The sequence below is a fragment of the Hypanus sabinus genome, unplaced genomic scaffold (genome assembly GCF_030144855.1).
Source record: "Hypanus sabinus isolate sHypSab1 unplaced genomic scaffold, sHypSab1.hap1 scaffold_847, whole genome shotgun sequence".
Taxonomy (NCBI): domain Eukaryota; kingdom Metazoa; phylum Chordata; class Chondrichthyes; order Myliobatiformes; family Dasyatidae; genus Hypanus; species Hypanus sabinus.
In genome coordinates this window covers 14,671-158,849 of record NW_026781700.1, presented here as the reverse complement: position 1 = coordinate 158,849, position 144,179 = coordinate 14,671, and the positions used below count along the sequence as shown (strand labels likewise).

The window sequence follows — 144,179 nt, the reverse complement described above, 5'->3', positions numbered from 1 at the left end:
ACGAAGGGCTCAGCTCGCCGCTCGGCCAGGTTTACTGGTCCCTGGGCTGAGCTCAGATTACCGTGATCCAGGCCCGGGAGCTGGGTGTGTGTTTCCGGGAAGGAGGAACGGCCCGAGGTTTGGATGGTAGGCTCCGGGTTTCGGGACCGGTGACGAAGGGCTCTGCTCGCCGCTCCGCCAGGTTTACTGGTCCCTGAGCTGAACTCAGATTACCGTGATCCAGGCCCGGGAGCTGGGAGTGGGGTACCGAGAGGGAGGAACGGCCCGAGGTTTGGATGATTCAATCGATGGTAGAGGTCCGGGTTTCGGGATCGGTGACGAAGGGCTCAGCTCGCCGCTCGGCCAGGTTTACTGGTCCCTGGGCTGAGCTCAGATTACCGTGATCCAGGCCCGGGAGCTGGGAGTGGGGTTCCGAGAGGGAGGAACGGCCCGAGGTTTGGATGGAAGAGGTCCGGGTTTCGGGACCGGTGACGAAGGGCTCTACTCGCCGCTCGGCCAGGTTTACTGGTCCCTGGGCTGAACTCAGATTACCGTGATCCAGGCCCGGGAGCTGGGAGTGGGTTTACGAGAGGGAGGAACGGCCCGAGGTTAGGATGGTAGGCTCCGGGTTTCGGGACCGGTGTCGAAGGGCTCTGCTCGCCGCTCGGCCAGGTTTACTGGTCCCTGAGCTGAACTCAGATTACCGTGATCACAGCTCCGTTGCGACGGACGCTCGGGGTCTTCAGATGTTTGGTTATTCCTGCTGTTTGCCCGGATTGTGTGTTTTTCTCTTTGCTCTTTCTGTGTTCGTCCATCTTTTCACTTCTTTATTTTGTGGCTGCCTGCGAAGAGACGAACTCAAAAATAAACGAACTTGGACTTCGACTTTGAAACACCACCGGAGGAGAACAACAGAGAAAAACTACAGCACACTCGAGGCCCTTCGGCCCACAAGCTGTGTCGAACACGTACTGACTTTACAAATTACCTCGGGTTACCTGCAGCACGCTATCTTTGTAAGCTCCATGTACCAAAACAAGAGTCTCTAAAAAGATCCTATCGCATCCGGGTCCACCATCACTCTGTGTGTCAAACGTTTACCCCTGACATCTCCTCTGTCCCTACTCCCCAGCACCTTAAAACTGTGCCCTCTCGTGCTAGCCATTTCAGCCCTCGGAAAGAGCCTCTGTCTATCCACACGATCGATGCCTCTCATCATCTTATACATCTCTCATCCTCCACCGCTCTAAGGAGAAAAGGCCACGTTCACTCAACCTATTCCTGTAAGGGATGCCAATCCGGGCAACAACCTGGTAAACCTCCTCTTCACCTTTTCATACAGTTTTCACATCTTTCCTGTTGTGAGGTGACTAGTACTGAGCACAGTACTCCAAGTTGGGTCTGACCAGAGGCTAAAATAGCTGTAACATTACCTGTCGGCTCTTAAACTCAATCCCACCGTTGATGAAGGCCAATGCACCGTCCGCCTTCTTAACCACAGAGTCAATCTGCGCAGCAGCTTTGAGTATTCTATGGACTCTGACCCCAATACCCCGCTGATCCTCCACACTGCCAATATACTTACAATTAATGCTATTTATCAACATATTTGACCGTCCAAACTGAACCATGTTACACTTATCTGGGTTGAGCTCCATTTGGTAATTCTCAGACCAGTTTTGCATCCTATCAATATCCCGCTGTTACCTCTGACAACCCTCCAGACTATCCAAAACACCCACAACCTTTGTGTCATCAGCAAACTTGTGAATCCATCCCTCCACTTCCTCACCCAAGTAATTTATAAAACACGCAAAAGGACTGGTACACAGAACACAGAGAGACAGTTCTCAACACAAGGTAGCGGCAAACGGCCGGACCTACCCAGCGCAGGCGAGGACACAGAAACGCTTCCCAACATAAGGTAGCAACAAACGGCTGAACACATCGAATGCATGGACACAACGAGTCAGTTCCAAACCACAAAAGTCAGTTCCTCATCGAGACACTTCAAGGCTCCGGTCTTGCTCAGGCAGTAGGACTTGACAGCGATACAGACAAGGTTGCAGGCAAGGCTTCATAAGGAAGGGGATCGAAAGGGAACAGTCCTACAAATGAAGCTGACCCAGGAGCTATTTATGTATCCAGCCCAAACTGAGATCCAGTTGCCTCGATTAGAGCACCAAACAGAATGAGGGAATACCGGAAAACGCGGAATAACGATGGACCGGACCGTGAACCGGAATGTGGTCTTCACGGACCGGATGATGACACTGTTCCCAATTTATGATTTCAAGTTTTGCTTGATAGGTTTGTAGTTCCCCTTACTTCAGTTAAACTCTTTCCTAATTTGTCTGTTCCTATCGCTCTCCAATGCTATGGTAAAGGAGATAGTGTTGTGATCATTATCTCCAAAATGCTCACCCACTGAGAGATCTGACACCTGACTAGGTTCATTTTCCGATACCAGATCAAGTATAGCCTTCCCTGTTGTAGACCTATCTACATATCGTGTCAAGAAACCTTCTTGAGCACATCTAACAAAATCCACCCCATCTGAACCCCTCACTCTAGGGTCTTGCCAATCCATATTTGGGAAATTAAAATCTCCCACCACGACAATCCTGTTACTATTACACCTTTCCAGAATCTGTCTCCCGATCTGCTCCTCGATGTTCCTCTTACTGATGGGTGGTCTATAAAAAACACCCAGTAAAGTTATAGACCCTTTCCTGTTTCTAACGTCCAGCCACAGAGACTTCGTAGACAATTCCTCCATGTCTTCCTCCTTTCCTACGGCCGTATCACTGTCTCTGATCAACAGTGCCATGCCCCACGTCCTTTGCCTCCCTTCCTGTCCTTTCTGAAAAAATCCTGAATCTAAATCTAAACTCTGAAGTCTGCAATGGACACAACATCATAGCTCCAAGTACTGATCGACGGCTAAAGCTCAACCGCTTTGTTTCTGATGTGATTTGCATTAAAATAAGCACATCTCAGAGCATCAATCTGAGCGCGTCCCTTCTCGATCAGCTGGCTATCCTCCCTCTCGCACTGTCTCAAAACTTCCTCTATCTGTGAGCCATCTGCCCCTTCCTTCGACTCTTCAGTTTGCTCCCACCCCCATTGATCCCAGTTTAAACTCGCCTCAATAACCTTGGCAAACCTCCCTGCCAGGTTATTGGTCCCCCTGGGATTCAAATGCAACCCGTCCTTTTTGTACAGGTCACTCATGCCCCCAAAAAAGTGCCAGTGATCCAGAAATCTGAATCTCTTTCTCTTGCTCCAATCCCTCAGACTCGCATTTATCCTCCTCCTCACTCTATTTATATACTCACTGTCGCGTGGCACAGGCGACTACCTTTCTGCTTCTGCTTCTCAACATCCTTCTTAACTCCTTCTTGTGTGCTTTCAGAACATCCTCCCCTTTCCTGCCTATGTCGTTGGTACCAATATGTAGCACGACCTCTGGCTGTTCTCCTTCCCAGTTCAGGATATCGTAGACACGATCAGAAACTTCGCCGACCCTGGCATCTGGGAGGCAAACTACCACCCGAGTTTCTTTCCTGAGTGCAAAGAATCGCCTGTCTGTCCCACCCCCAACCCCCGGCAAATAGAGAGTACCCAATCACGACGGCCTTTCTCTTCCTTTCCCTACCTTTCTGAGTCACATGACCACCGTTGCTGCCCCCAGGTAGGCCATCCCCCCAACAGTACTCAAACAGGAGTACTTATTATCAAAGTGTACAGCCACAGGGGTACTCTCTAGCCTCTGACTCCGGCCCTTCCCGCTCCAGACTGTTACCCACTTATCGGTCTCGCCAGGGCCCGGAGTGACTACCTGTCCATAGCTCCTTTCCATCACCTCCTCACTCTCCCTGAACAGACGAAAGTAATCGAGATGCATCTCCAGTTCCCTAACGTGGTCCCTAAGGAGCTGAGTCTCCTGGACATCTCACACCTGACACCCAGTCCAGAAAACCCGACTCATAGACATACTTCTGGTTTCTATTCCTCACAGCTAACGTACCCGTTATCGCTGAAGACCGAATGAGTCAAAGTCCTACCACTCTGCCTCAGATCATTGTGTCGATGACCGCTCTGCGAGGGAGTGTTTCCCTTCTCTGCCTGAACCTTGCCTGCTACTGAGCTCACGGTTTTTGCTCCGGTTATAACCGCTGATAGGCCACGCACATATTGTTTGGACCAGTCAGAGTTGAAAGACACAGATACACAAGGCTGGAGTGGACAGTACCATGAAACAATGTTGGTTGTAGAGCTGTACAATGACCAGTACGAAGGTGACCCAGGTAGGTCAGGTGACCTTGGGATGGAGACGCACCAGTTTAGTTAATTCGGACCTCAGGAAGTGTAGGGCCGATGAGCCTCAAGACACCAGAGATCAAGCATTGAGGATACGGGGGATAAGCCACGTGATTTTTAATGGAGGCAATAAAGTTACTTGTGGTCAAATGCTGATCCCCTGTGCTTCACTGACCATTATTACGAGGTAAGATTCATGAAACAACATAGGATCCGTTGAGGTCTGGAGAGGCAAATGTGAAAGTGTAGCTGTATGTGTGCGTGTGTGCTTCTATCTGTGTTTCTAAGTAGGTGTGCGTATCAGTGTGTTGTGCACATGAGTGTGTCTTTTTATATTTGTAAGTATTTGTGGCTGGGTGTTTTTTTGTCTGGGAGTCTGTGTGTGTGCGTTTCTGTGTCTGCCTTTGTGTGATTGGTTGTGTCTGTGTGTAGCTGGTAGTTTGCGGGACTGTGTGTGGACGTGCGCGTTTGTGTGTGTGTTTGTGGGACTGTGTTTGTTCTCGTTGTGTGTCTCATCCTGTCTGTGTTTGTCCTTTCAGTTTCTTTGTATGTTTCTCTGTGTGTCTGTGTTGCGCTCTGTGACTGTGCGATGGTGTATTCCAGTGCGTGATGGTGTGCGTATCTCGGTGTATTTGTGTCTGCATGTTCATGTGCTTATGCTGGTGCCTGTTGATATACGTGTGTGCGCGTGTGCACGCTGTGTATGTGCGCGCGCATCTGAGTTTCTGTGCGCGTTTGTTAGTTTGTGCGTGCATGTGTGCATCTGCGTCTACCTCTGTATGTTTTATTTGCCATTGTGAGTGAGCCCGTGTGTCTCTGAATCTGTGTGTGTGTATGTCGAACAGTGTCTGTGTTCGGAGAGGTGTATGTGTCTTTGTCTGGTTATCTGTGTCTATGGTGTGTGTGTATGATGAGACCATGTGTTGGTGTTCACGTCTGTGTGTGTATTTGTGTGAGCGAGTGTGTCCGTGTGTGTCGGGGTTAATTCGTATGTATGAGGGAGGGAGATACATCAGCAGCCATTCCACGTCGTACAAACAAGGATCCACACACCTGACTGTCCGGTTTGGTCCATTGTCTCTGCCTGCTCCTGTCTGACTGAACTCGTGTCCGTGTACACTGACTTCATTTTACCCGCCTCGGTAGAGTACAATCCCGTCCACATCCATGTCTCTGCACATGGCATCGATCTCTTCAACAAATTAAAATCCCTGGAAACGATTGCTTCACTGGGTATGGCTGCCCATTACCGAAAAACTGCAACCTTCTCCACCGCCCCCCCCCCACTAACCAAGAAGGTTTTAAAGAGCTCCACTTCCTTCTCGACAACAGACGCAACGGGTTCCACACCAACTCCCGTTATTCAGTCATAGAACACGACAATAAAGAAACAGACGCTTTTGCTCCTTTCCACTGTCCCGAGACTCAGGACTGAAACAGGACCGGAGCCCAATCAGACCCCTCATGTGCTTATCCAAACTCTTCTTCAATTCAGCCAAACCCACATCCACCAATTCCGCCGGCAGCTCGTCCCGCTGTCGCTCCGCCCTCAGAGTGACCAACTTGCCTTCAGATTCCCCTGAAATTTTACCTTTTTTACCTTAAACATGTGACCTCCTGTTCCCGTCCTACCCAACCTCACAGGAAAAATATCCTAACTGCATTTACCCTCTCAAAAGCGCTGAGAATGGGTGATACAACACGATTTCACAAGTAACAATCGCATAACACATTTCAATAATTTTGAGACTCACACATTTGATGGTTCAGACGCTGATGTAATTCGCACAGATGGTCAAAAAGATTCTGAGATGAGAGACACCAGAAGCCCAAGGTTACTGTTGTGAGAGTTGACTCGTGTACGGGCAGGGGTTGAAGGGTGAAGGATCAGCTGCTGGGAGATTACATCCGTTCAGTGTGGCGATATGGTTCGCGCGGACTCTGTACACCGAAGGGCCTGCTCCTGTGAATACCTTTCTCAATTCTCGGTACGTGTCAGAGAAATAGAAGGCAGCAAGATTTCCTTACTCAGAGCAAGCCTTTCTCTCAATGGCGACGAACGTAGACATGTTCCACACATATGACAAAGTCTGGTACATTTCACCCGAACACAAACAAGCTGAGGACAGCTACTGGTCATCGGGAGTGAGATCTGCGGATGGTTACTGGAAATCGGGAGTGAGATCTGAGGATGGTTACTGGCAATCAGGAGTGAGATCTGAAGATGGTTACTGGTAATCGGGAGTGAGATCTGAGGATGGTTACTGGCAATCAGGAGTGAGATCTGAAGATGGTTACTGGTAATCGGGAGTGAGATCTGAGGATGTTTACTGGTAGTAGGGAGTGAGATCTGAGGACGGGTAGTGGCTATCCCGAGGGAGATCTGCGGATGGTCACTGGAAATCGGGAGTGAGATCTGAGGACTGTTACTGGAAAACGGGAGTGTGATTTGAGGATGGTTACTGATAATCGAGAGTGAAATCTGAAGATAGTTTCTCCTAAATTCAGTCGGTCTCCTGAACCGATGTCCAAGATTGGCATGACATAATATTAGGTGTTGATGTGGTTATGTTGGTGCTTGGAAAGGTATACCCTTTGTTGGAAAAAATGCCACTCGCTATTTACAACACTACCGTCATAATTTCCATTGTTTGCAGTTCCATAATTAATTCACTAAATTAACTATAGTGATGCACCGCGGGGATTCCACTTGTGTGACATAATCGGATCGAAAATAACTTAAACATCTGTAATTTTAAATTTGTTAAACTCGGTCCCTGGGGAGTCGCACAAGGTATTAAACCCCGGGCATGCGCTGCCGCAGCACCCCATTCCGGGAGATCGCCTGTGGTACACGGGCACAAATCACCGGCCAGAGAGGATGCCTGCATTGTTGGATAGGTTCTTGAGTGTCTATAAAGTATCGAACGTGTTCATTGCCGTCATCGGAGTTCCCGGTGAGTGAGCGGAGCAATTTGTATTTGGTATTTATGTGTGTTGACCGGTGTGAACTTGTTTATGGGAATTTTACGAGCTTCTCACTTGGTGATCACAGTTAGATCTCCGGGAAGGATGTGACTGTTTTTTTTAATGCCACCTTTTCCAGAGTTGAGGCAGTGCTGGGGACAGGGGCCTCCCGAGGAGGGTGTGATGAGGAGAGTTTTATTGGCAACGTTTCCAGCCCTCTCCCAGTATTTTTGACAGTCAGTTCTACGGCAAGCGGTGACTGTGAGAGATGCTGTCGGACTTTGCCCAGTGCTGGGGATAGGCCGCTCTCTGCGAAAGCGTGACGAGAAGATTTTGAGTGAAAGCGCCTTCCGGAGTTGTCCCGGGCTTGGTCCGGGCAGCTCCCCGGAGAGATGTGAGTGGGAGAGGTTACGTTGCGAAGCTCACTGTTTCTGAGTGACTAATCTGATTGAACAGCTAGTCCTGTGTTTCACATTTCCCCCTGGAGTCTGTCACAGTCCGACTCCCTGCCTGCTGGTCAGCAGTTGGGTCTGAGCTCATGAATATGTGTCCACGGATCTACTGACCTGTGTCAACGAATTGAACTGCGCGTGGAACTGATCCATTGCTGGGCACTCAGCATCTGATCACTAAGTTGTTGCTACATCCCCTCTGTACCGTACGAGTGTTTTCTCCAGAAATCTATGGGTTTGCTTGCATCTCGATCCCTTTCCGGCCCGGTTCGCTGCTGAGTTTCCAGAGGCCCGGTTAGTCACGGTTCAATTTGTCAAAATGGACGCGTCGGCGACTGGAATCGGTATTAGTTCCGATCGTTGTTATTCCCGAGGATTACCCACGCATCGTCTTGTCTCCAGTCTGAAGAAGGCAGGTTAAAGATAATGTGACCCGCATCGTTTGTTAGACAAGCAGCCTTTTCAAGAGAATATGTTCAATAATGACCAATATCTGTTCTCTCTCTCTCTCTCTCTCTCTCTCTCTCTCTCTCTCTCTCTCTCTCTCTCTCTCTCTCTCTCTCTCTCTCTCTCTCTCTCTCTCTCTCTCTCTCTCACTCTCTCTCTCTCTCTCTCTCTCTTTCTTCCTCCCCTCCCCCACATTCTCTGCAGTGAACTTAGTCGCGATTGTGATTCTCTCCCGGGGAAAGTGTGGCCTCTCTACCTGCACCACTCGCTACCTGGTGGCCATGGCAGCGGGGGATCTATTGACCATTGTAATCGAGGTTATTTTGCGTCAAATCATTTACAGGTATAATTATCATTCGTGGATTTTTCTGAACATTACCCCTGTGTGCAGGGTTGTCGAAGTACTGAGGCAGACAGCCACCTACTATTCTGTCTGGTTCACCGTGACCTTCACTTTTGATCGGTTTGTCGCCATCTGCTGTCAGAAGCTGAAAACAAAATATTGCACCGGGGAAACTGCGGCTGTGGTTCTCACGACAACCGGCGTGCTGTCCTTTCTGAGAAGCGTTCCCCGCTACTTCCTCTGGGAACCCAGACAGATAGTCAACAATGTACCGTGGTTCTGTGAACTCAGGGCTAACATTTTCACTGACCTCGGGTGGGTAGTATACGATTGGCTCGATATAGTTTTAAATCCGTTCATCCCTTTCGCTGTGATTCTGCTGCTCAACGCTCTGACGGTCAGGCACATTGTTGTGGCCAGTCGTGTCCGGAAGGGGCTGAGGGGTCAGAGCAAGGGGGAGAACAGCAGGGACCCGGAGATGGAGAGCCGGAGGAGGTCTGTGGTTTTACTCTTCACCCTCTCCGGCAGCTTCATCCTCCTGTGGCTGACGAGGTTGTTAAATTTCATGTATTATGAGATCTCAGGGTTACGATTCAATTTCAATGATTCTGAATGGATCTTTCACCTCGTCGGAGCCTTGCTGAAGAATTTCAGCTGCTGCACGAACACATTTATTTACGCCGTAACTCAGTTGAAATTCAGGGAACAGGTGATCAGCGCGGTGAAATATCCGATCACCTCGGTGTGTCAGTTCATTACTCCGGCCGCGCACGGAGAATAACGCCGACGCGACCACAGCGTCTGCAGTCCGGGTATTCCTGACATTCACCGCTTGATCTCCCAACTGATAATCCCGGGCGGATTGTCCGGGATCAGTGCACAGTCACTGTAAACGCGTTGGATCTTGTGAAGAACACGTTGCCGAGTCGTTTCAAGTGTTCACGAAAATCCGCAGACTTGTAATTCCATTACGAAGAAACCTTAAAACCAATCGGCTTGCACTGTCCTCATTCCGTCGGGCAGGCGCCGTCTCTCAGACTGAACACACAATGGCGGTGTTTGTGCATTCTGTCGAGCGGTTTCGAGTAGGAAGAGTGTGTGTCCTTGGTCACCCTTTACAGTACCTGGCAATTGCATCGTGACTGGGGGACCTGTGGTAGGGCAGAGAAGATTCAGCGTTGCATGACCCTGAGTTTTGGGATCAGTTCCGAGTCACTGTCCAGTCTCCTCCTGTCCCGAGCGCTCCAGTCCCGGCCACAACAGTCCTGACTGCTCACTGCGCCTTCCTACGTCAGTCACTGCCCAGTCTCCTCCTGTCCCGAGCGCTCCAGTCCCGGCCACAACAGTCCTGACCGCTCACTGCGCCTTCCTACGTCAGTCACTGTCCAGTCTCCTCCTGTCCCGAGCGCTCCAGTCCCGGCCACAACAGTCCTGACCGCTCACTGCGCCTTGCTACGTCAGTCACTGTCCAGTCTCCTCCTGTCCCGAGCGCTCCAGTCCCGGCCCCAACAGTCCTGACTGCTCACTGCGCCTTCCTACGTCAGTCACTGTCCAGTCTCCTCCTGTCCCGAGCGCTCCAGTCCCGGCCACAACAGTCCTGACCGCTCACTGCGCCTTGCTACGTCAGTCACTGTCCAGTCTCCTCCTGTCCCGAGCTCTCCAGTCCCGGCCACAACAGTCCTGATTGCTCACTGCGCCTTCCTACGTCAATCACGTCCTTCCTGAGAAGGTCGAACGGAGATGCAGACAGTACTGCAGCTTGGACATTCCGGTTCAGCACGGGAAAAGGCCCGCTTCCTCACCGTGTTGTCCTGAACCAATGGAAGTGGAGATTTCATGCCTCACTGATTCCAATTCCATCTGCCGGCACAAGGGTCACATACCTCGATTGTCCGCCCACACATGTGGTACCAAATAGCCTCGATCACGTCTGCAAAATTCCAGACACACATCACCGTCAGTGTGGAAAAAACATCTAGAAACACACCTCTCTTTTAAACAGCCGGAGACTGGTTCAACATGACTGTCTTCTATAATACTGATCTCTTTTTCAGTTGCAGAGCAGGGCAAAGATACAGGGTTACAGGAAAATACAAAATAAATACATTGTTTTAAAAGCACTAATCAGGCAGTGTTTTCTCTTTAATTACATCCTCTCTGGGTTTGGACATATCCTCCTGTGTACATCATGATAAAGTTTCCCTGGAATCTCTCAACCCTATTGATATCTTTCCTGTGGATCGGCGACCAGAGCCCCACACGGTAGGAAATGGATGAAGCAATTAAGAGAGACTTCCGAGCTAAAGGAGGCGTGAGCAGGTTTGTGTGCAGTTATACAACTGGAACGTAACATCACGATCTATGTTCTCAGTTCTTTGACTGTATGAATGGCCGTGTGCCAACATCTTTCCGTACGACCCTCTCTACAGCCTTCTCTAATAATTATGGAAATGTCATCTCAGATGCCTCGGTCCCAGGCGCACCCATCATTTCCCCGCCATTCACTGTGTCAGACCTCCACTGGTCGGTCCTCCCAAAATGCAAAACCTCCAAAGTAAGTGTTTGTTCGGCACAGCATTGAGGGCCGAAGGACCTCTTTTGTGCTGTACATTCTCTACGTATCTACCGCACCCTTGTCTGCATTAAATTCCACCCGCCACGCTCCAGGCCACGTTTTTTTTCAAACTGGTCCACACATGCTACAAGGTTTGATAACCGACTTCGCTGTCCGCTCCGCTCTGAATCCGGGTATATCTGCACATCCCGTAAACTATATTACCAATGAAATCGGGATCTGTAGATATCCTGACCCTCAGAACGCCTTTCAATAATTTAACCACGACTGACGTCAGGCTTACCAGCCTCTGGCTTCCCTGCTCCTTCCTGGAGAATTTCCTGAACATCGAAACAACATTAGCCATCCTTCCAGCACCTTACCCTTGGGATCTGAACTATCTCTGCCGTCGCCCCTGCAATTTCCGCACTAGCCGCTCACAAATGCCGAGGTGACATCCTGTCAGGATCCGGCATCTATCTGCCAGGACTTGCCTCAAGTCAGCAAACGTCTCCTCATAGTACATAGTACACAGAACAGTATCGTTCAGGGACAGGCCCCATGGCCCACGGCGTTGTGCCGAAGCAGCAAAATTATAAATAAATAACTCAGGAATGAATTCCTCCTACACGCACAAAGTCCATAGCTGACCTTCCTTATATTCATGCGCCTATTCAAAACGTCTCTTAAAAGCCTCTAATGCAGTTGCCTCTACCACCATACCGGGCACCGTACTCTCTGAATAAAAAAGCTTTAACCCTCACATCCCCTTTCAACCTATCCCCTCTCACCTTCCCGGCATGCCCTCTGGTATCAGAGAGTTCTACTCTGGGGTAGAGATCCAACTTTCTGCTGCATCTTTGCTTCCTGCAATCTTATAAACCTCTATCAGTTCTCGCTGCTCCGAAGGAAACAACAAGTTTGCCCAGCTTCCCAAGATAGCACACGACCCTCTAAACCAGGCTCCAAACCTCGTCGGCACCGTCGCAAAAGCCTCAGCGTCGTTTCTATTCTGTGGTGAGCAGAAGGTATGCACTCATCCCCCATAATCTGTATCGTGCACGACCTCACTACTGTTTTCACCCATTTTGTCCAGGTGTCTGTCTCCCAAGCAAAGAGAGACGCAACAAGTCTCTAACACCTTCCCCGTCTGTTTTGGCTCCATCCGTAGCGGACCACTGTGATCGCTACGATTCTCGTCCTTTGCGTTCACCTTGATCTTCATGTGACTCTCGAATCTCCGGGGAATGATCTTTAACCAGTGTGCGCGGGAAAGCTCAAGCCTTCTCTAGCTCTAATTTCTCTCTTAATTGCTTCATGCATTTCCTATATGTCTCAAGTGACTCATTTGGTCCCAACTGGCCATGCGTCCCCTTACTTCTTCTTAACCAGGGCCTTAACATCCCTCGAAGATCCGAATTCGCCAAAACCTTTGATTCTAACAGGAGCATAACGTACTGTGTACGTTCAATCTTTCACTCTTGAAAGTTTCGCGACTGAGCATCTAAATCCAATCCACACTGGCCTGACCTCTTCTGATTTCAGTCAGGGTTTTGACAAAGTACCGCATGGAAGGCACATCCAGAAATTTTAGTCAGCCGATTGTAATTAAAAAAAAACACCAGAAGGTAAATAAAACGCTATAAGGGTAAATATGAAATATGAAGGAAAGCTAGCCAACAATAACTTGGAGTACCATGCTCAGTTTTGGTCGCCTATCTAAAGGAAGGATGTGGAAGCCACAGAAAGGGTGCAGAGGAGATTTACAAAGATATTCCCTGGATGGGGAGCATGCCTTATGAGAATAGATTGAGTGAACTCGGCCTTTTCTCTTGGAGCGAAGCAGGATGAGAGGTGACCTGATAGACGTGTATAAGATGATCAGAGGACTTTGATCGTGTGGATAGTCAGAGGCTTTTTCCCAGGGCTGAAATGGTTGCCAGACGAGGACACAGGTTTAAGGTACTGGGGAGTAGGTACAGAGGAGTATGATTTTTACACAGAGAGTAGTGAGTGCGTGGAATGGACTGCTGGCATCGGTGGTGGAGGCGGATAAGATAGGGTACTTTAAGAGGCTTTTTGGTAGGTACATGGAGCTTACTAAAATGTGGATAAGCCTAGTAATTTCTAAGGTAGGGACGTGTTCGGCATAACTTTGCGAGTGGAGTGGCCTGTACTGTGCTGTAGGTTTTCTATATTTCTATTTTTTTACAATATTGAGGAGTCTAACAAAAGGTTTTTCAGATCTATGTAACGCCCTCGATAAGACACATGTTCTACGGTTAATGCTGTAGGGCATTTCATTTTGTAGTTCTGTGTAGAAAGGTGTGTTCTGCTGGAAGTGTTTGGGTTTCAGTTAAATACAAGGGGACTGTGATATTCAACTTAGGAATGGTGTGTCAGCCAATCAGGTTGGTGAAAAGGGAGAAGACTCTAGAGATCAAATCGTGAGAGACACTGGTAAGTTTCGGGAGTTTTAACGGGAACAAGAGAGAGGGGAAACCTCATGGGAGGATCCTCCAGAAGTTTAAGCTGCAAAGGATCCACAGTGAGTTGGCGTTTTGGATTCAGAATTGGATCCTCGTCGAGGACAATGGATAACAGTGGATGGAATTTATTCCAGCTGAAATTCCAGAACGGGAGGTGTTTCACAGGGACCCGTAATGGGCCAGCGTGTGAAGTGCTGCAGTTTGGGAGGCCATAAGCAAAGGGAGAAGTTACTCTGGATGGAAAGCCGTTGAACAATTTTGTTGAGCCAACAGATTTTGGGGACCGAGTCCATATCTCAGTCAAAGTGGCTGAAAATGTCGAAAGGGCGGCGACAGAATGCTTATGACATGCTTGTCCGCAACATTTGAGGAACTGATTTCTGGCGGCGCGATGTTATAAGAGCATAAGATGTAGGAGCGGAATGTGTCTAGTTAGCTCATCGATCTTGTTCCGCCATTTCATCGTGGCTGATCCAATTTTCCTCTCAGCCCCAATCTCCGGCCTTCTCCCCGCATCCCTTCATGTCCTGACTAGTTAAAATCAATCAGCTGCTGCCTTAAATATACATAAAGACTTGACCTGTACAGCTGTCTTAGGTAACAAATTACACAGATTCACCATTCACTGAGGCAAGAGGTTCCTCGCCGTCTCAGTTCAAGCAGGACGCCCCTCTATTCTGAGAGTGTGCGCTTTGTTCTGAGACTCTCCCACCATTGGCAGCATCCCCTCCGTCTATATAGGCGTTTCACACCGCATTCCTCTGAATTCCAGTGAATTCAGGCCATCAAACCCTCTTCATAAGACAAGCCAGTCAATCCGGGAATCACTAAAGCGAACCTCCTTTGAACCCTCTCTAATTTCAGCATCTCATTTCTAACAGAATGAGTCTAAAGCTGTTCACAATGCTCCACGTGAGACTTCACCAGTGTTTTATTCAGAGTCAACTGTAATATTTGCAGCGCCCTCCCTGAAAGAAAATTGATGACGCCGCCTCACCCCTATTTACTGGGAGGAGCTCAAGTGGATCACGTGGCCCACCTGAGACTGACTGAGAGGTGTTTAATGCTGGTGCCTGATTTATCAGTTTGTTAGTCTTGATACTCACACTACCGGTTAGAATCAACTATCAGCGTCAGTCTTTTTGCTGTGCCAGTTTGTAAAGCGACTTACCTAGGGTAAAGCCTGTGGAGACATTCAGCTTGTTTTGTAGACTGACTTGCCCGATTCCCTCCTGAAGCCCTGGATCTTGTGAAGCAGTTTAAGTGCAGCCTTGTGTTATATTCTCTGTGAACCCATTGCCCGTATATTATAGTTTGCATCCGAACAAGAGAATGTGCGAAAACCAACGCTGTCACTGTCTCTGCAGTTATACTCATACCCACTTGCATCTTGACATCAGCATTATCTGATTGCCTTCATATTCAATTGACTGATATGAATGATAACGTTGTTTTTGCTTTCCTTACCACCGATTCCGCCCGCAAATTGTCTGTTAAGGCATCCTGGACAAGGACTCCCACGTCTCCATCGTCTGAAGTTTTAGGATTTTCTCTGCCTTTAGACAATAACCAGTCCTTTCATTTCTTCTACCAAACTGCATGGCCACACACTTCCCGACACTGTATTCCAACTGTCAATCCTTCGCCCATTCTCCAAATCTGACTCACCTTCTGAACCCTTTCTGCTTCCTCCAACCTGCCCTCCCCTCCATTTGTCTTCATATCATCTGCAATGTTTTCAACAAAGCCATCAATTCCAGCATCCAAATCATTGACATATAACGTCCGAGCTGATGCACAAACGGGGAGGAGACAAAGAATTACCTATAACTTTGCTTTTCTTTAGCGTTCTCTGACTGGAGCCGCGAGGATCTGAAGCCTCAAGATCACCACTGTGACTCTGCCGACTCAGGCGACGGTCGGGTCTGCAGCACACTTGTTGGCGGCTGCATATTAAATGTCTAGCGAGGCCGTGTCTGGAAACCGAACCCAGTCTGGTCCCCCGCTGTTGGAAAGATGCTGCTGCAGAGAAGGTGCACAGGTTTACCGGGGTGCTGCTTGCATTAGCGGGCGTGACTCATCAGGAGAGGGTGGACAACGTGGGTTGTGTCCTATGGGTTGGCGGAGGCTGGGTGGAGAGCTGATTGAAGCTTATCAGCGTCTGAGGGGCCTAGATACAGTAGACGGCCGGTACCGTCTCTTTCCGGTGTGGAAACTTCTGATCCCGGATGACTAAAATGATAACGGCTGATTTCAAAGTAGATGTGCGGGTGATCTTTTCTTTCACACGGGGAGCGCTTGGGTGCCGGCAATCTACAAGCTGCAATGGCGGTGGAGGCAATTATAGTAAAGGACTTCCAGATGTTCTCAGAAAGGGATATGCAGGAACAGGGCGGATATGGACATCTGCAGGCGGTAGGAATTGGTTTACTGGGGCATCTTATCACCAATTTAATTCCTGTGCTCTTCTGGTCCATGTTCCTGGTTCTGAAATATCCTGTCTTCGGTACATCCAACTGGCAGCTCGTCCCATATATGTACCACCCTCTGGGTAAAAAGGTTGCCCCTCGGGTATGCTTTAGATCTTTAAATTGGGTACAGTTAAACCTCTCACTTTTAGCGTACTGTATCTCTTGTGGCTTTGATGCCCCAATTCCAAAGAAAATACAGCGCACATGCACCAGAACTTTGTCCGTCACATTCAGGAAGGTATCACAGCCTATAAGGTTAGACAAAGCCTAACGGATTGACATTAGACTGGTCGGATGATGAGAAAGGTTATTGAGTGATTATTCTGTGAAAAGTAAAGGCAAGCACAGCATCAGTAATGTTACAGTCAGTGGGAATCAGCAGAACGCTGTGTAACAAATGCAGTTACGGAACGGAGTGGGAACTCTTCACTGAGTTACTGTGGGACAACGAAAGGGCCCTCCTGGAGAGATGCTCTCCGCGGGCGAGGGGAGCGCTGACGTCACTCCCTCGGGGGGGGGGGGGGTTCTGTTGTGGAATGTGAATGAAGAAGCTTCATGATCCAGCTGCTCAGTCTATCAGCTGGTGAACAGGTGGCACCGGAGCGGAACATCAACCCTTGTTTGTTCATTGGCTGTAAGTAACGTCATTCATTGCACAACCCGCCTACCCGTGACGGAGAATTCGTGTTTCCTATAAATTAGCAGGGTATCGTGGTCAGAGTCACACGCTGATGTGAACTGCACAACGGGAGATAATTCAAGCAATCGAACATGAGTCGACCGGCGATCCTACAGGTGAAAGACGTTTGTTACCCTGTTCTAGCGGTGTTTGGTTTACCCGGTAAGTCGTATTAATACAGTGTCTAACAGCTATCGGCCTTCGGCAGGACATTGATATTCTTTATGAAGTATGATCCGAAGATGCGCCGCAATGTGTCCATTATACAAGCTGCTCAATAGGCGCTGTATCGTTCCGTGTCCACACGGCCGGTGAGGAGACTTTCCTCTGGACACAGGAGGCCGTCTCCTCACGTCCGGTGCAAAGGGAACGGAGGGATGCCATCGCTGAAATAGCAGTAGTGTTCCGCTCAGGATGTAATGTATTTTTCATCGTGCCCGTCGGAGGATAAAAGTGTACTACAGCACAAAAAGTGGCCATTCGGCCCTCCATGGCGACCTGAACCTCTGTTATCCTATCTACCGGCACCTGACTGATATTCCTCTGCCTCCCTCTCACCTTGGCCCTTTACAAACTTATCTTACGTGGTACAACAGATCCCGCACCGTCCGCTCCGCGGGGAGCTGTTTCCACACTCGCAGCAAACTCTGAGTAAATAACCTCTCTCAGATTACCCCCGAAGTATTTCAGCTTTCACGCTAATCCTATTGTCGTTCAAAATAATTTCACACAATCTGAGAGGAAAAGGCTGAAATACATTTACACCAATTATACCCCTAATGGATACAAAGATTGCTTATTCCCGTCTGTATCCTTGTAAATATTTTGAACTCTGTCACGAATTTTGATATACTTCCCGTACTGAGATAAGTAGAATTGTAAACAATACTACGGATTCGGCTTTAATTACGTATTGTACAAATTCAACTCAATAACTCAGCCCCAGTGCTCAGAGTCCTGATTTGTGATGGCCGATGTGCAAAATGATCTCTGTGCCGCCCGGTTTACCCAGTGTTTTACTGTAAATGAATGATGGATCCGTATTTACAGCTCCGTTTCTTTTATGCGGAGCACCTCACAGCCTAGCATTCACCATGCAATGGTAACCTGGTTTACCCTCCTGCAGGGCGGCACATTACCCAGGCTCCCAGTACATTACACGGGCTGTTTCTCAGCCCGTTTCCAGCCGGTGAAGATCACACTGCGAAGTGCCTTTCCGTCCTGCCTATGCTCACCCTCAGACCACCGGACTAAACAGAAATACATCCGGACATATTTCAGAAATAAGTTGTCAGATTCACCAGTCTTCCTCCTCCAGTGATGTCTTTATCTGTTGGTGTTTCTTTCTGTTGCAGCTAATTTGTTAACAATTATTATTCTGTCCCGGGGAAAATGCGGTCTTTCCAAATGCATCTCTGCCTACATGACGATGATGGCTGTGTCAGATCTATCGGTCATTCTCATCAATGTCCTTGTCTATGAGATTTTAATATTCCGCCTGTCCAGTTCATTTCTGCATTATACGGAAGTCCTTAAAGCCACGATCTGCGTGCTGGCGGTCACTCTGGAACTATCACGGTGGTACACGGTGGCCTTCACCTGTGATCGATATGTTGCCATATGTTGTCAGAAGTTTAAAACAAAATACTGCAGAGTGAAGACAGCCAGAATCCTGGCAGCAGTAATACTGGCGGGGCTTTGCTTGGAGAATATACACTTCCTGTTTGCATTTCAGCCTCAACGAATAATTGGAAATATTTCGTGGGGTGTCCGCCCGAAATTGGACATCTTCAACTCTCTAACGTTTGTCGCGCTCAGCAGATTCAAATCCTTTCAAAACCTGTGCGCATCTGGTTTAATACTTTTATATAATGGGATGACAGGTAGGCATATCTTGGTGACCAGCCGATCCCGGAGAAGCTTCCGAACCCATAAGAGTAAGATTGAACGTGACCCGGAAATGGAGAACAGGAAAAAGGGCATCATATTACTGTTCTGTGTATCGGGCAGCTTTATGCTATTTTGGCTGCCATTGGCAGTGACCAATTTTATCGCCAGCCTAACCATGTATTTTGATCGCGACTATTACTCTGCCCGATATATCGCTGCTCAAACCGGGACTCTGCTCACGAACGTGAGTTCCTGTACAAACACGTGTATTTATGCAGCGACACAAACTAACTTCAGGGCAGAGTTGAAAACGTTGATACTGTCTCCTTGGACGCTTTTCCGGGCATTGATTAAGAGAAATGTGAGATCATTTAAGGCTTTCTCCCCTGAGTAGAACTCAGTTCCAGCTCGCACACGTCTTACAGCAGGCAACATTTTATAAAAGATCCGCGCTTTTAGTTTGATAATCAAATAAAAATTCTCATTTAAAACACACCGATGCTGGTAACTTAAAGTGTCTCATTCGTATCTGATAAGAATTAGCTCGAGGTAGTAATAAAATGTATGAATGCGCGGAATGGGCCGGATGGAACACAGTATTGAATTAGACAAGCGTCATTTCAATGCTAAAGAAACCAGACTATTTTCACCCAGTACTGGAAATCTGTAAAGCAGCAAAGGGCTTTCGGTCAATAACATCCTTATTCCATATTTCCCGATCTGCCAAGCCGTATCATATGAAACAGCGAAAAAGAGGGGTAAAAAACATTTCGAACTGCACAACCGCCTCCAAAAACCTCAGCAGGAATACTCTTTCTCAATAATTGGTAGAAGAATACAAATTTTGGAAAGAACTTAAGTAGCCTTTCTAAAAATCCTGTGTGAGTTTAGCATACGTTGTGTCCTTCCATTCATTTCTTGATCGGCAGTGCCACTCAGCTGTACCAGAACCTCCTCAATTGACCAGCCACGCCTCGGCAATAGAAGGCGATCTTCTATTCCCGATCCTGTAGACATTATATTCGATGTTACCCCGCGATATGCCTGGTTACGGAAATCAGCCCTGACAGAAGTCAGAGATCCACGCCTAAATATTTGAGTGCCTTCGGTGAAAACTAATAAATAAGCACATGATGTATTACTTTTCAAACTGATTTTATTAAATCATGTACAGGTGACCCACATTCGCTTTCTAATTAAATCTGAATATGGTTCATATTTCAGGGAGGCGATACTCTCACCAACGCTCCACAGCACGCCCAGCAAACCCATCCCCAAAATGGCGGGATTCCGTGAAAACTGATTTATTCAGGTTATTAACAAGGGACACGAGAAGCTGATTCTCTCCTGCTCTAAAACCGACTGAGCCAAAGCAATCTCGCAGTTCCCTTCCACAAGCTTCAATGTCACTCAAACCTGTCGAACTGTCTGCCTGATTTATTCACAGCTCATTGTCATGGAGGTTTGAACGTGCCGAAGCGGGCGCCTTCCTGACTGACTCCCATTTGCCTGTGTTTAGACATCAATCCTTCCCAAGCTTTCATAACATGATCTTGTCCAAATGCCAAAGAGACACTCCCATTATATCCGCCTCAACTATTTTTACTGTCATCTTGTTCCATGTGCCCACCACAATGAAAATTGTGTCGCTAAGAAACCCTGTCAAAACTTGCCTTCTCGCAAAAAAATATAGCCACTAGTTCTAGCATCCACTCGGTCGGAGAAATGCTGACTATCTACGCCATGTAGTTTCTATAAATCTTTATATATTCACCCTTCACCCTTTCCCCAAGAACAAAAAAAGTTCCAGACTATCCATACTTCCCGCTGACCTCATACTCCAAGCTACAATTACATCATTGTGAATCTGTTTTACGCGTCCTTCAACAACACGTGACCACTTCCCACTAAACTTCACTCTTCTGCGCATGTCAACGGATCGCACTCTTTGTTTCCACATGTTACAGGGGCAGGGGTAATCGTACGAACAGTTTTTTCAGTATCTGTTCGGTATATGTTGTTGATAAAATGAGCTTGTTGCTGTAGATCAGAGTATTGAGAGAGAGCCGCAGAATGTCCTTCCGGGTCACGCTGCATCTTCAGATTAACTACATCCCTGCTCTTCCTGATATCTACACTTAAAACGGGATTGTCCGAAGGTGTGGTCCGGCCAGCTCAGCGCCCAGTGACATCACTTGTGATCCCAACAATAATCCCAGATGTTTGTATTAATAATGTTAATAAATGTCTTCACGGCACTGACGCTCTGTCTCTGGAATCTCTCTTTCCTACGGTGTCACACAGTCCTAAACGTCCATTGATATTATGGAGTTGTTCCGGGACAGTAGGCAAGGAAAGGGAAATTGTATCCTTGCCGGGGATTGGAATATTTTAAATTAATCTGTTTTAATTAGTTTTGGTATTTCCCGTGTTCTTCGTTGTTTCAATGTCATCATCATGGCTTGACTTCCCGAACGAAGATTTAGGAAGGGGGCTGCCCCCGTCTTCTGCAGGCTCGCTGGTGGCTGACGAGGACAACACGGGACAGGCAGGCCGGGACACAACGGCTACAAGGGAGATTCTGTTCCGGGTTTGCTGCTGCTGTGTCACGGTTCCTCCTCCATCTCCTTTCATCCTGAAGGCCGGCCCTGCGTGCGTTCCTGCTGGGGGAGACAGACTGGTGAATGGCGTGTCGCCAGGCCTCGCTATCGGAGGCTAGAGTAGACCACTGGCGATGGTCAATGTGACAGGCACCAAGGGATTTCTTCAGAGAGTCCTTGTGCTTCTTCTTCGGTGCCCCCTGTCAGGGTGGCCAGTGGAGAGTTCGCCATCCAGCACAGTCTTGGGCTGGCGGTGATCCTCCTTTCGGGAGACGTGCCCTGCCCAGCGCAGCCGCGTCTTCATCAGCCGGGTCTCGATGCTGGTGAGTTCTGCCTGTTCGATGTTGGTGACGGAGTCACTCCAGTGGATGTCGAGGCAGCGCCGGTGGAAACGCTCAAGGAGTGGTGGGTGGTGACGGTCGGTAACCCAGGACTCGGAGCCGTACAGGAGGGCGGTCAGTACAACGGCTCTGTACACGCTGATCGTTGTGCCTTTCTTCAGGTGCTTGTTGTTCCAGACTCTTTCTCACAGCCTGCCGAGTGCGCTGTTGGCCTTTGCCAGTCTGTTGTCAATCTCTTTGTCTGTCTGGGCATCTGACGAGACGGTGCACCCCGAGTAGCTGAACTGGTGACCGTCTTCAGCTCTGCCTCGCCGATGGTGATGCGGGGAGGGTGGTAATCTTCCTGAGGTGCGGGCGGATGGAGAACTTCTGTCTTCTTCAAGCTGGCTTCCAGTCCGAAGGGCTCGGCAGCCTCTGCGAAGTCGGATGTTATCCGCTGCAGGGCTGTCTCTGTGTCGGCGAAGAGGAGCTGTCGGGTGAGTTGCTCCAGTGTCTTGGTGCGGGACTGCGGTCGCCTCAGGTTGAACAGGCTGCCATCGGGGCGGTACCGGATGTAGACACCGTCCTCGTCATCACGGTCTTCCGTGACCCTTTCGAGCATGATTCTGAAGAAGATAGTGAAGAGAGTCGGCGGGAGGACGCAGCCTTGCTGTACACCGTTGCCTATTGGGAAGGGCTCTGAGAGGTCGTTGTAGTGTCTAACCTGGCCACGCTGATCTTCGTGTAGCTAGATGACCAGGCCGAGGAACACTGGTGGGCATCCCAGTCGTTCCATGATTTGCCACAGACCTTCCCTGCTCACAGTGTCGAACGCTTTGGTAATGTCGACAAACGTCACCTGCAATCCCTTGTTCTGTTCCCTACATTTCTCCAGGAACCGCCTGAGGACAAATACCATGTCCTTGACTCTGAAGCCACACTGACTTTCTGGCAGATACATTAAATTAACAGTAAAAACCAACATTTAAACATAATGTATGTACAATTGTACAAGAAAGAACAGAATTAGAACAGAAAAAAAACTCCCATGCAACAAACACAAAATGCTAGAGGAACTCAGCGGACCAGCCAGCATCTATGGGAAAGAATTCAGTCAACATTTCTGGCCGTTACTGTCCTGGTGAAATGTTTGGGCCCCTGACTTCGACTTTCTACAGATGTTGCCTGGTCTGCAGCGGTTTGTGTGTGTCGCTTGGATTTCCAGCATCTGCAGATTCTCTCTCGTGTGAAAAATGCTCGTGATTGTGAAAACCTGCCGAAGTAGTTATCATGTTGCTGAGCTGCAGTAATCAGGATGATTGGTTCCAAATATGATTGGTTGAAGAGATGTCGTTGCATTTGGAGGTGCCGTAGGTTATGTGTGTATGTGTGTGTGTGTGTGTGTGTGTGTGTGTGTGTGTGTGTGTGTGTGTGTGTATTAAGGTTTCTTGAGTCAGGGCGTCAACTGTGTAATTCTAACTGTGAAACTGCGTTTCACATGACACTTTTATAGAGAGAGGCATTAAATCCGGGGCTGGAAAGTCGGGACGCTCCTGTAACGGAGTCGATATTGTATCACTTCTCATCGTTTTCTTCTGAGTGTATCCAGTTGTGATATAACAGAAGCTAATTTATCGTTCTCGGGAATGTTAAACCGACACATTGGAAAGATGGTAATTCGCCTGATAAATGGAACTTACCTTCGCATTTCGACTTCCTGATAACCCCAAGGATCATTCTGCTGTTGATTATGTTGAAGGATGTGTAGTCTTTTACCCAGTACCGTGAGACACTTCTTCTTCCCGGCTGGAGCAGTTCGCTGATTCCAGGTCAACTTATGACGAGATCTGATGGATTATTCTAAAGTGGACTGTTCCTTTAAACAGAGATAGAGGGAGCGAACAGCGTGTGTGCTATTTCAGCAACGGAGAGAGAGAAAGTCTGTGAGTTGCCTTGGAAACTGAAAGGCGGAACTATATGATGGGCCGCTCGTGTTCAGCAGTTGTGAAATATATACAAGGTCGACTGGATTTGAAATCAAACACACGACACGCCAGACACCAGGGAAGAAACTGGTTGAGATTGTGTGCCACGACAGGGGTGGGGTTTTTACTCACAGTCTGGACAAATGGGTGACCGGTGGAACGCTATCGGTGTGTTTAACCCTCGCCTGGGTTGATAGCGGTTCCACATGAAGACGGCATACTCTTTTTGTGGTCACAAGTCCGTGACTTTGATAAGTTTCCAGAGCAGGAGGACGACGTGGAAGATCGACAGCATCGGAACTGGGAAGACCAAACATCTCACACTCTGTCTCCAACTCTGATCAACTCCAGTTCCAGAACTGAACTGACTACTGAACCAAACCACCGTAAGAACCTGATCACCTGAGCTGAGAGAAGCTTGGGAACTTCATTTACTCACATATATACATATACACATACATATACTTTGCTAACCTGTTTGCCTTACCTTGCTTTGTATTACTTTATCACGTAGTTACTAATAAAATAGAGTTTATAACGGAAGACTCAGACTCCAGGTGTGTCCATTTCTGCTGGTCATTTTTAAACCATTACGGGGTACGTAACACTACTCATATGAAAAATAAAATCAAAGCACAAACATCAGCAGACCTTCAAAGAAAATTTAAAGAACTTCAAGTTGTAGATAGCAACAAAATTAATTCTAATATAAAACAGGAAATTAGGAAATTTCAAAGTGAAGGTAATGAAATTGATACTTTGGAAACTCAAAGAAATTTCCTTTACTTGAGACAAAATTATTATGACGTGAGAGGTAAATCAGCTAGATTATTAGCATATAAATTACGTATATATATACGTAAATATACATATACAATAATTCAATACAATTCATAATATAAAGAATCCAAACACAAAACTTGGTGAGAGTACAATAGGGAAAATTCAAGAGAGTTTTGAACATATTATCGAGAACTGTGCTGTCAACCCCCGGCCTCCAATGAGTCCCAGATAGGCATTTTCTTGAATTCTTTAGAATTACCCGAGCTCACATATTTACAAAATGAATGTTTATCACAACCAGTAACTACCAAAGAACTGAACGTGGCCATCACTAGATTAAAGGCTGGAAAGTCTGCAGACTCTGATGGGTTTACCTCAGTGTGGTACAAATTGCTGAAGTCACAGTTAGCTCCATTATTACTTAACACCTTGAATTGGATCTTACAGAGAGGAGAAAGTCCGCCTTCCTGGAGAGAGGCGATTATCTCAGTTATTCCTAAAGAGGGTAAAGATAAACTAGAATGTGGTAATTCCCGGCCAGTCAGTGTCCTTAATTTCCATTGTAAATTATTTGCATCTATATTAGCTTGTTGACTGGAAAAGCTTCTATCTGGCCACATCCACTTAGACTAGACTGGATTCATCTAGTAAAGACAAACTCAGGACAATATAAGGAGAACTTTACACATACTAGAACAGGTTACCATGAAAAGGACAGAGCCAATGGTAGTGGGATTAGAAGCCGTGAAAGCTTTTGATTCATTTAGATGTGTATACCTATATAAAGCGTTCGGAAGATTCGGCTGTCAAGAAAAGTTTATTATAGTAATACAGACTTTATATGACAGAATTAAGATAAACGGGGACCCCGCTGACTCTTTTATTTTAGAGAGAGGAACTAGACAGTATGTCCAATTTCCCCTCTCCTCTTTGCACTATACCTTGAGCCTCTTGCCCAACTAATAAGACAGTACAAAATTTAAAAAGATATCAAGGTGGCAGGGATTGAACAGAGATGCTCGCAGAGCTATTCACAGATAATGTCTTAGTTTATTTGAGTGAACCAGAAAAATCATTCATAGGATTGTTGGATGAGTTCGAGAAAATATCAGGATATAAAATTCATGTAAAGAAAACGCAGGTTATGTCCTTAAATTATATAGCATCCAAAAAAAAAACAACTGCAGAATGCATATGATTTCAAGTGGGAAACTAAGTTATTAAGACATTTTGGAATAAACCTGCCAAAAGATCTTTCAATATTGTCACAGGTAACTCATGAGCCATTAGTTTCAGAGATAAAAGCAGATATACGTAGATGGAATCTTATTCATACTTTAAGTTTAAATTCATGGATAAGTTTTGTAAAAATGAATATTCTCCCTCCGTTACGTTACCTTTTCCGGACATTACCTGTAGAGGTAGACGATAATCAATTTAAGGAATGGGACAAATGGATTTCCCGCGTTATCTGATAAGGAAATAAACCGACAATCCGATTTAACACCTTACAGTTAGGAAAGGAAAGAGGAGGTGTAGCACTTCCTGCTTGAGAATGTTTTTTTTTGGCTCCACAGATAACCCCTCTGTTATATTGGTGTAGTGGGGGGGGGGGATACAAGGCTAGATGGAAGGGAATGGAATTTCGATTGATTGACCGTCTTCCTCTATAGGCCTCAAGACAGATGCTATTCTACCTTCTATATGACAATATGATCTGTCACTGGCGACAATGTAAAGAATGAAATCTGTCATAAAGCACTTTTCGATCTGGAAGGATTTGTACCAACCTGTAGTCCCTGTAATTCCCTTATTTTACCAGTTCCGAAACCAGGTTGTGATAATCAGATTCTGCCTGGCTTGCTGAGCTCCTTAGGATTGTGTGGGTATTACTTCGATTTCCAGCGTCTGTAGATGTTCTCCATTACCAACTCCGGAATGCGATGGTCTTGTCATTTAATCTTGCCAGGCATTTATGTTGTAGTCTTTAAGCCACTCAATCTGACTGGGAGTTAAATTGGCCAAGATTAGAATGACGTCGCTTGGGATTCACGCTGCTTTTGTGTTCATGGGAGCCGGAGATGTGACACAATCCTTAAGGATCAATAGAAATATTACTTATGATAAAGCGTTGAGTTGGTAATAACTGGTGCGAGGTGCATAAATCTATTCTGCACTCAAAAAGATATCTGTCGTGTCCACTCTTTCTTCCGTCAGCCCCGGGCGAGGAGAATCGCAGGTATTGTGTAACGCTGATCGATGGCAGGACAGACATCAGTGAGACGGAAGTGGAAATGCAACAGAGTGATGAATGTTCCGTCAGAAAGCAGTACAACATCTCTTACAGTAATGTTAATTCGGATTTCCAGTATCACTCTTTTATTTTTCATACATCGATGAAAATTCCAGCTAGAGTTCAGTTAGTTGGAGAGAGAAAAAATAAACAAATAACTTTTTCCCGTGGCTCGTGGAACGCTCTGTTCCAGCCCGATCATGTCTCCCTCACGGTGAAACTCATTAGTCTGCAATGAGATTAAACTCTGTTCAGAACGGGACCGGACGTGTTGACAGAAAGAAACAGACAACAGAGGAAATAGATTTTCACGAAACCTCAGGATGTGAACGGAGATAAAGATGCAGATAGGAAAGGACAAAGCGGAACAGTCTGGAGATAGAAAAGCAGTTGAAAAAGGAAAGAAACACACACACAAACACACACACACACACACACACACACACACACACACACACACACACACACACACACACACACACACACACACACACACACACACACACTCCGCTATGTTTCAGTCTGATCACATTCCCCTCACCGGCGTGGGGGAAGGAGTGAGCGAGGACAACCTGAGAGATATTGGGAATAAAACACCGTGAACATCACTGAAAAGTATGAATCAGAAACAACGGAGAGAATGGAGAAAAGGGAGAGGATTCTTTCTAACTGGACCAACCCAGAGCAAAACGCTGTCAGATGTAAGGGAGAGTATTAAAATAAAACGGGCGGGATCTGACTATAGACCCTCCATCGGGGTGAATTACAGCTGAGGTGACCGCTACATATTACACATTTGATGAAGGACACATTTCACCTGTACGGAGTAAACAACGAGTGGAATATATCATCACTAAATGCATGCGTATTTCAGACCGCTCAGTTGTTACCCGTGGTTCTACATATCGGCAAGATAGATTATGGAGGAAACATGGTGTTTGACTGTAATCTCCGGCAGAACCAACGAGTCCGTCTATGATTTAAGGAATTTGGTTAACAGTTTCAGCGGGTATTTCACCGCGTTCTTCAGCTCCTCTCTGAACTTGCTCTGAGTCACGGCGTAAATACATGTGTTGGTGCTGGAGGTGAGGATCTGCAGCATCGTCGCCGTGGATTCTGCGATATAAATCGGGTCATCGTCCGATAAACTAGGGATGTTTGCAATCAGTACGTAGATATCAAAAACCAGCAGTGTTAACCACAGAAATATAAAACTACCGGTTATATGAATAGATAAACGACCGATTTCCTTCGGTTTCTGTCTAGTCCTACTGACCTGCAAGTGGCCCATACCCCTCCATATACCTCTCATCCATGTACCTGTACAAGTTTGTCTTAAATGTTTCAAAGTGAGGCCGCATTTACCACTTATTTTTCCAGCTCATTCCACACTCACACCACTCTCTGTGAAGAAGCCCCCCCAACCCAATGTTCCCTTTAAACTTTGCCCCCTTCACCCTTAACACATGTCCTCCGTTTTCTTTTTCTCCCCTAGCCTCAGTGGAAAATACCTGCTTGCATTCACTCTATCTATACCCATCATAACTTTATATACCTCTATCAATTCTCGCCCCATTTTTTCCACGCTCCAGGGAATAAAGTCATAACCTATTCAACCTTTCTCTGTAACTCAGTTTCTTAAGTCCCGGCAACATCCTTGTAAACCTTCCCTGCACTCTTTCAATCTTATTAATTTCCTTCCAGTAATTCGGTGACCAAAACTGCACACAATACTTCAAATTCGGCCTCACCAATGCTTTATACCACCTCACCATTACATTCCAACTCTGATACTCAATACTTTGATTTATAAAGGCCAATTTCCAAAAGCTCTCTTTATGACCCTATCTACCTGTGACGCCACTTTTCGGGAATTCTGTATCTGTATTCCCAGATCCCTCAATTCTGCTGAACTCCTCAGTGTCTTACCATTTACCTTGTATGTTCTACCTTGTATGTTCTTCCAAAGTGCAATACGTCACACATGTCTGCATTAAACTCAATCAGCCATTATCAGCCCAAGTTTCCAGCTGGGTCAAATCACTCTGCAAGCTTTGATAACCTTCCTCACTGGCCACTACCCCTCCAGTCTTTGTATCATCAGCAAATTTGCTGATCCAATTTACCACATTAACATCTAGATCATTGATATAAATGACAAATAACAATGAAGCCAGCACTGATCCCAGTGGCACACCACTAGTCACAGGCCTCCACTCAGTGGTAATCCTCTACTACCACTCTCTGGCTTCTTCCATTGACACAATGTCTAATCCATTTTATTACCTCTCGATGTACAACTAGCGACTGTATCTTTCTAACTAACTTTTCATGCGGACCTTGTCAAAGGCCTTACTGAAGTCCATGTAGACAACATCCACTGCCTTCTCTTCATCCACTTTCCTGGTAACCTGCTCGAAAAACTCTAATAGATTGATTATACATGACCTACCACGCATAAAGCCGTGTTGCCTCTGCCTAATAAGTCCCTGTATAACCAAGTATTTGTAGATTCTATCTCTTAGTACTCCTTCCAATAATTCACATAGTAATGGCGTCGGATTTACCGGCCTATAAATTGCCGGATTTCTTTTAGAGCCTTTTTTATTTAACGGTACAACATGAGCTATCCTCTGATCCGCCAGCACCACACCCGCAGATACCGATATTTTTAATATATCTGCCAGGGCCCCTGCAATTTCAACACCAGTCTTCTTCAAGGTCCGAGGGAATACCCTGTCAGGTCCTGGGAATGTATCTGCTCTGATTTGCCTTGAAATAGCAAGCACCTCCTCCTCTATTTCCTATCATCAAATTTACTACCTCCATGGCCTCAATACTTGTTTGCCTTATTTCCATAGCCACCATGTCAGTTTCCTTAGTAACTACAGATGCAAAAAAATAACATTTAAGATCTCCCTTTTTTTTGTTCCATACATAGCCGACCACTGTGTTCATCAAGAGCACCAATTGAATCCCTTACTATACTTTTGCTCTTAAAATACCTGCTGAAACGCTTTGGATTATTCTTCACCTTTACTGCCAAAGCAACCTCATGTCTTCTTTTAGCCTTCCTAATTTCTTCCTTAAGTATTTTATATTTGCAATTTTATACTGCTCAAGCATCCTATTTGCTTCCTGTCGCCAATAGATGACATACATCTCACTTCTTCTTCATCAGAGTTCCAATATCTCTTGAGAACCAAGGTTCCTTAATTGTATTCACTTTGCCCTTAATCATAACAGGAATATACAAACTCTGCACTCTTAAAACTTCTCCTTTGAAGGTCTCCCATTTACCAATCACATCCTTGCCAAAGAGCAACCTGTCCCAATCCACGCACTTTAGATCCTTTCTCACTTTTTGAAATGTGTTATTTTTCCTGGTTAGAACCTCAACCCGAGGACCAGATCTATTTTTATCCATGATCATGTTGAAGCTAATGGTATTATGATCACTGGAGCTAAAGTGTTCCCCTGCACACACTTCTGTCACCTGTCCTAAATCATTTCCTAAAGGAGATCTAAAATTGCATCCTCTCTAGTCGGTACCTCTATATATTGGTTTTGAAAACTTTCTTCAACATATTTTACGAACTCTAACCCGTCTAGAGCTTTAACCATATCGGAGTCCTAATAAATATGTGGAAAATTATAATCCCCTACTATCCCCGTTTTATGTTCCTGCAGTTCTCCACAATCTCTCTGCAGATTTGCTCCTCCAATTCTCGCATACTGTTGGGTGGTCTATAATACAACCCCATTAATGTGGTAATACCCTTCCTATTTCGCAGCACCACACATTTGTCCTCAGTAGACAAGCCCTCTAATCTGTCCTGCCTGAGCACTGCTGTGACATTTTCCCTGACTAGCAATGCCCCGCTACCCGTCTTTCCTCTGCCTCTAACACGTATGAGACATTTGAACCCTGGAGCATTGAGCTGCCAGTCCTGTCTCTCCTGTTCCCCCAGTTTTATTCCCCCCGCTGGAACGTTGTCCGGTGACAGCCAGTTCTGCAGTGTCAAGATGGAAAACAGTGCGACCGCCTGTAAAAACAACTCAATATATATTATTTATTAATCAGTTGAATAACTGACAACAGCGGAAATTTTGCTGCGTTGATGAACTGCTGTCTGAACTTGGACTGAGTTACCCCATAAATAAACGTGTTTGTGCAGCAACTTAACACCAGCAACATATCTCCTGTGTGTCCAAATATATATTCCGAATCATTGTAAGTATTCTGATCTAATCCGGAAATCGTGCAATAAAGAAATTCGCCAACAGTCACCGACCACAGGATAATGAATTTTTTCTTCGTCTCTCCGTTCTTGAAGAGAGGAGTGACAACAGCAATCTTCTGTTCATTTGGAACTATGTCAGAATCAATTGATAATTGAAACTTGTCCCTTCAGGCATCTCTTTCAGAATCCTAGTCCAGTTGACTTTTGTACCTTTTGAGCTTGCAGTTTTCTAAGTACCTTCTCAACAGTAATGGCACACTTCCAATATCTCTGCTCCCTGCCGCTCCTAACTTCCACAGTGCACACAGATACAATAAGTACTTATTCCGTTCGCCCGCCATTTTATTGTTCTGCTAATCCTAGCTCTCCAGCATCGTTTTCCAGCTGTCTGATATCCAATATCGCTTCTTTTTACACTTTATACATCTGAGGAAACATTTGTCATCCCCTTCACATTGTGGGATCGTTTACCTTCGCATTTCATTATTTCAAAAACATCATATATTAATTATTTCTGGCCTTCTGCTAGCAACAAGCTTACCACTACATTATGCTTTTTCTTCTATAAGCTATGTCTTCTCTTTGGGTTTCATGTTGGCTTCGACTTCTCATGACAGCGACGGTGGTGTCATATTGCCTTTAGAATACTTCTTTTTTCGATGGACATATTATTCGGATTTCGAAGTGCTTCAGGAATACCCAGCCATTGCTGCTGTACCGTCATCGCTGCCAGTGTTCTTTCCCAAACAGTTTTGGCCAGGTCCTCTCTCAAGCCTCAGTAATTCACTTTCCTTCACTGATATACGAGGGGTGATTGATATGTTCGTGGCCTGATGTAGAAGGAGTCAATTTTAGAAAACCCAGCACATTTATTTTTTCCACATAGTCCCACCCTACTTAGTCCACTTAGTCCAGATGTCGTGGAGCATACGGTCCCTTCCTTGTTGAAGTCGGCGTCTTGGACCTCCGGAAGCGGTCGACGGCAGGGCTGATTGATAAGTTCCTTTGGCCAAGGAGATGAGTTTTACTGTTCTGGTTACATGCAGGTGCAGGTCAACCCTTAGAGTGATTCTGCAGAGAGTTTGAAGTTAATAACGCATCTTCTTCTACCGAGATTTTCTAAAATTGTCTCCTTCAACCTTAGGCCACAGACATGTTAATCATCCCGTATCTGACTTCATCTTCCCTTTGTTAAATTCCAAGCTGAGTTGTATCACCTTGTCAGGGGAACACGAGGGAGAGAGATAAGTGGAGAAAGTCAGAAGAGAGAGACGTGGCGTAGAGAGACAAACAGAAAGTAAGATGAACGTGGGAGAAAACAACGAGGAAGAATCAAATGAGTAGAGAGGGAGCAGCAAAGAGAAAGAAAGGGCGAAAACGTAGGACTGGTTTGGGGAGAGAGGCAAAGTAAAAGAGAAATCGTTGATAAAGAGATGTCGTAGCGGAAGACTGAGGGAGAAAGAGTTAGTGGGCGAGAAGCGGAGGGGTGAGAAAGGCAGAGAGGACAGAGAGTAGGATAGAGAGACGAGTATTTGGAGAGAAGCACTGGGGGGAAGATGTATGAGAGACAGAATGCTGTGCCAAAGTGATAAGAGAAAGGCTTGCACAAAACATTGTGGCTGATACAGATTGGGGAACGACAGCGTGACTGGGGTAGGAGAGAGAGTGTACGAGAGAGATACTGGGGTGAAAAATGTCGGAGTGAGTGTCTCAGGAGAGAGGGTGTGAAAGAGATTCGGAGAGAGAAAGACAGGGGCAGCAAGAGACGTGGAATATGACTGAGTAGCGAGTGCTGGCGGACTTAGTAACAAAGCGGGAGAGGGAGACACAGCGAGAGAGACAGGCCGATTGAGACAGAGGGGGAGTCTGGAGGATGAGACAGGTAGGGGCTGAAACGGGTACTGATGTGAGAAAAGAACTGAGTGAGAAGATAATGTGGAAAGAAAGACTGCTAGGGATCCGGGAGATAATGATAAGGGAAAAAAGAGACAGGAAAGAATATGGGGAAGGGGCGAGACGGGCGAGAAGACAAGCGGAAAGAGGGAAGGCGATAGAAGACGGTGGCAGAGATGGGAGTCGAGCGAAAGATTGCAGGAGAGGTATGCCAGGAAGCGAAACGGCGGGGAGGGGGAGAGAGAGAGAGACGAGGGCGAGGGTAATAGTAACTATCTTTTATTTCAGTTAGTCCTGAGGAAGGGTCTTGGCATGAAGCGTCGACTGTACTTCTTCCTGTAGATGTTGCCTGGCCTGTCGCGTTCCACCAGCATTTTGTGTGTGTGTTGCGTATATTCTCCAAGGGCTGTGTAAACACAAAGCTTGCAATAACAGTATAACAACTCTGATCCGCTTCGTGCCTCCCTGATCATGGCCCATGAGCGGGTAGAAAGGACGGGATCGGCTGAACCGTGTCGGAAAGACGGCAGTATTATGTGAAGTGTTGTGTGAAATAAGGAGGTCCGGATCCGGATCCTAGTCCCACCCAGGATGTTCTCCGATTAGTAAATAAAACCAGTAGATATAAATAACACTTGAAGAGACGAATATTACGAAATTACTTTCGCGCTTGTGCCTTCGACTGTCCGTCTTTCCATTGCAGGACCAGGAAAGTAGATTGAAGGCGGATAGGAAGTGGTGACAGCAAAGTTGATCAGGAATGCGGGGGAGAAAGTTCACTGTAAAAATAAAGATGAAAACCAGGTAAGTAGATTGAAGGAAGATGGTAAATAATGACAGGCAAGTTGATGAGAGAAATGCGGGGAGGATTTTCTCTGTAAAGGTAAAGAAAAAAAAATGAGAAAGTAGCTCCAGCCCGTTGAACGAGTAGAGAAATCCCTGGGAGATCAGCTGGTGCCGCCAGTCTCCCCGCTGATGAGGTCTAGTTGGAAAGTGGTTATACTAGATGTGTGATTCCTTTTACTAGTGGCTTGTGCGTTTGGACACAAGGACGGTGGCTCTGTGGGAGTCTTTTTAGTTAAAGAAAATCAAATATTTTCAACAAGAAACTGGAAGCGGAGACGGAGACCCTACGTGGGATTATGATGATATAAAATGGTGTTTAGATTTATGTATTTTGGTTTGTTTATTTGTGCCTGGCTCATCGGAGGATGTTGGCCCTGCTTTGATACGTGATTGTGTGTTGTGTGTGTTGTGTGCGCTGCTGTGCTTTACACCCTGGGTCGGTGAAACGTTGTCTCTTTTGTCGGTGTGCATGTGTGCAGTTAACTGACAGTAAACTTGACTTGAGTTGGATAAGAGCTGGAGGAATTTAAGAGACACCAATCTCCGAAACAACAAAAAAAGGACTGACTGACCAAACGATGTCCAAACAAAACAAAAGTCTCTGTCCTCACCTAGACTGCCTGAGCCTAGGCCGGAATCAGGGCTGGACGAGGTTTTAATGTTAAATAAAAACACAAAATGCTGGCAGGGCTCAGCAGGCCAGACAGCATCTATGGGAGGGGGTAGTGACGACAGGCCGAAAACTTTCATCAGGAGTGAAGTAGCATGGGATGGTCGTGGGGGGGGGGAGAATAAGAAGTGGGGGGAGGGATGAACCAGAGAGCTGGGAAGTGATAGGCTGAAGGGAAATGGGCTAGGGGAAGGTGGAGAATTATGGAAAAGAGAAAGAAAGGTAGGGCTAGGGGAAAGATTATAGTGGGGTGGGGGGGGGGGGGGGCAGAGAGAGAAAGAGATCCAGACTAAAATTACGGATAGGGATGGGGCAAGTGGGGGCAGGGTTATCAAAGGTGGTCTGTGAGTTGAATGTTCATGCCGGCAGGTAGGAGGCTACCTATGCGGGAGATAAGATATTGCTCCATCAACCCGCGTGTGGCCTCATTGTTAATGGTTAATGTTTAAAGTTTCCATGTTAGCAGATGCGACACGACAGAATCAAATACCCCGACCCCGCCTGATAATGCTCAGGCAACTGAAGCAGAGGGACAGGAGGGGGCACACGGCAAGACAAAGAGCTATGCAAGGAAAGATGACCCCATTTTTAGGACTGCTTCTGAACGGCGAGGGTTCTCAAAAAAGGGACATGACTATAATTTGCGTATTGGAACAGGACATGGGAGAGATATAAAAAAAAACAAATTCAGAACTCTTACAGCATATCCAAAAATATATAATTGACACCACCGCGGTAACTGGGCTATAGACCCCGTCTGAAGTCCGGGCTTTGGGGCAAATTTGAGAAATTTCTAACTCCTTGCCTGGAAATGTTGAGATGTTCTGAAAAGTGATATGTGGACACCACTTGGCCTGCAGTACAAAGCGCGTTTGAATTCCCCAGAGGAATAGAGGGGAAAACGATAATGATGGATATTCCGTCACCATGGGGACGTGGTTAAAGTGGACCGTGCTGGGCTGCCCGTGTGGGGCAATCCATCAGCATAGTGATTTTGGAGAGGGAACCAGGTGCAGGCAAAAATCAGGAGACAATATAACTGACTTCATTTCCCGTTTCCCTGACACATGGTAGACTTACAGAACAACTCTGCGCGGCCGTACACAGAATTGGAAATACACCTGGACTAAGATGATAACCAACGACAGCTTATCCTGACAGGCCAAACTCTGATGTATTCCCATTACACCGTCCGATACACTGAAACATCTCAGCCGAGCGATCACCAGAAGCTCCTTTCCGTGACTAACAGAGCAGAAACTCTTTCTGTAACTGAACACATCTATTATGGTCCAAAGCAGAAACTCTTTCTGTAACTGAACACATCTATTATGGTCCAAAGCAGAAACTCTTTCTGTAACTGAACACATCTATTATGGTCCAAAGGACAAAGTGGCAGAAGTGTTTTTGAGTGAACATCAGAATGAGCGATTTAAACTGCCAAAACCTAACCCCTCATGTCACCACAGACATCAAACCTCCTGCAACTCCTGAAATACTCGGACCCGTGCTTCAGACTTTACAGGAGTTAAACCGCACACAGTGTATAACTCTGACTAATACTAACGCTATTCTACAGCTTCATTCCGCTCAGGATGGGTATTTAATATTTCCTTCTTCTTCGTTAAAAGAAAGTTTGACCTGTATTTTTTTGTTTTACCCCCGATTTGCTTGCGTATGTCGTACACGTGTTGCTTTCGCAGGCACCTCCTTCTCTGTGGGCGATAAACAAAAATCACGAGGGACTTGTACAATCGGCCCACCACACAAAGACCGATGCTATTCTACCCTCTATACGACAATATGATTTGTCTCTGACGACAATGTAAAGAATGAAACCTGTCATAAAGCACTTTTCGATTAGGAAGGGCTTGTACCAACCTGCGGTCCTTGCAATTCCCTTATTTAACCAGTTCCGAAACCAGGTCGTGATAATGACTGACATTGTTTCTGCAATACTTACGGGCGATTAGCAAGATAGCACGTCAAGGGTTTACTGATGACAATTTAGCAGAACGACACGGGGCCGCAGACAACCCAGTGCATAGTGCTCTGCACAATTACCATCAGCTGTAAGAGACATGCCTGGGTGTCTAACATCTGTCGCCGACACTACAATAAAACAAAAACATAGAACATTGAAACCTACAGCCCATTACAGGCCGTTTGGCCCACAATGTTGTGCCCACCATGAAACCCACTCTAGAAACTGCCTTGGATTTCCCTGGTGCACAGACCTCTACTTCTCAAAGTTCCATGTGCCTGTCTAAGAGGCTCTTAAAGTCCCTGTTGTATTCGCTTCCATCACCGCCGGCGGCAGTGTTTTCCACGCACCTAACACTCTTTGTGTGAAAACTGAACTCTGACATTCCCTCGGTACCTATTTACAAGCACCTTAAAAGTATACCCCGCGTAATCGCCATTTAACCTCTTGTTATCGACACAATCAAAGCGTCTGCATATGTTCTCCAGTTTGTGAGTAGACTGGGACAACGGTCAACAGCATAAGAACCTGCGCTCGCTTCACCAGGCAAAATTAACCCGAGGTCATTACCAACTCCGGAATGCGATGCTCTTGTCATTTAATCTTGCCAGGCATTTATGTTGTAGTCTTTAAGCAACTCAATCTGATTGGGAGAGAAGTAGACAAGACTAGAATGACGTCGCTCGGGATTCACGCTGCTTTAGCGTTCACGGTGGCCGGAGATGGGACACAATCCTTAAGTATCAATAGAAACATTATTTATGATAAAGCGTTGAGCTAGTAATAACTGACGCGGCGCGCCTAAATCAATTGTGCACTCGAAAAGATATCTGTCGTGTCGACTCTTACTTCCGTCATCCCCAGGCGAGGAGAATCGCCCGTGTTGTGTAACGCTGATCTGTGGCAGGACAGACATCAGTGAGACGGAACTGGAAATGCAACAGAGTGAGTAATGCTCCGCCTCAGAGTGGTACAACGTCTTTTAAAGTAACTTTAATTCAGATTTTCAGTATCATTCTTTTATTTTTCAAAGGTCGATAAACCGTCCAGGTAGAGCTCAGTTAGTTGGAGAGAGAAAAAAATAAACAAATAACTTTTTTCCCGTAGCTCTGGAAGTTGATAAAATTTCTGCGCACATTGATGATCAATATAAATATATGCCCCTGCAATGAGATTTACTTTGCTCAGTACGCGACCGGACGAAATATGTGGTCAGAGAGAAAAAGTTAAAAAGAAACAGACAGTGACGGGGCCTCGGGATGTGAACAGACATAAAGCCGGTGAGAAGCGGGGACAACGAGGGAGCAGGTCGGAGATGGAGATGGAGTTGAAAAAGAAGGAAAAAAACGCACACACGCTCTGTTCCAGCCCGATCATGTCTCCCTCACGGTGAAACTCACTCGTCTGCAATGAGATTAAATTCTGTTCCGAACGGGACCGGACGTGCGGACAGAGAGAAACAGAGAACAGAGGAAATAGATTTTCACGGGACCTCAAGATGTGAACGGAGATAAAGAGGCAGATATGAAAAGACAAAGCGGAGCAGTCCAGAGATGGAAAAGCCGTTGGAAAAGTAAAGAAAACACACACACACACACACACACACACACACACACACACACACACACACACACACACACACACACACACACACACACACACACACACACACACACACACACACTCCTCCGCTATGTTTCAGTCTGATCACGTTCCCCTCACCGGCGTGGGGGAAGGAGTGAGCGAGGACAACGTGAGAGATATTGGGAGTAAAACACCGTGAGCGTCACTGAAAAGGATGAATCAGAAACAACGGAGAGAATGGAGAAAAGGGAGAGGATTATTCCTAACTGGACCAACCCATAGTAAAACGCTGTCAGATGTGATGAAGATTATTAAAATAAAACGGGCGGATTCTGACTATAGACCCTCCATCGGGGTGAATTACAGCTGTGGTGACCGCTACATATTACATATTTGATGAAGGACACATTTCACCTGTACGGGGTAAACAGCGAGTGAAATATATCATCACAAAACGCATGCGTATTTTAGAGCGCTCAGTTGTTACCCGTGGTTCTACATATCGGCAAGTGGATAGATTCTGGAGGAAACATGGTGTTTGACTGAAATCTCCGGCAGAAACCAACAAGTCCCTCTATGATTTAGGGAATTTGGTTAACAGTTTCAGCGGGTATTTCACCGCGTTCTTCAGCTCCTCTCTGAACTTGCTCTGAGTCACGGCGTAAATACATGTGTTGGTGCAGGAGCTGAGGATCTGCAGCATCGTCGCCGTGGATTCTGCGATATAAATCGGGTCATCGTCCGATAAACGAGTGATGTTTGCAATCAGTACGTAGATATCAAAAACCAGCAGTGTGAACCACAGAATTATAAAACTACCGGTTATACTGAATAGTAGAACCACCGATTTCCTTCGGTTCTCCATCTCCGGGTCCTTGTCATTCTTTCCGTTGCTGCGGCCCCGGAGCCCCATCCGGACTTTATTGGCAGAAAAAATCCGTCTAACTGTCATAGCATTGAACAATAAAATCAGAACGAACGGGAGACAAGGCATTAAAATGCGATGAATCATCTGAAGTGCGGCCCACGAGGGGGACGTAAAGAAACTCTCTTTGCTGACACAGCCATAGAAAACTCCATCAATTATCTCCGAATGTTCCAATGTAAAGTAGAAAGTGATACTTTCTAAACAGCCTAGAACACTCACTGTCCCGATAACCACAGCCGCCGTTCTTTCGGTGCAATATGTTGTTTTCAGCTTTTCACAACAAATGGCCACAAATCTGTCACAGGTGAACGCGACTGTCAGCCAGACAGAGACCCCGGTGCTTGCTATAAGCAGGCAGCGAACAACCCTGCAAACGGGAGTCCAATAGAGGAAGGAAGACGTAAAGTATATGTAAACAGTCCACTTCAGCAAAGGGTCAGAGATAACGACCAGGAGATCAGCCGCTGCCATTCCCAGCAGGTAGCGAGTGATGCATTTGGAGAGACCGCACTTTCCTCGGGACAGGATAACAATCGCCACCAGGTTAACTACAAGAGAGAGGGAAAAAGAAAGCAGAGAAGCTCGTGAACTTTCAGGGCAATGGGGCAGAATTATAATAGCATTAGACTTCATCCTCTGTTTTTTTTTTCTGCTTCACATGGTGGAAACTGGACACAGAACATATGAACGCGCTGACCGTATGCAATATCGGCGTTACAGAGAACTCTCCACGAGTTTTGTAAATGGGTTCAATCTGGGAGAATTCCGAAACCGACCAGATGACAGCTGGTTAAACGTTTCCTGGCCGCAAAAAGGATTGGGTCTGATATACCAACGTCACTGGTCTGAGCCGCACAGGAATGAAATGAAATCCACACCGGCGGTTCCCTCTGCTCATATTTCTAACGTAAATGAGCCATTCGCCTTGTTCCATCACCCAGTCAGGCAATTCACAGTCGATTTATACGGACAAAATACCAGGTCGTCTGGCTCACAGGGATGCAGTGTAGCCCGGTGTCCTCCAGTGCAGACATTTCGATTCACAATTATTACATGATATCGAGGCAGCAGAGAGGATTTCTTTCAAAGGCAGCATCTCGGCTCCAATATGGAGCGCTGTCTGCTGCGAAAGCAATGGGATTAATATTGTCAGCGTCTTCCGCCCATGACTGAAATGCGGGACCGGGCGGGTGGCTGTGGAAACAAGTAGCGAGAGAAACTCTTCGGGACATCGGAATTAACTCTCAGTTTCTGCCGTTTACAGGAGTGACAGCGGCTTACCGGGAATTCCAACGGCTGAAATAACAGGGTAGTAAATGTCTTCAATCCGCCAGATAACTAGATATTCCATTTGAGTGACGCAGTGAACGCGATTGCTCTGAATTCCACAGCTCGGCAAGACACTCTGGGCTGACGTACTGCAACAGGCTCTGATTTATACAGGGGATCGATCTCCAGTGACAAGGTCCCACCTCTGTCCATTGTTAGTGAACAAACAAATTACATCACCGGCAGTGTCGCAGGTGCAAATGCTGTGGGGATGTAACATCAACACGTCAGTATCTTTGGCATTACATCAGTCATATCCCTCTGTTTAATTTGACCAAAATGTGCAATGAAACCAGTAAGTGATCAATGAGCGGCTTCATTTACAACATTCCACAGTTGTATTGTCAGCGGTCACGACTATTCCCATTTTCCAAACTGAAACGTTCACTGTGGTTCTCTTTCCACAAGCAATCCGGGATCGATGTTTCCAGCATTTTCTGCACTTTTCACTGTCACACCTGCTGTTGCATCTATAAATAGATCCGGTTTCCCCTCAGTGTGCTCTGGATCCAGGGACACGTGAAAAACCCTCCCAGTCTCCCCCTGCAGACTTTCATTTAATATCGTTCGTTTTCTTAATTCAGCGGTTCCATTTTGGCCGCTCAGACAACAAACCCACCCCACGCCCCCGCCGACTATGTGTCACCATATATAAAACATACTCGTTGGGTACACAGACACTCTGTCCTGTTCTCCTTCAGCCCGGGACGACAACGATGTTTACGTCATTTTGATCACCTTCCCGCTACAATGATTATTTTCGACACCTTCGATAAGTTCAAAACTGTCCACGGTTCCCTTCATCTCTTAAACTATCTTCCACACATCTGTAGTTTGTGTGTGTGTGTGTGTGTGTGTGTGTGTGTGTGTGTGTGTGTGTGTGTGTGTGTTTATGTGTGTGTTTTAATGTGTGTGTGCGCATGTGTATCTCTGTGTGTAACTCCTGTATATCTTATAATGTAAATGCATAAAAAAAATCTTATTCGTGCTGTGGATTATGACACGTTGAAGTGACGGACAAAGCCGCTGTTGAATCCGCCTGATGAACAGTTAGATACTGAAATACTGTGGCGTTCAGTTAGCTGTAGGAATATAATGGGCTGATAAGGCTGTCACTCACTGTCCTATGGGCTACAAGCACAACCATCAACAGGTTTCTCCATGGTGCAAATGCCGGCATGATTTAATAAAATATTTTCTGCCCTGTACGGATTCCATTCATAACATAAGAATGTCCGAAGCTTTGGCATTTCTTTTGGAGTGCCTTTCGCAGAACCGTCAAATCTAGCCACTCCATTAAATAAAGCCATATTAAAAAAGTTTTATCAGCACACACACACACACACGCACAGACACAGACACACACACACACACACACACACACACACACACACACACACACACACAGACACACACACACACAGACACACACACACACACTCACACACAGACACACACACACACAGACACACACACACACACACACTCACACACACACACACACACAGACACACACACAGACACACACACACACACTCACACACACACACACACAGACACACACAGACAGACACAGACACACACACAGACACACACACACACACACACACACACACACTCACACACACACACACACACACACACACACACTCACACACACACACACACACACACACACGCAAAGATACACATTCCCTCATATAAACACATACAGACACGCACGTGCACACAGATGCACCCTTTCGCAGACAAACATGCAAACACAAATACACACACCCTCTCACACACACAGATACACACCGTGTACGAGTGTGGGTTTCATTCTGTATCTGTCAGTCTATGCTAGTGTGAGAGTGTGGGTTTCATTCTGTATCTCAGTCGCTGTTACAGTGTGAGAGTGTGGGGTTCATTCTGTATCTGTCCGTCTCTGTTACAGTGAGAGAGTGTGGGTGTCATTCTGTATCTGTCAGTCTCTAATACAGTATGAGAATGTGGGTTTCATTCTGTATCTGTCAGTCTCTGCTAATGTGAGAGTGTGGGTTTCATTCTGTATCTGTCAGTCTCTGTTACAGTGTGAGAGTGTGGGGTTAATTCTGTGCCTGTCAGTCTCTGCTATAGTGTGAGAGTGTGGTGTTGATTCTGTATCTGATAGTCTCTGCTACAGTGTGAGAGAATGGGTTTCATTCTGTATCTGTCAGTCTCTGTTACAGTGTGAGGGTGTGGGGTTCAATCTGTATCTGTCGTTCTCTGCTACAGTGTGAGAGTGTGGGTTTCATTCTGTATTGTCAGTCTCTGTTACAGTGTGAGAGTGTGGGTTTCATTCTGTATCTGTCAGTCTCTGCTAATGTGAGAGTGTGGGTTTCATTCTGTATCTGTCAGTCTCTGCTAATGTGAGAGTGTGGGTTTCATTCTGTGTCTGTCAGTCTCTGCTACAGTGTGAGGGTGTGGGTTTCATTCTGTATCTGTCAGTCTCTGCTACAGTGTGAGGGTGTGGGGTTCAATCTGTATCTGTCGTTCTCTGCTACAGTGTGAGAGTGTGGTGTTGATTCTGTATCTGTTAGTCTCTGCTACAGTGTGAGAGAATAGGTTTTATTCTGTGTCTGTTAGTCTCTGTTACAGAGTGAGAATATGGGTTTCAATCTGTATCCGTCAGTCTTTTTCATTTTTATCCACAAGTCACGGGTGCAATTTGAGAGTTGCGGGGTTCTTTTTGTAGAAATCAGTCCCTGGTACAGTCTGAAAGTGTGGGCTTCTGTCGGTGTGACTCTCTGGTTCAGTGTGAGAGTGTGGGATTCATTCTGTATCAGCAGTCTCTACTCGTGCGTTCAGTGTATCGTATCAGTCCTTTACCTGTGAAACTCTGATTCATTGTGACCGTGTCTATTGTTTTCTATATTTTTCTCGCTGTTACTCAAATCTAGTAAATATTCTTAAAATAGTTTTTGTATTCCTGAGGTATTATTAGAACAAGAGTCGTCTGCAGTTGGTTTATATTAATTTTTCTGAGATGGACAGTGCAATGACGAATGATGACGGTTGTATGGAGCAGTACATCCTTTGGAATAGAGTCATAAGGCAAACAGACCGTTCGGCCCGACTATATTCTGCACGCTATTCGTTGCTCAACCACAAAGAGACAATTGAGAAGCACCTGATCTGTAACTTTCTGTGGCTTGCAACAGAACTGCTTAAATGTTGAATGAAAATTAATAAAAACTAATGAGATTGATTAATGTAAATGAATAACTGCGTAAGTTCATAATCTGATCGAAATAAAACTCAGAAACAGCGCGTTTATGTTCCAGCAGCATTTACATGAATACATTCTTCTCAATAATTCTGTGTCGGTACCTTCACCGTGTATCTCTGCACTTTTATGTTGTATTGATATCCCTTCCACCACGTGCATCAGTTTCAATTTATTCCAGCGGTCCTATTCATAAATAATATAATATTAATTTCAACTTAAAAGTGAGACTGGTCTGTAATATGTCCTGAATTTTCATGGAGTGTGACAGTACGGGGAGGTCGGAACTACACTTTGTGTCTGACCCCGGGAGAGTGTGTGAATGGACAGTGTCGAGGCAGCTACATTGTTTTCGGACATACATGGTGTACTGTACTTAATGAAGCAACTAGTGCTGTAGAACTCCTGGCAAGCTCTCTCGATTGCATTAATGTGCAGGACCTGTGATGGATACTCTTAGATATTCTCATTCCCAGCCCTTTTGCATTTCTGATTTCTTAATTTGATTCTTGTTTAAAAAAGATGTACACTTTTATTTTTTGTATTAAAGAGCAAGGCAACACACTTCCCTGCGCTATATTCCATCTGTAACTTACTTTGCCTGTTCTCCTCTCCTGTGTTAGTCCGTCTCCGTCACAGAATCACAAACTCCGTCACCAATATCATTGACATAGGGTGCAGAGAGGAAAGAAGGAAATGAGAAATGCGGTAGTCATAGGGGATTCCATGGTGTGGGAAGCAATCAGGAGGTTCTGTCAGCCTGATAGAGATATCCGCATGGTGTGTTGCCTCCCAGGTGCCAGGGTACCGGATGTCTCCGATCGGGTGCAGACTATTATGAAGGGAGAGGGCGAACAGCCAGAAATCCTGGTACACGTCGATGCCAATGAGATAGGTAGAAAAAGGGGAGGAGGTCCTGAAGAAAGAATTCAGTGAGTTGGGTAGGAAGCTGTAAAGCAGGAACACTAGGGTAGTAATCTCAGGATTGCTAACGAGTGCAAGGACAGCATGTTTAGGCAAATTAATGCCTGGCTGTGAAAGTGATGTCGGGGGTAGGGCTTCGGTTTCCTGGATCACTGTGTGTTCTTCTGGGGGAGGTCAGAACTGTACAAAAAGGAGGAGTTACACCTGAACCCAAAGGGGTCCAATATCCTTGCAGGCAGATTTAATAGAACTGTTCGGGAGGGTTTAAACTAATTCGGCAGGGGAATGGGAATGAGAGTGATAGGCCGAGGAAGGGAAAAACAGAAATAAATCAAAGAATCCGTGTAAAAGAGAAGATGGATAGGATAGTCAGGAGATGTGGTATAATTACAGCTGGTAGTGTGAGTTACAGGGCAATAGAGGCGTGGCATTTAAAACAGAAAGCAGCAAGTACGGGACTGAAGATGTTACATTTGAATACACGCAACATAAGAAGTTAAATGGACGATCTTGAAATTCCGCTACAGATTGGCAAGTATGACGCAGTGTCCATCCCTGAAATTTGGCAAAAGGTTGGCCGCCATTGGGAGCTGAACGTCCAGGGATATACTGTGCATAGGAAAGGTAGGTTAGTAGGTAAAGCAGTGGTGTGACATTGTGTATAAGAAATAATATTAAAGCATTAGAAAGGGATGACATAGGATTGGAAACTGTATGGGTTGAGGTAAGAAAGGGAAAGGGGCAAAAGACCCTAATGGCAGTTGCATACAGGCCTCGAAACAGCAACGGGAATGTGGATTTCAAATCTCAGCGGGAGACAGAGAAATCGTGTCACCAGCAGGAAGGACAACAGAGCAGCAATGGCTGGAGTTTCTGCGAATGCTGTCGGAAGTGCAAAGCAGATATATTCCAAATAAGAAGACATTTTCGGATAGAAGAAGGGCACTATCGTGGATGACCACTAAAGTCAGAGCTGAATTAACAGCAAAAGAAGGCATGGAAGGAAGCCAGAGCTATTTGGTGGAAGACAGAGGTTTGGGGAGATTTTAAAAACTTGCAGAGAGAACCTAAGAGGATCATTACGAAAGAAAGATGAATTATGAATAGAAGCTGGGATTATTATACAAGAAGATTCTAAAAAAAAAAAATAAGTAAGGTTTTAAGATTTTTTTAAAGGTAAACGAGATTCGTGGGTAGACATTGGACCAATAGAAAATGACGTTGGAGATAATGCAATGGGAGACGCTGAGATGTCTGAACAACCTAATGCTTATTTTGCATCAGTCTTCTCAGTAAAAGACATCTACGGTATACCGGACATTAAAGAGTGTCAGGGAAGTGAAGTACGTGCAGGGAAAGTTATGACTGAGAAGGTGCTCAGGAACCGTAATGATTTGAGGGCGGTAAATCTCCTGGACCTGATGGAATTTACTTTCATGTGGAGAGATTGCGGGGGCATTAACGATGATTTTTCAAGAATCGACAGATTCTGGCACTGTACCAGATGACCGGAAAATTGCAAATGTTACTCCGCTATTTAAGAAGGGTGGGGGCAGCCGAAAGGAAACTTAAGACCTGTTAGCCTGTCATCAGTTGTTGAGAAGTGATTGGAAACTAATGGTAGGGATGACCTTACAGGAGTACCTGGAGGCACATGACAAGACAGGCCAAAGCCAGCATAGCTTCTTGAAGGGAAAATCCTGTCTAATGGGCATACCGCAAACTTTTGAGAAAGTGACAAGCACGGTAGACAAAGGAGACTTAGTAGATGTGGTGTACTTGGATTTTCAGAAGGCCTTTGACAAGGTGCGCACACGAGGCTGCTCAACACAATACGAGCCCATGGAATTACAGGGAAGTTTTCTGCATGGGTGGAGCATTGGCTGATCGGCAGAAAACAGAGAGTGAGAATAAAAAGATCCTATTCTGACTGGCTGCCGGTTACTCGTGGAGAACCACAGAGGTCAGTGCTGGGACCACTGCTTTTGACGATGTATGTCAATGAATTGGACTATGGGTTAATGGATTTCTGTTTAAATTTGCAAATGAAAGAAAGATCAGTAAAGTAGCGAGTAGTGTTGAAGGAACAGAGAGCCTGCTTTGAGTCTTAGATAGTTTAGGGGAATGGGCAGAAAAATGGCAAATGAAGTACAATGTTGGTAATTGTATGGTCCTGCACTTTGGTGGAAGAGATAAATAGGCAGACTATTATTCAGATGGGGAGAACACTTAAAACGCAGAGATTCAACGGGACTTTGGAGTCCTTCTGCAGGATACCCTGAAGGTTAAGCTCCAGGTTGAGTCGGTTTTGAAGATGACGGTATAGAATTTCTAGAGGTGTAGAATATAATAGCAGAGACGTGACGTAGCGGATTTATAATACACTCGTAAAACCATACTTGGGGTGTTGTGTGCAGGCTTGGAATCAATATTTTAGAAAGGAGATATTGACATTCGAGAGGGTTCAGAGAAGATTCACGAGAATGATTCCAGGTATGAGGAACGTCTGGCAGCTCTTGGTCTATATTCCCCGGAGCTCAGGAAAACAAGGGGGACATCTGATAGAAACTTCCCCAATGTTAAAAGGCCTGACCAGATTAGATGTTGTAACGTTATTTCGCATGGTAGGGGAGGGTAAGACGAATGTACGACTTAAGGGTTGAAGGACTTCCATTGAGAACAGAGATGCGGAGAAAATACTTTAGTCAGAGAATGGTAGGTCTGTGGAATTCGTTTCCACGTGCGGGTGTGGAGGCCAAGTCATTGGGTGCATTTAAGGCAGAGATTGATCGCTTCATAATTATACAAGGCATCAAAGGGTATGGGGAGAAGGCACGGGAGTGGAGATGTCTGGAAGAAGTAGGTCAGCCTAAGATTGAATGGCGGAGCAGACTTAATGTGCCGATTGGCCGACTTGTGCTGTTATATCTTATGGTCTTATCGCCTTCTAACATGAAAATAAATATTTCCTGCACTATCCCGTGCAGAATAACTGCTAGTTACTGGCAACCAATCAGGAGAAAAGTCCCCTTTATTCCCACTCTTTGTGCCCTGCCGTTCAGCACCTCACCTTTCTTATAAGACCGCGTTTCCATTCTGGTTTAGCAGTGTCATATGCAGCACCCTGTCAAAGGCCATATGAAAATCCAAGGGAACGACATCCATTTACTCTATTTTTTCTACCTTCACTGTTACTTCCTACAGAAATCCAACTGATTTGTCAAATTACTATTTGCATTTCGGCCTCCAAATAACGTATAGATTTCCCGTATCTTGGTCCATCCCTTCTTGAAGAGTGGAATGACAGTTGTGATTTTCCGGTTCTCCGGAAACATTTCAGAATCTTACAATCTGCATAAGGATCGCTACAATCCCTTCAAGTAGCTCTTTCGAACCATGGGATGTAGTCTATCTGGTATGTGACTTACTCATCTACAGACCAATCCGCCTCCCAAGGTCTTTCACCTTCCTAACAGCATTTACTATCCCCACTTCCTCCAACCGTTCAGGACTCTTACATTTGCCGGTGTCTAACAAAGTGAGGAACAACGCTGATACTGAAGCTTGTCAACCATTTCTGAATCCCTCATTGATACCTCTCCAGTCATCCCCCAGCGTTCCGATGTGCACTGTCTCATCTATTGTAATGTTTATATTTCTGAAAAATGCAAACTTTTTTGATTATCACTCGCGTATCTCCTTATTTGATCTTATTTACCTCTCCTTATTGCATTTTAGTAGCCTTCTTTTGGTTCACAGGTAGGTGGAGCTCGTCAGCCTGAGATGGCAGCCCATCTAAGAGAGGGAAAACTCTTATTTGAAACCTCCGCTGCCTTGCGGCCATGCCCACTCATGGGGAAGGATTCGAGAGTAAACCCTAAGGACAAATCCGGAGCTGTGGACCCTAAGGCAGTCCGACGTTGCCTTCAGCCTTGTTCTGCAACTCCAGCGACGATACCGGTGTCAAGCTGCATCGTCCTTTGCCCTTCCCTAGGACAACAGCGGTGGCGTGGAGAGGGGAGACGCTGCATGGGCAACATACGGTCTTCCATTCAACCTTGCTCAGCCCTGCGCCCTGGAGAGGACACTCCAGCGTCGACTCAACGCGACGGCACGGATGAAGCAAGAGTTTCCAGGCGCAGATCCATTGTCCAACGAGACTGACTGATGCCACCACTTTGGGTTTCAATGTCTCCCCGGTCGTCTAGATTCCCACTACTTTTTGTTACTTTCTGTGAATTTTCTTTTGCTTTCGCGCTCCCACTGACATCCCCTGTCAGCTCCGGTTGCTTTAGAATACCTCTCCCTTGGGCTATATCTGCCCCGCACCTTCCAAATTGCTCCCACTGACATCCCCTGTCAGCTCCGGTTGCTTTAGAATACCTCTCCCTTGGGCTATATCTGCCCCGCACCTTCCGAATTGCTCCCACTGACATCCCCTGTCAGCTCCGGTTTCTTTAGAATACCTCTCCCTTGGGCTTTATCTGCCCCGCACCTTCCGAATTGCTCCCACTGACATCCCCTGTCAGCTCCGGTTGCTTTAGAATACCTCTCCCTTGGGCTATATCTGCCCCGCACATTCCGAATTGCTCCCACTGACATCCCCTGTCAGCTCCGGCTGCTTTAGAATACCTCCCCCTTGGGCTATATCTGCCCCGCACCTTCCGAATTGCTCCCACTGACATCCCCTGTCAGCTCCGGTTGCTTTAGAATACCTCTCCCTTGGGCTATATCTGCCCCGCACCTTCCGGATTGCTCCCACTGACATCCCCTGTCAGCTCCGGTTGGTTTAGAATACCTCTCCCTTGGGCTTTATCTGCCCCGCACATTCCGAATTGCTCCCAGAAACACCAGGCATCGTCGCTCTGCCGTCATCCTCGCACGTCCGTCCTTGCAATCAACTTTGGTCAACTCTCTCTTATGTGTCTGTCGCTCCGTTTTCACCATTGAAAAGCTGATGACATCTGATGTCAGGCTCTCCCTCTCAATCTGCTATTACGATCACTGCCCCCTCGGGAAGTCACCTCAAGATCCCTGATCAAATCTGGTTCGTTCCGGAATATCCAGCCCACAGCAACCTATTCTTTAGCCTGCCCAAGCACAAGCTGCTCTCAAGTCCATCTCGTCGGCATTCCACAAATTCTTTCTCTTGCGTTCCATCACCAGCCTGTTTTCCCCAGTCAACCTGTATATTATCTCCCGTCATTATGGTAAAATTGATCGTTTAACATGGCTTTTCAATCTGTCGTTGTCATATCCTTGCCACTGACCGGAGGCATGTATGTAACATCGTTAAGGTAATTTAATACTTGCTATTTCATAAATATATCCAGCTGGTTTCTGCATCTTCCAATCCTAGTCTAGTCAAAGGTTTTACTTTCATTGACTTTGCCAGCATAGTCGCCACCCCGTCCCCCTAACTCTAACCCCCTTTGCCGTTCGGTCTCCTAACACGGTTTGCAGTGAGCTGCACCTGGGTGCTGTAAGTGAAAACTTTATTATCAGGGAGGCTGTAGGTCTCATGAAGAACACGACGAATACACCAGTGACTCTGGACGCATTCATACTGCACTGTATCTGCACTGATAGTCAAAGAAAGAACGAAGTCTTCCAGAAACTTGGCTGGAGCCTCCGCCCCTTCTCGCTCAAGACTCTGGTGTCAAACACTGAGCCAAGCATCTCTGACGCTCTCTACACCAAAACCGGCCGCTCCCACAGTGGCTGCTCCGCTTAAACCTAACTTTATTTTATTTCATGTTCTTCCTGAAGTTCTTAATAAATCTCGACGATAGAAGCTCGCAAGGAAGGCCTGGAGATCCTGCGATTTCTCAACAAAAACAAGCGACTACTCGCGAAGATTACATCCCACAGAAATGTCCACACAGATTACCTGCAGTAATGTTTGAAATGTCATTTGCTCTCAGTGTTCGTCTTTCTTGCCAGCAGAATGAGAGAGAATGGCAGAGTTAACCCGCAGCGAGCTTCCATTAGAAGTGTAATGGGTTCATTGCCGAGAATGAATTACACAGGTTACTGCACAGGAATGTGTGATTCAGCGCAACACCTCGTGGTGGATGTAATAGTCCAGACCGTCCTACTGACCCGGGATGAACTGGACGCTCAGCTGTCCGGCAGGCAACGTGGATCGGAAAATGAAACCTGAAGAGTGTTTGTTTACTTTCCTAGATGTTGCCTGATCTGCTGAGTTCCTCCAGACTCTTGAGTATATTACAGATGAATTTCTTCCACACTAAATGTTAAAGCAAATGCGCTTTGATTTAGTTCTGTGAGATGAAATTTAACTCATCTGTCCAAATTCTGTGTGGTGCACACAACAGAGTTCAAAGTACATTTATTATCAAAGTTCTCAGACTCTCTAGAACCTTGAGATTCAACTCCTCACGGGCAGCCACGAAGCAAAGAACCACAATAAAGCTCATTGACAGTGTCAAACACCGACTCTGGAGAGAGAGAGAGAAATATCGAACAAAAATAAAAGCACTCACACAATATGCAAAACTAAAGGTTGGAAAGTCAGGAATCACTGCACCAGGGCGAGAAGTACACAAGCTGCAGGTCACAGTCTTAGGCCAGCACAGAGACGTGCAAACCCCGCGGAAAAGCAAGCAGAGCCGGACACTCTCTTGCCTACGGCTCCGACAACAGGCCATTTCTATCCGCCCTGTTTATTAAATCTTCAAAACCTTCGGTCACTCCTCACTCTGTTACTACCATACGCACTCGAGCTCGGGTCTCGTCGCTTCGAGTCGGCCCGTACCCGACACAGTCATCGTCTGTATTCCCACTTGTAAGCGTGTGTCAACGTGTGTTTCCAAGTTTGCTGGCAACTCGAAAGGGCCAGTTGCAATGCACAAATTTGGACTTGCGCACTGATAGATAGAAAGAGTAAATGAAAAGTCTGCACATGGAGGTTAATGGTGAAAAATGTGAGGGACGAGGAATCGTTTCCACGAATTTACACGTGAGATGTTCTTGCGTGTGAAATGTAGAGTAGTTAGTGTGATGGTGCATCAAGCCGTGAAGACAGCCAATGGCAGAATTGTATTTATTACCACAGGGATGGAGATTAGAAATGCAACGGTGCAGAGCGTTAGCAAAGCCAGACCTCGACAACTATGTACAGTTCTGAATCCCTTATTTAAGAGAGAATACGTTCACCTTGACAGTCCAGAAGATATTACCTCAGCGAATCCCTGGATCAAAGGTGCTGTGCTGTCACGAATAGCTAAAGATTACAGTATGACGGGACAGAACCAGACAGAAGCTCAGAGGACACATCAGGGTAGTTGAGAGAGAGGTAGAGAAATAAACAGCGTGGAATCAGGTTCAACACATTAACTCCATGCCAGCCATCAATGATAATTTTAAACAAAATATGCCCCAGATAATTATATTACCCTTACATTCCAACTTACTCTCATTACTTACATTAAAATAAACCAAAATCGCACATATATATTAGGATGTTGTAGGAAACTGTAACATCCAGGTGAGATCCCGGGGATTCCGTGTAATCTCCACTTACCCACCCAAGGGATGTGTTTCTATTTGCAATAGAGCTTTCAAAAATGGGACATACTTTACAACTGAGGTAGATCGCAATTTCTTCCCACTCAAAGAGTGACTGAAACATAGAATCATAGAAAACCTGCAGTACAATAGAGGTCCTTCTGCCCGCAGAGTTGTGCCGAATAAGTCCTTACCTTAGAAATTACTAGGTTTACCTATAGCCCTCTATTTTTCTAAGCTTCATGTACCTATCCAAAAGTGTATTAAAAGGTCCTATCGTATTAGCCTGCACCACCGATGCCGGCAGCCCATTTCAAGCACTTACCACTCTCTGAGTAAAATAACTTACCTCTGATATCTCCTTTCTACCACTTCCACAGCACAATAAGCATGCGTCCTCCTGTGGCAGTCATTTCAGCCCTGGAAAAAAGCCTCGGACTATTCACGAGATCAATGCCTCTCATCATCGTACCCACCTCTATCAGGTCTCCTCACGTCGTCCGTCGCTCCAAAGTGAAAAGGCCGAGTTCACTCAAACTATTCTCATGAGACATGCTCCCCAATCCAGGAAACATCCTTGCATATTTCCAATGCACACTTTCTGTGGCTTCCATACCTTTTCTGTAGTGAGGCGACCAGAACTGAGCACAGTTCTACAAGTGGCGTCTGACCAGGTTGCTATATAGCTGCAACATTACCTCTCCGCTCCTAAAAAAAAAGATGCAGGACTTCCTGTCAGAGCGGGCAGCGTCGACCGGGCAGCGGAGTCCGTTGAAGCAGAGTCCTGGGCTTTGGCTAAGTGGGCTTCGGCGTAAGGGGACTTCGGTAAGGCTGTGTGATTGCTCGCTGAGGGGAAGAAGGTAAGGTCGCTAGGTGCTTTTTAGACTTATTCTATTAATTCAGTTCAGGTATGGGGGAGACAGAGCAGTGGTGTGCTCCGTATGCAGTAGGTGGGAAGTCAGGGTCAACACAGTTGTCCCTGATGACCACACCTGCAAGAGGTGCGTCCAGCTGCAGCTCCTATCAGTCCGAGTTAGGGAGTTCGAGCTGGAGCTGGATGAACAATTGATCATTCGGGAGGCAGAGGCAGAGATAGATAGGAGTTATCAGGAGGTAGTCACACCAAAAAACCAAGAAGTAGGCAGATGGTTGACGGTCCAGAGAGGCAGGGGGAGCAGGCAGGGAGAGCAGAGCACCCCTGCGGCCAGTCCCATTAACAATAAGTATACCGTACTGGATACTGTTGATGGGGATGACCTACCAGGAATGAGTTGCAGTGGTCCTGCCTCTGGCACAGAGGTTGAACCCTCAACTACAAAGGCGAGGAGGGAAGAGAAGAGAGCGATAGTTTTAGGGGATTCTATAGTTAGGGGGGCAGATAGGAGATTTTGTGGGGCAGATCGGGAGTCTCGGATGGTATGTTGCCTCCCTGGTGCCAGGGTCCGGGACATCTCAGATCGGGTGCAGGCTATTCTTGAGAACGAGGGTATGAACCCAGATGTAGTGGTCCATGTAGGGACCAACGATGTAGTTAAGGTGAGCGAGTGGGTCCAGCTTATAGAGTTCAGGGAGTTAAGAGTGAAGCTGAAAGGCAGGACCTCCAGGGTGACAATCTCGGGATTGCTACATGTGCCACGTGCGAGTGAGGCGAAGAATAGAATGAATATGCACATTAATACGAGGCTGAGAGCATGGTGCAGGAAGGAAGAGTTCAGGTTTTTGGACAATTGGTCTTTGTTCCAGGGACATTGGGATCTGTTTCGAAGGGACGGTCTACATCTGAACCGGAGGGGTACTAACATTCTTGCAGGAGTGTTTGCCAGTGCTGCTCGGGGGGGGGGGGGTTTAAACTAGATGTGCAGGGGGCAGGGATCCAGATCCCGAGGGTTGGTCAGAAGGAGCATGGGGTTAAAAGTGTGGAAGGTTTGGGTGATCTTGAGAAGGTCATCAAAATTCAGGGTGCAATTAGTCCGATGGAAGTTCAAGGAGCTGGGTTAGGTACAGTAGACAGTGTTTTAAGCAAAGAGAGGAGGAATGGGATAAGAATTCTATACTTGAATGCGCGTAGTGTCAGAAATAAGAAAGATGAGCTTGAAGCTCAGATGAATATGGGGAACTACGATATTGTTGGGATAACGGAGAAATGGCTGCAAGGGGATCAGGCCTGGGAATTGAGTGTACCAGGGTATACGTGCTATCGTAGAGACAGAAATATGGGAAGAGGGCGTGGGGTGACCCTGTTGGTGAGGAATGAGATTCAGTCCTTAGCAAGAGGTGACTTGGGAACAGGGGAAGTAGAGTCTGTGTGGATTGAGCTGAGGAACAGTAATGGTCAAAAGACCCTAATGTGTGTTGTGTACAGTCCCCCAAACAGTAGCGTGGATATTGGGTACAAGTTGATTAGGAAGTTAACATTGGCATGTGCTAAAGGTAATGTAGTCGTTATGGGAGATTTCAACATGCAGGTGAACTGGGAGAATTAGGTCGGTGCTGGACCCCAGGATAGGGAGTTTGTGGAGTGTCTACGGGATGTATTTTTTGGAACAGCTTGTGCTTGAGCCAACCTGGAACGAGGGTATTTTGGAATTGGTGATGTGTAATGAACAGGAATTGATAAGTGATCTTGAAGTAAAGGAGCCATTAGGAAGTAGTGATCATAACATGATAAGTTTTTAATCTATAATTTGAGAGGGTTAAGGGCAGATCAGAGGTGTCAGTGTTGCAATTAAATAAAGGAGACTACGGAGCCATGAGGGAAGAGCTGGCCAAAGTTAAATGGGCGGATGCCCTGGCAGGAAAGACAGTGGATCAGCAGTGCCAGATATTCTTGGGCATAATACAAAAGATGCAAAAGCAGTTCATTCCAATGAGAAGGAAGGATTCAAAGAGGGGGGAGGGGCCATAGTGGTTGACAAAGGAAGTCAGAGATTGTATAGCATTAAAGAAAAAGAAGTATGACAGGGCTAAGATGAGTGGGAATACAGATGATCGGGAAAGTTTTAAGGAGCAGCAGATCTTAACTAAAAAAGCAACACGGAGAGAAAAAATCAGGTATGAGCTCAGTCTAGCCAGGAATATAAAAGGGGACAGTAAAAGCTTTTTTAGCTATGTGAAGAGAAAGAAGATAGTTAAGAACAATGTTGGCCCCTTGAAGAATGAAATGGGAGAAATTGTTATGGGAAACAGGGAAATGGCAACAGAATTTAATGCGTACTTTAGATCTGTCTTCACCAGGGAGGACACAAGCAATCTCCCAGATGCATGGATGGGCCAGGGTCATAAGATATCAGAGGAATTGAGACAGATTGCCATTAAGAAAGAAACTGTGATGAGTAGACTAGTAGGACTGAAGGCTAATAAATCCCCGGGTGCAGATGGTCTGCATCCAAGGGTTCTAAAAGAGGTGCCGCAGGAAACTGCGGATGCATTGGTAATCATTTTCCAATGTTCCTTAGATTCAGGATTAGTTCCTGAAGGTTGGAGAGTGGCTAATGTTATCCCACTTTTCAAGAAGGGAGGGAAGGAGAAAACGGAGAACTATCGCCCTGTTAGCCTAACGTCAGTCGTGGGGAAGATGCTTGAGTCCATTATTAATGACGAAATAGTGGCACATCCAGATGGCAGAAGTAGGATTAGGCCGAGCCAGCATGGATTTACCAAGGGCAAATCATGCTTGGCTAATCTGTTGGAGTTTTTTGAGGATGTAACAAGGATGTTAGACGAGGTAAGCCAGTGGATGTTGTGTACCTAGATTTTCAGCAGGCATTCGATAAGGTGCCACATAGGAGATTGGTGAGTAAAATCAGAGCGCATGGCATTGGGGGCAGGGTTTCAACATGGATAGAAAACTGGTTGGCAGATAGAAAGCAAAGGGTAGCAGTGAATGGGTGTTTCTCGGACTGGCTGGAGGTGACTAGTGGGGTACCACAGGGCTCTGTATTGGGACCACAGCTCTTTACGATTTATGTCAATGATTTAGATGAGGGCATTGAAAACTATATCAGCAAGTTTGCTGACGATACTAAACTGGGTGGCAGTGTGACATGCAAAGAGGAAGTTAGGAGAATACAGGGAGACTTGGGTAGGCTGAGTGAGTGGGCAGATACTTGGCAGATGTCATTCAATGTGAATAAATGTGAAGTTATCCACTTTGGAAGCAGGAAGAAGAGGGCAAAGTATTGTCTGAACGGTGTAGAGTTAGGTAAGGGAGAAATGCAAAGAGACCTAGGAGTCCTAGTTCACCAGTCAATGAAGGTGAATGAGCAAGTGCAACAGGCAGTGAAGAGGGCAAATGGAATATTGGCCTTTGTTACAAGGGGAATTGAATACAAGAGCAAGGATGTCCTTTTGCATTTGTACAGGGCCCTGGTGAGACCACACCTGGAATATTGTGTACAGTTTTGGTCTCCAGGTTTCAGGAAGGACGTTCTGGCAGTTGAGGAAGTGCAGCGTAGATTCACTAGTTTGATTCCTGGCATGGCAGGGTTGTCTTGCGCAGAGAGATTGGAGAGATTGGGCTTGTACACGTTGGAATTGAGGAGATTGAGAGGGGATCTGATTGAAACGTTTAAGATAATTAAAGGATTTGATAGGATTGAGGCAGGAAATAAGTTCCAGAGGTTGGGAGAGTCCAGTACCAGAGGGCATGGATTGAGAATAAGAGGTCAGTTATTTAAAACAGAGTTGAGGAAGAGCTTCTTCTCCCAGAGAGTTGTGCAGGTGTGGAATACACTACCTCGGAAGACGGTGGAGGCCAATTCTCTGGATGCTTTCAAGAAGGAGCTAGATAGATATCTGATGGATAGGAGAATCAATGGATATGGAGACAAGGCAGGGACTGGGTATTGATAGTGAATGATCAGCCATGATCTCAGAATGGCGGTGCAGACTCGAGGGGCCGAATGGTCTACTTCTGCACCTATTGTCTATTGTCTATTATCCATTGTCTAACTTCAATTCCACGCTTGATGAAGGCCAAGATACCATACGCCTTCTTAACCACAGTGTCAACCTGCGCAGCTGCTTTGAGCGTCCTTTGGACTCGGACCCCAAGATCCCTCTGATCCTCCACACTGCCAAGAGTCTTACCACTAAAACGATATGCTGCCGTCATATTTGACCTACCAAAATGGACCTCTTCACACTTATCTGGGTTGATCTCCATCTGCCAGTTCTCAGCCCAGTTTTGCATCCTGTCAATGTCCCACTGTAACCGCTGACAGTCGTCCACAGTATCCACAACACATTCAACCTTTGTGTCGTCAGCAAACTTACTGACTCATCCCTTCACTCCTTTATCCAGGTTATTTATAAAAATCACGAAGATTACGGGTCCCAGAAGAGATTCCTGAGGAACTCCACTGGTGACCGACCTCCATGTAGAACATGACGCATCTACAACCACTCTTTGCCTTCTGTGGGCAAGCCATTTCTGGATCCACAAAGCGATGTCCCCTTGCATCCCATGCCTCCTTACCTTCTCAATGAGCCTTGCATGGAGTACCTTATGCCTTGCTAAAATCCATATACACTACATCTACTACTCTACCTTCATCAATGTGTTTAGTTACATCCCCAAAGAATTCAATCAGTCTCGTAAGGCACGACCTGCCCTTGACAAAGCCATGCTGACTATTTCTAATCATATTATGCCTCTCCAAATGTTCATAAATCCTGCCTCTCGGGATCTTCTCCATCAACTTACCAGTGAGTTCGGACTCACTGGTCTATAATTTCCTGAGCTATCTCTACTCCCTTTCTTGAATAAAGGAACAACATCCGCAAACATCCAATCCTCCGGAACCTTTCCCGTCTCCATTGATGATGCAAAGATCATCGCCAGCGGCTCAGCAATATCCTCCCTCTCCTCCCACAGTAGCCTGGGGTAAATCCCATCCTGTCCCGGATACTTATCGAACTTGATGCTTTCCAAAAGCTCCAGCTCATCCTCTTTCTTAATATCTGCATGCCCAAGTTTTTCAGTCTGCTGCAAGTCATTACTACAATCACCAAGATCCTTTTCTATCGTGAATACTGAAGTAAAGAATTCATTGTGGATCTCTGCTATTTCCTTCTGTTCCATACACATCTTCCCACTGTCGCATTTAATAGGTCCTATACTTTTACGTCTTATCCTCTTGCTCTTCACATACTTGTAGAAAGCCTAGAATTCTCTACCTTAGAGGTTTGCTGAGATTAAATAACTGACTGTACGTAATGAAGAAGGGGATACATTTTCAAAGACTGGGGATTCAGAAAAATGTGGACATGAATCATGAGAGAAGATGTGAGATGATAAATGTTCATAGATAGTATCGACTGTCAGGACTGGTTTGAGAGGCTGAAGAGCCTACAGCTGCATATATGTGTTTACTTTCCAGTCTCAAATGAAAGAGGGATCTCGGATGGTAACCTCAGAACACAGGGATTTAGAAGGAAGGGTTGGAGGATTTACCTTGAGCATGATAAAGTGAACAGGGCTGTGCAGCAGTGATATCTAGAGGGGATTAACGCCTTCCCCAGTCCACCCTCCCTCTTTCACCTCCGTCTCATTTGTATTGGTAGTTCAAACCCTTTGGGAAGAGCTGGAACACAAAATATTCACTGTCCATTTCCCCCGCACACATTAGTTACCTGGCCCGATGAGTTCCTGCAACAAATTCTTATTTTCGATATACGTATCTGGCGTCTCTCGTGTCTCCATGGTGCTCAATGGTCTTGTGAATTTTCCCCAGAGCTTGTCTCTGTCTCTGTGTTCCTCATGATGACTCCATCTTTCTCGGTCTGACAACTTCCTGCTACAAACACCACATCGGTTAATCCTGCTGTCATTAAAAACAACTATTACGAACGACAGGTCAGTGACGATATATCTGATTGTGATTGGGAAATGACATACGGCAGCTATAATACGCAGCAAGAGATGCTAAATGCTCGAAGGAAGATCATAGGTGAATTAACCGAGGCAAATGATTACGTTGTGACCATGGAATTTATAATCAATTTTAATAAATGTAACCACGCAGTAACAGCTCATTCAAACCAAACAGATACACACTGTGTTTCTGGTCTGCACCAGCTCATTAAACAACCACCTTTAAAATGGCCGACTCATTAACTATTCCCATCTCTCCTTAAGAAATTACGCAGCCACTCTTTGAATAAATACTGAGCTGAATTTATAGGAACTATGTCCAAATATGAAAAGGGCCCACGGCAGCTTCAGACAAACGCTGCGTATACAGAAATATAATGGCAATATAATGACCGTGCACTGGATAAACTCCCCCACATATGCACAATGTCCAAGTTGGACACTGTGATGTGCCTACTGGAATATAATAGATATTAAGGGATCGGGGAGCGTACACAGTATCAAACACCACACTGTGTGATGAACCCATTGTGTGGTGCGCTCCAACCCATGAACAGTGCCATTCGATGTGTGGCTTGTCACGTCAAATGATCAATGTAAAAGACACGGCCCTCCAATCATCAGACAAGAGGTATTGTTTCTTTATTCCCCTCGTGAAGAACGGTAATTGCAGCCGTCTCTTTTTAATTCGGCTTTCCAGTATCATTTTTATTTTCAAATATAGATGACACTGCCAAGCAGAATCCAGTTAGATCCCTGGGAGAGACAAAAAAAAAATCAAATTCATGTTCCTGTTGCTTCAGTTCTTCAAAGTTCAAAGTATATTTTTTATCAGTGTAAATATATGTTCCCATGTACTGCAAAGAGCTTTATTCAGTTCAGTAGCGGACCGGGCGTGTGGACAGAGGGAAACAGACAACAGAGGGAGAAGTGAGGAAGCAGATTGTCACGGAGCCTGAGGATGTGAAGCGAGATAACGGCGGAGATATGAAAGGTCAAAGAGAGAGCAGCCCGGAGATGGACAGAACGTAGGAAAAGAAAATAAAACACATGTGACCCCGTTGTGTGAATCCGAAAATGGTTCCTCGTGCTGCAACTCACCATTCGGAATTTGTATATCGGCGAGGGAGAAGACATAAGCGGGGGAGTTTACGCTGGAATCAATGGGATCGAGAGAGATAGACTGGGAGCAAAACATCCTGAGCATCACTAATGAGAAACAGCGGAAAGGATGGAGAAAGAAGAGTTGATCCATTCTGACTGGACAAGCCCCGAGTAACAAACCGTGAGCCACACCGGAACGGAAAATAAGACCGAACGGGGAGTGATAATAAAACAGACGGTACATGAGTGAATAGTTCCCGTCCCTTTCCGTGTCCCACAGAGCGTCCATTGGGGAGAATTACAGCTCAGTGAAAGTAAAACAGGTGGTACATGAGTGAACAGTTCCCGTCCCTTCCCGTGTCCCACAGAGCGTCCATCGGGGAGAATTACAGTTCAGTGAGAGTAAAACAGGCGGTACATGAGTGAACAGTTCCCGGCCCTTCCCGTGTCCCACAGAGCGTCCATCGGGGAGAATTACAGCTCAGTGAGAGTAAAACAGGCGGTACATCAATGAACAGTTCCCGTCCCTTCCCGTGAATTACAGCTCGGGAGATCCCTAAATATTACATATATGATGAAAGACAAATTTCCCCTATACGCGGTAGACAGCGAGTGTAATATATCACCACTAAACGCACGCGTATTTCTAAGTGTTCAGTTGCTAACCGGGGTTCTACATATCGGCAAATGGAGAGCTTATGGGAAAATGGCGATTGATTTAATTCCACTGCAGAAACTGACTGGTCGCTCCAGGACTTGCCGAAATTAGTTAACAGTTTCAGCGAGTGTTTCACCGCATTCTTCAGCTCCTCTCTAAACTTGCTCTGAGTCACTGTGCAGGAGCTGAGAATCTGCAGCATCTCCGCCGTGGATTCTGGGACATAAATCGGATCCGCGTCCGAGTAACGAGTGATGTTTGCAATCAGTACGTAGATATCATAAACCACCAGTGTTAACCACAGAAATATAAAACATATTGGTTATACTGAATAGTAAAACGACCTATTTCCTTCGGTTCTCCATCTCCGGGTCCTTGTCATTCTTCCCGTTACTGCGGCCCCGGATGCCCATCCGGAATTTATTGGCGGAAATAATCCGTCTAACTGTCAGAGAATTGAACAATAAAATCAGAACAAACGGGATTAAGAGGCGATGAGTTATGCGAAGTGCGACCAACGTGGGGGACGTATAGAAGATCTCTTTGGGCAAACAGCCATAGAAAACTTCATCAATTATCACCAAAGGCTCCAACGTATAGTAGAAAGGGACACTTTCTGAACAGCCCAGAACACTCACTGTCCCGATTACCACAGCCGCCGTTCTTTCGCGGCAATATTTTGTTTTCAGCTTTTCACAACAAATGGCCACAAATCTGTCACAGGTGAACGCGACTGTCAGCCAGACAGAGACCCCGGTGCTTCCTATGACCAGGCAACGAACAACCCTCCAAATGGTAGTCCAATAGAGGAAGGAAGAACTAAAGTATATGAGAACCGTCCACTTCAGCAGAGGGTCAGAGATAACGACCAGGAGATCGGCCGCTGCCATTCCCAGCAGGTAGAGAGTAATGCATTTGGAGAGACCGCACTTTCCTCGGGACAGGATAACAATCGCCACCAGGTTCACTGCAAGATGGAGGGAAAGGAGCAGAGAAATTAGTGACCTGTCAGGGCAATAGAGCTTAATTATTATTATAAGCGTTCATCGTGTGTTTTTACTCTACTACAAATGATGGAAACTGGACCCAGAACATATGAACCCGCTGACAGTGTGCAATATCGGCGTGATAGAGAACTCTCCGCGAGTTTTGTAAATGGGTTCAATCTGGGTGAATTCCCAGAACGGACCAGATGACAGATGGTTAAACGCTTCGTGTCCTCAGTAACGAATGGGTATGATATACCAACGTCACTGGTCTGAGCCGCACAGGAATGAAATGAAATCCACATCGGCGGTTCCCTCTGCTCATATTTCTAACATAAATGAGCCATTCGCGTTGTTCCATCACCCAGTCAAAAAATTCTCAGTCGATTTATACGGAGAAAACAGAAGGTCGGATAGCTCCCACGGATGCAGTCCATCTCGGTGTCCTCCTGTGTAGACATTTTCTTCACAGTATTTACAGGACATCGAGACAGCGGAGAGGATATCAGTCAAAGGCAGCATCTCGGCTCCAATATGGAGCGCTTCCTGCTACGAATGGAATGGGATTAATATTGTCAGCGCCTTCCGTCCATGACTGAAATGCGGGTACTGGACAGGTGGCTGTGGAAACAAGTTGCGAGAGAAACACTTCAGAACATCGGAATTAACTCTCAGTTCCTGACGATTACAGGAGTGACAGCGGCTTACCGGGAATTCCAACGGCTGAAATAACAGGGTAGTAAATGTTTTCAATCCGCCAGGTTACTGGATTTCCCATTTGAGTTACGCAGTGAACGCGATTGTGCGTCCCACTATGTGCGATTGCGCAACAAGACACTCTGGGCTGATGTACTGCAACAGGCTCTGATTTATACAGGGGATCGATCTCCAGTGAAAAGGTCCCACCTCTGACCATTGTTACTGAACAAACAAATTACATCACCGGCAGTGTCTCAGGTGAAAATGATGTGGGGATGGAACAGTAACACGTCAGCATCATTGGCATTCCCTCAGTCAGTTCCCTCTGTGTAATTGGAGCAAAATGTGTCATGAGACCAGTAAGTGAGCAATGAGCGGCTCTATTTCCAACACTCCACAGTTGTATTGACAGCGGTCACGACTGTTCCCATTTTCCAAACTGAAACCTTCACTCTGATTCACTTTCCACAAGCATTCAGGAAACGATGCTGCCAGCATTTTCAGCAATTTCCAGTGTAAGGCCTGATATTACATCTATAATTAGATCCGGTTTCCCCTCTGTTTGGATCCAGGGACACATGAAATCCACTCCCAGTCTCCTCCAGCAGACTTACATTTTATTTTTACACAGCAGCTCCACTTTGACCGTTCTGTCACCAAACCCACCACACCCATTCCCACTATGTGCTGTCAGATATATAAACATACCCGCTCTGTACAGAAACACCCTGTCCAGTTCCCCATCAAACACCAAACCCATCGCACCCTGTCCCACTGTGTGCCATCAGATATAAAAGATACCCTCTGTGTATTGAAACATCCTGTCCAGTTCTCCATCAGACACCAAACCCTCCCCACACCGTCCCGCTATGTGTCATCAGATATAAAACATATCCGCTGTGTACAGAGACACCCTGTCCAGTTCCACATCAGACACCAAACCCACCCCACCCCGTCCCACTATGTGTCATCATATATAAAACATACTCGCTGTATACAGAGACACCCTGTCCAGTTCCCCATCAGACACCAAACCCACCCCACCCCGTCCCACTATGTGCCATCGGATATAAAACATACCCGCTGTGTACAGAGACACCTTGTCCAGTTCCCCATTAGACACGAAACACACCCCACCCCACCCCGTCCCACTATGTGCCATCAGATAGAAAACATATCCGCTGTGTACAGAGACACCCTGTCCAGATCTCCATCAACCTTGGAGGACATCAGTGTTCTCGTCATTGTGATCAGCTTCTCCATGATTATAATTACTTCCGTAACTATGAAGTCCAGATATGTCCATGTACACCCCTCCCCCCATCTCTTAAACTGTCTTCTCTGTTGAATCTACCTGCGGACCAGTGAGAGGCTGAAATACTGTGGCGTTCAATCACTGCAGGAATATAATGGTCGGATAAGACCATTCACGGCCCTGTGGGTTACGAGCGCAAACATCAACACGTTTGTCTCTGGTGTAAATAACGGCATCATTCAACAGAATATTCTCTGTCAAGTGTAGATTCCACTCGGTACACAGAGGTCTTCATCTGCTGCTTTAACATAAAAAACACATGTGTCCTTGTCATTCTCTCCCAGGTGCCCTTGTGGAAATAAATGCAGGACCGCCGGGTAAGGTCACACACACACACACACACACACACACACACACACACACACACACACACACACACACACACACACACGCACACAAACACACAACAGTGCATGATTTGAATTATTGCCCTGCCCCACCGTTCATTTATCTTCCCTCACTGAAACCGTTAAACAGGGTATTGTACGACCGATCACATCATCGGTAAAGGGACAGAAGAGACATTTAAATAGCCGCAGGACCAAGTTGCAGAATCGAGAGAGAGAAAAAAAAAGAATAGTGAGTTGTGAGAGTGTAGCGTAATAACTCAGCCTACCGGAGAGCAAAGTGTTTATTATGCAGTAGGCTTCTAGCTGAAAATGAAAAGCGAGTTTCTGTGCATTTCACATGAAATGAATAACTAGTGAGAGAGAACGACAGCAGTGCAGAGACAATCAACCAACTGGAGACATTCAGTCGAATAATATGAAAATGTTAGTTTAAATTTATACTTGATTGCCGCCGGTGAAGTGTGGTTCATTTTAGATCCACCTGGCTCTAGTGCAATGTGAGAGTATGGGGTTCATTTTCTAGATTGAGAGTGTGGGCTTCTGTATGTATCACTTTCTGGTTCAGTATGAGATAGTACATTTCATTCTGTATCTGTCCGTCTCTACTGCAGTTTGAAAGTGGGGATTATGGGTGTCATTCTTTATCTGTTCGTCTCTTCTCGAGCATTACGTGTGTCTTCTCAGTGCTGTACCTGTGAGCCTCTGATTCATTGTGTGCGGGTCTATCTTCCTCATTCTTTTCCGCTGTTCCTCAAATTCAGAAAATACTCTTAAAATAGATTCCTTATTCCCTGAGCTATTTTTAGAACAAAAGTCTCCTGCAGTCGATTTATGTTAAAATTGTGAGAGAGACAGTGCACTGATGAATAATGACGGCTGTACGAAGCAGTACATCCTGTTTAATAGAGTCATGCGGCAAAACAGACCATTCGGCCCGGCATTTTTGTGCTTGCGACTCTTGTTCACACATAGAGCCAATAGAACAGTACTCGATCTGTAAAATTTCTGTGGTTTGACCAAACAATCTCTGAAATGTTGAATGAAAATAAGGCAAATAAATATTTTAAATAATTTAATCAGATAAGTGCATAACTAGATTAATAAACTGAACGAAATAAAACTATTAGAAGCACCAAGTTTCATGTTTGAGCAGGAGTTACAAGGGGTGATTGATAAGCTTGTGGGTTAATGTAGAACCCATTTTGTTAAGGACCATTTTTTTTCAACATGGTCCCTTCCTACATTTACACACTTAGTCCAGCGGTCGTGAAGCGTACGGATTCCTTCATTGTAGAAGTCGCCGTCCTGGACCTCCAGAAGTGGTCCACAGCAGGGGTGATTGATGAGTTCGAAGGAGATGAATTATACAGTTCACGTTACATGCACGTGCATTTCAGCACTTTGAGTGATTATGTAGAAAGTTTGAAGTTAATAACTCATCATAACTCATTGAAAAATAAATGCACTAGTTTTCCAATGTTGACTCCTTCTACCTCAGGCCACGAAATTATCAATCACCCCTGGTGTAGACATTTCTCTCACAGTTCTAAATGCGCCCTTCACCCTGTATTCTGCACTCTTATATTTGCCGATTCTGTCACATATTCCTCAGTGTGCACCTGACCATGAATTAACTAGAGTTATTTCCCACTCACAAAAATATAATATTCATTTCGATTTACTTATGACAGCTTCAGACTGCTCTGCAATATGCCATGCATTTTTCATTGATAAAATTGTGACAGCCTTGTTCTGTGCAGCACTGAGAGAGTTTGTGAGTGGGAATGGGAGGGGAGCTCAAGTTTCACATTTGGAATCATCCAAAGCTACACACTGCAGCACGCGGTTGATGGAATAATCCTGAGAATTTGGCGTCACTGATTACGTCACTGACCAGCCGGGAATGTTCCCCTCGTCAGGGACATGATGGGCGGAAGAGTTGCTCCTGTGTTGCAGGATACAATGTACTATGTTACACCCATCAGTGCAGAAGAACGAGATGAATGGGGTTGAATGGACCGAAGATGATGAATAGACTGATATCACAATGTGAACACATCACCTGGACGTGTTGGGATCATGGAACAACAGAGAACAGGAACAAGCCCTGTGATTCACCACTCCTGCGCTCAACAAGATACCGAATGAGACTAAACTCTGTTGACTGTACATGACCCATCTCCAATCATCCACTGCGTGTTCATGTGCTACGCCAACAACGTCGTAAACCACAATGTATTACCGACTGCCACACAGGACAGATTTTCCAGTCACCCACCATTATCTGTGGAAAATCCAAACTTGTCCCGCATCTCCTCTAAGCTACTGTCCTCTGGTGTTAAATACAGACCATCAAACACTAGATATTTCTACCTTGGCCACAATAATTAACCTTCTTGGCTTCTCATAACTCTATCATGTTCCGCCAGATCTCCCCTCAGTCTCTGTGCTTAGAAAGGCGAGGTCGATGGACCATCCAACAGTCCTCTCGTTACAGACCGGAAGTGGAGGGAGTGAGCAGTTTCAATTTCACTGGTGTTAACCTCTTTGAAGATCCATCACGGGTCCAATATATTGATTCAATCTCAAAGGGAGCACGACTGCGGCGATAGTTCATTCAGAGTTTGAGAGGAATCGGTCTGTCACGGAGGACACTCGCACATTTCGACAGATGTACCGTGGAGAGCATTCCGACTGAAAGCATCACCGTCCGCCATGGAGGGGCCACTGCACAGGATCAGCATATTGGTAGAAGAAATTAAAGCTTTGAATCTTTTCGAAATGTAAACAGAAAATACATACAGAAGCTCAGCCGCAAAGGGACCTGGGAGCTCCTGTGTAACAGTCCATAAAGGGGAATTTGCAGGTGGAGTCTGCGGTGAAGAAGGCGTGCAATGTGAGCGTGGATTTCCTGAGAACCAGAAGATAGAAGCAAGAAAATAAAGTTGAAACTTTATAAAGTACTGGAGTATTATGAGCAGTTCCTTATCGTAGATGTGTTTGACTGGAGTTTGTTCAAATCAGTTTCAAGAATGCGATTCAAGGATTGGATGGCGTGCCATCTGAAGAACGTTTGATCGCTTTGGGTCTGTATTCACTGGAATGCAGAAAAAAATAGGAAACTATCGAATAGTGAAAGGTCTTGATAGAGTGGATGTGGAGAGGATTTTATGGAAGGCAATCCTTTAAAAGCAGAATTGAGTAAGAATTCCCTCAGCCAGAGAGTTGTGAATCAGTGGAATTATTTACCACAGTCATATGTGTACTCCAAGTATTTCTGTATATTTAATGCACTGTGTGATATATTCCACATTGTTCAGGACATGATCGGATGAGGGTGGAAGACAGAAGACTGCAGCTGAAAGGAAAATTGGATCAGCCATGATGGAATGGCAAAGCGCGCTCGATGTAACAAATGGTTTAATTCTACTCCTACATATTATGGTCTCATGGTCTTATGCCATTTCTGGTTAAACAGCCGATGAATGGCACCTTCTCAAAGGCCTTCTGAAAATCCAAGAGCACAACATCCAACGATTCTCATGCTTGACACAACCAAGGTAAACCGGACGTGGATCCCGTCCGAAGTTCGGGCTATGGGACAAATTTGTGAAAGATAGGTGGAAGCGTTGGTAGTGCTGAGGAGACAATGTGATTGCAGAAGGACACAGGCAAATTTGAAGAAAGAGCAAAAATGTGCAGATGGAATACAATATTCCATGGGTTAATAACTGGAAATATGATGTTGTAGCTATTAGTGAAACATGATAGCAGGAGGGGTCTGACTGGCAACTAAATATTCCTGGATTTCGTTGCTTCAGGTTTGATAGAATCGAAGTAAAAAGAGAAGGAGGTGTTGCATTGCTTGTCTGAGAAGATATTACAGCGGTGCTTTGGCAGGATAGACTAGAGGGCTTATCTAAGGAAATATTTGGGTGGAATTGAGGAATGGGAAAGGTGTAGTAACACTTATAGTGGTGTTTTATAGAACACCTAATAGGGAGCGAGAATTGGAGGAGCAAATGTGCAGAGAGATAGCAGATATTTATAGTAAGCAGAAGGTTGTGATTGTGGGAGATTTTAATTTTCCGGACATAGACTGAAAAGCACATACTCTTAAAGGGGTAGATGGTTTGTAGTTTGAAAAATGTGTGCAGGATAGTTTTTTTTTTTGCAGCAATACATAGAGGTACCGACTAGAGAAGGAAGCAGTGTTGGATCTCCTATTAGGGAATGAGATAGGTCAGGTGACGGACGTATGTGTTGGGGAGCACTTCGGGTCCAGTGATAACAACACGATTAGTTTCAATATAATTATGGAGAAGGATAGGACTGGGCCAAGGGTGTAGATTTTAGATTGGAGAAAGGATAACTTTGAGGAGATGCGAAAGAATTTAGAAGGAGTGGATTGGGACAATTTGTTTTATGGGAAGGATGTAATAGAGAAATGGAGGTTATTTAAAGGTGAAATTTTGAGTGTACAGAATATTTATGTTCCTGTTAGGTTAAAAGGAAATGCTAAAAGTTTGAGAGCGCCATGGTTTTCAAGGCATATTGGAAACTTGGTTCGGAAAAAGAGGGAGATCTACAATAAATATAGGCAGCATGGACTTGTTACTTGTGCTGAACGAACCAGATGGAAATGGGATCCAGAGCTGAACCCCGCTCCCCCACCCCCGGGAAATATGCTGCTAATGAGAGAGAGAAAAAGATGAAGAACAGACTTCTGCTACAGATAAGAGAGTGAGACGAAGGATTTACGTATTATGGCTTCTTCAATTATTATTTACCTTGTTCTACAAGGACTCTCCTTTGCTCGTTTACATTCCTGAGGAGAGAGCAGGGAGTGGACTGGTTTGATGGACATGGACATGTGGAGTTGATGGATAGCTGATACCCAGTCAGTGGGGATAAAAGCCGGGTCTGGGGAGACACCTTCAGACACCCCAGTGGACATTGAAAAGAGTGTTGTGCACCCACAGGAAAATGGGGACTGGAGGAACGGTTCAGGAGAATCGCTCTGGGACACGGTGTATGAAGGCAGCCCAGTGGGGACGTGTGTGTGTCCGCCCTTGCCTGGGTGACGAGTCCATCACCGAGGAACGGTCAAGCCTGGAACGAAAGGGTCAAAACCGATTACCCCAACGGTACAACGGAACTAGACGACGGATGGTTTGCCTGCTGCGTTGCTCATCTCTCTCTCTCTCTCTCTCTCTCTCCTCTCTCTCTCTCCCTCTCTCTCTCTCTCTCTCTCTCCTCTCTCTCTCCCTCTCTCTCTCTCTCTCTCTCTCTCTCTCTCTCTCTCTCTCTCTCTCCTCTCTCTCTCTCCCCTCTCTCTCCCCCCCTCTCTCTCTCTCTCTCTCCCTCTCTCTCTCTCTCTCTCTCTCTCCCCAACATTGCAACACAACAACTACCTCAGCGAGAACTGACCTGAACTCTGTATTCTCTTACGACAAGTCATTTACCCCTAGACTTCGATAGATCTCGTTTTTACTGTTGGTTCCTCTGAAACATGGCTATTGGATGGCTGCCATTGGGGTCTGAACGTCCAATGATATACGGTGTATCGGAAAGTTAGGTCAGTAGGCAGAGCGGGTGGTTTGGTCCTGTGTATAATGTTATTTCATTGGAACAGGATGATATAGGCTCGGAAGGTGTGGCGTCCTTATGGGCTGAGTTAAGAAATGACAAGGGTAAGAGGTCACTAATGACAGTTGTATACAGGCCTCCAAACAAAAGCCGGGATGTGGTTTACAAATTACAGAAGGAGATACAAAAGGGCAGTCAGAGGGGTGTGTCATGATCATCGTCGGCGATTTCAACATGAAAGTAGATTGGGAGAAACAGTACTGGACCCCAAGAGACAGAGTTTGTAGATTGTCTAAGGGATGGCTTTTCAGAACAGCTTGTTGCTGAAACCCATTATAGGATAGACTCTGCTGCATTCTGTGTTGTGCAATGGTCCGGAGGTGAGCTCAAGGTTCATGAACTTTTAGGGAACAGTGATCACAATATGATTGAACTTGCATTGAAATTTGAGAAAAAGAAACAAAATTCCACGGCGGCGGTGTTTCAGTGGAATAAAGGAAATTACAATGTAGAAGAGGGGAACTGACAGAATGTGACTGGAAAGGGACACTTGCAGGAAGTACGGTAGAGAAGCAATGGCCGGAGCTTGTGCGAAAAATGAGGGAAGTGCAAGACAGATAAATTTCCAAATACGAATCCATTTCAGATTATTGTCATTTCGAAAACACAAATGCGATGTAGTTAAAAAATGAGACAACGTTCCTCCAGAATGATACCACAAAAGCACATGACAAAACAAACTACACCAGAAAGTCCACATAACGCTTGGCAATCCCCAATCCAGAGTCCGGAGAGGCTGCTGCGTATTAATATCGCACTTCTGTCTTAGCGCATTCCCTGGAAAGGAGCTCCAAATCCACCAGACAAACAAGACCAAAAACTAAAGCTGCAAGTCCTGCACAAAACCACATTTTCGAAGGGAAGAAGGTCACCACCGTGGCTGACAAGTGAAGTCAGAGCCAATCTAACAGCAAAAGAGAGGGCATGCAAGGAAGCCTGAGCTAGTGGGAAGATAGAGGATTGTGGAGCTTTTAAAAACATACAGAAGGAAACTAAGAAGCTCATTCTGAAGGAAACTATGAATTATGAGAGGAAAATGCCGACTACTATCAAAGAAGATACTAAAAGATTGTTAAGTATATAAAGGGTAAAGGAGAGTAGAGGGTAGATATATAACATAGAATCATAACATTCCGCTTGGGGACTCAGGTCCTGTGACAGACAGATCCCTGCACAGACACACAAACACACACACACACACACACACACACACACACACACACACACACACACACTGCGCTATGTTTCAGTCGAATCACGTTCCCCTCACCGGCGTGGAGGAACGAGAGAGCGAGTTCAACGTGAGAGATATTGGGAGTAAAACACCGTGAGCGTCACTGAAAAGGATGAATCAGAAAAAACGGAGAGAATGGAGAAAAGGGAGAGGATTCTTCCTAACTGGACCAACCCAGAGTAAAACGCTGTCATATGTGATGGAGATTATTAAAATAGAACGGGCGGGACCTGACTATAGACCCTCCATTACAGCTGAGGTGATCGCTACATATTACATATTTGATGAAGGACACATTTCACCTGTACGGGGTAAACAGCGAGTGAAATATATCATCGCAAAACGCATGCGCATTTCAGAGCGCTCAGTTGTTACCCGTGGTTCTACATATCGGCAAGTGGATAGATTATGGAGGAAACAAGGTGTTTGACTGAAATCTCCGGCAGAAACCAACAAGTCGCTCTATTATTTAAGGAATTTGGTTAACAGTTTCAGCGGGTATTTCACCGCGTTCTTCAGCTCCTCTCTGAACTTGCTCTGAGTCACGGCGTAAATACATGTGTTGGTGCAGGAGCTGAGGATCTGCAGCATCGTCGCCGTGGATTCTGCGATATAAATCGGATCCGTGCCCGTGTAACGAGGGATGTTTGCAATCAGTACGTAGAGATCAAAAACCAGCAGAGTTAACCACAGAAATATAAAACTACCGGTTATACTGAATAGTAGAACCACCGATTTCCTTCGGTTCTCCATCTCCGGGTCCTTGTCATTCTTTCCGTTACTGCGGCCCCGGAGCCCCATCCGGACTTTATTAGCGGAAAAAATCCGTCTAACTGTCAGAGCATTAAGCAATAAAATCAGAACAAACGGGAGACAAGGCATGAAAATGCGATGAATCACAAGAAGTGCGGCCCACGAGGGAGACGTATAGAAACTCTCTTTGGTGACACAGCCATAGAAAACTCCATCAATTATCACCAAAGGCTCCAATGTCAAGTAGAAAGGGACACTTTCTGAACAGCCCAGAACACTCACTGTCCCGATAACCACAGCCGCCGTTCTTTCGGTACAATATTTAGTTTTCAGCTTTTCACAACAAATGGCCACAAATCTGTCACAGGTGAACGCGACTGTCAGCCAGACAGAGACCCCGGTGCTTGCTAACAGCAGGCAACGAACAACCCTACAAACGGGAGTACTATAGAGGAAGGAAGACCTGAAGTATATGAAAACAGTCCACTTCAGCAGAGGGTCAGAGATAACGACCAGGAGATCGGCCGCTGCCATTCCCAGCAGGTACCGAGTGATGCATTTGGAGAGACCGCACTTTCCTCGGGATAGGATAACAATCGCCACCAGGTTAACTGCAAAAGAAAGGGGAAAACAAAACAGTGAAGTTACTGACCTGGCAGGGCAATAGATAAAAATTATTACTATTAAACTTCATCTTGCTTTTATTTTCTGCTTCAAATGGTGGAAACTGGACCAAGAACATACCGCTAACAGTGTGCAATATCGGCGTGACAGAGAACTCTCCGCGAGTTTTGTAAATGGGTTCAAACTGGGTGAATTCCCAAACCGACCAGACGACAGCTGGTTAAATGTTTCCTGGCCGCAAAAAGGATTGGGTTTGATATACCAACGTCACTGGTCTGAGCCGCAAGGGAATGAAATGAAATCCACATCGGAGGTTCCCTCTGCTCATATTTCTAACATAAATGAGCCATTCGAGTTGTTCCATCACCCAGTCAGGCTATTCACAGTCGATTTATACGGAGATGCTGTGCAGCCCTGTGTCCTCATGTGTCGACTTTTGACATCACAATTTTTACAGGACATCGAGACAGCGGAAAGGATATCAGTCAAAGGCAGCATCTCGGCTCAAATATGGAGCTCTGTCTGCTCCGAAAGCAATGGTATTAATACTGTCAGCACCTTCCGCCCATGACCGAAATGCGGGACCGGGCGGGTGGCTGCGGAAACAAGTAGCGAGAGAAATACTTCAGAACATCGGAATTAACTCTCAGTTTCTGCCGTTTGCAGGAGTGACAGCGGCTTACCGGGAATTCCAACTGCTGAAATAACAGGGTAGTAAATGTCTTCTATCCGCAAGATTACTGGATATCCCATTTGACTGACGCAGTGAACGTGATTGCTCTGAATTCCACAGCTCGGCAAGACACTCTGGGCTGACGTACTGCAACAGGCTCTGATCTATGCAGGGGATCGATCTCCAGTGACAAGGTCCCACCTCTGACCATTGTTACTGAACAAACAAATTACATCACCGGCAGTGTCTCAGGTGAAAATGCTGTGGTAATGTGACATTAACACGTCAGTATTATTGGCATAACCTCAGTCAGATCCCTCTGTGTAATTGGAGCAAAATGTGTAATGAGACCAGTAAGTGAGCAATGAGCGGCTCTATTTCCAACACTCCACAGTTGTATTGACAGCGGTCACGACTGTCCCCATTTTCCAAATTGAAACTTTCACTCAGATTCTCTTTCCACAAGCATTCCGGAATCGATGCTTCCAGCATTTTCAGCAATTTTCACGGTCAGGCCTGAAATTTCATCTACGGTTAGATCCGGTTTCCACTCAGTTCGGATCCAGGGACACATGAAAACCCCTCCCAGTCTCTTCCTGCAGACTTTCATTTTAGTTTTACACAGCAGCTCCACTTTGTCCGTTCACCCGGTTTACCCGTTGTGTACAGAGACACCCTGTCCTGTTCCCCATCAGACACCAAACCCACCCCACGCCGTCCCACTATGTGCCATCAGATATAAAACATACCCGCTGTGGACAGAGACACCCTGTCCAGTTCCCCATCAGACACCAAACCCTCCCCACCCAGTCCCACTATGTGTCATCAGATATAAAACATACCCGCTGTGTACAGAGACACCCTGTCCAGTTCCCCATCAGACACCAAACACTCCCACCGTCCCACTTTGTGCCATTAGATATAAAACATTCCAGCTGTGTACAGAGACACTCTGTCCATTTTCCCATCAGACACCAAACCCACCCCACCCCGCCCCATTATGTGCCAGCAGATGTAAAACATACGCGTTGTGTACAGAGACACCCTGTCCAGGTCTTCATCAGACATGGAGAACATCGATGTTCTCGTCTTTGAAAGTTTTGGTTTAAATTTATCCTTGATTGTCGCCGGTGAAGTGTGGTTCATCTTATATCCACCTGGCTCTAGTGCAATGTGAGAGTATGGGGTTCATTTTCTAGATTGAGAGTGTGGGCTTCTGTATGTATCACTCTCTGGTTCAGTATGAGATAGTACATTTCATTCTGTATCTGTCCGTCTCTACTGCAGTGTGAAAGTGGGGATTTTCGGTTTCATTCTTTATCTGTTCGTCTCCTCTCGAGCATTACGTGTGTCGTCTCAGTCCTGTACCTCTGAGTCTCTGATTCAGTGTGAGCGGGTCTATCTTCCTCATTTTTCCCGCTGTTCCTCAAATTCAGAAACTACTCTGAAAATAGATTCTTTATTCCCTGAACTATTTTTAGAACAAAAGTCTCTTGCAGTCGATTTATGTTAAAATTGTGAGAGAGACAGTGCACTGATGAATAATGACGGCTGTATGATGCAGTACATCCTGTTTAATAGAGTCATGCGGCAAACCGACCATTCGGCCCGGCATTATTCTGCTTGTGTCTCTTGTTAACACATAGAGCCAATAGAACAGTACACGATCTGTAAAATTTCTGCGGTTTGACAAAACGATCTCTGAAATGTTGAATGAAAATAAGGAAAATAAATGTTTTAATTAATTTAATCAGATAAGTGCATAACTAAAGTAATAAACTGATCGAAATAAAACCCATAGAGGCACCGAGTTTCATTTTTGAGCAGGATTTACTAGCGGCGATTGTTAAGTTTGTGGGTTATGTAGAACCCATTTTGTTAAGGACCATTTTTTTCGACATGGTCCCCTCCTACATTTACACACTTAGGTCAGCGGTCGTGAAGCGTACGGATTCCTTCATTGTAGAAGTCGCCGTCTTGGACTCCAGAAGTGGTCCACAGCAGGGGTGGTTGATGAGTTCGAAGGAGATGAATTATACAGTTCACGTTACATGCACGTGCATTTCAGCACTTTGAGTGATTATGTAGAAAGTTTGAAGTTAATAACTCATCATAACTCATTGAAAAATAAATGCACTAGTTTTCCAATGTTGACCGTCTACCTCAGGCCACGAACTTATCAATCACCCCCCTGGTGTAGACGTTTCTCTCACAGTTCTAAACGCGCCCTTCACCGTGTATTCTGCACTCTTATTTTCGCCTATTCTGTCACATATTCCTCAATGTGCACCTGTCCATGAATTAACTAGTTATTTCCCGCTCACAAATAATATAATACTCATTTCGATATACTCATGACAGCTTCAGACTGCTCTGCAATATGCCATGCATTTTTCATTGATAAAATTGTGACAGCCTTGTTCCGTGCAGCACTGAGGGAGTTTGTGAGTGGGAATGCGAGGGAAGCTCAAGTTTCACATTTGGAGTCATCCAAATCTACACACTGCAGCACGCGGTTGATGGAAGAATCCTGATAAATTGATTGAGTCACTGATTACGTCACTGCGCAGCCGGGAATGTTCCCTCCATCAGGGACATGATGGGCGGAAGAGTTACTCCTATGTTGCAGGACACAGTGTCCTATGTTACACCCATCAGTGCAGAAGACCGAGACGAATGGGGATGAATGGATCTAACATGATGAACAAACTGATGTCACAATGTGAACACATCACTTGGACATGTTGGGATCACGGAACAGCGGAGAGCAGGAACAATCCCTGTGATTCACTGCTCCTGCGCTGAACAAGATACCGAATGAGACTAAACTCTGTTGACTGTACATGACCCATCTCCATTCATTCACTGCCCACTTGATTTAGGTACTTCGGTGTGAATGAACTTAAGACTCCTTGGATATGCAGGGGTTAACCTAATCGCTTTTGAATGCTCTTGAACGTTAGCTGAGCTCTGAGTTGCAAATCTTAGAATCCAGTCCTTGCTAAAGTGTAAACAAGAATGAATGCTCTGGCACCATATTTACGTCATGCTCTTGCTTGTTGAAAATTAGTCCGAAGTTCAAAGTCAGGATGTTTGTTAAAATCTAGTTCACAGACAAGCAATCATATTCTTAAGTGTTTCTAGTCACCTACGCTGTATCTATATAATAAATTGGGTCTGCAAGATAAGTAGAGTCCCTAAGCACCGCTTTTAGGTGGAAGGAGGCTCTCCATCATATCCTTTAGTCTGACACAATTCTCTGAGTCCGCCTGATTTATTCTATCTGTTGCTCCTCAGATTTTTCCAAAACACTTGGCCACAATAATTCACCTTCTAGGCCTCTCATAACTCTACCACCTTCTGCCAGATCTCCCCCAGCCTCTGTGCTCAGGAAGGCGAGGTCGAGGGACCATCCAACAGTCCTCTCATTGGCAGACCGGAGGTGGAAGGAGTCAGCAGTTTCAATTTCATCGGTGTTAACCTGTTTGAGGATCCATCCCGGGCCCAGTATATTGATGCAATCTCAAAGGGAGCACGACTGCGGCTGTATTTCATTCAGAGTTTGAGAGGAATCGGTCTGTCACGCAGGACTCTCGCACAATTCGACAGATGTACCGTGGAGAGCATTCTAACTGAAAGCATTACCGTCGGCCATGGAGGGGCCACTGCACAAGATCAGAACAGTCTGCTGGAAGATGTTTTCTCAGAATGCTGCATTATCGGCACTAACCTCCCAAGCACCCTAGACACCTTCAAAAGACGATGCCTCAAAATCTGTATCCATCAGTTTAGAGCTCACCCCACTCCCCTCGCTCGCCGAGAGGGCACAGGGGCCCGACCACACGCACTCAGCGTTTCAGGAGCAGCTTCTTCCATCCGCAATAGGATTTGAGAATGGAGATCGATCCGCTGATGAAATCTTCCTCTGTATTTTTCTCTTTCGCTGTGCACGATATATATAATTTATTTCTGTACACACTCTAGTTGTTGTAATTTATAGCTGTGTTATTCTGTAATGGAATGCATGGTTGCCACATGACGACAAAAGCACGTGACACGCATCCGGGTCCTGTCTGACTGCAGCTGTGACAGACGGAATGACCCGAATGACGGGACCTGTGATGACGACGTTGCTTTCTTGAGGAGGCGCCTCCTAAGGCTGGGAGGAAGGAGCTCAAGAACGAAATTAGGAGAGCCGGAAGGAGCCATGAGAAGGTCTTGATGGACAGGATTAAGGAAAACCCCAAGGCATTCTACAAGTATGTGAAGGGGGAGGGGATAGGAAGTGAGAGAATAGGACCAAACAAGTGTGACAGTGGAAAAGAGTGCATAGAACCGGGGGAGATAGCGGAGGGTACTTGATGAGTAGTTTGCTTCAGTATTCACAACGAAATAAGGATCTTGGCGATTGGATGGATAACCTATAGCGGACTGAGAACTCTGAGTATGTATATATTAAGGAAATGGATGTGCTGGAGCATTTGTTAAGCATCAAGTTGGAGAAGCCTCCGGCTCTTGTTAAAAGCCGACAGCAGCAACGCTCCCGAAATCAACCAACGCCACATCGACGATTGCACATTTGCTGCTTCCCGCACTCGTGCAGAGCTCGTCGATTTATTTAACTTTGCCTCCGACATCCACCCTGCTCTCAAACCTACCCGGTCCACTTCCGACTCCTCGCTTCCCTTCTCCATCTCTGCCTCCACCTCGGAGGACAGTCTATTCACCGGTATATTTAATAAATCTACAGACTGACAGCTGTCCGGACGGTACCTCTTTCCACCCTGTTACTTGTGAATAATGCCACCTCTTCTTTCAGCTCCTCCGTCCCCTCTGTATCTGCTCTCAGGCCGAGGCTTTTCATTCCAGAGAAACTGAGATGTCCTTCTTCTTCAAAGAAAGGTGCTTCCTCTCCCACAACATGAACGCTGCCTCACCCGCATCTCTTCCATTTCACGAACATCTGCCCTTACACCACCCTCCCGCCGCCCCATAACGTATAGAGTTCCTCTTTTTCTCACTTATCACACCGCTAGCCGCATTCTACACATAATTGTACGTAGCTTCCACCACCTCCAACAGGATCCCACCGCCGAGCACATCTTTCCATCCTCATACAACTCCCGACCATTTCTGCTTTCTGCAGGGATGACACCGAATGTGACTTCCTTGTCCTGATCTTCCTCCTGACAATTATCATTGCAACTAGAACAAGCGCAACATCTGCCCTTACACCCCCTCCCTCAGGGCCCAAACAGTTCTTCCAGGTGTGGCGACACCTCACCTGCGGGTCTGTTGGGGTCATCTACTGTATCCGGTCGTTGAGAGCTCCTATATATCAGTGAGACCCAACGAAGATCGGAAGACCACTCCCCCTCGTCGAGCACCTGCCACGAAAAGCGGTGGCCTCCCCTTTCGATTCTACTTCCGGTTCCCATTCTGACATGTCAGTCCGTGTCCTCCTCTACAGCCAAGGCGGCGACACACAGGTTCTAGTACTGACACCTTGTATTCCGTCAGGGTAGCCTCCAATATCCTGGCATGAACATCGATTTCTCTAATGGCTGGTCATTGCCCACACTCAACCCCACAACCTCTTCCCCATTCCGCATTCATGTCTCCCTTTCACAGCTTCTCTTCTCACCTGATCATCCCCACCCTCTGGTGCTCACCCCTAAACAATCCCACCTACCTCCCCCCCCCACACACTCTTCCCTTTTTTCTATGGACTTCATTCTGATTCAACCTTCTCCAGACATTTATTTCTTTCACCAATCAACTTCCCAGCTCTTTGTTTCACCACTCCCTCTCTTCCTCTTGCATCTATCAAGTGCCACGTTAACTTTTTCCTCCCCTGCCGCAGTGTTTTAATCTGACTCCTCCCCTTCCTTTCCGGTACCGATGAAGGGTCTCAGCCCGAAAAACAATGATTGTTCACTCTTTTCCGTAGATGCTGCCTGACCTGCTTAGTTACTCTAGCATTTTGCGTGCGTTGCTTTGGATTTCCAGCATCTGCAGACTTTCTGGTGTTTGGTATATCTGTCCGAATTTATTTTCCCGCACCGCCACGGAGCCGACAAGAAGGCAGACATAGCTGCGAGTGCTCATGGGTACACCTTTTGTTGTAAGGAAGTGGGAGGATCTAAAGGAGAAATGATTGAGAGTGAGGACAAGCTCCGCCAGACGGAGGAGAGTGATGGTGGAATGCAACTCGTTGGTCTGGTGTCCAAATAGAAATGGAGAGCTTTGGGAACTTCCTTGTGAGGGATGGGGGTGTATAGGGACTGGGCATCGATAATATGATATGGGTCAGTGCACCAGACAACATTGAGTTGATCCAAAGCGTGTGAGCTGTCATGGATGTGTATAGGAAGGGAATGAACTACGGGGATGAAACTGAGTCAGTGTATACAGATATGAGATCAGCGGGGCAGAACTAGCTGTAACAATGGGTCTACCTGAACAGGCAGGATTGTGGGTCTTGAGTACGAGTTAGAAACTGGAGACGCCGGGTGCGGGAACTATGAAGGCGTTGCAGTGGAAGTTGATCCCCAGAGTGAATAAGGTCAGTGCTGGTGTGGCGGACCATGGCCTGGTGCTCCGCGGTGGGGTCCTGTGGAGGAGTAAGCTGGACAAGATGTCTGAGCGCTGTCGCTGGGCTTCCGTCAGGTAGATTTGTCTGAACGAAAATTGATATGCCTGAATTTTAAAGCAATTATCAAGATCTGATCGCGTCGAATATTAGAGGTGAATTCCTGATTTCACTACAGCTCAAGTTAAAAGCATACTAGCGATAACTGAACTGAAATTCCAGCTAATCTGAACTTTCTGCAGCTTTGTTTTTGGAGAGGGCAACGTGAAGCAAAGTGGCACGGCATATTGAGGAATTTCGAGATAAGTTTCCTATTCAGGAAATTGCGAACGTCTGGTTACTAGTTCAATGTTTCTGAAGTGAGGTAGCAACTCTGTATTGTACAGTATGTTTCCAGAAACGCCGAATTAAACCAAGGGGTAATTTTACCGTTGGGGCTCGATTCATAATCTGCTGCTCTACTGATTGGGATGTGTGTGCAAAGTGATTTGGAATGACATTTAATTGTCCGTTTAAGTGGGCACTGTTCACTGTCAGCGCGTCACTTTAATTGTGAGTTACTACTGGGTAGATAGCCTTAAGAAAAGTTAACTGAATTGAATTGAATATATTTGAAAGGCAGAACTGCTGGGAACAACAACGTTTTCAGGAAGTTCAATTTATTCATGCGCTTGTAGAGCAGGTTTGAATTTATTTTCGGAATGGGAAAACTATTTGACCCTTTCAACTGAGCGGCATAGATCTCTAAAATGTTTCAAAACTGAAATAGCGGGGGAGAACAGAAGAGCTTTCATCTGCTCTCTGAATCTGGTCTGGGTCACTCCGTAGATAAATGTATTCGTGCAGATGCTGAAATTCTGAAACACAGAACCCCAAAAGTGTGTCAAATTTTAGACAAGTAGAGCCGACCAAAATCATATCTGATCGGTAGACTGGGGCTTCGGTGTTTGCTGAAACTTGGTAGCTTCAGCCAGACAGAACAATAGAGACAATAAGTCTACCAGCAACGTGCTGATACAGTCGGCAAAGCGGAAAAGTAACTGAACAGAAATCTCCAAAGATGAGAGAATGAGAATGGATGTAGGGATTGGCAGACTCGGCCAGGTCACTCCAAAAGTTTAGATAATGGGCACTTCCACAATGGATCTCTGTGTTTGTAAGACCGGATATTAGGGTGATTTAAATGTGGAAGGTAAAATACATTTTACAGAAAAGAAATTACCCGAGCAATCTAATCTATAATAGAAAAATGAATGTTTTTCTTCTGAAATAACTGAAGGACAGAACTGCTGGGAGAAGTAACGTTTTCAGGGAGTTCAATTCATCAATATGCTTGTAGAGCAGATCTGATTATATTTCTGAATTGATTAATTATTTGACCCTTTCAACTGAGCGGTACAGGCTTCTAAAATATTTCAAAATTAACACAGCTGGGGAAAACATAAGAACTTTCACCTGCTCTCTGAATTTTGTCTGGGTCACACCGTAGATAAATGTATTCGTGCAGCTGCTGAAATTCTGAATCACAGAACCCCAAAACTGTGCTTGAAAAAGCCGAATGGACGTTTCCAGGTCTGTGTAGAGGCATCGCATGAGAATGAAGACCAGAGTGGTTGTCGCCCAACAGAGAAGGAAACTCGCCGACAGGCTGAATAGCAGAATGATGGATTGTCTCCGACTCTCCATCTCCGGATCTCGCTGTTTCCCGCAATTTCCCCGTCCCTTCAGCCCCTTGCGGACCCTGCTCGCCGCCAGTATCTGTCTGACGGTCAGAGCATTGAGGGTCAAAATGAGGAAGAAAGGAAGTAGCGGATTCAACAGACGGTCCACCCAATAAAACCCCTCAAGCGATGGCGAGAAAGGCACTACAGGTCTACTGAAACAAATCCAATTACCCCTCACCAACAACGCTATTCTTTCCATATACATGAAATAAAATGGTATGTTTTTAAAAAAGAAGCCGAGAGATAGTGCGCCCATCACCATACCCGCAATTCTGGGGGTGCAGTATTTTGCTTTAAAAGTAGGCGAGCAAATGACCACAAAGCGATCGAAAGTGAAAGCGACAGTAAACCACACGGAACAGTCAACGGCCACGTGACACAGGGCGTAGTGGACAAGGCAGAACGGAGCGTTGTCCAGGACTCCGTAATCAAATCCGTATGCTCGACCCATCTGGTAGAACAGGACTTCGATAATCACCACCATTAGATCCGCCGCAGCCATCGCCACCAGGTACCGCGTGACGCATTTGGAGAGACCGCAGTTTCCCCGGCTGAGAATGATGATCGCCACAAGGTTAACTGCAGTGACAAAAAAGACCAAAATTAAGAATTTATTAAAAATTCAACCACATTTTGCGTGGAGATACAGCCATGATCTGTTCCCTTGAAGTAAAATCCGTTGTTCACCTCTGCTGGACATTATCAGTGGAAGTAAAGAATACCTGTGTTTTTGCGGTTTGTTTGAAAGCCTGACCGCAGCACAAAGCGCTTTACAGGAGCACCTGCTGCTTTGTCTCCTCACGTTCACCGATGCAGCAGCGATAAGTAGAGTCCAAGAATGATAGATCACAGAAACGCTCCCTTCGGCCCATATCTCCATGCCGATCGGCACGGCCATCTGAGCTGCTCGCGTTCGTTCGAGTTTGGATCACATCTCTCTAAGGCTTTCGCATTTCTCATACTGTCCAGGTGTATTTTAAATATTGTTAACGACTCTGTATCGCCCATTTCCTTTGTCAGGCTGTCCAAAACACAGAGTGACTTCTGTTTGAGAAAACGTCGCTCGGAATCCAGCTACATTTCTGCCCTCTGATCTTAAGTCTACCCCCTCTTGTTCACGATTACCCAACCACACGGAGATGAATGACTGTATCAATACATTATCGTGGCTTTATGCATCTTTAATAAGCCATCCGCGAATTGCCTGCCTCAAAGAATAAAATGTCACCTGGCCGAACCTCTCCCTGTAACTCAAGCCCTGGAGTTCCGGCAGCATCTTTGTAAATATTCTTTACATTCCTATAACAGGGCGACCAAGACTGTTCACAGAACTCCAAGTGCGGTATCTCCATGGAGAGAGGTAGTGTAATTGAAGTGCGCGTCTACGCTTCTTTCTAGAGGCTTTAGTTATTATTCGATTGCAAGGTCAGATTCTGAAACCAAGATCTCGCACCCCAGCAACCTTCGGGGACAAACCATTGCTCTGAGCAGAACATTGTTACCCGGTCTTAAAAGTGCTCGGCACTTGTAATGTTTTTCTTATATTTGGAATATCCATGTCAAACAATGATAGAACACAACACAACACAGGTAAACGCTGTCAGGCAGTCACCCCTGACAGGGAGTATGCCAACGTGAAATGTTCTGACTGAACGGCGTAGGTGGTTTCTGTCTTTATTGTGACCATTTTTGACAGTGTTGCAACCTGAAATAATGACAACACAAATAGGTTGAAGCTCTAAAATGTTTCAATGTAAATGTGGTACGTTTAGTATTTAGCAGATTTATGGATTATATTCAGTAATACAGTTAATTTCACGGTATTTCATAATTATATTAACAATGATTTCAAAAAGATATTTACAGAGTGACCCATTTCAGTTCTGGCGCAGCTGCGTACCCGCGCATCTGCGAGGGAACAGTGCTGATACCAAAAAAACATAGATCAAAATTTGAGACTGGAAAAACTTGGGAATTGTCAAAGAGTAGAAAATGGATCGTCCTTCAATTGCAGCACTGGGAGGGGAAAATAGAAGGGGGAAATGAGTTTACCTTTCAGAAAGATGGAAGAGAAATTTTTGGTGGAAATTGGTAAATTTGCACTTGGGCGCTCAGCCGCTGGAAGATGCGTGCGCGAGTGTTTGTGGAGCGACAAGAGTCTATGGATCACAGCCGTGGCGGCGCATCGTTTATGGTGAAATGGAATCACACCGCACGGCCCCGCCATTGGAATCCCTGTCTTTAGACGAGTCTCTTTCAGCCTTCCCTAACAAGCCGGCCTCGGTAACAAAGCACACGGCACTACTGAGTTGCTGTAAATCCTCATTTGTTTCATAAATGTCCTATAGTGATGGAGAACATTCGCCTTTATGTGGATTTTATGTGACTGTAGACCCAAGAATGCTGTGGATTGTTCCATTAATTATCATTTGATCGGGAAAATTAGAGAGACCGTAATAATATCAGTATTGTCTGCGATGCTCACTTCCCGTGAACCTGAATTAGAAAAGGGAACAGAATTTCACAAGTTGAAATCAAAGCTATTTACTGTGAGTTTAAACGCCAATCTACTGCTCACGTGACAGGGTTGGAAGGAATGAGGTCCGCTAATGACGGGAGGCTTTGCTGGACATGGGTTGTTTGTGTGGTGTCTGTACAGTTCGAGGTCTCACGTCACAAATGAGAAGATTACAGGCAGTTCCAGTGACAAGACTGCATGAACCAGGTTAAAATATTAACAGGACAGGAGATTGAGAGGAACGAGACAGCGTTTTAGGAATTTTTAATAAACACCGATTAAAATCAAACCAGCAGTAGCTGAGAGCGGCGGGACGTCTCTGTTTCTGTATAAGTAACGAAAGGCACTTACCCGGGATACCGACAATTATAATCACTGTGTAACAAATAGCCCTCTCTTCAAGCATTGTTAATCCAAGGCTGTTAGTATTTGCAATTCTTTTCGGAATATTTCCAATTTCTAAATATCATAATAGTTGTAAATAGCCATTAAGTAAACTCAAACAGCTATAACAACGCCCAGAGAGGAAATTTCTTTTACGCCTGCAGAGTAAAACTCTTCACCGATCACACGTTGTTGAGAGTCCACCGCGTCTGGATGTTTCCGTCCTCAATGTAGCTGAAGCACAGAATGACATTCTTTTATAGAATAATAGGTTACTAATGATGAAAACAACTTGTACATTACTACTATTTACTACTAATAATTGCTACTATTTAGCCATTATTTCTCTGTTTTAGCGAACCGTAATGCCAATGGGGAAATAATACGCCTTATTTCATTGAACTGAAAACAACACCAGTCTTGTAGTCTCAAGGGACGGCTAACGCTGGGACCACATCACCTTTGCCCAGTAACTCGTTTTATTGCACATGTTAAATACAGCAAAATAATACAGAAAGACGTGGCAAAAGTAAAGGCAAACAAAATGAGGTAACAGTAAATTTCACTTTTGCCCAGTAACAAGCCTTATTGCATTTCGTTGTAGCTGTCGTCCCTTTCATCGGTGAAGACACAGTGGATGTAGGAACTGTTTCCAGCGTCACCTCTCTGTGGGAGTGGGGAAGGTGTTGTGCAGTGGTGCATTGGGGCCACCCGGTGGTCTGTGTGTCCGTATGTGTTGCTATTGGAGTGGCTGTGAAGCTGGTATTGTGGCGACGAAAAGTACTCGGGGTGAGCCATCATATTACTCATCATTGCAGATCCCTCTGCAACAGAGTTAGTCAGTTTTGCAATGTTCGTCATCAGTCGGGTCAGACTATCCGTGAACTCCCTGTCGGTTGCCTCCATACGCTCCAGTGTTTGCTTTTTTTAAGTCCTCCTGCGCGCGAGCCAACAGCCGTCCGTCGTTTGGCAATTTCCTTTTAGGTTTTTCTAGTCGCACCAACGCGCAACAAATCCTTCACGGCGAGGTTCGACACCAAACATGTCGCTGGATTTCGGTAAATGTGGCCTGCGCATGCCCAGTAGGAGGGGATTCGCCCAAATAACCATTTGAGTGAAGACCGAGGTACTTTCAAATACGCCTGGTGTGGACGCCTATCGTTTTTACGCGAAAAAGGCGTTTTCAAAATTATCCAGTATAATGTGGACGTAGCCTATGATTCACTTACTTTGCTCCGGTGACTTTTTCCCGGATATGACACATTGACATTAATGTTTTGTTTTTTGCCGCAAACCCTCAGTGTTTTCATTGTTACCGAGTCAGTCACAAACACAGATGTTGGCAAGTATGCGGCGCAAAATGTAAACCAATGACACCAGCATTACAGACATTATCCGCTGCTGTACCAGAGAGAGAGAAAAACAGAACATATTGTGTCAACACCGGTTTTAATGCAAGTAAGCACCAATAACGATATTACAGAGTCACCAGGTTGGATTTCAGAAGGAGATTGTTTGAGGGGAAAAGTGCGTATTAAGCGGCTAAAGTTACGTATATAAGTGTGTACCTCCAATATATCTTAAAACGTATCTGTATAAAATTTCCCACTCGTTCTCTGGATTTCGAAACGGTGAAGTAACGGACAAAGCCGATGATGAATCCACACGAGGAACAGTGAGATGCTGAACTTCTGCGGCGCGCAGTTCGCTGTAGGAATACAATGAGCTGATAAGACTGCCATTCACTGCTCTGTGGGGTACGAGCACAACCATCCATCCCTGGTGTGAATACGGGCATAATTTAACAAACTACGTTCAGCCATCTATAGATTCCAACCCGATTCTTCTCATGGTTGAACGTAAAAATGCCCGTATTCTGGGCATTACCTTCGCAGTGCCGTGCGGAAATAAATGCAGGACTGACAAATAGGGACACACGATCACATAAAGACATATTAAAAGCCATTATTAGCAGACAGAAAGACACACATCCACAGACACACACACACACACACACACACACACACACACACACACACACACACACACACACACGCACACAGTACACACACACAGACACAACACACACACAAACACACACGTTCTCTATCTCAGCGTGAGAGTGTGGGTTTCATTCTGTATCTGTCAGTCTTTGTTACAGTGTAAGAGTGTGGGTTTCAGTCTGTATCTGTCAGTCTCTGTTACAGTGTGAGAGTGTGGGTTTCATTCTGTAAATGCCAGTCTCTGTTACATTGTGAGAGTGTGGGTATCATTCTGTATCTATCAGTCTCTGTTACAGCGTGAGAGTGTGGGTTTCATTCTGTATCTGTCAGTCTCTATTACAGCGTGAGAGTGTGGGATTCATTCTGTATCTGTCAGTCTGTTACAGTGTGAGTGTGTGGCGTTCATTGTGTATCTGTCAGTCTCTGTTACAGTGTGAGAGTATGGGTTTCATACTGTATCTGTCAGTCTTTGTTACAGTGTGAGAGTGTGGGTTTCATTCTGTGTCTGTCAGTCGCTGCTCCAGTGCGAGAGTGTGGGATTCATTCTGTATCTGTCAGTCTCTGCTACAGTGTGAGATTGTGGGTTTCATTCTATATCTGTCAGTCTCTGTTACAGTGTAAGAGTGTGGGTTTAATTTTGTATCTGTCAGTGTCTGTTACAGTGTGAGAATGTGGGTTTCATTCTGTATCCGTCAGTCTCTGTACAGCGTGAGAGTGTGGGTTTCATTCTGTATCTGTCTGTCTCTGCTACAGTGTGAGAGTGTGGGTTTCATTTTGTATCTGTCAGTCTTTGTTACAGTGTGAGAGTGTGGGTTTCATTCTGTGTCTGTCAGTCGCTGCTCCAGTGCGAGAGTGTGGGATTCATTCTGTATCTGTCAGTCTCTGCTACAGTGTGAGATTGTGGGTTTCATTCTATATCTGTCAGTCTCTGTTACAGTGTAAGAGTGTGGGTTTAATTTTGTATCTGTCAGTGTCTGTTACAGTGTGAGAATGTGGGTTTCATTCTGTATCCGTCAGTCTCTGTACAGCGTGAGAGTGTGGGTTTCATTCTGTATCTGTCTGTCTCTGCTACAGTGTGAGAGTGTGGGTTTCATTTTGTATCTGTCAGTCTTTGTTACAGTGTGAGAGTGTGGGTTTCATTCTGTATCTGTCAGTCTCTGTACAGCGTGAGAGTGTGGGTTTCATTCTGTATCTGTCAGTCTCTGTAAAGCGTGAGAGTGTGGGTTTCATTCTGTATCTGTGTCTCTATCACAGCGTGAGAGTCTGGGTTTCATTCTGTATCTGTTAGTCTCTGTTACAGTGTGAGAGTGTGGCGTTCATTCTGTATCTGTCAGTTTGTGTTACAGTGTCTGAGTGTGGGTTTCATTCTGTATCTGTCCGTCTCTGTTACTGTGTGAGAGTATGGGTTTCATTCTGGATCTGTCAGTCCCTGCTACAGTGTGAGAGAATGGGTTCAATTCTGTATCTGTCAGTCTCTGTTACAGTGTGAGAGTGTGGGTTTCATTCTGTATCAGTCAGTCTCTGTTACAGTGTGAGAGTGTGGGTTTCATTCTGTATCAGTCAGTCTCTGTTACAATGTGAGAGTGTGGGTTTCATTCTGTATCAGTCAGTCTCTGTTACAATGCGAGAGTGTGCGTTTCATTCTGTATCAGTCAGTCTCTGTTACAATGCGAGAGTGTGCGTTTCATTCTGTATCAGTCAGTCTCTAACAATGCGAGAGTGTGTTTTTCATTCTGTATCTGTTTGTCTCTGTTACAGTGTGAGAGTGTGGGGTTAATTCTGCATCTGTCAGTCTCTGATACAGTGTGAAAGTGTAGTTTTCAGTGACGGGCTAATTATTGGAGAACATTCTTAGAAACAGGATTTAAGGGAATTTCCTGAAGCAGTTTTCAGTTAGATTTGTGAGTATCAGTGTGGCTTTTTGAGGGGCAGATCATCTCTCACGGCCCAGGTTCAATTCTGTGAGGATCTGACGATCACGCTACGACCTTGCTACGACCATGCTACGACCTTTCAGAAGGCTTGGTATCCTGGAAAAGTTGGCTTGTGGATTCAGGACTGACGCCCAAGAAGGCAGAGAATAAATGTGGATTGAGTGTTTTCCCCTTGGATGCTGTTGCCAGTGGTGTCCTGTGCGATCTGTTCTGTGATCCCCGGATTTAAAATGATGTGAATAAGGAAGTGGAATGGTGAGTTATTGTACTTTTAATGATGTTGCAGTTGGTGGAATTATGGATAGTATAGAAGAGAGTGAGAGTTTATAACAGGACAGTGACAGGACACAGAGCAGCGCTAAGATGTTACAGATGGTGCTCAACCCGGATGTCATAAAGGGACCTGGAATGGACCCAAATGCATGACGCAGGCACTGACGTATTAGGGGCATGACGGGGACGACTAAAGGATAGAACATGGTGAGGTGACCGTGGAGTGAAGGACTTGGCATTCAAAGGTGATCCTGGGGTTTAGAGGGAGTTCATGGCAAGGCAGGGTCTTGGAGATCATGGGAAGGCAGGGTCTTTGCTAGGCTAGAGGATGGGTCTTTGGGACAAGGAATGCAGGGCAGACAACCCGCTGAGCGGACCGCATAATTGCTTGGCAGGGCCGCGTCCCAGGCATGAACTAGACCTGGGCAAGACGCGGGACACCTGGGCAGTTGTGATACTTTCTCGAGCCAACCGAGGGCCTCACATTAGTACGAGTTCCACAATGGAATCAGAGTGATGGGACTCTCTCCAATAAGCCGAGGGCCGCTCATCAGTACGAGAACCACAATCAGCACAGAGCGGTGCACTACAGGAGCAGAAGGAAGTGTGATTGACAGGTGAGCTTGGACACTGCCGCGGTTCTGCACATACTGATAGTGACGCTCGAAAGGCAATATACCTGACAGTAAATCAGGAGGAAATAAATACAACTTCGTTACAAGTAATAAAACAGCTTAGGAACCTGCGGATAGTTTACTGATTTCACTTGCTACTTTTGTTCAAAGACCGAATGGATGGAGAAATAGTGGCAGAATTATTGCTGGTTTGAGATTAACTTTAAATTGAAATATACTGCATGGCAAGTCACGGGTGTGGGGTGTCAAGTCATTCACTGACAGAGGTCATGTTCCCAAAATCCCCATGTGTGTGCTGGAAAACCTGTTCTTCAAACTATCGACAGCCCTCGCTAATTTCCTGAAGAAACGCTCCCTTTTTGATCAAAGATCTCTGGAATATCGCTGTCGTACTTTCAAAGTGTTTGGATGAATATGTGCAGTGTATTTTACTGTAACCCATGTCAGATGTCACTGTGATCCCCCGGAATGACTGGAACGTACGAAACAAAAGAATGAACGAATGCTCCCCTTTAATAAAGAAGTGTTCTCCATTTCACCCGCCAGAACAAACTCCTTCCCTCAATTTCAGAAGCGAAGGTGCACGGTCAAATATTACAAAATAACTCGACTTCAATTTGAATGCCTGTTTCAAAGCAACAATGGTATAAAATATGCGAATTAAATAGCTGAAGACAGGTATCATGGGAAATAACAGGGAAAAAAAAGCACATTATATTTTGCTTTAAATTAATAGACTCCCTTGAGGAGTCAAATTCATGACAAGTGGATAGAGTGAATATAAATAGTTTAACGTAAGTGTTTGTGCAGTTGGTTGTCACTAATATCCCTGACGTGATCGCCACGCTAATTGCCTCAGTGGAATTGCTCTCTCCTCAATAAAAGTCTGCTAAACCGATCACCAGTCCATCTGAGCAGCTGAAACGCTCCGTACAACTGAACGCTGCTTCTGACGGAGTATGGAATATCCGGCAATTTATTACATCGCGGGAATTTTCTATCCCACACTTGTGGCGGTTGGTGTCCTCGGTAAGATGCCGGAGCTGGTTACTTTATGTATAGCGCAGTCGTTTCTCTGCTGCGGTATCCGCACTGTTTCTAAGCACAGAGGCTACCGTCAACTGAAACGTGTACCCGGAATGTAGAATTCAGGCATCTCATGTTTTTATTTCCATTTTTCATATTTTGATGGAAGTGTTTTCCGCTTTTGTCAATTATGTTGGTACCGATATCATCACTGTTTCATAATTTCACCTCGCTGGGCTTTCTGAAGTGACGCTGGTCTCTGCTTTTCTAGGTCCGAGTCTCTATCTGTGCAGACACTTCGACCTTAGGTCAACGTGGCAGCTTATTTAAATTACTTTCCAGTCTATTTTCGACACGTAGGTCTGTTCTTCTGTAAGTCAGTAAATGAGAACTCGTGCTTTATATCTCCTTGACTGCACTTTGTCGCCGCTACAAACAATCCGTTCAGTTATTTCGCCTCTAACAATGGAAATTGTGCTTACAGGAGCGATCGACTGCTCACCGGTACGTGAGTCGTGCAACTCGGATGCCTCGCTCTGAACTGTGGGAAGGTCGCCAATCCACTGACACTCACATCCGTCATTGTCCTCCAGCCGGAGTGCAGCGACCGAGACCGCACACACTGGATTCCCGCTTTCCACTTCCAAACAGACCATACCCTGCGTAGCATCGGTAGAATGGGGGGCATTCAGGGAGCTGACCATATTTCTATTTTGTTTCCAAATTTCTTGCAGTTAATTTAACGGCGATTGTGATCCTATCTCGGGGAAAATGCGGCCTCTCCAAATGCATCACCCGTTACTTGGTTGGAATGGCAGCAGCGGATCTGATGGTGGTTATCGTTGTTGCTTTAGTGGATCAGACCAACAGTATCTACATTTATTCCAGATCCCTGCTCATCACTCCTGTATGCGCTCTGACACTTGTATTTGCGGCTATGACGCAGGACTGTTCTGTTTGGTTCACGGTCAGTTTTACCTTCGATCGCTTCATCGCAATATGCTGCCGAAAGCTGCGGGAACGATACTGCACCGAGAGATCAGCAACGGTGATTATGGTGACCATGGTTATAGTGAGCTGCGGGAAATGTGTCCCGTTATTCTTTGCCATTGAACCTTACGTCATCATTGACAACACGCCGTGGCGTTGCACCCTCACACATGAATACGCTACTTCACCCGTGTGGAGAGGATACGCATTACTGCAGAGCATTTTAACACCATTGATACCAATCGGCTTAATCCTTGTGTTTAACGTGTTAACCGTAAGACATATCGTTGTGTCAAATAGAGTCCGCAGAAAGCTTCGGCACAGCAGCGACAATCAGAAGGATGCCGAGGTGGAAAAACGCAGAAAATCGATGATTTTGCTGTTTTCTATTTCAGCTAATTTCATATTATTGTGGATGCCCTATGTAGCTCGTTCTTTAAAATGGCAAGTGCAAAACTATTTTTATGAGGACAGATATTTGAGTTCCCCGGTATACATCCTGCAACAATTTGGGTACATGTTACAATTTCTCAGCATGTGCACCAACACTTGTATCTATACATTGACACAGAAGAAATTCAGAGAAGAGCTGAGGAATGGAACCAAATATATGTTTACATTAAATGGCCATCTGTGTAGATAACGCCCGCGTCTAATGACAATTCAGCGGATTTTTCAAATAAAGCCGTTTTACAATGAACTGTTTTGGCAAATATGTCATAAATCCAAACAATCATATGCCTGGTCGCCCGGAAATTGCAGAATTTGCGGAAGACTGCTGACTTCATACAGTTCAGGCATGTAGCAATACAAACGCTCATCGCTGCTGGCGTGATTGTCACTTTACTTGAAGATTGTTCCGAGCTATCACAGACACTCGACTGTCACAAAGGGCAGGGATGGTTTCAGGACTTAACGGGTTTTAGACGTTTAAAATCGACAGGGTGCGATGGGAAAGCAGGGACAGTTTCGCAGCTGCAGAAAGGGAGGAAAACGTGGAGCGTTCGTTTGTTCATACAGTGGGTGACGAGCACAGAGACGTGAAGGGCGCCCATGACCCCATTTAGAGTATTCTGTATAGCCGCCGACCTGTTTACCCCCCCCAAAAAAAAATCAATATCTGCAACGGGAACGGTGAGGAACCGGTCGGGAAGCGGATCTTGGACACTAGCAATGTTATTGTCACAGGTAAGTGAAACTTCCACAATATTCTTTGGCACCTTCCCAGGGTAAAGGTTCTGGCATAATCTCTCAGTTGTGTGCCGGAAGGATTCATTTCAATATAAAAAGAAAGGCAGTCTAGCGAACAGTCCAGACCGGATCTAATATTGGAAAAGAGAACGGATCAGGTGACAGATCTCTCCGCGGGTAAGCAGTTCAGAACGATAGGACAGAACTCCTCTCCATTTACCTTACACGTGGATATGACCGAGGAGCATGGGATGTATTTAACTGGAGATCTGCGATGTGTTGTGCTTTCTGGCCAAAACTTGGGAAGTTAAATAAGGAAATGATGTACTCAAGGAAATGTGATGTGTGGAGATTGTTCAGAAAACACTTACATGGTTTTCAGTATAAGCTTGTCTCATTGAGGCAGGCAAATGATGATAGCGTAAAGTAACCCTTGCTGACATGAAATATGGAACAGCTCGTCGAGAGGAAGAAAGGAAGAGACTTAAGGTTTAGGAAGAACGGATCAGTTAGGATTTTGGCGAGTCACCATGTAGACAGAAAAGGAATTTTACAGTGGACTTCAAAGTCAGAAGGAGATTAGAGATGCACTAAGATAAGAGAAGAACGGAAGGATGACTAAAGAGTTTGTGGGCAGATCAGAGGTAAAAGAGGAAAACCTTTATCTGGAGTCCAAGGAGGCGGTGAGGCTCCTCACTGAATACGTTGATCAATGTGAACAGAGCGGCAAAAGGCAGATATGCTCGATCAAGCCGACGCTGGGAAAAATGATGCGCTGGAAACTTGGAAATCTTTATGATAGATGATTTCCCGATACCGGAAGGGATATAGTCATTGTAATAGATGATTCCCCATACCGAAAAGGATATAGTCCAGGTAACTTGCAAGGCGATTGAAGACATTGGTGCGCTCTTGGACAGGATATCTGTGTCTTCGCTGGCCAAGGAAGTAGAACTAGATTATTGGAGGGTGGAAAATGTTATTCATTAGTTGACGAAAGATAATGGGGATGTTTTTTTTCGAATTCTAGACCAGGGAGTCTTACATCAGTAGTGGGTAAACTACTGGAGAGGATGAATGAAGAAGGAACTTATGAGTATTTGGAGAAACGTAGTCTGTCTACGGAGTGACAACATGTTGTCCTTAATGTGTCAGATTGAATTATTTAAAAAGTGAAAATTAAACAAACTGAAGAATCAGGACGGTCGATGTGGGTGCATTAATTATGGTCAGGTGTTTGATCAGTTCCCCATGTGGACTCATTCAGAAAGTCAGGAGGCCTGGGATACAGGGAAACCTGGTTGCGTTGATTCAGAATTGGCTTCCTGGCAGAAGGCAGATGGATGTCGGAGACAGAGTGAATTCTGGCCGGAAGACAAAGGGCATGGAGAGTCGAAACTTCGGTACACTTTACAACTCTATTGCGAGTCTGCAGTTACAGTGCTACAAGAAATAAGGCTGAGGAAATAATCGATTTAATCTGATCATCCAGCAGCACCTGGATAATTAATGGAATTAGTGCTGATGACGTAAGCAAATCGCTGAGCGACTGACTGCACCAGCGCGTTTTCTAAACTGACCTGTCATTTACATATTACAGGGCAAATGCTGTAATGACTTCAAAGCATCTTTGAAGTGTTCAGCAGCAGCTTCTTGTGCTCATTAAAAGAACCAGCCTTCCAAAATGCCAATTCCAATTTCCCACGTCAAGAACACACCATTTTAACCTAATATCAATTTACCTCTGAATCGTGGTTTTATCGTATCGGGTGAGGATACGCTCATATTTCGATCCATGTAACCCTGAATTCACACGGCCGGTGTGGATTCCGTGTCTCCCTCTGAAATCAATTTTAAATGAAACATACAAAACTACACAAACTAACAACGCAGCGAAAGCAAAGCAAATACCCGGTCTCACACTTGCAGAATAAACAATTTCCAAAGCTTCCATATTTTCATGCTATAACCATCCATTAACTCAGTCTCCTTGCTTCAGTGTGTGCAAGGACAGAGGGATCGAACAGTATCAGCGATTGGTCGGTGCTGTGAGACACTGAAGTTCTAACACAGATATACAGTCAGACAGGCATGGGAAACCACTGCACAGAAACAGGGTCTTCAGCCCGTCAGGGCAATGACGAATTGTTTACACTGCCTACTGAACATCGACCTCATCCGGACCGTGGCCATCCATATCACTCACATCCGTGTACTTCGCAATCATCTCTTAAACTTTGACATCGGAATCTCAACTACCATTTGCGTTGACAGCACTCTCTAAACTCTGTCGACCGTTCGGGTGAAGAAGTTCCCCCTCATGTTTCCCTTAAACATTTCACATTTCACCATTCGCCCATGATCTCTAGTTGTATTCTCACCCAACATCAGGGGAGAAAGCCCGCTTGCATTTACACTATATCTATACGTCTCATAATATTGTATACCTCTATCAAATCTCCCCTCAGTCTTCTACCCGCTCGGAAATAAAGTGCTGACATATGTGATCTTTCCTTTTAATTAAAAACATTCAGTCCCGGCAATAGCCGTGTAATTTTTTTTCTGCATTCTTTCAATCTTATTTGCATCTTTGCTGCAGGTGGTTGAGCCCAACCGGACAGAATTTTCCAAATTGGGCCCCAATAAGTCCTTAAACCACAGCAACGTAACGTCCCAACTCCTGTACTCCGTACTTTGGTCTCTGAAGGCCAATGTGCGGAAAGCTTTATGACCCTGTGAAACTGCGCCACAACTTTCACTGAATATGGACCTGCATTCCCAGATTCGTTTGTTCTTTCGTACTCCTCAGTGCCCTATTTCTCATTGTGTCGGACCCACCCTGGCGGTCCGCCCAAAGGGCAACATCTAACAGTTGTGTGTGTTAAATCCGATCTTACATTTCAACCCATTTTTCCAGCTGGTCCAGGTCCCGCTTCATGCTCTGGTATTGTTCCTCGCTGTGGACTACACCCGTGATGTTGCTGTCATAGGCAAATCTGCTGACCTAGCTAACTACATTATTATCCAGATCATTGCTATAGATGACAAACAACAACGGACGCAGCAACGGTCCCTTGGGCACTCCGCTCATCACAGGTCCCCTGTCAGAGAGACAACCATCCATTACCGCACTCCAGCTTCCCCAACGTACCCGATGGACAATCCCATTTACTTCCTCATTGTGAGAGCCAAGCGACTGAACCTTCCCGAGCAGCTTCCCACACGGAAACCTGACAAATTTCTTCAACAGCATTGCAGGTAACTACCTGGTAAAGATCTGTGAGATTGGTCAGGTATGACCTACTAAACACTGGCCCAGACTGACTATCGCTAATGTTCCTGTTTGTCCAGATATTTCTCTTCATGCCCCATGACCAGGGTAGTCCGAAAACCGAGAGCAGCAGGAGCTCAGCGGTATATTTGAGGCGGTACTTGGTATTTTTCCTGATTGGACAGGGCATCAAACGATATGGTGAGAAGGAATGTTTATAGGTTTGAGTGAGATCCGGGATCAGCCATGATGGAAAGGCAAAGCAGACTCGGTGGTTTGAGTGGCCTGTTCTACTCCTGTGTCGTCTGGTCTTAGGTGTTCAACGGTGGCAAGGGATTTTTCGGACTGTTGGCTTGGGTGTTTCCTGTGATGTAATGGGCTGTATCCAATGCTTTTATAGACAAAATGCTGGAGGAAATCAGCAGGCCAGGCAACATCTATGGAAAAGAGTACATTCGACGTTTCGGGCTGAAAGCCTTCTGTAGGACTGGAGAAATAAAAGCAGCTGAGCAGTCGGGTTAAAAGATAGAGAGAGGGCAAAGAGAAACTCAAGGTGGTAGGTGAAACATGAAGGGAAAGGGATATGATGGGCGGACAAGGGGATAAGGTGAGAGAGGGAAAGCGGGGTGTTAAGTGGTGAAGGGGGTGGTAGGGGCATTACCGGAAGATAGAGAAATCGATGTTGATTCCATCAGTTTGGATGCTACCTGCACGGCATATCGGTAGGGTAAATGTGAGCGGACATTTTCCATGGGGTATGATTAGAGAAAAACGAAGGCACAAGAGTGAAAGGTGAAATATTTCGGGGCGATACGCGGCGGAACATCCTCATACGGCGGTGAGAGTGTTGAACGAGCTTCCGGAGGAAGTGGTGGATGAGGTCCGATTTCAACATTTAATAGGAAATTTGATACAACATGGATGCGGGGGTGGGCTTATGGACGGCATGGTCCAGGTGCAATCTCCGTGGGATTAGGGAGTGTGTTAATTCGACGCTCTCGGATGATCAGAAGAGCCTGTTTCAGTGCCGTACTGTTCTATGATTCTCTGTTCTGTGACTCTGTGACCAAACGCAACTGCGAAATGATCTCCAGAGCGATAAAGATAATCTATATTGGCAAAAACTACATACGTATTTCCAAATACGAAGTAGGAATTACCTACTGAAGGAAACTAACATGCCGGGCAGCATCTGTGGGGGAATATCGGCCTTTCGGGTGGAGACACTTTATCTTGATTAGTCACACAATCCATGATATACAGATCCTCGCGGAGGGGATCGCTGCAGACAATTAATCATTTTATTCTCATGCCCACACAAAGGGGCTCGACAGCTAGCGCCAGACTGCTCCCTGATATACCATGAACCCCCTTTCTTCGACACGCAGATATTTAAACAGCTATAATTTCAGGCCACTGCAGAGCCAAAAAGCTGAAGTTATTGATACCGGTTTCAGAATGCTGCGTTGTTGCGAAGCGTCTCTCCTTGCACCTCCTCTCTGTTCCTAATGTCCGGTGGCTGAATGGAGGCAGAATTCCTGTGGTAATCTGATGTTTCATGAAATGTCAAAGAACCCCCGCCCCCAGCTTCTCCTTGTTTCTCTGTCTGAACACGAGAGGAGTATGCTCCAGGAATAGCTCGTTTACATATCCTGATACTTTACTGTGCACGTGAATTGTGTCCCATTACGAGGTTCATCTCTGTTTAGCAGCTTAATACGCACGTTATCTTCTTCCCTCGGTTACTTTCTCAAGTCCAACTTTCCAAAAGTTCTGCTAACTCAATAACATATTAAATATCGTTACTAGCATTGTTATGCATTAAAACCAACGTTGTAGAATGTTTTCGGGTTTTTTTTCCCCCTGTCTCTGGGAGTAAACGCGACAGCAGCGGTGGAGGATCGGGTCTGTAATACAGGGTATGTGTTTTCTACCTCGGGCCGCATACTTGCCGGCATCTGTGTTTTCGGCTGACTCCGGGAACAGCGCAGACAGCGACGGTTTGCGCCAATAACGTTAATATTGATGTGTCATATCGTGAGAAATTTATCACTGGCACAAAGTAACAGTGAATCATATTAAGGATCCGTGATCACAGAGAAACAACAAGGGAGTGCTGACTTTATTGTTCAATTATAGTTTCGATAATTTTCACCGGAGCAGAGTCTCCACTCGTAAGGTTAGAGTGGAATCAGCGCTGAGAACTCACCCACAGGATTACACACTACTACCTGCTCAGATAACGTCCTGTCATTACACCGAGTAGTTTGACAACATCGTACTTGGCGTTGCGGTCCCAGCATCGGCCGTCCTTAGAGACTTCATGACAGATGCTGCGTTTGCATCTACGAACTAAATTGAGTTATTTCCCCATTGGCATTGCGGTACGGTACAGGAGAGAAAAAAAAAATTAATTAGTGGTAACTGATGCCAGTCACTGTACAGGTTGTTGCCATTATTGGTAACAGATTATTCTGTAAAAGAATGTCGTTCCGTGCTTCGACTCCACTTAGGGCGGAAACGTCCAGACGCGGTGGAATTTCAATGTCTGATCTGTGAAGCATTTTACCCGGCAGACACAGTATATTGTTTCTGTGAGCCGCTTTGTGCGTTAAAACAGCTGCTGAGTTTTCTATGTACAAAAAAGTACTGAGGTATGGATATCGAGCCAGTGCTTGCACAAACTGTTAATGGCATTGTGATTACCCTTAATGCCGTGCTATAACAATTTCGCCGGCGCTGAAGCTTCGATCATATGCGCAGGCGTCAAGGTGGATGCCGTTACGAATATCACGCATGCGCGCAGTTCACAAAAGGTCTCGGCAGCACGGCTCTGGACTCGGACGCAGGTAAGCGGTCATCTCGGGTCTACTGTCTTAAACATCGAGTGAGGGTCAATTGCTGTGAACTGCGGGCACCATGGCCCGCAATCCCGGCACAGTCCTGGTCTCTTCCCTCTCTCAGCCCCACGATCCTTACAAGGGCCCCGGGGACATTCCAGCTGATGAGGGAATGGGAAGCGATGGATCTCTCAGACTGAGCTCAAACTATCTAAATGCAAGGATTAGGAACTGCGAGAAAGGGAACAATATCTTTTACATCATCAGTTGAGAAAATCACCTTTGTTCTACTTCAAATCACAAACGAGAAAATCTGCAGATGCTGGAAATCCAAGCAACACACACAAAATGCTGGAGGAACTCAGCATTAGTACTCTTTTCCATAGATGCTGCCCGGCCTGCTGAGTTCCTCCAGAATTTTGTGCGTGTTGCTTGAGCTACCTCCTTTTGTTCTGGACTTTTCTACCCGTGACGACATGTTTTGACCCATTCTCTCTGGGTACATAATGACATCAAAAACCTTTGTCCTGGGCAACAAGTAGATTTCACATAACAAATGTGCCGGAGCCTGTTGGTCCTTTCGCTGTGGTACCGTTTCCTGGATGGTAGCAGCAGGAACAGTTTGTGGTTGTGGTGAACGAGGGCCCCAGTATCCTTTGGGCGTGTTTACACACCTGTCTGTGTAAATGGATGGAATAGTCGGAAGTTGACATCTGCAGATGCGCTGGGCTGTCTGCACCACTCTCTGCAGGTTCCTGCAATTAAGCGAAGTACAGTTCCCATACCAGGCAGTGATTCAGCCAGTCAGGATGCCCCAGTCCATTGTGTTTCTCTAGAAAGTCCTGAGTATTTGGTGCCCCATCCCAAACATCTTCAGCCGTCTGAGGTGAAAGAGGTGCTGTTGTGCTTTTTTCACAACACAGCTCGTACATATACACGAGGAAATCTGCAGATGCTGGAAATTCAAGCAAAACACACAAAATGCTGGTGGAACACAGCAGGCCAGGCAGCATCTGCAGGAAGAAGGTCTGTCGACGTTTCGGGCTGAGACCCTTTGACAGGACAACATATGAGATCCTCGGTGATGTTTATACCTTAGGAGCTTAAAGCTGTTCACTTTCTTAACCACAAATCCATTGATGTCAATCGGTGTTACCCTGTCTCCATTCCTCCTGTCGTCCACAATCAGCCCCTTTGTTTTTGTGACGGTGAGGGAGAGCTTGTTTTCTTGACACCAGTCAAATGTTGTTCAGACCTCAGATAGAGTCAGCAATCAAATGGTTGAGCATGGTGCGATGAATGTGCTGAGCTCTGTTTATCACAATGCAAGAAGCATCGTAGGAAAGCCAGATGAGCTCAGGACAGGAAATTATGATATTGTAGCCATTATTGGGAGATTTGTACACCGAGAAGGCTGAGGGATTTAGAGGAACAAATTTGCAGAGAGATCACAGACTGTGCCAGGAAACAAAGGTTGAGATTGTAAGCGATTTTAACTTTCCATATATTTACTAGGACTCCCCATACTGCAAAAGGACTAGATGGGGTAGAGTTTGTCAAATGTGCCCTTAATCAGTACATAGAATTCTCGATGTAGAAGTGTGCAATATGCGGTTAGGGAATGATCAGGGCTGGTGACAGAAATTAGTAATCATAATGCCATGAGATTCAAAATAACGATGGAAAGAGTGAGGTCTGGACCGCGGGTTGAGATTTTAAATTGGTGGATGGTCAATTTGATGGTATCAGAAAGGATCTGACAAGTGTGGTTTGGGACAGGCTGTTTCCTGACAACGGAGCACTTGAAAGTGGGAGACCTTCAGAAGTGAAATTTTGAGTGTGTCGGGTTTGTATGTGCCTGTCAAAATAAAAGTTGAAAATTTCCGGGTGCAGGGAACCATGTTTTTCAGGAGATATTGAGGCCCCGGATATTTTGTTCCTCCAAATGTCTCAGACGGTTGGGTGCTACCAAGATCCAGTAATGACTACAATATCATGTTTCCACGCACTGAGCTTCTGAGTTTTTTTAGTTGCCTGCTGTTGGTTTCTAAAAGTTTTTGCTCTATTATGTGCCCTCTTTATGGCTTTATGTTGGCTTTGGCTTCTCATTCTAGCCACGGTTGAGTCCTCCTGTCTTTCTAATATTTCTGTGGAATCACTCAGCTCCCGAATTGCTCCCAGAAACTCAAGCCATTGTTACTCCATTGTCACGCTTATTTTTCCCTTCCAAACAAGTTTGACCAGCTTCTCTGTCATTGAAACATGGAGAAGTTCAGTACGGAAATGGGCTATTTGGTCCATCTAGACAATGCTGGAAAAACATTTAAGCTTTCTAATGCAGCTACCTGTACTGGGATCATCGCCCTTCATACCCCTACCATACAGGCTTCCATCCAAACACCTTTTAAATGGTAAAATCGAGCTCATGTTCATCACCTGTGCTGGCATCTCATTCCACACTCTCACGACCATTTCAGTAAAGAGCTTTTCCACATGTTCCTATTAAATATTCACCTTCCCCACTTACCCATGACCTCTGGTTGTAGTCCTACTCAACCTCAGTGGAAATCGCTGCTTGCATTTAACTATCTAGACTCTCATAATTTTCTCTGCGTCTAAAAAATCCCCAATCCAATGTATAATTTCCTTCTTTATGTTTAAAGCCTTTTTTAGGTGTATAAAATGATGAGGGACATTGAGCGTGTGGACAGTCAGAGGTTTTTTCCCAGGTTTGAAATGAGGGGGCATAGTTTTAAGGGGCTTGGAAATAGATAATGAGGGATATCAGGGGTAAAAGTTTTACACGGAGATTGGTGCATGCGTGGAATGCACTGTCAGCAGCGGTTTTCCAGGCAGATACAATGGGGTCTTTTAACAGCCTCTTAGATAGGTGCATGGAGCTTAGAAAAACAGAGGGTTGTGTACTAGATAAATTCTAGGCAGTTACGAGAGCAGGTTACATGGTTGGCACAACATTTTAGGCAGAATGGCCTGGAATATGCTGTAGATTTCTATCTTCTATTTTGAACAGTGAAGTAAGTACTTTTCTTTAATCTATATAGGGTCCACGATTTGAATGCCACTTTTCCACACTCCCATAGACTCTTTGTCCATCTCCTGAGTAAACAGAGATGGAAAAATATTTAAGATTTAAGATATCCATCTGCTGCTTTGTTTCCACCTGTGGATTGCCATTCCTGTCTTCCAGAGGACCAACTTTGTGCCGTGCAATCCTTTTGCTCTTAATCTATCTCTAGAATCTCAGAGAATTAACCTTCATCTTTTCTGTGAGGGCAACCTTATGCCTTCTTTTAGCCATCCTGGTTTGTTTCTTATGTGTTCTCTTGCATTTCTTAAACTCCATAAGATTCTGCCTGCCTATACCTTTTACATAAAACAGACTGTCCCAATCCACAGTTGCCGGATCCTAGTATCTTGATTCCAGGTGTTGATCCATGCCCTGAAAGCATCCGCATTTCCTACATGGCTCCTTGTATTGAAATATACAGGTCTCAGCATATTCATTGCATCATGCTCAACGTTTTCATTCCTGAATTTGAGGACTGAACAACGACTATCTCCCCAAACACTCCACTCTCTTTTCAGTTATTCAGGCTCCCATTCCTCCTGCATCTTTCGTTTAACCCCCACCTCCACTATTACTCCCACCTCCCAGCATGAAGCTCTATCACCCCTTTGGCTTTCCTCTCCCAGATCAAAAAAAAAATAACGAGACGCATACCAGGTACAGGCAGATAGGAACAAATCGGGTACTTTTGAATACAGGAAATTCAAGTGAACACATATGAATGAAATAAAATTAGGCATGAGGTTGCCCCAGCAGACAAGGTGAAGGAGAATCCTCAGGGAATCTGCAGATATGTTAAGAGTAAAAATGATTACATGGGAAAAAATTAATCCTCTGCAAGATCAGACTGGTAATCCATATGAGGAAAAAAATTAGATGGGGAGGTCAAGGCAGTAGATGTTGTCTACATGGACTTTAGCAAGGCACTTGACAAAGTCTCATAAGGGCGTTTGGTCAAGAAGATTCAGTCATTCTGCATTCAAGATGAGATAGTAAATTGGATGATCAAACCTTGGCAACTCACGTAATCTCACCTGAAATGTCCTACACCCATAGATGTATTTTGTAAATCTTTTTACAGGTCAAAAATGAGAAGGAATTTCTCTCCAGGGAACTCAAACACGACACACCAGTTTTACTGCCTCTGTCTAGATATTTAAGAAATGGAGCAAGGGGTTCAATCGACCATCCTTCCTGCTCAGATTGTGGGGAGGGATTCACTGGAAGGAATATGTCTCCAGGAACCTCAAACACGGCACAACAATTTTCTTGTCTCTGTCTAGATATTTAAGAAGTGGAGCGAGGGATTCAATCGACCATCCTTCCTGCTCAGACTGTGGGGAGGGATTTATTCGGTCATCTGACCAACTGGCACGACCGTCATTTACAAAGGAGAAAGGCCATTCACCTGCTCAGACAGTGGGAATGGATTTACTCGGTTATCACAATTGAAGGTACATCAGCAAGTTCACACTTGGCAAGGCCATTCACCTGTTCTGGGTGTGAGAAAGGATTCAGTCAGTTTTCCCACCTGTGGACACAACAGTCAGTTCACACTGGGCAGAGGCTGTCATCTGCTGAATTACTGGGAAAGGATTCACTCAATTATCTGACCTAATGGCACACCAGCGAGTTTACAATGGGGAAAAACCTTTCCACTGCTCAGTCTGTGGGAAGGGATTCACTCAGTCATCCAATCTGCAGAGTCATCAGCGAATTCACACTGGAGAGAGGCCATTCACCTGCTCAGTTTGTGGGAAAAGATTCACACACTCATCTCACCTACAGAGTCACCAGCGAGTTCACACTGGGGAGAGGCCGTTCACCTGTTCGCTCTGTGGGAAGGGATTCACTCAGTCATCCCAACCACGGAGTTACCAGTGAGTTCACGCTGGGGAGAAACTATTTACATGCTCAGTCTGTGGGAAGGGATTCTCACAGTCATCCACACTATAGGGTCATCGGCGAGTTCACACTGGAGAGAGGCCTTCACCTGCTCAGAATGTGGGAAGAGTTTCACTCGGTCATCCGAATTACTGGCAAACCAGTCAGTTCACACTGGGAAAAAGCAGTTTACCTGCTCAGAGTATGCGAAGGCATTCACTCAGTCATCCACCCTACGGAGTCACCAGCAGTTTCACACTGGGGGAGAAGCCATTCACCTGCTCAGAATGTGGGAAGGGATTCTCACTGGCATCCCACCTACAGAGACACCAATCAGTTCACACTGGGGAGAGGCCATTCATCTGCTCAGACTGTGGGAAGGGATTCACTAAATCATCGCATCTGAAGGTACATCAGCAAGTTCATGCTGGAGACAGGCCGTTCACTTGCTCAGACTGTGGGAAGACATTCACTCAGTCATCCCATCTACAGAGACATCAGCAAGTTCACACTGGAGAGAGGCCATTCACCTGCTCAGAATGTGGGAAAGGATTCACTCAGTCACCCCTATTACTGGCACACCAGTCAGTTCACAATCGGGAGTGGCAGTTATTATGGATCCCTAGGTTTTGTTTGCCGTGGACTGTCATTTTAAGAGAGAAAAATTAAGAAGACTAATCAGTCTGACTTGCAGCTTGTTTGCATCGCGTGCAGCTTGTTTAGTTTTAACCTCGGACACAGACGCTCAGAGTCAGACGGAGACGAAGGAGGAAAAATGGAAGGATCGAAACCAGGGAACTAGTGGCCAATGGTCACCGATTGCTACTTTCCTATGCCCATAAGGGTGGGTTAATTAACGATTCAGCATATTTCCAATGTGAGGTTGTCACCTCGTTTGATCCGTAGGAGTGGATCTCATTTGGGGTATCCTGTGAAGACCACTGATGTGTTAACCCTTGCCTGGGTGTGGTGTGGCAATTCACTTGAAGACAATACACTTTGTGACGTCACTTTCGGTGATAATTCGTATGTGGATTTGGAACGAAGACGGATAAAATCTACAGCAACTGTTGTCTGGTTTTACCACCATGAAACCTGTGGAATTCGACATAAATGCCTTCTCTCAACATTTACGCTAGATTACAAATATCTCTCTCATCACCTGAACTTTCATACTTTGCCACCTCAAGACTCCAAGCCTTGTTTCTCCCGAGCTCAATAGTTTTGTAGTTATATTTACACACACACACATATATATATATATATATATATATATATATATACATAACAATGTTAACTTTTGCTTATCTTGCTTGTTACTATATTATAAGTAGATTCTAATAAAGGATAGTTATAACTTCAAAAAGACTCCAGGTGAAGTCTATCGCTGCTGGTTCATTTCTAAAGCGTTATGATTCATACCAAAGTTGGGCCTGTGTCCAAGATAGTAACATTTTTCGGAGCATTGTCATTAATTATCGACTTCATTGAGGAAGTCCCTTTGATTATTTGTGTGTTAAAAATCAGCAGCAATGGATGTTGATAGATGTCAGGAAGCGCCAACCTCTGAGACATTAGAGGACGTCAGAAGGATTGAGTTGTTGAATCTTGCTGGAAGGTTAAAACTTGCTAAGGTGAAATCGACAATGAGGAGGGCACAGATGCCGAGGATAATAGCTGAACATTATGTATCTGAGGGTGTGTTTAAAGTGGAGGAGTTGGAGGTGTTTCCTGAAAGTAAACATAGTGAGCTTGAGCTCCAGTACAAGTGAGAAAAATTAAAGATAAAGGCGGCAGAAGGCAGAGGCAGTTTGAGGCTAGAGAGGCAGAAAAACAGAGGGACGAAGCAGAAAGACAGAGGCTGTTTGAGCTGGAAATGATAGAGAGATTGCAGCAAAGGGATCTAGTGTTAGACTGTAGTGATAAGTTTAAGGTCAGTCAGGAAGTTAGCTTGGTACCTCCATTTGACGAGGCAGAGGTTGATATATACTTTCAGAATTTTGAGAAGGTTGCTGAAAGTTTAAAGTGGCCAAAAGTGGGTTGGCCTTTTCTCTTACAATGTGTAATTAAGGAGAAGGCTCAGCATGACAATTCTGCTTTGACAGCTGATGAAGCAGCTGATTATGACAAAATAAAACAGGCTGTGCTCAAAGCTTACGAGTTGGTCCCAGAATCATACAGGCAAAAGTTTGGAAATTCGAGGAAATCTGTGAAACAGATATATGGAACTTGCTTCTGAGAAGTTTGTGTGTTTTGACCGCCAGTGCACATGTAAAAATATAAATGATTATTGTAACAGCATGTAAGTTTTGCTTTTAATTGAAGAATTCAAAAGGTGCACTCCTGACGACATAAAGACCTATTTAGATGAAAAGGATGCAGCCACTTTGAGGGAGTCTGATAGAGTAGCAGATGAGTTTGTTTTAACTCATAATCATTATCCCGAATTAGAGCATCCAAAAAAGTAGCAGGGATCACCAGGGTAAACCAGAAATTAAGGATGGGACTAGTGACAGGAGTAAGGATGAAGGAGAAATATTCTGGTTTCACCTGTTACTATTGTAAGAAAGCTGGTTGTATGATGGCTAATTGTTCCATCCTGAAGAAGAAAAATGAAAAGGAGTCAGTCCCAAATGCCTGTGGTCAGTATGTTGAAGCAGCTATCAACGCACAGGGTTCTGAACATTCTGTTTCAGGCTCAGTTAAGATCTGAGAGTTCTGACCGAGTTAAGAAGGGATTCGATCATTTTATGTCAGATGGGTTTGCATTAGTAAAGGAAGGGTCAACCCCGGTAGCAGTGAAAATTCTTTGAGTTACTGGGGCTTCTCAGCCACTTATATCAGACAGCGTTGTAAAGTTTGGTGATGAGACTGAAACCACTGAGGTAAATCTTATTAAAGTTATTGGGGGCGACATGGTTTCCGCGCCATTGTACAAGATATCTTTACCGTCAGGGTTGGTTTCAGGACCTGTTGAGATAGGATTGTGCTCCAGTTTACCAGAGGAAGATGTTACTTTGCTATTAGTGAATGAACTGGCAGATGGTAAAGTTGTTCCTGCAGTGCAGTTAACAATTAACCCAACCACAGATGACCCACAGATGGATTTTAACATTTATCTTCCTGCACAGGAACTCGAAGTATGGCTAAAATGTCTGCTGACGCAGACGAGTTTATCGCAGAACAGAACCGAGTCCTCGAGATTGTAGCTTTAAAAGAAACAGCTTTCTCAGATGATGAAATTAAGAAAGTGCCAGTAGGGTATTATCACAAGGATGGAATGATAATGAGGACATGGAGGCCACCTGCTATACCATCGAGTGAGGAATGGGCAATTGTTCACAAAGGTGTAGTTCCTAAAGTTTATAGGACTGAAATTTTAACTTTGGCCCACAGTCTGCCCTCAGGTGGCCATTTTGGAGTGAATAAAACAGTAAACAGGGTTATGAAATAATTCTACTGGCCTAATCTGAGGAAAGATGTTGTGACCTTTTGCAGAACCTGTCACATTGGTCAAGTTGTGGGTAAACCTAATCAGATTTCCACAGTGCCCTACTGCAGTCTATGTAGAACTGCATTTGGTGGACCGTTTTCAAAATTCATAGTGGATTGTGTTGGGCCATTGCCAAAGACTAACGCTGGCCATCAGTATCTGCTAACTATTATGTGTACTGCATCCTGATTCCCAGAGGCAATACCTCTCAGAAATATTAAAGCTAAAACTGTGGTGAAGGCTCTTAACAAGTTTTTTTTTTACTTTATTTGATTTGCCTAAAGAAATCCAGTCTGATGAAGGAAACAATTTTACATCTGGATTATTCCAGCAGGTAGTTTATGTACTGGGATCTAAATAAATTATATCTTCTGCGTACCATCCAGAATTACGATGGGTTCTAGAAAGATTTAATTCTACACTCAGAACAATGATTAAGACATAATGTGTTCCACACTGTCACTCTCTCTCTCACTCTGTGCCTTGTAAGCGCTTGAAAAATACATCATCGGACGCACGCACGCACGCACACGGCAAAAAAAAACATACTGTGTTGAAAATGGAAAAGAGTGAGATGAAGGAATATACTTGCTTTTGTTCGCAGTACGAGAGTTGGTACAGGAATCACTGGGCTTTAGTCAATTTGTATTTGTATTTGGTCAGAGACTGAGGGGAACTTTGACCTTGTTAAAGGAACAGTGAATTGATGAGGATGTGCATGTTAACTTGTTAGACTAAGTTTTGAAGTTCAACAATGAACTACTCCAGGCCTGTAGGCTCTCGAGACAAAACTTAAAGATTTCTCAACATCAAAATGAAGTGTTGGTTTGATAGGAGGGCTTGCGAAAGAAAATACCAGGTGGGGGATAAGGTGCTTACCTTATCCCCAATGTTGACAAATCCACTTCAGGCAAAACTCAATGGACCGTATGAAATAGTCTCTCAAATTAATACAGTGAATTATGTTATCAAAACAGCCGACCGATGTAATCTAACACAGGTAGTACAGATAAATATAATAAAGCCTTATTTTGACAAGCAGGCACCATCTGTGAGTTTTGTTGTCAAAACATATGAATCTGGCAACCCTGAGAATGAAGCAATTGACTTGTCTGAGACTTTTCACAATCCAAACATTGTCCCAGTTAGGCTAATGAACTCGGTTGTTCTAGAAAACAATGATAACAGGTTGGCTCACCTGCAGCCAAAGCAACAACAACAGCTGAAGAAATTAATTCTGCAGTTTAGAGATTTATTTCTCGATGTTCCCAGGCAAACCACGGTCGCAATACTTGATGTAGATATTGCGTAAACTGATGAAACAACACACTTATTGCATGAACGTAGAAAAGTGTAAATAGGCTGAGCAAAAAATTGACTATATGCTGGAAAATAGCATTATCGGTCCTTCAGCATCTGATTGGAGTAACCCTGCATTATTGTGCCCAAACCTGATGGTAGTGTTAGATTTTGCACTGATTATAAGAAGGCAAACGCAGTAACAAAAACAGATGCCCATCCTATCCGTAGGGTGGATGATTGCATCAATAAGTTGGAGAAGTTGAATTTCTTACAAAGATTGATCTGTTGACAGATTATTGGTGTGTTCCTTTGACGGACACAGGTAGAAAAAAATTCTGCATTTGTGATATCATCTAGACTGGATGAATATAATGTCTTGCTGTTTGGAATGAGAACTGGTCCAGGAACATTCCGGAGAATGAATGATTCTGTAATTGGAGGGTTCGAATACACAGATGCCTATATTGATGAATTAGTCACAGGGAGTGACACTTGGGAAGCGCATATCTCTGCAGTGGAGAAGCTGTCTGACAGGTTTTCCCAGGCCAGCCTTACAGTTAACTTAGATAAGAGTGAATTTGGCCATGCCATTCTGACCTGTCTTGGCTATGTTGTAGGTCAATGCAAGTTGGGTCCTGTTCGGGCAAAAGTCCAGGCAATTTCTCAAGTTCCTATTCTGACTGCTAAGAAGGCTGTTAGCAGGTTTCTTGGAATGGATGGATATTATCGTAAGTTCGGTAAGAACTTTGCTGCTATCGCTCTTCCTCTGACCAATCTCCTGAAGAAAGGTGAAAAGTTTGTTTGAACCGAGCGTTGTCAGGAGGCATTTGGTCGATTTTAAGTTATTATGTGAGATTAGGCCAATCAATGTAGTGCTGTCAGAAAATTTAATTAGCCGATTGGAGCTGTGGGTGGCAACACAAGTCATGGGTGCACAGAGAGTAAAGGAGGGGGCCAAAGTGACAACCCTGTGGATTTTGTGTCCTGAGGGCCAGAGACAGAGGAGATGGAGCCCACTCTTACCACCTGCCGGCGATCTGACAGGAAGTCCAGGATGCAGCTAACAAGGCAGGGTGAAGGCCGAGGTCTCTGAGCTCCTTGTCGATACTTCACGCCTTCGTATGGCTACTGCTCTGCCCATGACTGCAAGGAACTGCAGAGAACTTTGGAGAGCAGAGAACATCAGAGAAACAAGCCTCCATTCCACGGACTCTTCCTACACATCCCCTGTCTCGGAAGAACAGGCCATTAACTCAACGAAGCTCATAACCTGGACATTCCTGCTGCAATCCCGCTCCCACTTTTGCGGAGAGATACAAAAGCCTTAAAGTGCGTAACACCAGGCTGAATGACGGTTTCCTGTCTGCAGTTAAAAGCCAAATGAATGATAAAATGGACTCGACCTCACAATGTAACTTGACGTGTCCCTGCACCATATGTCTATCTGCATTGCACTTTCTCTGCAGCCACAATGCTTTGTTACAGTTATTGTTTTGTTTTATATCTGCTCGATGTACCGCCGTAATGTATCGACCTGTGTGGATGGTACGTCGAGCAGGATTTTCACTGTAGCTCAGTACGTGATGATAATAAACAAATTCCCCATTTTAATTGTGTGGATATATTAGACAGACTAAGCTTCTGCTCTGGAACCGCAGAAGGAAATTGAACTGTTGTCATTTCTGTGGAAAGCAATTATATGGAAAATGCTTCAATCTCACATTACGATCTGCAGTAACTGGGATCTGGTGACCGGTGGTGGGTCTCCCATATCAATATCAGAATCAGGTTTGTTAGCACCGGCATATGCCATGAAATTCGTTGTTAATTGTTAATTCTTAACAAAAGATTTTAACAATTCTGATTAGAAAAAATAAAAATGTAATTAACTATTTTAATTGGTACTATTTGACTGACTGGGTTGTTGCTTTTGAAATTCGCAAGTGAAGCTTAACTGAACTGTACACATTTATGAGAAGCTGAGAGAAATACAAATGTTTAAATTCTCACATAAATAGGGCAGGCGACCAGAAACGTTGACAGCACTTCAGCACGTCGAAACATTGAATGAAACATGCAGAAAATATTACAGAAAAACAAATCATTGTCTACCTACAATGAGAGGACGTGACAGATCCGGATCTCACTCCCTTGTCTGAACCGGGAAAGATGAAGCTACACGTACACGTAGAGCAGTGACCCGCAAATACTGCAGAACTGCAGAAAAAAGTGAACAGGAAACGGGATCAGGTCACGGGTGGAGGGTCTCCCTCCTGAACCGGTGACTCTGCTCCTCGCCCTTCACAGGCTGCCGACCCACCCGCCGCATTCCCCACATTATTCCATAATTATACCATGTACATGTCTACTTTTCCACACCATATCTACACCGATCCCTTTCCCTCCACCCCCAGGTCACAGAGTCACGGGCTCGATTCCCATCCCGATCCGAAACATAATTCAAGCCCAAATAGGAAGTGTTCACGTTTCATTTAAATCAGTTCTGTGTTTATAAACACTAATTTCTTTTTACATTTCTCCGGCTTCAGTGGACAGAAACACTGAAACTTCAAATGAGAAACAGCAGGAGCTGGCCATTCGGCCCCTGTAACCATCAACAAGATGGCGGCTGCTCTCCCATCTCAGCCACGTTTCTGTCCGATCCTCATTTCCTCGATCCCTTCGGTCTCCACACACCTGCCGGCCTCTTTTCTATGTAAGGACGGTCACTGAGTCTTCACCGCCCTCTGTGGAGGGGATTTATAAACATTCACCACCCTCGGAATGGAGATATTTCCCCTCATCGCAGTCCCGGACTGTCCACCCCCTTTTTCAGAGACTGGGATGTCTGGTTCAACTGGTAGTGATGTTGTGCATTTCAATGTGTTCACCTCTCACTCCTCGACTCTCTAAATGACATTTAGAGTTATCACATTTGATCTTTCTTCAAGTTATGACCCCACCCCTCCAGGGATCAGTCAGGTGAATCTTCATTGCTCTCTCTATAACAAATATTCTCTAACCTCTTTTTTCATCCTCTATGGAATTAATTTCCATATTCTGCAGCCCTGTGTTCCCCAACTACTCACCTCCCACCCTTGTCACTATTTACACTTTCCACCTCCCCCCTCAACTGGATCCACCTCTCTCTCCCCAGCTCTTGCCCCATCCCGACCCCTCACCTCTTTTCTCTGACTATTTCGCGTCCACACTCAGAGGGAGGGTCTCGACCTGAAATGTGGACCGTCTATTTCCCTGCACAGATGCTGCCCGACCCACTGTGTTCCTCCGGCAGTTTGTGCTTTGTTCTATATAGCCCGTGTTACTATGGGGAGAGAGATTTTACACCATATTGCAGGGTTAGGGTTAGGGTTAATGGACTTCTCGGTGAGACAACAACATTAATCACAGGTTTCATCACTGAATCCAGTGTTGTGAGATGTAAAGTCCCCTGTCAAGTGTCCGGCTGTGCCGTGTTGTTGATGGAGTGGGCAGCGTGACGTTTGTCTCGATTCGGGTCACAACACCAGAATTGCCAACGGTGTCCCCACACCGTGTTAGTCAACAGAAAACCTCTCGTCCCTGCAGTCTTTGTCTCCCGGTAAACTCAACATCCTGACAGTGTGGACCATATATACCCCTTCCTCTCAGAGTCAGGGGATCATTCAGACAGCTGATCGCTGAGTGGAATTATATTTATTGGTCATTAAAGTTCACCCAGATTCGTTTCAATGGATTTGATGTGGAGTTCGGGGTGTCACAGTGAAAGGGCCGGACGGTCGAACTCTCTCCGTTGTCCAATCATCCTTCCAGGTGAGGCGACACTGCACCTGTGAATCTTCCGGGGTCGCCTATTGTGTCCGCTGCTCCCGATGTGGTCGCCTCTACACTGGTGACACCGGCTCCTCCGCAGTTGTGCCGGGTAGGAATGATTTTAACGGGTGCCGATATTTTTCTTCACTTTTGTGCGGGAGGGGTGGGTTTTGGAGGTTGATGATCGTGATGCCGTCCTTTTTGATTCAGGGGTTGGGGAGGGAGTTTCATTTTTCTTTCTCTCTGAACGACTTTTATGTTTTCTTTGTTTCCTGGTTCTCTGGAGAAGAAAAAAACTCAGCGTTATTTATGGATACCAGCTTTGATAATAAATTAACCTTTGAACTATCCACTCCGAGCGGGACTTACTTAGTTAGTCACTCAGACAGTTATAGACTGTGAATGCTCCCACCCAATTCACCAATTCCACTTACACCACAGATATATCTGTCCAGATACTCCCCACACAAGACAGGCTGGAGCCAAAAATATTTACTACATGACAGACCCTAAAGACAAAATTACAAAATAATCATAATGCCTTACACACAGAGAACAGACAGAAGCTGTCCTATCTCTACACATGAGTGCACAAGGAGGTAAGCAACCTGAAACACTAGCTAGCTACCCTCAAGAAGAAATATGGCTCAGCATGGCTTAGTACATCTGTTGATCATCAGAAGTTTCTTTCAGAAAAACAGGCTGCTATTTTCTAATGCAGAGTTATCCCATTTACATACTTTATCATTTCCTCCTTTAGATCATTACATGATTATCAAAACAGTAACTTTTTACAGTGAATGCAACCAAGTACAGCATTAACTTCTCAGTGGGTAAAAACGGCATACAACAGTAATTATAACAATGATAATAGACAATAGACAATAGGTGCAGAAGTAGACCATTCGGCCCCTCGAGTCTGCACCGCCATTCTGAGATCATGGCTGATCATTCACTATCAATACCCAGTCCCTGCCTTGTCCCCATATCCCTTGATTCCCCTATCCATCAGATATCTATCTAGCTCCTTCTTGAAAGCATCCAGAGAATTGGCCTCCACCGTCTTCCGAGGTAGTGCATTCCACACCTGCACAACTCTCTGGGAGAAGAAGCTCTTCCTCAACTCTGTTTTAAATAACTGACCTCTTATTCTCAATCCATGCCCTCTGGTACTGGACTCTCCTAACATCTGGAACATATTTCCTGCCTCAATCCTATCAAATCCTTTAATTATCTTAAACGTTTCAATCAGATCCCCTCTCAATCTCCTCAATTCCAGCGTGTACAAGCCCAATCTCTCCAATCTGTCTGCGTAAGACAGCCCTGCCATCCCAGGAATCAACCTAGTGAATCTACGCTGCACTTCCTCAATTGCCAGAATGTCCTTCCTTAAACCTGGAGACCAAAACTGTACACAATATTCCAGGTGTGGTCTCACCAGGACCCTGTACATCCTTGTTCTTGTATTCAATTCCCCTTGTAACAAAGGCCAACATTCCATTTGTACAATGGACATTTGTACAATTTGTACATATGTACAACCATTTGGACATTATGCAATATCATGCCCCACATATTACCGACAGGTCTTCGAAGATCACCATTTCGACCCTTCGGTGAACCCGTGTAAATCCTGCCCGACTCTATTGTTGCTGTCAGTCTCTTTGGCAGTGTGCTTGGAGAGGAATGTAACGTTAATAGACTCATAAAAGTGTTGTGTACACATATGTTTAAATATAACTCCCAAGCCACTGAGCTCAGGGAATACCAAGCTTAAAGTCTTGAGATGGTGAAGTATGAAAGTTCAGTTCATCCACGGAATCAATGACGACAGAGAGATATTTGTAATTCAAGGAGAATATCCAGAGAAGGCAATTACTTTGAATTCCACAAATTCCACGGTGGTAAAACAAGATAACAGTCGCTGTAGGTCTTATCCGTCGTTGTTCTAAATCCACATACGAATTATCGCCAAAAGTAGCTTGTCACAGGCGTACAGTCTTCAGAAGGAACTACCACCCAAGCAAGGGTTAACACACAGGTAGATTCCACAAGGTACTCCCAATCCAGATCCAACACACAAAGTATTACCGACAGTGATTACCACAGAATATCCCTTCTCACAAGTGTTTACCACAGAACACACCCGAATACTCCAACAACATCCACATATGGATTTACAATCCTCTACAAGTGAATTACAACACCCAGGCAAGGATTAGCACAAGTGGTCCTCGCAGGATACTCCCAAACCAACAGATCCACTCCAGTGGATCAAACAAAGTGACAGTCACACATTCGGTATACGCTGGATCAATAATCAACCCACCTTGTGGGCATAGGAGAGTCCAAACAGTGGCCTTTGGCCACTAGGCACTTTGTTTCGAACTTTCCATCTTCTTTATTTATCTCTGGCTGACTGTGCTTGTGACTGTCCTTGCTTAAATAAAACAAACTGTGAGCTATGTAAACACAAGCTGCGAGCAAGTGTAAACACGCTGCACAGTCAAATAGTTCCGCCCCTCTCTCTCTGTCTCAGTAAGAATCAAACAGGAGCCGGGAAAGCCAGGCTTGTAGACACAGGAATTTAGTAGGAGAATTTAGTATCATATGTGGCTCTTTAGAAGTTTCCCAATCCTCTGGCTTCCCTCTCATCTTTGTTATGTTATACATCTTCTCTTTTATTTTTATACTGTCCTTGATTTCCACGGTCGCCCGATACTCCCCATAGCTGGCTTTTACCACTGAGATGAGGTGGGACTACAACCAGAGGCCATGGGCTAAGGGTGAAAGGTGAAATGTTAAGAGGAACATGAGGGAAAACTTCTTCACACAGACAGTCTTTCTGGTGTGGAATGAGCAGCCAGCACAAGTGGTGCATGCAAGCATGTTTTCAACATTTAAGAGGTTCGTGTAGGTACCTGGATGTTTGGGATGTGGGAGTGGGCAGTTTAATTAATTCAGCACAAACCAGATGGCCCAAATGGCTTGTTTCTGTATTGTAATTTTCCACAGGAACCTGAAGTAATACTAATATTCACACTAAATCCATTTAACAGCTGTGCAGACCAACCATTCACCTCAGCGGGGATTTTTTATATGCCGTTAAGATTGTGGAACTTTAAGTTAATAATACAGAAAATAAAATCCCAAATGCACGTCATGAAAGACAATTTTCATGAAAGTGTTTCAGTTACTGTGGGGCCAGGCACCCATGCAGCTCAGCAGAAACAGGGAAAAATACTGATGGAGAGAGTCAGACTGAGCCATGTCACAGATTGCAGATGGCAGATATGCCCCATTGTTATAGAAACAGGAAGAGCATCAGGGAATTGATGGTCATTCCAGATACCAGGATTCCACATACTCTGCCCAATCAGGAGATTATTTCTCTGTCCAACCTGGGTTCAACCTCATTGTAACAGTGAGGAACAGCCAGATCAAAACTTGGCGACTCAAGCAATCTCATCTGAAATGTTGTCCTACTGCCATTAATGGACTTCGTAAATTATTTTACAGGGCAAAAGCCAGAAGGAATTTGACTCCAGGAATCTCAAACACAGCATGCCAGTTTTGCTGTCTCTGTCCAGATATTTAAGAAGTGGAGCGAGGGATTCAATCGACTATCCTTCCTACTCAGACTGTGGGGAGGGATTTATTCGGTCATCTGACAAACTGGCACGCCCGTCATTTACAAAGGAGAAAGGCCGTTCACCTGCTCAGACAGTGGGAATAGAGTCACTCGGTCATCTCAGCTGAAGGTGCATCATCAAGTTCACTCTGAGAAAGGCCATTCACCTGTTCTGTGTGTGAGAAAGGATTCAATTCGTCTTCTCGCCAGTCAGTTCACTCCGGGCAGAGGCTGGTGATCTGCTGAATTAGTCGGACAGGATTCACCCAATCATCTGACGGAATTGCTCACCAGCGGGTTCACCCTGGGGAGAAGCCATTCACCTGCTCAGTCTGTGGCGAGAGATTCACTCAGTCTTCCAGCTTACTGAGACATCAGCGAGTTCAAACTGGGGAGAAGCCGTTCACCTGCTCAGTCTGTGGCGAGAGATTCACTCAGTCTTCCAGCTTACTGAGACATCAGCGAGTTCAAACTGGGGAGAAGCCGTTCACCTGCTCAGTCTGTGGCGAGAGATTCACTCGGTCAGACAACCTACAGAGTCATCAGCGAGTTCACACTGGGGAGAAGCCGTTCACCTGCTCAGTCTGTGGCGAGAGATTCACTCGGTCAGACAACCTACAGAGTCATCAGCGAGTTCACACTGGGGAGAAGCCATTCACCTGCTCAGTCTGTGGCGAGACATTCACTCTGTCAGACAACCTACAGAGTCACCAGGGAGTTCACACTGGGGAAAAGCCGTTCACCTGCTCAGTCTGTGGCGAGAGATTCACTCGGTCAGACAACCTACAGAGCCACCAGCGAGTTCACACTGGGGAGAAAGCATTCACCTGCTCAGTCTGTGGTGAGAGATTCACTCATTCATACCACCTACAGAGTCATCAGCGAGTTCACACTGGGGAGAAAGCATTCACCTGCTCAGTCTGTGGTGAGAGATTCACTTGGTCAGACAACCTACAGAGTCAGCAGCGAGTTCACACTGGGGAGAAGCCGTTCACCTGCTCAGTCTGTGGCGAGAAATTCACTCGGTCATCCCACCTACAGAGTCATCAGCGAGTTCACACCGGGGAGAAGCCATTCACCTGCTCATTCTGTGGCGAGAGTTTCACTCGGTCAGACAACCTACAGAGCCACCAGCGAGTTCACACTGGGGAGAAAGCATTCACTTGCTCAGTCTGTGGTGAGAGATTCACTCGGTCAGACAACCTACAGAGCCACCAGCGAGTTCACACTGGGGAGAAGCCGTTCACCTGCTCAGTCTGTGGCGAGAGATTCACTCAGTCTTCCAGCTTACTGAGACATCAGCGAGTTCACACTGGGGAGAAGCCGTTCACCTACTCAATCTGTGGCGAGAGATTCTCTCGGTCAGACAACCTACAGAGTCATCAGCGAGTTCACACTGGGGAGAAGCCGTTCACATACTCAGTCTGTGGCGAGAGATTCACTCGGTCAGACAACCTACAGAGCCACCAGCGAGTTCACACTGGGGAGAAAGCATTCACCTGCTCAGTCTGTGGTGAGAGATTCACTCGGTCAGACAACCTACGGAGTCATCAGCGAGTTCACACTGGGGAGAAAGCGTTCACCTGCTCAGAATGAGGGAATGAATTCACTCAGTTATCTCAAGTACTGGCACATCAGTCAGTTCACAATGGGGAGTTGCCGATGTTATGAATCCCTCGGTTTCGTTTGAAGTGGACTGTCATTTTAAGAGAGAGAAATTAAAAAGTTAATTCAGTTTGACTTGCAGCTTGTTTAGTTTAACCGAGGACACAGACACTCAGAGTCAGACGGAGACGAAGGAGTAAAAATGGAAAGATCAAAACCAGGGAACTAGTGACCAAGGGTCACTGATTGCAACTTTCCTATGGCCACACGGGTGGGTAAATTATCGATTCAGCGTACTCAAATGTATGGTTGTCACCTCGTTTGATCCGTCGGAGTGGATCTGATTTGGGGTATCCTGTGAAGACCACTGATGTATTAACCCTTGCCTGGGTGTATTGGGGTTATTCACTTGAAGACGATACCCCTCGTGACGTCACTTTCCGTGATATTTCGTGTGTGGATTTGGGATGATGAAGAATAAAATCTACAGCAACTGTTGTCTGGTTTTACCATCATGAAACCTGCAGAATTCGACATAATTGCCTTCTCTCAACATTTACACTGGTTTACAAATATCTCTCTCATCACCTATTCCATGGTTGAACTGAACTTTCATACTTTGCCATCTCAAGACTCCAAGCCTTGTTTCTCTCGAAATCTATAGTCTGGGAGATATATTTACACACATATATCGACATAACACTTTTGTTTATCTTGTTTAAGTTACTATATAATAAGTCGATTCTAATAAAGATGGTTTTAACATCAAAAACAGACTCCGAGTGTAGCCTGTTGCTGCTGTTCGTTTCTAAAGCATTACAATTCATAACAAAATTTGGGCCTGCGTCTGGGGTATGAACAGATTAGGGGGCGTAGTCATTAATTATCGATTTAATTGGGGAAACTGCTTTTGATTTATTTGTGTGTGAAAAATCAGTAGCAACGGATGTTGATAGATGTTTCGAAGTGCCAGGCATTGGAGGACCTCAGATGGATTGAGTTGTTATGTATTGCTAAAAGGTTAAAACTTGCTAGGCGTAAATCGACAATGAGGAGGGCACAGATGCAGAGTGTAATAGCTGAACATTATGTATCTGAGGGTGTGTTTAAAGTGGAGGAGTTGGAGGTGTTTCCTGAAAGTAAACCTCGTGAGCTTGAGCTCCAGTACAAGTGAGAAAAAATAAATGGGAAAGCTGCGGAAAGGCAGAGGCAGAAAAACAGAGCGAGGAAGCAGAAAAGCAGAGGCTGTTCGAGCTGGAAAAGATAGAGAAATTGCAGCAAAGAGGTCGAGTGTTAGACTCTGGTGATAAGTTTAAGTCTAGTCGGGAAGTTAAATTGGTACCTCCATTTGACGAAGCAGAAGTTGATAAATAATTTCAGCATAGATGGTGCTTCAGGTTGCTCAGAGATTAAAGTGACAAGAAGAGGATTGGCCTATTCTCTTACAAAGTGTAATTAAGGGGGAGGCTCAGCAAGCCTATTCTGCTTTGACAGTTGATGAAGCAACTGATTATAACATTGTGAAACAGGCTGTGCTCAAAGCTTGCGAGTTTTTCCCAGAAACATACAGTCAGAAGTTTAGAAATTTGAGGAAGTCTGTGAACCAAACTTATATGGAACTTGCTTATGATACGTTTGTGTGTTTTGAACGTTGGTGCACGTATAAAAATATAAATGATGATTTTAACAGCTTGAATGAGTTGGTTTTAATTGAAGAATTCAGAAGTTGCGTCCCTGATGACATAAAGACATACTTAGATGAAAAGGATACTGCCACTTTGCAGGAGACTGCTAGATTAGCAGATGAGTTTGCTTTGACACAGAAGCTTAAGTTTATCCAGAATAAGTGCTTCTAAAGGAGTAGCAGGGATCATCAGTGTAATCCAGAAATTAAAGCTGGGACTAGTGACAAGAGTAAGGATGAAGGGAAGCAGTTGAAGGAGAAATATGCTGGTCTTACTTGTTACTGTTGTAAAAAAGCTGATCATATGATGGCTATTGCTGCCTACTGGGGAATAAAAAGGAAAAGGAGGCAGTCCCAAATGCCTGTGATCAGTCCGTTTAAGCACCTGTAAACCCACAGGGTTCTGAACATTCTGTTGAGGCTCAGATAGGGACTGAGAGGCCTGACCCAGTTAAAAAGTGATTCGATCATTTTATGTCAGATGGGATTGTATTATTAAAGGAAGGGTCAACCCCGGTACCACTGAAAATTGTTTCAGATACAGGGGCTTCTCAGTCACTTATATTAGACAGCATTCCAAAGTTTCGTGGTGAGACTGAAACTGGAGAGGTAAATTTTATTAAAGGCATTGGAGGTGGTGTGTTTTCTAAAAGAGTTGCAGATGAGTTTGTTTTTACTCAGGAGGTTAAGATTATCCCGAATAATAGCTTCCAAAAGAGTAGCAGGGATCACCACGCTAAACCAGAAATTAAAGCTGGGACTAGTGACAAGAGTAAGGATGAAGGGAAGCAGTTGAAGAAGAAGTATTCTGGTCTCACTTGTTACTATTGTAAGAAAGCTGGTTATATGATTGTTCCATCCCGAAGAAGAAAAAGGAAAAGTATTCAGTCCCAAATGCCTGTGTTCAGTATGTTGAAGCACTTATCAACCCACAGGGTTCTGAACATTCTGTTTCAGGCTCAGTTAAGATCGGAGACGTCTGACCGAGTTAAGAAGGGATTCGATCATTTTATGTCAGATGGGTTTTTTATTAGTGAAGGAAGGGTCAATCCGAGTTACTCGGGCTTCTCAGTCACTTATATCAGACTGCGTTCTAAAGATTGGTGATGAGACTAACACTGGTGAGCTAAATCTTATTAAAGTTATTGGGGGCGACATGGTTTCTGTTCCATTGTACAAGGTAACTTTACAGTCTGTGTTGGTTTCGGGACCTGTTGAGATCGGATTGTGCTCCCGTTTACCGGTGGAAGATGTTACTTTGCTGTTAAGGAATGACCTGGCAGATGGTGAAGTTGTTCCTGCAGTGCTGTTGACAACTACGCCAACCACTGACGACCCACAGATGGATTTGAACATTTATTTCAGTAGGTAGTTTATGAACGAGGAGCTGAACAAATAACATCATCTGTGTACCATCTGGAATCACAAGGGCTGTAGAATGTTTCCATTCTACACTCAAAACAATGATTAAGACATACTGTGTTGAAATTGGAAAGACTGGGATGAAGGAATATATTTGCTTTTGTTCTCAGTAAGACCGTCATTACAGGATCACTGGGCTTTAGTCCACTTGAACTATTTGGTTGTGGGCTTTAGGGAATTTAGACATTGTTAAAGGAACAATGTGTTGATGGGGATGTACACGTTAACTTGTTAGACTATGTTTTGAAGTTAAAAAAAAACTACACCAAGCGTGTAGTCCAGTGAGACAAAACTTTAGCATTGGTTTGATAAGCAGGCTTGCGAAAGAAAATACCAGGTGGGGGATATCTTATCTTATCTTATTTTGTCTCCAATGTTGACGAATCCACTCCAGGTGAAATTCAATGGACCGTATGAAATAGGATCTCAAAATTAATGACCCGAATTATGTTATTACAACACCCGACTGACGTAAACTAACACAGGTTGTACTCATAAATATGATAAAGCCTTATTTTGACAAACAGGCACCATCTGTGAGTGTTCGCAAAACATATGAATCTGGAATCCCTTGAGAATGAAACAATTGTCTCGTCTGAGTCTTTTTACAAGCCAGACATGGTCCCAGTTAGGCTAATGAACGCGATTGTTCCAGAAAATATTGCTAACAAGTTGTCTCAGCTGCAGCCAGAGCAACAACAATAGCTGAAAGAATTAATTCTCAAATTTCAAGATTTATTTCCTGATGTTCCCAAGGAAACCACCGTCGGAGTGCATGATGTAGATATTGGTCAAGTCAAACCGATTAAACAACACCCATATTGCATGAAAGTAGATTAGTGTAATTTGGCTGAGCAAGAACTTGAAAATATGCTGGAAAATTGTATCATTAGTCCTTCAGCATCAGATTGGAGTCACCCTGCATTATTGTGCCCAAACCTGATGGTTGTGTTAGATTTTGCACTGATTATAGGAAGGTACATGCAGTAACAAAAACAGATGCCTATCCTATCCGTAGGGTGGATGATTGCATCAATAAGGTTGGAAAAGCTGAATTTCTTACAAAGATTGATCTGTTTGACAGGGTATTAGTGTGTTCTATTGACGGACAGAGGTAGAAAAAAATCTGCATTATGATACCATCTAGGTTGTATGAATATAATGTCTTGCTGTTTGGAATGAAAACTAGCCCAGGAACATTCCAGAGAACGTTTGATTCTGTAATTCGAGAGTTGGAACACACATATGCCTATATTGATGACTTAGTCACAGGGAGTGACACTTGGGAAGAGCATATCTCTGCAGTAGAGAAGCTGTGTGACAGGTTTTCCCAGGCCAGCCTTACAGTTAACTTAGCTAAGAGTGAATTTGGCCATGCCATTCTGACCTGTCTTGGCTATGTTGTGGTTCAAAGCAAGTTGGTTCCTGTTCAGGCAAAAGTCCGGGCAATTTCTGAAGTTCCTATTCCGACTGGTAAGAAGGCTCTTTGAACGTTCCTGGGAATGGTTGGATAAAGTTCAGCAAGAACTTTACTGATATCGCACTTCCTTTGACTAATCTCCCGAGGTTGGGTAAAAAGTTTGTTTGGAATGAGCTTTGTCAGGAGGCATTTGATCGATTGAAAGCCATTTTTATGTCATCAACCTGTGCTCAGGGCACCTGACTTTACAAAGCCATTTTCTGTAGCTGTGGATGCCAGTGATGAAGCTGCCGGGGCAGTGTTATTACAGAAAGATGATGATGATGTTGAACATCCTGTAGCTTACTTTTCGAGAAAATTCAATGAGCCTCAAAGAAATTATTCCACATTAGCAGGCTCACTTTTGACATTTATGAAAATCTTGGACAGGTATAAGGATAAGAGGAGCTTGGAGGGATATGGCCCAGGAGCAGGTCAATGAGACAAGGTAGAAAAATTATTTGGCATAGCCAAGAACGGCCAAAAGGCCTGTTTCTGTGCTGTAATCTTCTATGGTTCTTAGAGAAAGAGTTGTTGTCACTCACCTTGACTTAGGGGCATTTTGATGTCGATGTTTGTCCTGTGAAGAAACCTCTGGTAGTTTATACTGATCGTAATCTGTTGGTGTTTTTGATTCAGATAAAGGGCAAAACCAGATGATTGTTAAACTAGAGTCTGGTTTTGCAAGAATATGTTATTGTGATAATGCATATGCATATGAAAAGCACGGACAATATCATTGCCGATTGAATTTCCAGATGCTGAACCTAAAGTTTTAATAGTGAAACAGAATCTGGTATGTGTATACGATTTTGCAATGTGTTACATGATAACCATACATGCATTATTTTACATACTGTAGCTTCCAGTTCAAATGTTGCTCTTTTAGATAAAATTATTTTTGGTGGGGGGGCAGTGTTATGAATCCCTAGGTTTCATTTGTTGTGGGCTGTCACTTCAAGAGAGTGCTTGAGTGAGGTGGGGACTAACAATTACATCAGCCGCTTACTTAATAACATGGAGCATAGAATAATACAGCACAGTACAGGCCCTTCAGCTCAAAATGTTGTACTGACCCTTAAACCCAGCCTCCCATTTATACCCCCACCCCAGATTAAATTCCTCCATATACGTGTCTAGTAGTCTCTTAAAATTCACTGGCGTATCTGCCACCAATACAGACTCAGGTTCCACGCAGCAATGACTCTGAGTAAAAAACCTTTCTCTCTTTTCCCTTTGAACTTCCTGAAAGCCATGTTCTCTTGTATTGAGCATTGGTGCCCTGGGGAAGAGGCGCTGGCTGTCCATACTACCTTTGCCTCTTAATATCTTGTATACCTCTATCATGTCTTCTCTCATCCTCCTTTTCTCCAAAGAGTAAACCCCTGCTCCCTTAATCTCGGATCATTATCCATACACTCTAAACCAGGCAGCATCCTGGTAAATCTCCTCTGTACCCTTTCCAACACTTCCACACCCTTAACATATAACCATATAACAATCACAGTACGGAAACAGGCCATCTCGGCCCGCTTATTCCGTCCCATCTACCCGCACTCAGCCCATAACCCTCCACACCTTTCCTGTCCATATACCTATCCAATTTTACCTTAACTGACACAACTGAACTGGCCTCTACTACTTCTACAGGAAGTTCATTCCACACAGCTATCACTCTCTGAGTAAAGAAATACCCCTTCGTGTTTCCCTTAAACTTCTGCCCCTTAACTCTCAAATCATGTCCTCTTGTTTGAATTACGATCGTGAGGAGACCAGAACTGGACACAGTACTCCAGGTGTGGCCTAACCAGAGTTTTATAGAGCTGCATCATTACCTAGCGACTCTTAAACTCTGTACCTTGACTTATGAAATCTCATAGCCCATAAGCTTTCTTAACTATCCTATCTACCTGTGAGGCAACTTTCAGAGATCTGTGGAGATGTACCCCCAGAAGGGAAGAAACTGTTCCTGAATAGATGAATGTGTGCCTTCAGGATTCGAACCCTTCCTCTCGATGCTAATAATGAGAGGACGGCAGGCTCTGGGTGGTGTAGTTCCTTATTAATAAACTTTGCCTTTCTGGTGCACCAATCTTTGTAGGTGTGTCTTCCGGACGGTAATAATGAGAGGACAGCATGCCCTGAGTGGTGTAGGACCTTAATATTAAACATTTCCTTTCTGGTGCACCAGCCTTTGTAGGTGTCATGGATCCTGCGGGGACGAGAAGAAAAAACGGATCTGACTAATTTTACATTTATTTGTAGATTCAATTATTCTGCTGCAGCCTGTCGAAACGGTCTCCACGGTACATCTTTAGATGTTTTTGAGTGTTTCAGGTGACGAGCCAAATGTCTACAAACTCCTGATGAAGCATAACCACTGTCTTTCCCTCTTAATTGCTCTGCCGACATGTTGAAATTAATTGAATTGAATTTCGATTTATTGTCATTTAGAAATATGATTATAGCATCTTGCCCACAATGGGTAAATTTGGAAAGTAAATCTGTACAAGACTATTAATTGTTTTCAATTTTAGGATTTTTACTTCCTTTTTCTCTACCTAAATTGAATAAAAAAATAACTAATCCTGTAATTCAACATACATTGCGAATATGGTTGCAATTCCGAAAATTTTTTGGCTTGAATAAGTTTATCCTATCAAGCCCTATTATTTCTAACTTTTCTTTTCGGCCCTCTTCTATGGATGAAGCCTTTCTATTATGGAAAATAAAAGGTATAACATGTTTTCGTGATCTACTTTTAGTTAATAGTTTTATGTCCTTTGAACAGCTATCCAATAAATATAATTTACATAAAACTCATTTTTTACGATACTTGCAAGTTAGAATTTTTTTTGAATAATATGTTACAGTCTTTCCCGAAATTATGTCCAACGGACGTTACGGAAAAAAAAATAGCTCTCAATCCTTGCCAGAAGGGTTTAGTAGCCACCATTTATAATATGATTCTGAAAATACAGCAAGAAGTATCAGAAAAAATTAAGAAGTAGTAGGAAAAATAACTTAATTGTCTTATACCAACTGAGCAGTGGGAGAAAATTTTACAATTAGTCAATTCTTCTTCTATTTATCTAAAAATGCCCTAATACAATTTAAGGTTGTACACTGGGCTCACATCTCCAAGGATAAACTTGCTCGATTTTATTCTCATGTGAATCCAACCTGCGACAGAAGTCACTCTGAAGTCGCTTCATTGATTTGGTCTTGACCTTGCTTGCAAATTTATTGGAAATATATTTTCCGTATTATTTCAACAGTTCTTTATATCAGAATGCAACCGCATCCTATTACTGCAATTTTCGGTTCACCAATGGTGGATAATAGTTGTTTATCCCCCTTAGCCTGGCGGATGATTGCATTTGTTACATTAATGGCTAGAAGATCTATCCTATTGAACTAGAAAGAAATTAATCCTCCAGCTATATTTCAGTGGCTTTCTCAAACCATCTCTTGTTTGAGCTCAGAAAAAAAAAATAGAAGTGTTGTCTTTGATCCTTCAGTTAAATTTGAAGAAACTTGGACACCATTTATTCAACATTTTCATATGAGCCAAACCGACTTTTCCTAAACCTTACTTTTATTATCCTCAATTATTTGGATGGAGGTACGGAGTTATTAACGCTATTGTGTATATTCGACATAATACAATGGGCCATGTTGGTTAGTTTTATTTTCTTTTTTTTTTCTTTTTTCTCCTTTTCTCGTAATTACAATGAATTTGGGTTATCATATACATGTGGATTATCATCTACTTGAATGTATACTTAATCTATTAATTGTGTACTCTAAAACTCTCTGTATTCATGTTTCGTTTATGTTTGTTTAAAATTAATAAAATATTTTAAAAGAAAGAAAGAAATCACAACTGCAATGCAGTTGAAAAAATGAAACAACATTACTCCAGAATGATATCACAAAAGCACACGACGAAACAGACTACAACGGAAAATCCACATATCGTTTAACAATCCCCAAATACATAGTCCGGAGAAGCTACTGCGTATTAATATAGCGCTACAATCTTAGCGCGTTCCTCGGAAAGGAGCTCCAAATCCACCAGACAAAACAAGACTACCCAGACACACCAAGTAAGGAGAACAACTCTACCACCCAATAAACCAAAAACTAAAGCTACAAGACCTACATAAAACCACATAGTTAAACATATGGTAACAACAGTGAAACAATACCATAATTGATTAAAAAAAAAAGACCATGGGCACAGTAAAAATAGTCCAAAGATGTTGAAAGACTGTAAGTTCGAAATAAACCACAACACAATTTCCACAAGTCCTCTGGGTCCCGATAGACTCGTCATCCCGCGCAGGCGTCGGAAGGGAATACTCTCGCTATGGACTTCCACGGAGCTGCCGGATTCAGCCTTGCTAACCCAGCACACAATGAAAGTGCTGTCGGACACAACCTTGCAGACGCAGGACACCGTGAAAGTGCCCCGACCGCAGCAGACTCCGAGCCCGTCGAATCTCCGAACCTCCGAGCATCCCTCCGGCAAAGCCTCTCTGAGTACCATCCTCCGCCGGCCATCGGCAACGCGACCACGAGGACTGGGGGCCTGTTCTTCTCAGCAGAGGCCCAGAACTCACAACAGCAGCAGTAACGAAGAAGGCCTTCCTGGAGATTTCCCGATCTGCTTCCGTGCTCCCACGTCCGTTTTTCATCAGATCAGGATTTTGCACGGCACGCCGCTTGACAAAGAACAGATATCAACTCCGGAGACCAGGGTTAGGTTCTCTGAGCTTCGGACACCCAGCAACCTTAAGTTGCTCACAACCCTCCCTTCCGATCCTTCTTATTAACAGTCTGGATATAATATTACAAGATAAAAACAGGAAGAACAAGTTACTTAATAGTCATAGATATGCAAAGCGCTACAACATACAGAATGGATCAAACATATCATGAACTAAAGGAGGAAATTTAAAGACCATTGAACATGAACAGAGTATATAGTGTGCCGATAATAACATACACTGCTGATCTCATCCCACTGTCGCTGTACACGGACATTAAACAATCAGGCCAACACAGCAACTTCCATGTGAATCTTCTGCAAGACTCTCAGAAGGTTACTTAAAACACTGCTAGAAATTGCAATAATAAACACCAATCTGAATTCGATAGGCCACTCGTAGAGTCAGAGTCACAGAGAGTCATAGCACAGAACAGACCCTTCGGGCTATCTAGTTCACGTCACAACAATTTAAACTGCCCTTGGACCACAGCCCACCATATCCCCTGTCCTTATCCAAACATCCCTTAAAGGTTCACGACGCTGCGTTCGAAAGAACAAAGTGCAAACCTATTCGATCTTTCTTTTATTTTTCCAGGTCCTTGTACCACTAACATCTTTGTAAATTTTTACTGTACTTTTTCAACATTGCTCCCATTTCCCCTGTAGGTAGATGACTAATACTGCACACAATGCTGTAAATTCGGCCTCTTATATAGTTCAACATAACATCCCATCTCTTATACTCGTTACACTGATTCATGGAAGCCAATGTGCCTGCAGCTAACTTTACGACCCTCTCTACCTGTGACACCACCGTCACCGAATTATGGACCTGTATCTCCAGATCACTTTGTTCTACCACACTCCTCACTGACCTACCGTTCACCGTGTGAGACCGAAGTGCAACAGCTCGCTCTTTTCCACATTAATTTCCATCTGCTGTTTACCAGCACATTTTAAACTGATCCAGATCCCTCCAGAAGTAATGATAGCCTTCCTCGCTGTCAAATACACTCCAATCTTTGTATCGTCCGCAACTTTGCTGATCTAGTTAACCACAGTATCATCCAGATTATTGATATACAGCAACGGACCCAACACCGATCCCTGTGGTTCCCCACGAGTCACAGTCCTCCAGTCGGAAAGCAACCAGTCTCTGAATTCTCCCTCAAAGCCAAATTTAATATCTAATATAATAGATATCAAAGATATCTAAGGTATCTGAGATAGCAAGATACCTTACTATCTTATAAGGTAGTATAAGATACTACCTCATCTCAATGCCGAGACACTGACCCTTCTTGACCGAACTTTCATGCGGGATGTTGCCAAATGCCTTTCTAAAGCCCATGTAGACACTACTCACTGGCTTGCCCTCATGCATTTTTCTGCCAGCTTTCTCAAGAAAAATAAGTGGATAAAATTACATAGACGTGGCCTACCACGCAGGAGGCCATATTGACTATTCCCGTTCTGTCCATCTTTATTCAAATACTTATATATCCGGTCACTCAGAAAAGTTTTCAAAATCTTTCACACATCTGATATCAGACTCAGCGGCCGATGGTACACTTACGTACAGCATGTCGTAAACAGCAGACCACCACTGGCAATCCTCCAATCCTCTGGTGCCTCTCCGGCGCGAAGGAATAGCATTTTATTTTTTTTATTGAGCCTCTCAGTTGTTCTGGCAATCTGATGGCGTTTAGTGTTGTGAACTGTGGTTTGTTTAAAAAAAGAACATAGAAAGCGGCACTCAAGGTCCTGGTTCAGAATCTGACCCCGCAATCCCGTTATAACTGGGCCTTTCGGATAGAGACACAGGTGAGCGTAGCTCGGGTTGATGAGGAATCTGTCCTGGCGCTTCCTCCAAAGAATTTCCGGCGGCTCCATTGTTGGTGCTGCCCTTACATAACTCTTCGTCCACACAGTAATTACACTACATTTCTCCTTGAGAATGCCACACGTGGAGTTTTAGAGGCCCTGGTACAGGAAAGGCAGACGTACGCTGAAAGGAGTGCAGACAGTATTTATAAAGATGCCGCAGGGGCTCTAAGGCCTGAGTTACAGGGAGAGGTTCAGCCGAGTCGCACTTTATTCCTTAAGGCAGATGATTGATGGATGACTTTATAGATGCTCATACAACCATGGTGATGAACAGATGCAGTCAATGTGTGCAGTCAGTTTTTCTGCATGGGATTGGGGAATCATGATCTCAACAGGTAGGTATACTTTCAGACGGCAGCAATGTAGTTGGATCCCGAGGGTTATTTTTTTTAAACAGAAGTTGGTCTGTGCATTGAACATTCTTGCAGAGGAAGTTGGTGATACAGGGTCGTTGACAATATTTAAGATACTTGGACAGGTGATGAATGTGAAAGATTTAGAGAGATATGATACAAACGCGGACAAACAGGACCAGCTCTACCATGAACGTGAAGCGATTAATGTGAACATGCGTTACTGTAAAGAGCTTTATGCTGCAGTCACGTGTTCAAACAAACCGCATAATCACGGGTATATTTGTATTTCCTTTGTAACAGTGCATTAGAGAGGAATGACGGATGTTATTTCAAGCGAACAAAAAATGATTATATTTTTTACATAAAATGCGCTTTTTTTATTCTTTTTTTGGTGTTTTTTGTGTCTCTGCAGTTAACCTTCTAACAATCACCATTCTCAGCCGAGGAAAATGCGGTCTCTCCAAATGCGTCACGCGGTACCTGGTGGCGATGGCTGCAGCGGATCTAATGGTGGTGATTATCGAGGTCCTGTTCTACCAGATTGTTCAAGAATACGGACTTTACAGACTCCTGGACACCGCTCCGATCTGCCTTGTCCACTACGTCCTGTGTCACGTGGCCGTTGATTGTTCCGTGTGGTTTACTGTCGCTTTCACTTTCGATCGCTTTGTGGCAATTTGCATGACTAAATTTAAAACAAAATACTGCATCACCAAAACTGCGAATTTGGTGATTATCGTGGTATCTATTGGGATCTGTTTGAAAAACATCCCATTTTATTTCCTGTACATGGAAAAAGAAACGTGGTACGTGACGGGTAACTGGATCTGTTCCGGTAGATCCGCACTTCCTCTCATCAAAGGGTTTGAGGGGTTTTATTGGGTGGACCGTCTGTTGAATCCGCTACTTCCTTTCGTCCTCATTTTGACCCTCAATGCACTGACCATCAGACAGATACTGGCGGCGAGCAGAGTCCGCAGGGGACTGAAGGGACGTGGAAATTGCGGGAAACAGCGAGATTCGGAGATGGAGAGTCGGAGACAATCCATCATTCTGCTCTTCAGCCTGTTGGTGAGTTTCCTTCTGTGTTGGGCGACAACCACTCTGGTCTTCATTCTCATGTGATGCCTCTACACAGACCTGGAAACGTCTATCCGGCTTTTTCAGGCACAGTTTTCGTGTTCTGTGATTCAGAATTTCAGCAGCTGCACAAATACATTTATCTATGGAGTGACCCAGACAAAATTCAGAGAGCAGTTGAAAGTTGTTCTGTTCTCCCCGACGATTTTATTTTTGAAAAGTTTCAAAAGTCTGCACCGCTCAGGTGTAAGTGTCAAATAATTTTCCAATTTCGAAAATAAATCCATGCCTGCTCTGTAAGCATATTAATGAACTCTTAAAAAGTTGCTGTTTCCAGCTGTTCTGCCTTTCCGTTATTTAAGAAAAAATATCTGTTATAAATTAGAGTGTTTGGTTATTTCCCTTCTGTAAAATGTAGTTTGCCTTGCACATTATATCACCCTCATATCCGGGATTGAAAACACACAGATCCATTGTCGGTGTCCATTGTCTGAAACTTCGGAGTGATCTGGCCTAGTCTGCCAATCCCGACTTCCATTCTCTTTCTTGCTTTTTAGGAGATTTCCCTTCACTTAAAGTTCCGGTTTGCCGACGACAGCAGCATATTGCTGGGAGATTTAGTACTTTGTCTCCATGCTGTTGAAGCATTATAGTTTCAGCAAACGACAAACTCACTGCACGGAGGAGATATGATTTCGCTTCAGCCCAACTTGTCTAAAATATGAAAACACATCGGAACACGTTTCCTATTGGCATGCGTTACCCAAACGATTACGGAAGGGGGCGGTCACGAGTCATTTATTGTTACGAAGCTGCCTGGTTTTCACCTTTGACATTATCTTCAGTCGAACTAATGTGTGCCCGGCAATTTTGCTTCAGAAAGGTCAATCACAGTATTAATTTTTATTATTTATGTTGTTTTCATATCGTGACAGTCAAACGATAAATTTGCAACATAATTGCTGAGAGCGTTTCCGATCAGTGATACGAGTGATTTGGAGAGAGGAGTTAGATTATCCTTGGAAGACGGGAAGCAGTAATGGAATCGGCCAAGATGATATAGAAGTTTTGAAGGGCAGTCAAATGCTAAGAACGTTGGTTTTCAATTGAAAGATTTGGAGAAGGTACTTAAATCATCCTTAGAAGAGAGAAGATGTGGGGAGTCTGCCGGGATGATTGAGAATTTGGAAGGCAGAGTCAGAGTGGGTGTAAGGACTGTGGACGGTCGGTACCGGAAGAATACAGTGAATGTGTCTCGAAGAATCTGACCGAGAAGCAAGACACATTCCACACAGAGGATGGAGATGCGGGGAAGGGGCTCAATTTGCATTCACTGGGACAATTGCGATCTATTAGAACAAGACTGTTAAAAGAATCTTTCTTAGTAACACGGAAGAACCCTTCAGTGAAGCAGAGGATGTGTAAGCTAATGCAATGTGGCAGTTACTGACTCCCAAAAGCTGCTGGATAATCGGGTTGCCATGGAGATTTGATATCGTGCAATAACGGGGAGCGCGACTCTGCAGAATCAAGCCCTGAAATGTTGCTGCTTCTCCGCACCGGTGAAGGATTCACACTGGACTTCCTCAGATGTTAGTAACATTTCCAAATTTTTATAATCACTAATGGAGAGCGGGAAAACTTTGGGAGGACATAACAGTGATATAGAGGAAGGTTAATGGGAAATATAGCAGATGAAATAAAATACTGAAGATCGTGACTCCCGATAATAAAACTCGCCTCTTGCACGACCCTCTCGCACTGACTATGCATGTCTCCAAGTAGCTACAGATACTGAGCTTCGGAATCTCTCAGCCCCCATCGAGACCACCACTCCTCCTCTAACCTCTTCCAATCACCCAGCGCCTTCCGGACGGGCTGTACCCACATCTCTCCACCACAGACCGTTCCCCCCCCAGCTCGCCTACTCATTAAACACACCTAGCAATAAACACACGTCTCCCCCAATAACCTGTCCGAATGAGTCCGGTCCTCCTACACGGAAACCCCCCAAGTCCATTCCATCTGCACAGGTCCTTCGCATTGAAATCACCGACACCCACCCCACACGTTTTACACACATCCAAAGACCACACACCATCTCACTGAACCTTCCTTCTGAATATTCCTCCGCCACCGACACCCGGCAATGTCTCTGATCCTCCCCATCAGCTTGTGCCATTGGGTATTCTACCCTCAGACTAATGGGCAGGCTGAGAGGACGGACCCGGACCTGGAGCGAGCCCTTCTCTGCCTTCAGTCCGGGAATCTGTCCTCCTGGAGTGACCATTTACTCCGGGCCGAGTTCGCCCACAATACCCTTCAGCATTCACCGCTGGGTATGACCCCATTCGCATGTCAAATTGAGTTTCTGCCCGCTCAGTCTCCTGATCAGGAATTAGATGTCGGAGTCCCCTCCGCCGAGTAATTTATTCAAAGGTGTCTCAAGGACAGAGACTCGGAAAGGAAATTCAGCCGGGCTGCAGGCCAAGGCCAACAGATACAGGCGACTTGGCCCCTGTTTCAATATTGACAAGCGGGTCTCTGTTCAAGTAAAGATCGTTCACACAAACTGGAATGGCTGAAACTAGCCACTCGCTTTATCCGTCTCTCTTAAGTCGTGATGGAAACTGCCCCGGCAACATACACATCACATCTTCCCCGTTCTCTAAAAATTCATCCCGCCTTACAGGTATCGGGATTTAAACTTGTAGGTTGTCCCTACTTGGCCCCGAATCGGAAGCCACACATGCCTTTCCCTACACACCTCACCACTGGGGATCATTTCACTAGTATGGGAGGGATATGGTCCGGAGGAACCAGGGATAATTAGGATCCTGTCCTTTACTCAGAATTCCAAAGGATTTCCGGACACTGCTGGGCCGTCATATGCCGTCCATGGTGGGACGGGATGTGCCGCACCCTCGGGTCGGCGGTAGAGTATTCTCAGCTCTCTGTTTTCCCCTTTGCTGTTTTTGAAATCCTCTGCTTAGTTGCTGCCGGAACTGCAGAGTTCCTCCAGCATTTTGTGTGTGTGTGTGTGTGTGTGTGTGTCTCAGTATTTGCAGCAACTGCAGAATCTCCTGTGTTTTATATCTGCCTTTGCAAGAGGATTGTACATTGGCATTAGATACACTTTGATAGTGAATATATTGAGTATGGGAGCCGCTTTTTGCGTTAAAGCAGCTGCTGAGTTTTCTATATACAAAAAAAAACTAAGGTTTGGACATGGAACTAGCGCTTGCAGAAACATTGCACCGTGATTACCCATAATGCTCTACATTAAAAATTTCACCTCCGATGAAGCATCGATAATCTGCGCAGGCGTGAAGGTTGTGACGGTGGCGATTTCACGCACGCTCGCGGTTCACAAGGCCTCGGGAGCACGGCTGCTGGATCGGACGCAGGTAAGCGGTTATCTGCGGGCGACTATTCTAAACACTGACTGAGGGTCAATTGCTGTGAGCTTCCCACACCGTATCTCGCAATCCTGGGACAGCCCTGCACACCTCTCTCTCTCTTTCAGCCCCGCTATCCGTACACGGGCCCCGGGGGGCTTCTGGCTGATGAGGGAATGGGAACCGATGGATCTCTCAGACAGAGCTGAACTCCAGCTATCTAAATGCAAGGATTAGGAACTCGGAGAAAGGTAACAAAATCTGTTACATCACCAGCTGTGAAAATCACCTTTGTTTCACTTCCAATCACAAACTCTGCAGATGCTGGAAATCCAAGCAACACACACACAAAATGCCGGAGGAACTCAGCATTAGTACTCTTTTCCATAGATGCTGCCTGGCCTGCTGAGTTCCTCCAGCATTTTGTGTGTGTTGCTTGAGCTACCTCCTTTTGTTCTCGACTTTTCTACATGTGACGACATGCTTTGACCCATTCTCTCTGGGAAGTTAATTATATCAAAAACCTTTGCCCTTGGGCAACAAGCAGCTTTCACATAACAAATGTGCCAGACTCCAGTGAGACAGACTACTGCCCTTCCCTTCATATTCATTGGCATTGCCATCACTGAGTTCACCACCATGGGGGAGGGTTCAGGGGAAATATTTCTGTAGAATACAAAAGCTGCTGTTACCTGTGTGTGTGTTGTGGAGATGCAAAAGTTGCTGGAGAATTTGCAGGTGGGAAGAAGGGGAGTGATATTTGGAAAATGTGACTTTTTTTAAGCGTAATTTAGCAAGCAAACCAAATATGGACAATGTGCAATCCTTCATTACCCGTTACAGGCCTGCTACATAGGTTGTGTGAGAGTGCAGATGAACTCGATCGAACCCAGAGGAGATCCAAGTTCTTACTTCTCTATATAAAATTCACTGTGCGCATGTTGTCACTGGGTAAAAGAATACACAGTGCAAGATTTATATTCACACTGGTCATTACAAATTAGAGCAGACATTGGTGGGAAGGTAGGGCGACCTCCCGTATCCCTGATGCCCTCACCTACAAGATGTGCATCCAGCTGCATTTTAAGGAGTTGGAGCTAGAAATGGATGAATTCTGGATCATCCAGGAGTTGGAGGGGGTGATAGATATGACATGAAGAGAGGTGAGTTACACCCATGGTGCAGGACACAGGAAACGGGATGAGAGTCAGGAAGGGGAATGAGGTTAAATAGCCATTCCAGAGCACTCTACTGCCCATCCCCCCAAAACAACAGGTGGACCATTTTAGAAGCTGTTGGGGGAGGGATTTACCTGGCAGAGGAAACTCAAAGGGGTGATAGGGGATTCGTTAGTTAGGGGAACAGAACAAGAGGGGACTAAGATCCTAGTGTTAAGAGTTGCTAGTGGTAGGGTGGGGGGTGAGGGGTAATGTGGTTAAAATAAGTTGTGGGGGGGGGGGAATGGGAGCCAGAATGACAGAACAGTTAGTGGAGAGGGTGAATTGAATTGACTTTATTACATCAAGTAGAAACCTTTACATTACGCCTCCATCAAAATGTGGAATGTATAATATATAGTCATTTATGATAAATAGTTTGTACATAGGACTGTTACTATAACATACAAATGAAACTGTATCAGCAGGAATTAATCAATGGGATGGCCTGGTAAAAGATGATGTTCAGGAGCCTGTTGGTCCTTTTGCTGTGGTACCGTTTCCTGGATGGGAGCAGCGGGAATAGTCTGAGGGATTTAGTGGAACAAATTTGTAGAGAGATTGCAGACCATGCCAATAAACAAAGGTTGATTGAGTAAGTGATTTTAACTTTCCATATATTGACTGGCTCTCCCATACTGTAAAAGGACTAGATGGGGTAGAGTTTGTCAAATGTGCCCTTAGTCAGTACGTAGAATTCCCGACGTAGAAGTGTGCAATAAACTGATAGGAAATGATGCAGGGCTGGTGACAGAATTTAGTGATTATAGTGCCATGAGATTCAAAGGAACTATGGAAAAAGAAAGGTCTGGACCATGGGTTGAGATTCTAAATTGGGGAAAGGTCAATGTTGATGGTATCAGAAAGGATCTGACAAGTGTGGTTTGGGACAGGCTGTTTCCTGGCAACGGAGTACTTGTAAGTGGAAGGCTTTCAGTTGTGAATTTTTGGGAGTGCAGGGTTTGCATGTGCCTGTCAAAATAAAAATTGAAAACCTCCTTTCAAGAGGTATTGAGGCCCCGGATATTTTGTTCCTTTAACTCTCTCAGACTGTTGGATGCCTCCAAGACCCATTAATGTCTACAATATCATGATTCCATGCACTGAGCTCACCCGAGTTTTTTTAGTTGTCTGCTATTGGTTTCTAAAAGTTTCCCTATAGTTTTTGCTCTATTCTGGACCCTCTCTCTGGCTTTATGCTGGCTTTGGCTTCTCATTCTCAGTTTGTTTCTTCCTGTCTTTCTAGTACTTCCACTCCTGTTGAATCAGTCAGCTCCTGAATTACTCCCAGAAACTCCAGCTATTGTTGCTCCGTTGTCACTCCTATCTTTCCCTTCCAAACAAGTTTGGCCAGCATCTCTGTCATTGAAACATGGATAACTTCAGTATGGAAATGGGCTATTTAGCCCATCTAGTCAATGCTGAAAAAACATTTAAGCTGTCTAATGCAACTACCTGCACTGGGACCATCGCCCTTCATACCCCTACCATCCAGGCTCCCATCTAAACTTCTTTTAAATGGTAAAACCGAGCTCATATTCACCACTTGTGCTGACATCTCATTCCATACTCTCACAACCATTTCAGTGAAGAGCTTTTCCACATGTTCCAATTAAATATTCACCTTCCGCACTTACCCATGACCGTTGGTTGTCGTCCCACCCAACCTCAGTCGAAAAAGCGGCTTGCATTTACCTTATCTATAGTCTCATAATTTTCAATACTTCTAACAAATCCTCAATCCAATTGATAATTTCCTGGTTCATGTTCAGAGCATTTTTAGGTGTATAAAATGATGAGGGGCATTGAGCTTGTGGATAGCCAGAGGTTTTTTCCCAGGGTTGAAATGTCTAACATGAGGGGGCATAGTCTTAAGGTGCTTGGAACTAGATACTGAGGGATGTCAGGGGTAAAATCTTTACTCAGAGAGTGGTGCATGCGTGGAATGCACTGTCAGCAGCGGTGGTCCAGGTCCATACAATGGGGTCTTTTAACAGCCTCTTAGATAGGTACATGGAGCTTAGAAAAACAGAGGGCTGTGTGCGAGGGAAATTCTAGGCAGTTACTAGAGTGGGTTACGTGGTTGGCACAACATTTTAGACTGAATGGATTGGAATATGCTGTAGATTTCTATCTTCTATTTTGAACAGTGAAGTAACTACTCTTCTACAGGGTCCACGATTTTAATGCCACTTTTCCACACTCCCATAGACTCTTTGTCCATCTCCTGAGTAAATAGAGATGGAAAATTATTTAAGATTTAAGATATCCACCATCTGCTTTGGTTCCACACGTGGATTGCCATTCCGGTCTTCCAGAGGACCAACTTTGTGCCTTCCAATCCTTTTGCTCTTAATCTGTCTCTAGAGTCTCAGAGAATTATCCTTCATCATTTCTGCGACGGCAACCTAATGTTTTAGCCATACTGGTTTATTTCTTATGTGTTCTCTTGCATTTCTTATACACCATAAGATTCTGCCTGCCTATACCTTGCCATAAAGCAGCCTGTCCCAATCCACAGTTGCCACATCCTAATATCTCAATTCCAGGTGTTGATCCATGCCCTGAACACATCCGCCTTTCCTACACTGCTCCTTGTATTGAAATATACAGGGCTCAGCATATTCACTGCATCATGCTCAACATTTTCATTCCTGACTTTCACTGAGGACTGAACAACAACTATCTCCACAACCACTCCACTCTAGTTCAGTTATTCAGGCTCCCATTCCCCCTGCAACTTTAGTTTAACCCCCCCCCTTACTCCCACCTCCCAGCATGCAGCTCTATCACCCCTTTCGCTTTCCTCTCCCAGATCAAAAAAAAAGGACATGCATACCAGGTACAGGCAGATTGGAACAAATGGCGTACTTATGAAATACAGCAAATTCAAGTGAACACTTATAAATGAAATAAAAGAAGGCATGAGGTTGCCCCAGCAGACAAGGTGAAGGAGAATCAGTAGTGGGAAAGTTATTAGAACATATGTGCAGCAACCGGATATATAAGTATTTGGATAGTTTTGGACTGATTAAGGATAGACAGCATGGCTTTGTGCATGGTAGGTCATGTCCAACCAGTCTAACAGAGTCGCCCGAGGAAGTTATCAGGGAAATGGATGAAGGCAAGGCAGTAGTTGTTGTCTACATGGACTTTAGCAAGGCACTTGACAAAGTCTCTGAAGGGAGTTTGGTCAAGAAGGTTCCATCATTCTGCATTCAAGATGAGATAGTAAATTGGATGATCAAATCTTGGCAACTCAAGTGATCTCACCTGAAATGTTGTCCTACACCCATTGATAGATTTTGTAAATCTTTTTACAGGTTAAAAATGAGAAGGAATTTGTCTCCAGGAATCTCAAACACGTCACGCCAGTTTTGCTGTCTAGATGTTTAAGAATTGGAGCAAGGGATTCAATCGACCATCCATCCTGCTCAGACTGTGGGGAGGGATTCAATCGTGCATTTGACCAACTGACACACACGTCATTTTACACAGGAGAAAGGCCGTTCACCTGCTCAGACAGTGGGAATGGATTCACTCAGTCATCTCAACTGAAGGTAAGTTCACACTGGGCAAGGCCATTCACCTGTTCTGTGTGTGAGAAAGGATTCAGTCAGTCTTCCCACCTGTGGACACACCAGTCAGTTCACACTGGGCAGAGGCTGTCGTCTGCTGAATTTCTGGGAAAGAATGCCCTCAGTCATCTGAACTAATGGCACACCAGTGAGTTCACACTGGGGAAAAGCCGTTCACTTGCTCAGTCTGTGGGAAGGAATTCACTCAGTCATCCAGTCTGCAGTGTCATCAGCGAATTCACACTGGAGAGAAGCCATTCAGCTGCTCAGTCTGCAGGGAGTTATGACTCATTCATCTCACCTACAGAGTCACCAGTGAGTTCACACTGGGGAGAAACCATTCACATGCTCAGTCTGTGGGAAGGGATTCACACAGTCATCCACACTACAGAGTCATCAGCGAGTTCACACTGGAAGGAGGCCTTCACCTGCTCAAAGTGTGGGAAGGGATTCACTCGGTCATCCCAATTACTGGCACAGCAGTCAGTTCACACTAGGGAAAAGCAGTTCACCTGCTCAGAATGTAGGAAAGGATTCACTCAGTTATCCACCCTACAGAGTCACCAGCAAGTTCACACTGGGGAGAGGCCATTCACCTGCTCAGAATGTGGGAAGAGATTCTCACTGGCATCCCACCTACAGAGATATCAGCAAGTTCACTCTGGGGAGAGGCCATTCACCTGCTCAGAATGTGGGAAGAGATTCTCACTGGCATCCCACCTACAGAGACACCCATCAGTTCACACAGGGGAGAGGCCATTCCTCTGCTCAGACTGTGGGAAGGGATTCACTAAATCATTGCATCTGAAGGTACATCAGCAAGTTCATGCTGGAAACAGGCCGTTCACCTGCTCAGACTGTGGGAAGGGATTCACTCAGTCATCCCATCTACAGAGATATCAGCAAGTTCACACTGGAGAGAGGCCATTCACCTGCTCAGTCTGTGGGAAAGGATACAGTCAGTCACCCCAAGTACTGGCACACCAGTCAGTTCACACTGGGGAGTGGCCGTTGTTATGATTCCCTCGGTTTTGTTTGCCATGGACTGTCATTTTAAGAGAGAGAGAGATTAAGAAGGCGAATCAGTCTGACTTGCAGCTTGGTTACATCGCTTGCAGCTTGTTTAGTTTTAACCGAGGACACAGACACTCAGAGTCAGACTGATGAAGGAGGAAAAATGGAAGGATTGAAACCAGGGGACTAGTGGCCAAGGGTCACTGATTGCAACTTTCCTATGCCCATAAGGGTGGGTTAATTATCGCTTCATCGTACATCGAATGTGTGGATGTCACCTCGTTTGATCCGTAGGAGTGGATCTGACTTGGGGTATCCTATAAAGACCACCGATGTGTTAACCCTTGCCTGGGTGTGGTGGGGTAATTCACTTGAAGACGATACCCTTTGTGACAAGTCACTTGCCGTGATAATTCGTATGTGGATTTGGAACGAAGGCAGATAAAATCTACAGCAACTGTTGTCTCGTTTTACCACCATGAAACCTGTGGTATTCAACATAATTGCCTTCTCTCAACCTTTACGCTGGATTACAAATATCTCTCTCATCAGCTATTCCATTGTTGAACTGAACTATTATACTTTGCCATCTGAAGACTCCAAGCCTTGTTTCTCCCAATCTCAATAGTTTTGGAGTTATATTTGGAGTTATATGGAGTTATATATATATATCTATGTAGTCTATTGCTGCGGGTTCGTTTCTAAAGTGTTATGATTCATAACAAAATTGGGCCTGAGCCCGAGATATTAACAGTTTCGGAGCATTGCCATTAATTATCGACTTCATTGAGGTAGTCCCTCTGATTTATTTGTGTGTGGAAAATCAGCAGCAATGGATGTTGATAGACGTCAGGAAACGCCAACCTCTGAGGCATTAGAGGACGCCAGAAGGTTTGAGCTGCTGAGTCTTGCCAGACGGTTAAAACTTGCTAAGGTGAAATCGACAATCAGGAGGGCACAGATGCAGAGTGTAATAGCTGAACATTATGTATCTGAGGGAGTGTTTAAAGTGGAGGAGTTGGAGGTGTTTCCTGAAAGTAAACCATGTGAGCTTATGCTCCAGTAGAAGTGAGAAAAATTAAAGATGGAGGCTGTGGAAGGCAGAGGCAGTTTGAGGCTAGGGAGGCAGAAAAACAGAGGGACGAAGCAGAAAGACAGAGGCTGTTTGATCTGGAAAAGATAAAGAGATTGCAGCAAAGGTGTCTAGCGTTAGACTCTAGTGATAAGTTTGAGGCCAGATGGGAAGTTAAATTGGTACCTCCATTTGACGAGGTTGATATATACTTTCAGAATTTTGAGAAGGTTACTCAAAGTTTAAAGTGGCCAAAAGCGGGTTGGCCTTTTCTCCTACAAATTGTAATTAAGGGGAAGGCTCAGCAAGTCTATTCTGCTTTGACAGTTGATGAAGCAGCTGATTATGACATAGTGAAACAGTCTGTGCTCAAAGCTTACGAGTTTGTCCCAGAATCATGCAGGCAAAAGTTTGGAAATTTGAGGAAATCTGTGAAACAGACTTATTTGGAACTTGCTTATGAGAAGTTTGTGTGTTTTGACCGCCGGTGCACATGTAAAGATATAAATATATAAGTATATAAATATATACAGCTTGAAAGTGTTGCTTTTAATTGAAGAATTCAAAAGGACATAAAGACCTATTTAGATGAATAGGATGCTGCCACTTTGCAGGAGTCTGATAGAATAGCAGATGCGTTTGTTTTTACTCATAAGGTTAAGATTATCCCGAATAAGAGCTTCCAAAATTGTAGCAGGGATCACCAGGGTAAACTAGTAATTAAAGCTGGGACTAGTGACAAAAGTAAGGATGAAGGGAAGCAGTTGAAGGAGAAATATCTGGTCTCACTTGATACTATTGTAAGAAAGCTGGTTATATGATGGCTAATTGTTCCATCCTGAAGAAGGAAAAGGAAAAGGAGTCAGTCCCAAATGCCTCTGTTCAGTATGTTGAAACAGCTGTCAACCCACAGGGTTCTGAACATTCTGTTTCTGGCTCAGTTAAGATCTGAGAGGTCTGGCCGAGTTAAGAAGGGATACGATCATTTTATGTCAGATGGGTTTGTATTAGTAAAGGAAGGGTCAACCCCGGTACCAGTGAAAATTCTTTGAGTTACTGGGGCTTCTCAGTCATTTACATCGGACAGCGTTCTAAAGTTTGGTGATGAGACTGACACTGGTGAGGTAAATCTTATTAAAGTTATTGGGGGCGACATGGTTTCCGTGCCGTTGCAGAAGGTAACTTTACAGTCAGGGTTGGTTTCAGGACCTGTTAAGATCGGAGTATGTTCCAGTTTACTAGTGGTAGATGTTATTTTGCTGTTAGTGAATGACCTGGCAGATGGCAAAGTTGTTCCTGCAGTGCAGTTAACAATTAACCCAACCACTGATGACCCACAGATGGATTTTAACATTTATCATTGCTGCGCAGGAACTCGAAGTATAGCTAAAATGTCTGCTGATGCAGACAAATTTATCGCAGAACAGAACCGAGACCCTCAGATTGAAGCTTTAAAAGAAACAGCTCTCTCAGATGATGAAATTAAGAAAGTGCCTGTCGGGTATTATCACAAGGATGGAGTGATAATGAGGACATGGAGGCCACCTGCTATACCAGCGAGTGAGGAATGGGCAATTATTCACCAAGGTATAGTTCCTAAAGTTTATAGGACTGAAATTTTAACTTTGGCCCACAGTAAGCTCTCAGGTGGCCATTTTGGAGTGAATAAAACTGTAAACAGGATTATGAAATAATTCTACTGGCCTAATTTGAGGAAAGATGCTGTGACCTTTTGCAGAAACTGTCACATTGGTAAAGTTGTTGGTAAACCTAATCAGATCTCCACAGTGCCCCACTGCAGTCGGTATATAACTGCATTTGGTGAACGCTTTTCAAAATTTACAGTGGATTGTGTCGGCACATTGCCAAAGACTAAAGCTGGCCATCAGTATCTGCTAACTATTATGTGTACTGCATTCAGATTCCCAGAGGCAATACCTCTCAGCAATATTAAAGCTGAAACTGTGGCGAAGGCTCTTATCAAGTTTTTTACTTTATCTGGTTTGCCTAAAGAAATCCAGACTGATCAATGAAGCAATTTTACATCTGGATTATTCCAGCATGAACTGGGATCTTAACTAATTACAACGTCTGCGTATCATCCAGAATTACGATAGGTTCAAGAAAGATTCCATGCTACCCTCACAACAATGATTAAGACCTAATGTGTTCCACACTGTCTCTCTCTCTCACGCAGTGCCTTGTTAAGGCTTGGAAAATAAATTATCGGACACACGCACGCACATGCCAAAAAAAGACATACTGTGTTGAAAATGGAAAAGACTGAAATGAAGGAATATATTTGCTTTTGTTCGCAGTAAGAGAGTTGGTACAGGAGTCACTGGGCTTTAGTCCATTTGAATTTGTATTTGGTCAAAGAGTGAGGGGACCTTTGACCTTGTTAAAGGAACAGTGAATTGATGGGGATGTGCATGTAAACTTGTTAGACTAAGTTTTGAAGTTCAACAATGAACTACTCCTGGTCTGTAGTCGAGCGAGACAAAAAGATTTCTCAAAACAAAATGAAGTGTTGGTTTGATAAGCGAGCTTGCGAAAGAAAATACCAGGTGGGGGATAAGATGCTTACCTTATCTCCAATGTTGACAAATACACTTCAGGCAAAACTCAATGGACCATATGAAATAGTCTGTCAAATATATATATAAATATATAAAAACACCCGACCGATGTAAACTAACACAGGTGGTACAGATAAATTTAATAAAGCCTTATTTTGACAAGCAGGCACCATCTGTGAGTGTTGTATTCAAAACATATGAATTTAGCAACCCTGAGAATGAAGCAATTGATTTGTCTGAGACTTTTCACAAGCCAAACATTGTCTCAGTTAGGTTAATGAACTCGGTTGTTCCAGAAAATATTGATAACATGTTGGCTCACCTGCAGCCAAAGCAACAAGAACAGCTGAAGGAATTAATTCTGCAGTTTAAAGATTTATTTACCGATGTTCCCAAGCAAACCACGGTCGCAATACATGGTGTAGATATTGATTAAACAGATTAAGCAACACCCATATCACATGAACGTAGAAAAGTGTAAATAGGCTGAGCAAGAAATTGAAAATATGTTGGAAAATGGTATTATTAGTCCTTCAGCATCAGATTGGAGCTCACCCTGCATTATTGTGCCCAAACCTGATGGTAGTGTCAGATTTTGCACTGATTATAGGAAGGCAAATGCAGTAACAAAAACACATGCCTATTCTATCCCTAGGATGGATGATTGCATCAATAAGTTTGGAAAAGCTGAATTTCTTACAAAGATTGATCTGTTGACACGATATTGGCGTGTTCCATTGACGGACAGAGGTAGAAAAAGTTCTGCATTTATGATACCATCTGGGTTGTATGAATATAATGTCTTGATGTTTGGAATGAAATCAGCTCCAGGAACATTCCGGAAAATGAACGATTCTGTAATTGGAGGCTTGGAACTATATTGGAACTAATTGAGGCTATATTGATGACTTAGTCACAGGGAGTGACACTTGGGAAGAGCATCTCTGCAGTAGAAAAGCTGTTTAACAGGTTTTCCCAGGCCAGCCTTACAGTTAACTTAGCTAAGAGTGAATTTGGCCATGCCATTCCGACCTGTCTTGGCTATGTTGTAGGTCAATGCAAGTTGGCTCGGGCAAAAGTCCAGGCAATTTCTCAACTTCCTATTCTGACTGCTACGAAGGCTCTTAGAAGGTTTCTGGGAATGGATGGATATTATCGTAAGTTCTGTAAGATCTTTGCTGCTATCGCTCTTCCTCTGACTAATCTCCTGAAGAAGGGTGAACAGTTTGTTTGGACCGAGCCTTGTCAGGAGGCATTTGATCGATTTTAAGTTATTATGTGAGATTAGGCCAATCAATGTAGTGCTGTCAGCAAATTTAATTAGTAGATTGTTGTTGGTGGCAACACAAGTCATGGGTGCACAGAAAGTAAAGGAGGGCGCCAAAGAGACAACGCTGTGGTTGTGTATGCTGAGCATCAGAGGAGATGGACCCCACTCTTACCACCTGCCGGCGATCTGAAAGGAAGTCCAGGATCCAGCTACACAAGGCAGGGTGAAGGCCGAGGTCTCTGAGCTCCTTGTGGATACTTCATGCCTTTGTATGGCTACTGCTCTGCCCATGACTGCAAGGAACTGCAGAGAACTTTGGAGAGCAGAGAACATCAGAGAAACAAGCCTCCACTCCATGGACTCTTCCTATACTTCCACTCCCTCGGGAAAGCAGGGCATGTACACAAAAAACTTCGTAACCTGGACATTCTCGCTGCAAACCCGCTCCCACATTGGCGGAGAGATACAAAAGCTTTAAAGTGCGTAACACCAGGCTGAAGGATGGCTTCCTGTCTGCAG

The 144,179-nt window shown here is 44.9% G+C and overlaps 1 protein-coding gene across 1 annotated transcript; it reads left to right on the top strand.

The window, feature by feature from the left end:
• Positions 1-97,969: 97,969 nt before the first annotated feature.
• LOC132390299 (oocyte zinc finger protein XlCOF2-like) lies at positions 97,970-116,498 on the top strand (the record flags this gene model as incomplete). Its single annotated transcript, XM_059962917.1, has 3 exons — positions 97,970-98,063; positions 106,158-106,282; positions 116,253-116,498. Coding segments are annotated over exons 1-3 (465 nt in total), but the record flags the coding sequence as incomplete, so codon positions are not given.
• Positions 116,499-144,179: the final 27,681 nt, after the last annotated feature.